General features: G+C 53.7%; 4 protein-coding genes and 2 long non-coding RNA genes across 7 annotated transcripts in view; 4 read left to right on the forward strand and 2 right to left on the reverse strand.

Annotated features, from left to right (window-relative positions):
* The first annotated feature begins 14489 nt into the window (after positions 1–14489).
* On the forward strand, positions 14490–33273 carry LOC104297273 (uncharacterized). The gene is made up of 17 exons (XM_009897181.2): positions 14490–14659; positions 15585–15776; positions 17772–17966; positions 20041–20092; positions 20253–20363; positions 20609–20788; positions 23723–23789; positions 26465–26612; positions 26913–27092; positions 27140–27340; positions 27528–27713; positions 28576–28672; positions 29530–29612; positions 30504–30695; positions 31381–31563; positions 32872–33057; positions 33176–33273. Exons 1-17 carry the CDS (start codon positions 14581–14583, stop codon positions 33271–33273), a joined length of 2430 nt encoding a protein of 809 aa, XP_009895483.2. The 5' UTR covers positions 14490–14580.
* Positions 15705–16906, forward strand: LOC128898904 (uncharacterized). Its single transcript, XR_008463022.1, has 3 exons — positions 15705–15776; positions 16413–16509; positions 16821–16906. It is a non-coding gene; the product is annotated as an uncharacterized LOC128898904 (long non-coding RNA).
* Positions 33274–40267: 6994 nt separating the features above from the next.
* LOC104297274 (complement receptor type 1) lies at positions 40268–61083 on the forward strand. The gene is given in 28 exon segments (XM_054176291.1): positions 40268–40354; positions 40977–41157; positions 41533–41715; positions 42091–42273; positions 42450–42632; positions 43260–43442; positions 44242–44424; positions 44601–44783; positions 45238–45462; positions 46689–46883; positions 47153–47252; positions 48162–48247; positions 48780–48986; positions 49622–49804; positions 49931–50113; positions 50750–50932; positions 51481–51663; positions 52389–52580; positions 52830–52929; positions 53478–53563; positions 53997–54176; positions 55186–55368; positions 56375–56554; positions 56852–56881; positions 57457–57532; positions 57784–57854; positions 60480–60547; positions 60655–61083. Coding segments are annotated over 28 exon segments (4506 nt in total).
* Positions 61084–62308: 1225 nt separating this feature from the next.
* CD46 (CD46 molecule) lies at positions 62309–76370 on the forward strand. The gene is made up of 10 exons (XM_009897183.2): positions 62309–62749; positions 63505–63601; positions 64413–64498; positions 65500–65706; positions 65895–66077; positions 66672–66860; positions 68222–68413; positions 69900–69926; positions 71333–71399; positions 76301–76370. The coding sequence occupies exons 1-10, from the start codon at positions 62617–62619 to the stop codon at positions 76350–76352; spliced, it is 1233 nt and encodes a 410-aa protein (XP_009895485.2). The 5' UTR covers positions 62309–62616; the 3' UTR covers positions 76353–76370.
* A 4032-nt stretch (positions 76371–80402) lies between these two features.
* On the reverse strand, positions 80403–94601 carry LOC128898903 (uncharacterized). 2 transcript variants are annotated; one of them, XR_008463021.1, is made up of 5 exons: positions 94060–94601; positions 92440–92549; positions 91690–91917; positions 81659–81890; positions 80403–81438 (listed from the first exon to the last, which is right to left on the reverse strand). It is a non-coding gene; the product is annotated as an uncharacterized LOC128898903 (long non-coding RNA). The 2 variants fall into 2 exon arrangements; XR_008463020.1 differs by lacking the exon at positions 91690–91917.
* Positions 94602–120837: 26236 nt separating this feature from the next.
* CD34 (CD34 molecule) overlaps positions 120838–137599 on the reverse strand; it is a 19101-nt gene continuing 2339 nt past the window's right edge. The window contains exons 2-8 of the mRNA XM_054176461.1: positions 132419–132562; positions 130566–130849; positions 130382–130459; positions 125025–125172; positions 124132–124172; positions 123001–123165; positions 120838–121029 (exon numbers count right to left, since the gene is read on the reverse strand). Coding sequence (XP_054032436.1) covers positions 120844–121029; positions 123001–123165; positions 124132–124172; positions 125025–125172; positions 130382–130459; positions 130566–130849; positions 132419–132562 — 1046 coding nt within the window. The 3' untranslated portion in view covers positions 120838–120843. The remainder of the gene's footprint in view (positions 121030–123000; positions 123166–124131; positions 124173–125024; positions 125173–130381; positions 130460–130565; positions 130850–132418; positions 132563–137599) is intronic.

Raw genomic sequence — 137599 nt, forward strand, 5'->3', positions numbered from 1 at the left:
AGAGGCTGGAGCCCAGGATGCTCCTTTGTCTCCTGAGCCCCAGCTTGCATTGCCACATGCCAGTGACTTACTTCCCACTGACAGCTTTGCCTGTGCTGCCTCTTGCCCTGTGCTTTGCAAAGGGGGCCCTCAGCAGCAGGGCAGCCTGCTGAGGAAGCAGAACCAGCCTGCGGGGAGCAGCAGGAGCTTGCCCACAGCACCGCAGAGGGAGCGCTGCACGCTACCGGGGTTCATTTGACCTCCTTCCTGGTGGGCAGCTCCTTCACATCTGCTCTCCTTGACTGCCAGGGAGCTATGGTGCCCCAACAAGGCTGAGGTTTGCTGCCCTCTCCAAGGTGGATGAGAGGATTAACTTCTTCCCTGTTGGGGCCAACGTGAGCTACGTCTGCCGGCCTGGCTACGAGAACACCTCGCAGAGCGTCCCCACCAGCACCTGCCTGCACAACCTGACCTGGTCACAAGCTGCTGAGCTCTGCAGGAGTGAGTAGCTCTGCTCTGACAAGCAGTGGGGGAGGTTCAGAGCAGGCCCTGAGGTGCAGCCAGGTGGTTATCATCCCAGCAGCTACCTGGAGAGACTTTCTGCAAGGGCTTGTAGTGGCTGCATGGGAGGGAATGGATGGAAGCTGGCAGAGGAGAGGTTGGAGATGAGGACGAAGGTCTTTGCAGTGAGGGTGGGGAGACACTGGGACAGGGGAGGCTGTGGATGCTCTCTCCCTGGAGATCTCCAAAGCCAGGCTGGATGAGGCCTTGAGCTAGCTGGGCTGGTGGGAGATGTCCCTGCCCATGGCAGGGGGGGGTTGGAACTGGATGGTCTTGAAGGTCTCTTCCAGCCCAACCCCTTCTGTGATTCTCTGCTTAGTGCAGCGTTAGGAGGATGTTCCCTGCCATGCATGTGGAACAGCAGCAGGAGCAATAACCTTCTTCTGTCCTTATTTCCCCCCACACCCTGCTGGCACAAGCAGATCTGGTTTGACTCCCATGGCTCATGGGATGGTTTTGATGTCTCCATGCCTGTGTGTGGCCACTGACCTCCCTCTCCTGCAGGGAAATCCTGTGGGGAGCCAGGAGCGGTGCCCGGGGGCAGGTTGGACCTTCTGACAGACCTGCAGTTTGGTGCCACAGCGAAGGTGCTCTGCCAGGAGGGGTGAGTCAGGGGGCAGTGCCCCTAGCTCCAGCACACAGCAGCCCAGCATGGCTTGGAAGGGACCTTTGGCTTCTGGGAATGCTGAGCCTCCTCAGGGAGGTTCCTGAGACATCAGAACCACCAACTGCTGCACTTGCACTCAGTGAAACTCCCTCACAGCTTCAGGGCACAGAATCCCAGCGTGGTGAGGGTTGGGAGGGACCTCTGGAGATCACCCACTCCACCCACAGCAGCTTGCCCAGGGTCACAATGGCCAGGGAGGGTTGGAAGCTCTCCAGAGAAGGAGACTCCACAACCTCTCTGGGCAGCCTGCTCCAGGGCTGCAGCACCCTCACAACAAAGAAGTTTCTCCTCCTGTTCAGATGGAACCTCCTGGGTGGCAGTTTGTGCCCCTTGCCCTGTCCCTGGGCACCACTGACTGAGCCCAGCCCCAGCCTCTTGCCCCCTACCCTTTAGCTCTTGCTGAGCATCAATCAGCTCCCCTCTGGGGCTGCTCTTCTCCAGGCTCCCAGCCCCAGGGCTCTCAGCCTTCCCTCCTCACAGAGATGCTCCAGGCCCCTCAGCAGCTTTGTTGGAGTCTCTCCAGTCGTTCCCTGTCTCAGCCCCAGGCTGCCTGTCCCAGCAGGGCTGCTGGTACCCCCAGTTTGCAACCGAAGGCTTCAGCTGAACAGCTTTGACGAGCAGAGGACAAAAGAGGAGGTGATGTTTCAATTAAAATGCTGAGTGCTGCCCAAGCAGGGAAGTGCCCTGAAGCACACTTTCCATCCACCCATCCATCCATCCATCCACCCATCAGGGAGCTGACTCACACTTGCTGCCTGCTTTCAATCAGGGCACCCACGCTGCAGCCTGCCCTGCAAAGCGAAGCTCTTCCATCTCCAGCAAGTGGTGCAGGAGCTCCCTGGCATCACCAGGCTGCTTCTGCCCAGTCTTTGCAGCTGCTTCAGCTATAGCAGAGGGTTGTGGTGTTTGGGGTTTGGTGTTTGGGTGGTTTATTTACCTCCTGATATTTCCTTTGGATGGACTCTGGGGCAAGGGCTTTCTGGCAAGGACTTCAGCCTGCAGAAGAGGAGGCTCAGGGGAGACCTTCTTGCTGTCCACAGCTACCTGAAGGGAGGTTGTAGCCAGGAGGGGGTTGGTCTCTTCTCCCAGGCAAGCAGCAGCAGAACAAGAGGACACAGTCTCAAGCTGTGCCAGGGGAGGTCTAGGCTGGAGGTGAGGAGAAAGTTCTTCCCAGCAAGAGAGATTGGCCCTGGGGATGTGCTGCCCAGGGAGGTGGTGGAGTCCCCATCCCTGGAGGTGTTCAAGAGGGGATTGGTTGTGGCACTTGGAGCCATGGGTTGGTTAGCTCTGAGGTTTTGGGTGACAGGTTGGACTTGATGATCTCTGAGGTCTCTTCCAACCTTATTGACTCTATGATTCTAAAGCAGTAGGAGCTCTGGCCTGATTTACTCTGAGGGTCCTCCTGAGGACACTTTGGGGGCCTCAGAAGTCCTTAAAAGTAGGAACAGAGAGGAGAAGCACAGCCATGGTTTAGTAGTCATGAGGTGTTGGGTGACAGGTTGGACCTGATGATCTCTGAGGTCTTTTCCAACCTTATTGACTCTCTGATTCTATGAATGCCAGCAGGTGCCACCCCTCTGGGGCTCAGCTGAGCTTTGGAACTGCACATCAGAGTGGAGGAAGAATGATGAACAGGAGGATGGAATTCAGAGACTGGGGGAAGGTGTTGGTGCTGGCAGGGTAGGATGTGTCAGCTTCCAACAAGCCACTTTGCATGGCCTGTAGGTGCCTATAATGCTCCTTGCTGGACTCTGCTGTGGTGAAAGCATCTGAACCCTTGCAGAGACCAGCCCAGGAGGTACCACCAGCACCCTGCTGCCATTTGCTCTTCTGGCAAGGACTGTAGCAAAACATCTGCAGCCTCATGGCCCAAAAGCAGCCTGCTAGGCAGGAGGTGGCACTGAAGGACACTGGGCACCAGCAGCTCCAGCTCACTGCACTCTTTACAGGGGCTGAACTGAAGCTTTCATAGGTGCTGTGGCTGCTCAAGGGTTGAACTGAAGTCTTCAGAGATGCTGTGGGTGCTCCTCACCTCCTCACCCCATCCTGGTGGGTGGCAGGAAGCGTGGGAAAGGCTTTGGATGCCAGCAGCCTGAATCCCAGCACTGTTCTCCAGCAGGAAGCAGGCAGGGAGAAAGAGTCCCTGATTCAGCAAGGCCAAGCCTGGTGCATCCATGTGGGAATCCAAACCTAACCACAGCACTGTCTGGCACTCACTGTGTGCTCTGCTAGCTGCCAGCTGTGGTTTCTCCCAGGCTGGGCTGAAGATGTGCTCTGTGTTGAGTCAAAGGAGGGAGTCACCCCCACAGAGAGTAACCAGGAGCCTGGCAGGGAGTCCCCAGCAGCTCTCCTGTTAGCCCCTGGGTGTCTCCACCTCTGCCTTTTCTACCCTGGTCATACTGGCACCAGGATAAAAAAGCTGTCCTCAGTCTGTGGATAATTAGAGAGATTTGTCTCTCCCTGTGCATTTAGGTACAGGTTAGAGGGGAATCACTTCATCCTCTGCCAGCTCGAAGGCGACGGCGTCCGATGGAGCGAGCTTCCAACCTGTGAACGTAAGCTGAGCCCAACCTCACTGCTGGCTGCCCTCCAGCACATCCTGCAGCCCAACAGCTGCTCTGAGCCCCCCTTCACACGTTGGTTTGGTTGATCTCGGGCTGCAGATGTGCCACCAAGACCAAGAACTGCTCCCCTAGCTGCTGCAGTTTCGTTCCCACCAGAGCAGTGAATTTCCTCCTGACTCAAGGCAGCAGTGAAGGTCGGGGGAGGACACTTTGAGGAAGTTTAGGCTGGAGATGAAGAGAAAGTTCTTCCCAGAGAGAGTAATTTGCCACTGGGATGTGCTGCCCAGGGAGGTGGTGGAGTCCCCAGCCCTGGAGGTGTTCAAGAGGGGATTGGATGTGGCACTTGGAGCCATGGTTTAGTAGTCAGGAGGTGTTGGGTGCCAGCTTGGACTTGATGATCTTTGAGGACTTTCCAACCTGGTTGATTCTAAGATTCTATGATTCTCAGGGGGGTGATCCAGACAGCAGGCAGTGCTGGTCATCCACCTTCAGTTACCCATGAAGTTTATTCCCTTCAAGACTCATTGCTGGCCTCGAGAGCCCTGCTGCATTTGTCATCATCACTGCACTTTCTCATGGCAGCCTTCCTCCCTGCAGTGATTACCTGCTCTTCACCTCCTCGAATCACCAATGGCAACCACGATGGGGAAGGGGCAGGAAAATTTGTCTACAACTCCACAGTAACCTACAGCTGTGCCCCTGGCTTCCAGCTCCTGGGCAGCTCCAGCATCCGCTGCGCGAGCGGCGCCGAGGCCGAGGGAGTCTGGAGCGGAGCTGCGCCGGAATGCAGAGGTGGATCCCTCTCAGCTTGGGGTCTGTTGCAAACTCAGTGCTGAGTATGGACCAGCTGGAAGTGTGGTGGCTGCTTAGCACAGGATGGGTCTGGTATCCTGGGGCCCCTCAGGAAAGAGGTTGAGCTGCTGGAAGGTGTCCAGAGAAGGGCAACAAAGCTGGGGAGGGGTCTGGAGCACAGCCCTGGGAGGAGAGGCTGAGGGAGCTGGGGTTGCTTAGCCTGCAGAAGAGGAGGCTCAGGGGAGACCTTCTTGCTCTCTCCAACTGCCTGCAGGGAGGCTGGAGCCAGGTGGGGGTTGGTCTCTTCTCCCAGGCAAGCAGCAGCAGAACAAGAGGACACAGTCTCAAGCTGTGCCAGGGAGGTTCAGGCTGGATGTTGGGAAGTTCTTCATAGAAAGAGAGATTGGCCATTGGGATGTGCTGCCCAGGGAGGTGGTGGAGTCCCCATCCCTGGAGGTGTTCAGGAAGAGCCTGGCTGAGGCACTTGGTGCCATGGGTTAGTGCTGGGGGATAGGTTGGACTCGATGATCTCTGAGGTCTTTTCCAACCTGGTTAATTCTGTTCTATCAGCCAGGCTGGGATTTTAAAGGGGGCAGGGGGGATGCAGTGCTGCTGAAGTGAGCAAGGAGTTGTGTCTGTGGTAGTTTCAGGCTATGCCTTTGAAAATTTGTCACAGACCTTGGCCAGAAAGTAGCCAAATGTCAATAAATCACTCTTGGGTGTAGGAAGGAAAACCATGACAGCTCTGAACAATCCCCTTGGAGAGTTCCCTGCCATAAGAGTTGGTTTGGGAAATCATTTCCCTCCCTTCTCTCACTTCTTGGCTCTGGGAGAGGTTAATTCCTTCTGCCTGACCTTGGCTGCATTGCTTTGGCTAAGTCTAACAAAACCTCTCTCTACTCCTTTCTCTTGTCCCTTTATGTACAAGGGGGGAAGGGAAGTGGGGAGCAGGGGCCAAGGGGGTCCTCGTGCTGCTCATTAACTGTGAGTCCCTGTCAGTGCTGTGTATTTGGTACACATCCATTGCATTTCATTGTAGATTGTGGCTTTGCTGCTTCAATGCAGCTTTCATTTGCTTCCAGCTGAGCTGGTCTGGCAAATGGAATGTTGGGGGGGGGGGGGGGGGATGGAGGGGGGGGACTTACCAACCCCCCACGATGTGAGAGTCTGTGCAAGCAAGGTGTGGTCCTGCTAGCAATGCTTACTCCTCACACCCTAGAGGAAAGCACATCTGCCAGAGCTGGAGGCAAAGAAATGCAAAGGAGCCTTCTCCAACGACCTCATCTGCACAGTGAGTTGAGCTGACGCTGCACTAAGCCCACCTTTCCCACCTCAGTCTCCTCCTTTACCACAGTCCCCCTCAAGAGCTGCTGGATGAGCCTCACTCCAGGGTTTTCCCCCTTCCAGCTTCCCGTGGGAGCGGCATCCAAGCCTCCAAGAAGGCTTCCAAGTGGGAAAGGAAGCTGAGCCTCTACAAGAAGTCACTCCAAAACACCATCTCCTTCTCCAGCTCTGCTTCATTCTCCAGGCCACCAGGTCAGTGCAGGTGGCTCACATGGAGTTCAGAGGAGCTCACCAAGGGTCACTCCCAGTGCTGTACCTGGAGCTTTCCTTGCAGCCTGTGTTTCTCCCCAGTCTCTAGGAGCTGTGCTACCTCAGCCTCCAGATTTGTTGTACCTCTGTACAAAACCCAGACCTACTCTTCCCCTGGGACCAGCCAAGGATCCTTGTGTCTTCCCAAGTACCTGGGGATCTCTGGCATCCTCCCCCAAGCCAGCTGCTTTGCAAACATGAAACAGTCCAAACTTGCAGCATTCTGTGGAAGTGAGTGAGTTTGGGTTCTATTTTTGGGTTGTCTTTTCTCCTTCTGTAAGTTTCCTCTGTAAAATGTGTGGGTTTCACTGCTTCAGAGCTCACCTTTGGCTGCACTCACCTCCTCCTCCTCTTCAAGCCTGGCTTCATGAGAAGCCCTGCCCTGGGCTGCCCAGGGAGGCTGTGGATGCTCCCTCCCTGGAGGGGAATGGAATGGAATGGAATGGAATGGAATGGAATGGAATGGAATGGAATGGAATGGAATTAACCAGGTTGGAAGAGACCTTTGAGATCATCAAGGCCAACCTATCACCCAGCACCATCTAATCAGCTCAACCATGGCACCAAGCACCCCATCCAGTCTCATCCTAAACACCTCCAGGGATGGGGACTCCACCACCTCCCTGGGCAGCACATCCCCATGGCCAATCTCTCTTTCTATGAAGAACATCTTCCTAACATCCAGTCTGACCCTCCCCTGGCACAGCTTGAGACTGTGTCCTCTTGTTCTGCTGCTGCTTGCCTGGGAGAAGAGACCAACCCCCACCTGGCTCCAACCTCCCTTCAGGGAGTTGGAGAGAGCAAGAAGGTCTCCCCTGAGCCTCCTCTTCTGCAGGCTAAGCAACCCCAGCTCCCTCAGCCTCTCCTCCCAGGGCTGTGCCCCAGACCCCTCCCCAGCTTTGTTGAGGCCTTGAGCAGCTGAGTCTAGTTGAGAGGTGTCCCTGCCCATGGCTGGGGGGGTGGAACTGGATGGTCTTTAAGCTCCCTTCCCACCCAAACCATTCTATGAGGCTATAAAATGTATTTCCATTTGCCACTGGTCCTCTTGCCCTCCTGTCAGACACATTTTGTTTGAACCACGTTTTGCCATGTTGAAAAGCAAGAGAGAACTTCGGACCAGGCAGCCTTTGGAGTGCTGGAGCTCCTTGGTGCATGGAGGAGTCCTTGCTGCTTGGAGGAGTCCTTGCTGCTTGGAGGAGTCCTTGCTGCTTAGAGGGGTCCTTGCTGCTTGGAGGAGTCCTTGCTGCTTAGAGGGGTCCTTGCTGCTTGGAGGAGTCCTTGCTGCTTAGAGGGGTCCTTGCTGCTTGGAGGGGCCCTTGGTGCATGGAGGAGTCCCTGGTGCTTAGAGGAGTCCCTGGTGCTTGGAGAGGCCCTTGGTGCATGGAGAAGTCCCTGGTGAATGGAGTCCTGATAGCAGGAGAGGCTGAGGGAGCTGGGGTTGCTTAGCCTGCAGAAGAGGAGGCTCAGGGGAGACCTTCTTGCTCTCTACAACTACCTGAAGGGAGGTTGGAGCCAGGTGGGGGTTGGTCTCTTCTCCCAGGCAAGCAGCAGCAGAACAAGAGGACACAGTCTCAAGCTGTGCCAGGGGAGGTTTAGGCTGGAGGTGAGGAGAAAGTTCTTCCCAGCAAGAGAGATTGGCCACTGGGATGTGCTGCCCAGGGAGGTGGTGGAGTCGCCGCCCCTGGAGGTGCTCACAAGAGGCTTGGATGTGGCACTTGGAGCCATGGTTTAGTTAGTCAGGAGCTGTTAGGTAATAGGTTGGACTTGATGACCTCTGAGGTCTTTTCCCACCTGGTGGAGGCTATGATTCTAAAAGGCAATGCACTAAACTAACCTTGTTCCACACCAGCGAGGTCGTGGGCAGCCCGGCGAAGCTGGACGTGGCAGAAGTGCTGCTACAGCAGGTTCCCCATCCACTGCAGAGGATTCTTCTACACATGACCAGGGTGAGCATCAGCTGTGGGGCAAACAGTGCCTGGGTGGTTGCTCTCTACAGCTACCTCAAAGGAGGTTGCAGTCAGGTGGGGGCTGGTCTCTTCCCCCAGGTAACTAGAGACAGGATGAAAGGAAAGGGCCTCAAGCTGCACCACGGGAGGTTTAGGTTGGAGATTAGGAACAACTTCTTCACTGCAAGAGTGGTCAGGGATTGGCACAGGCTGCCCAGGGAGGTGGGGGAGTCCCCACAGCCCTGGAGGGGTTCAAAAATGGTGTGGCCATGGCACTTTGGGACATGGTTGAGTGGCCACGGTGGTGGTGGGTTGCTGGTTGGACTGGATGAGCTCAGAGCTCTTTTCCAGCTCATTCTGTCAGCATGGTTTAGGAGTCAGGAGGTGTTGGGTAACAGGTTGGACTTGAGGATCTTTGAGGTCTTTTCCAACCTTATTGATTCCATGACTCTGATTTGAATGGAATGGGATGGGATGGGATGGGATGGGATGGGATGGAATGGAATGGAATGGAATGGAATAGTTTGGAAGAGACCTTTGAGATCATCAAGTCCAACCTAACACCCAACACCACCTAATCAACTAAACCATGGCCCCAAGCACCCCATCAAGTCCCCTCCTAAACACCTCCAGGGATGGTGACTCCACCACCTCCCTGGGCAGCCCAGGAAAGATTCAAAGCAATAAAGATGCCCAAACCCATTTCTCTGCACCTTAGAAGCAGTTTGTGGTGGGTCTGCCCTCCTCCAGTGACACCATGACAGAGGGAGCCCTGTGGATGAAGCCCTGGAGGAGGCCTTTACACTCTCCTTGCATGGCTGCAAAGAAAATGGGTGCAGGGGGCTGCTGCCATCCCACTGTGCCCCTGCTGTGGGCACAGATAAATGGGATCCCACCCAGCTGGGTCTGATGTTAGCTCTTCAAAGAAGCACAGCACTGAAAGCATGATGGGTGGGAAACCCTTCCCCATGGGCTGGTTCTGAAGTGCCCCATGGCATGGTTGGGTTTGTGAGGACTCTTACACTTTAGAGAGCCCAAGCTGGCTCTGGCCTGAATGTACCAAATGCTGTGGGGTTTTTGTTGTGATATGTTGTAAAGTTCCAATGAACCATTTCAAACTGCCTCTGCAAGTGTTGGCTGGGTCCTGTCATTCCTTCTTCCATCTGAGCTTCCACAGATTGCATTGGGTTGGGAGGGACCCTCTCAAAGGTCATCTTGTCCAACCCCCCTCCCCCTGCAGCCAGCAGGGACACCTCCAGCTGGAGCAAGCTGCTCAGAGCCACACTGAGTTTGGCCTTGAATGCCTCCAGGCATGGGGCCACAACCACAGCCCTGGGCAACCTGTTTCATGCTCTTTCAACACCCCACATCCAGCTGCCATTCCCTACTGACCTGCCTACCCTTACTCCAGGCTGGGGGCAGGGGGGGAAGTTGCTCAGAAGCTCTTTAGGCTTTCTGGAGAACTTCTGAGAGAGCTCAGTTGTGTCACAACCTGTTTGCTTCCACAACCACACATTTCCTTGCTGGCTAGCAACAGAGACCTGCTGCCACAACAGCAACCATAAATACAGCTCCCACCTAGGGCAGGCTGGGGGAGAGCCACAGCTCTGCTGGGCTTGAGCTGCTCCTTCACTGCCCAGGAATCTCTGGCTGCAGCACACTCCAGCTGCAGCTACACCCAGCAGGGCTGGTGCTGAGAGCAGAACGTGGCCCTCCCTGTCCTGCAAGGCTGATCTCTGCCAGGAAGCCAGCACCCAGCACACTGAATTCAATGCTGATCTTTGTCCCTTCAGTCCTTGAAGCATTTTCTTCAGCAAAGTTTTGTCTTCTGGTATCAATTCCTGCAAGAGTGGTCAGGGGCTGGAAGAGGCTGGAGTGCCCATCCCTGGAGGGGTCCAAGAAATGTGTGGCCATGGCACTTGGGGCCATGGTTCAGTGGCCATGGTGGTGGTGGGTTGCTGGTTGGACTCACTGAGCTTGGAGTTGGAACAATTCTAGGGTTCCATAAGCTCTTCACAGGCTCTGTGAAAGATGACAGCCAACAGGGCCTGGGGGAGCTGCTCACCTCAGCCTCTGAAGATGCTGCTTCTGCTTTGCAAAGGCAGCTCTGCAATGCTCTGAGCAGACAGAGAAGGATCTGCTGCTTGCACCCTGCCATGTTGCCCTGCTGCCACCCTGGACAAAAGAAGGCTCCAGGGAGACCTTAGCGCAGCCTTCTAGCACCTGAAGGGGGCTGCAGGAGAGCCGGGGAAGTCCCAGGCTGCTGCCCTGGGCAGGGGTGGTACAAACAGGCAGGGAGCTGAGGGTGGGTGCCTGTGGAAAGCCAAGAGCAGCTCTGGCAGCTCAAGCCCTGTTTTTGCTGGCTGCTTTTACTGGAAACCTCCTGCTGTTCCAGTCTGAGCCTGGCAGTGTGGGTGTGCAGAGCGGCATGGGTCAGGCTGCCCTCACCATCTGCTTGGCCTCATGTCAGCACTCATGAGGGGAAGGGCTGGCAGGGCAAGATAAAGCCAGGGGCCCTCAGCAGCTCCAGCTGAGCAGGCACAGAACCACTATCACCAGGCTCACCTGCAGGGGCAGCTCCTGCCCCCGGGGGGGTTTGTGCTCTGTTGGGTTTTGAGATAATGCAGGTCCCCAGCTCGAGAGAGGCAGGAACCTGCTGGAGAGAGTCCAGCAAAGGGCCAGGAAGATGCTGAGGGGCCTGGAGCATCTCTGTGAGGAGGAAAGGTCGAGAGCCCTGGGGCTGTTGAGCCTGGAGAGGAGCAGCCCCAGAGGGGATCTCAGCAAGAGCTAAAGGGAGGGGAGCAACAGGGTGGGGACAGGGCAAGGGGCACAAACCACAACCCAGGAGGTTCCATCTGAACAGGAGGAGAAACTTTTTTGGTGTGAGGGTGCTGGAGCTCTGGAGCAGGCTGCACAGAGAGGTTGTGGAGTCTCCTCTCTGGAGAGCTTCCAACCCTCCCTGGCCATTGTGACCCTGGGCAAGCTGCTGTGGGTGGAGTGGATGATCTCCTGAGGTCCCTTCCAACCCTACCACGCTGGGATTCTGTAATCTGAAGCTGTGAGGGAGTTTCACTGAGTGCAAGTGCAGCAGTTGGTGGTTCTGATGTCACAGGAACCAAGGTCCCTCCCTGAGGAGGCTCAACATTACCAGAAGCCTTTGCCAAATACCTCTCAGCAACTCACTGTCCCATGCTGAGGTCACTGCTTTAAGCCTATTACCAGAGCATTCCCCAGCATTTAAAGCATTTTTTCCCCTGTTAGCAGCTTCCTTTTGCCTTGGCCTGGTGGCAAATCCTTTTGTTAGATGTTCTTGGCACTTACATTCTGCTGGAAAGGGAAATAAAAGTGGAAAACAAGAAATTAAGAGGAAATAACAGAGTTTCTGAGTGGAAACTGCGCTGCTGCCTGGCTCATAGGGGCAGGAAGGTGCTGGCTGCCCTCTCCTCGGGGTGAGGTGACACAATGCCACATGTCACTGGCAGCAGTTCCTCAGCATAACTGCACAGGGCAGCAAATACCAACCCCAACCCTTCCTTCAGCTCTTCCCACCAGCCCTGCAGGCAGGCAGCCCACAGCAGCTCTGCTTTCCCCTCACAGAGCCAAGGAAAATGCCTCCTGTGCCCAGCCAGGCTGGAGGAAATCCCCAAGCCTCTGTGGGCAGCAGGGAGCCCTGTTCAAAGAGTTGTGTGTCTGCCTGGTGTTGCTCCAGTGGCAATGGTGCTACCCCCAGGGCCTTGTTTTGTGTGCAGGTGTTAATGGAAGGAGTTCCGTCAGCAGCTGCCAAGTGGGGCTGATTTACAGCCCTCTGGCCCTCCATCCACTCCTTTTGTTGCAGCAAAGTCCTCCCCCTCTCCCCCTCTCCCCCTCTCCCCCTCTCCCCCTCTCTCCAAAGGTCTGTTCCTAGGGAGGGGGAGAGGATGTTTGAAAGGGGGGGGCTCTGGCAGGGAGCTGCTGCCCCCAGCCCGGGCTGTGCTCCCTGGGCCAGACACTGCCACGGAAGGATGAAGGCACCGATGGAGACGCAGCTCTTGTCCCCACAGGCAGCAGAACTAAACGGGGAGGACAAATGAGACCTTTTCCACCCCTCCTGGCTCCGGGGTGAGCTGCAGGGCTGACAGCCTGACGTTGGCAAGACCCTCACGCTGCCCTTTGTGGGGTTTGACAGCTTCGGGAAGTGGGGATACTTTCCTGGCAGGTGTGGAGGGAAGGTTTGGGGGAGAAGCTGAGGCGGTGGAAGCCTGGAGAGCCCCACCGTATTCCTTGGGATGCTGGAGTGTGCCTCTTGGAGCAGACAGGAGCAGAACCGTGTCCTTCAGCCCAAGTCCTCCTCCAGCTGCAGGTGACCCTTCCAGCGGGACACCTCCAACAGGGCTCTTCCCGGAACCGAGACGGTAGGAAGGGACCGGGGACCCGGGGGAGGGGCCGGGGGCGGGTGAGCCCTCGGCTCTGCTTTTGGCTGCAGGTCTCACAGCGCGGGGTGCTGCCCGTGCCTGGCAGCAGCAACAGCAGCACCCACGGCTGCTCTTGAGCAACATCTTCCTGGGCTCTGGGAAGGGCTTCGCTTCCCCCCTGCGCTCCCCGCCCGGCGCCGAGCGGAGCGGAGCCGGGCGGTGCCCGAGGCTGGGCTGCCCGGTGCTCGGGACTGCTGCGGCCGGTGCTGGGCTGCCCGGTGCTCGGGACTGCTGTGGCCGGTGCTGGACTGCCCGGTGCTCGGGACTGCTGTGGCCGGTGCTGGGCTGCCCGGTGCTCGGGACTGCTGTGGCCGGTGCTGGGCTGCCCGGTGCTCGGGACTGCTGTGGCCGGTGCTGGGCTGCCCGGTGCTCCGGTTCGTGCTCCGCTCCGGTTCGTGCTGGACTGCCCAGTGCTCCGGTTCGTGCTCCGCTCCGGTTCGTGCCGGACTGCCCGGTGCTCCGGTTCGTGCTCCGCTCCGGTTCCTGCTGGACTGCCCGGTGCTCCGGTTCGTGCTCCGCTCCGGTTCGTGCTGGGCTGCCCGGTGCTCCGGTTCGTGCTCCGCTCCGGTTCGTGCTGGACTGCCCGGTGCTCCGGTTCGTGCTCCGCTCCGGTTCGTGCTGGACTGCCCGGTGCTCCGGTTCGTGCTCCGCTCCGGTTCGTGCTGGACTGCCCGGTGCTCCGGTTCGTGCTCCGCTCCGGTTCGTGCTGGACTGCCCGCTGCTCCGGTTCCCGCACCGCACCCGATGGGCAGCAGCGATGGGCTCCGGGCACCGCCGCTTGCTCCTGGCCGCGCTGCTGCCGCTGCTGCTCCCTGAGGCGTGGGGTGAGCGCCCGGCAGCAGGGCTGGGGGAGACTGGGGGGGGGGATGGGAGAGAGGTTTCCTGTCCCCCCGGGGGTGTGCTCCGTGTGCATGGGTGTGCTCCGCTTGTGCTCTGCCGTGTTGGGTGCATGTCGTGAGGGGGTGTGCTCCATGGGGGCTTGTGTGCTCCTTGCAGGTAGATGTGTTCCATGCGGCTATATTCCATACATGTATGTGCTCGATGTGCCCTCTGTGTGCTCCACCTGTGCTCTGCATACTCTCCATGTGCTCCATTTGGGTGTGCTCCATTGTAGATGGCTGAGCTCCATGGGGGTGTGCTCCATGTGCTCCGTGTTGGGCTCTGTGCTCTGTGTGGGTGTGCTCCATGGATGCTCTGCTTTGCTGTGTGCATGGCCTGGGGGCTGTGTGCTCCCTGGGGGTGTCCTCTGTGTGCCCCATGGATGCTCTGCTTTGCTGTGTGCATGGCCTAGGGGCTGTGTGCTCCCTGGGGGTGTCCTCTGTGTGTCCCACAGATGCTCTGCTTTGCTGTGTGCATGGCCTGGGGGCTGTGTGCTCCATGGGGGGGCCTGTGTGCTCCCTGGGGGTGTCCTCTGTGTGCCCCACGGATGCTCTGCTTTGCTGTGTGCATGGCCTGGGGGCTGTGTGCTCCCTGGGGGTGTCCTCTGTGTGCCCCATGGATGCTCTGCTTTGCTGTGTGCATGGCCTGGGGGCTGTGTGCTCCCTGGGGGTGTCCTCTGTGTGCCCCATGGATGCTCTGCTTTGCTGTGTGCGTGGCCTGGGGGCTGTGTGCTCCCTGGGGGTGTCCTCTGTGTGCCCCACGGATGCTCTGCTTTGCTGTGTGCATGGCCTGGGGGCTGTGTGCTCCCTGGGGGTGTCCTCTGTGTGCCCCACGGATGCTCTGCTTTGCTGTGTGCATGGCCTGGGGGCTGTGTGCTCCATGGGGGGGGGCTGTGTGCTCCCTGGGGGTGTCCTCTGTGTGCCCCACGGATGCTCTGCTTTGCTGTGTGCACGTCCTGGGGGGCTGTGCTGTGCCCTGCCCTGCCCAGGGAGCTTCAGCAGGAGCCCCATTGAATCCCATTTGCCTCTCCTGCAGGTGACTGTGGGCCATTGCCCAGCATTAGCCACGCAGAGCCTCCGGAAGGCACTGAGCAGCAGGAAACCTTCAGCGTGGGCTCCAGGGTGACCTACAGCTGCAGGAAGGGCTACATGAAGCGCCCCTCGCTCTCAGACACCATCCAGTGCCTGCCAAACTCCCAGTGGTCCAACCTCCCTGCCTTCTGTGGCCGTCAGTACCTCACTGTCCCCTGAGCAGTTGCTTAGTGATGCCCTTGGCTTGTGAAAGCCTTTGCTGCTTCAGCAATCCCTGCCCCAAGGGTTTTCCTCCCCCAGCTGCAGCTCATGATGGAGCTGCTGGTCACAGTGTCTCTGCCTGCTCCTTTTGCATGACTCTGCTCAGTCTGTTGGAGCCCAATGGGTTGATAAACAATGGAGTCATAGAATTGTTTTGGTTGGAAAAGCCCTTTGAGGTCATCCAGTCCAACCTTCAACTCCATGCCACCACCATGGCTACTAAACCCTGTCCCCAAGTGCCATGGCCACAGGGGTTTTGGACACTTCCAGGGATGGGGACTCCACCACCTCCCTGGGCAGCCTGTGCCAATCCCTGACCACTCTTACAGTGGAGAAATTGTTCCTAGTTTCCAATCTTAACCTCCCCTAGTGCAATGTGAGGCCATTTCCTCTCATCCTGTCATCCTGGGGGAAGAGACCAATCCCCACCTCACTCCAGCCTCCTTTCAGGGAGGTGTAGAGAGCCACAAGGTTTCCCCTCAGCCTCCTTCTCTCCAGCAACCTCAGTTCCCTCAGCTGTTCCTCCCCAGCCCTGTTCTCCAGCCCCTTCCCCAGCTTTGTTGCCCTTCTCTGGTCCTGCTCCAGCCCCCACCATGTCCTTGGAGTGAGGGGCCCCAAACTGATGCCAGGACTCCAGGTGTGGCCTCAGCAGTGCCCAGTCCAGGGGCCCCATGACTTCCCTGGTCCTGCTGGCCACACCATTGCTGCTCCAGGCCTGCTGGTGGCTGGTGCCCAGCACCCCTCGGTCCGTTTCTGCCGGCCCCTTCCCCGCGCCTGTAGCGTCGCATGGGGTGGTTGTGGTGCTGGTGCAGGACCCAGCCCTTGCCCTGGCTAACCACATGCTCTGCTTGCCTCTGCAGGCAGCTGCCCCAGCCCCCCTCGGGTGTTCTTTGCCAGAATCAAACAAGAAGATGAACTGAAGAACTTCCACCCCGTGGACACCACAGTGAGCTACGTTTGTCGGCCAGGCTACGAGAGCACCGCAGCCCAGCTCGCCACCAGCACTTGCCTGGACAATCTGACCTGGTCACAAGTTCCTGAGCTGTGTTACAGTGAGTTGCCTCCATGGTGCTGCATGGATTCATGGACTGCTTTGGGCTGGACAGGACCTTAAGGATCATCCAACCCCCCCTGCCATGGGCAGGGACACCTTCCCCCCCAGCCCAGGTTGCTCAAGGCCTCCTCCAGCCTCTACCATTCTGTGATTCTCCACACTTGAATTCTCACCCTGCAAAGGTGATGTGGCAGCAGTCTTGGCAGTGTTGGCTGATGGTTGGGCTCAATGAATTTAGGATTCTTTGAATGGTTTGGGTTGGAAGGGTCCTTGAAGATCACCCAGTTCCAATCCCCCTGCCACGGGCAGGGACACCCTCCTTTAGACCAGGCTGCTCAGTCTGGCTTGGAACACCTCTAGGGAGGGAGCATCCACAACCTCCCTGGGCAACCTGTTCCAGTGTCTCCCCACCCTCACTGGAAAGAGTTTCTTCCTCATCTCCAGTCTCAATCTCCCCTCTTCTAGGTTAAAGCCATTGCCCCTTGTCCTGTTGCTGTAAGCCCTTGGCACATCTCCCCATGCTGGTGTGGCATCTCCATGCTGGTGTGGCCTCACCATGCTCTCATGGAAAGTACATCTCTGAGCTCTTCCCCACCCTTGCAGTGTCCTAAGGACCATCTATGATCTTTTCCAGGGAAGTCTTGTGGTGTTCCAGCAAATCCACAGCATGGCAGAGTCATTGCAACGGATCATCTGCTCCATGCAGAGGCAGTGGTGGTTTGTGACCCTGGGTGAGTGTGAAGCCAGCTGCCCACTGCCTCCCAGTCTCCTGGCCAGGGTCACTGGAGTGTGAGATGGGACAAAGGACTTTGCCTGTCAAGTCCTCAGCACCTCTGTGGGGTGATGTGGTCTTGGGTGGTGACAACAACAAATCATAGACTGGGTTGGGTTGGAAGAGACCTCAGAGATCATCCAGTGCCAACCCCCCTGCCATGGGCAGGGACACCCACTAGCCCGAGTTGCTCAAGGCCTCATCCAGCCTGGCTTTGAGCACCTCCAGGGAGGGGGCAGTTGATCTGTTGATGTGCTTTCACCCCTGCAGGTACACATTAAAGGGACTTTCACCTCATGTCTGGTGCTCCCTAAGGGGAGATGAAGTTGCCTGGAGTGACATTCCAACGTGTTGGGGTAAGTGAAGGTGTCCAGCACTTGGCTGGCAGCACCAAATCTTCCAAGCCTTGGATGGTGGGGTGATTAGGTCATGAGGTGTTAGGTTGGGCTTGATGGTCTCTGAGGTCTTTTCCAACCTTATTGATTCTGTGATTGCACTAAGTGCAGCTGGGGATCCCTGGGAAGGAGATGCTGCTGTGCTGGAAGCAGGGAGAGCCCAGCAGCAGCACTGAGAGACTGACACAGATGAGCAGCCAGTGCTCCTGGTGTGGCAGTGTCCTGCCCCTGGGCATGCAGGATAGGGTAGGATAGGATAGAATAGAATAGACCAGACCAGACCAGGTTGGAAGAGACCTTTGAGATCATCAAGTCCAACCTATCATCCAACACCATCTAATCAACTCAACCATGGCACCAAGCACCCTATCAAGTCTTCTCCTAAACACCTCCAGTGATGGGGACTCCACCACCTCCCTGAGCAGCCCATTCCAATGGGCAATCTCTCTCTCTCTGTGTAGAATTTCTTCCTAACATCCAGTCTGACCCTCCCCTGGCACAGCTTGAGACTGTGTCCTCTTGTTCTGGTGCTGCTTGCCTGGGAAAAGAGACCAACCCCCTCCTGGCTCCAGCCTCCCTTCAGGGAGTTGGAGAGAGCAATGAGGTCTCCCCTGAGCCTCCTCTTCTGCAGGCTAAGCAACCCCAGCTCCCTCAGCCTCTCCTCACAGGGCTGTGCTCCCAACAAGTCATTGTGTGCCAAGAGGGTGGCAAATGCTCCCATCCAGCCTCTGCTCCTGCCACTGGTGCAATGTGAGCAGCCCTTGGATCTTCCCCTCTTGAGAGGAGCATCCCAGGGGTCACCTCATGAATTCTTTTTCTCCCCCAGCCATCTCTTGCCCTCCACCTCCAATTATTGCCAATGGGCACCACAATGGCAGCAGCTTGGTGGAGTTCACCCACAATTCGGTGGTGATGTACACCTGTGAGCCTGGGCTCCAGCTCCTGGGACATGGAACTCTTCAGTGTGTGATGGAGAATGGGATTGATGGCTCCTGGAGTGGGTCTCCTCCTGAATGCAGAGGTGAGCAGTGCTGGGGCCCTATCCTGCTCTCCAGCAGTCTTTCTTGCACTCCTAAATCCCTGCTCCCAGAAAGGGAGGGAGCCCAGTCTGGGCAGGCAGGGAGCAGCTTCCAGGGGGGCAGCATCTTCTTCCAGCAGTGATGGTGAGCAGGGCTCTGCTTTGCAAGGTGTCAGGAGACCCTGAGCAGAGCAGTGCACACTTTGACACTGTTCCCTTCAAGAGGAACAGTCAGAGTGGTAATAACCAGGGGGAAGTGTGTCAGTGGCTGCCTAAGCTGGTGGCCTAAACCCTTCTGGAGAAGATGCTGGGGGAAAACCTTCTGGCTCTCTACAAGCCCCTGAAAGGAGGTTGGAGCCAGGTTGGGGTTGGTCTCTTCTCACTAGTGAGAGGAGGAGAGGAAATGGCCTCAAGCTGCATCAGGGGAGGTTTAGGTTGGACTTTGGGAGGAACTTCTTGACTTGGAAGGGTTCTCAAAGACTGGGGCAGGCTGCCCAGGGAGGTGGTGAAGTCACCATCCCTGGAGGTGCTTAAAAGACACAGAGATGTGGTGCTGAGGGCCATGGCTTAGCACCAGACTTGGCAGAGTTAGAGAATGGTTGGACTCAAGGACCCTAAAGGTCTTTTCCAGCCCAAACCATTCCCTGGTTCTCTGGTTCCAGTGGGTTTGTATTTAATGGGCAGCAACACCTGGGCAACACAGCCAAGTGGGACAGCAGCTTCCCTCTATCCCTGAGGCTTGTGGTGGCCAAGAGGTCCCTGTGTGACTCTTCCATGAGAGCCCATGCTGCATGTGCTCCTCACTGGGCTCTCCTAAGGGTCATGGAACCAGGGAGAGTGCATAAAATTTGCAGTGGTTTTCCTTTCTTTGTTCTCTCATCACAGCAGCCTTGCAGGAGAAGAGAGCAGGGAGTCCTTCTTGGCTAGGTAAGGAGCCAGGAGAGGCTTCATTGTCCTTAACTGTCCCTGTGTTGGGCCCCCATGACCTCACCTGCCTTTGGTTTTCTGCTCTCACTGTGCCACCTTCATTCCTTTCTCTGGGTCCATCTCCCAGTTTCTAAGGGGATCTCAGAGCCTTTTCCCCTGCTCTAATGCCCTTTCCTCTCTGCTCCCAGCTGAGGCACTCCTTAGACATGACACAAGGTGGCATTTTGATCCCTGAATCTCCTTCTGTGCAGCCAAGCACCCCAGTAGAGGCCAGGATGTCATCTTAGCTGCATTTGGACATTGCTGAGGGTGGAATTAGATGAATCTATGAACCTCAGCTCCACCAGTGGAGAGAGGCAGGGTGAGGGACTCAGGAAGATGCAGCTACAGACCTCAGCTCCACCAGGGGAGAGAGGCAGGGTGAGGGACTCAGGAAGATGCAGCTACAGACCTCAGCTCCATCAGTGGAGAGAGGCAGGGTGAGGGACTCAGGAAGATGAATCTATAGACCTCAGCTCCATCAGTGGAGAGAGGCAGGGTGAGGGACTCAGGAAGATGCAGCTACAGACCTCAGCTCCATCAGTGGAGAGAGGCAGGGTGAGGGACTCAGGAAGATGCAGCTACAGACCTCAGCTCCATCAGTGGAGAGAGGCAGGGTGAGGGACTCAGGGAGATGAATCTATAGACCTCAGCTCCATCAGTGGAGAGAGGCAGGGTGAGGGACTCAGGGAGAGCCTGCTGATGTGGGTAGTACTTAGTGGCAGCTTGGCTTGCAGCATTTTGTCTTCTCAGCAGTGTTATGGTCTCCAGGGTTTGGCCAAGATTGCTCTGTGGACAAAGGTTAAGGAGCTTCTCTGTTTTCTCCCCAGCAGTGTTGGCTACATGGTTTTAACATCAGTTTCTTTTCTTCTCCAGCAGCTGTCATCATCCCATGTGGCATTGGTAAGTAGTTTGAAACTGAAAATCACAGAATGGGTTGGAAGGGACCTCAAAGATCTTCCACTTCCAACCCCCTGCCATGGGCAGGGACACCTCCCACCAGCCCAAGCTGCTCAAGGCCTCACCCAACCTGGCCTTGAACACCTCCAGGGAGAGACCAGGGTTGGTTTGTCTGTTTTCTAACTTGTCTGTTTCTTAGCTCTCCTAACAGCCCTTGGCCTTCTAGCTTGGATCATCCTGAGACGGAAAGGCAAGAAAGCTCAGTAAGTGAGCCTAAAGCATGACAGCCCTGAAGGATAACTGAGTGCTCCCTTTCAGGCCCTGCCAGTCATTCCCCCCAGTGGATACCTGCACCATGAATACTGGTTGTCCATCTTGCTAAGACTCTTTGTCCCCTGGCTTTCCCCCTTTCTGTCTCCCCAGCTCTCACAGCACGCCTTTAGAGATGCAGGAGGTGAACGGAAGGGATCCTCCCATGCACCCAGCAGTGGTGAATGCTGAGAGGCAGCTCATGCCCTGCCAGTCCCCTCTGTGGTAGGTTTCCTGCCCCCAGAGCTGCTTGGCTGTACGCCCTGGTGTTGTTTCTAGCCACAAATCCCTCGCCGTGCCTGACCGCAGCCCCGTGGCACATCCCCCTGCAGCTTCGGGCTCCAGAATGCCAACTCCTCTGCGCTGGCAGCCGCTGGAGTGGTGCTGGCTGCTTCCTGGGATGCTTTGGTGTCCCCCAGCAGCTCTCAGTGCTGGGCAGGAGGGATCCTCCCCATCTTTCTCATCCACAGCTACACCACGAGTTGCCACGTGTCCCCCATGGTTAAGCAGAAGCTGCACGCTGCCCTGGCTCCTGGGGACCAGGGCTGTGGTGCCTGTGAGGAGTTTGTGATTGCCCTGCCTGGCTCACTAATCATCTACACAGCCACCAGCATGGATGACAAGGAGAGCTGGAGCCCCACAGACACAAGGTACTGCAGCTGAGCAGGCACTTAGGGATTCATGGAATGCTTTGGGACCCGAGAGCTCATCCAGTTCCAATCCCCCTGCCATGGGCAGGGACGCCTCCCACCAGCACAGGCTGCTCAAAGCCTCATCCAAACTGGCCTGGAACACCTCCAGGGAGGGGGGTCCTGTTCCTCTTGCATGGGTCCATGTAAAGCAAACCAGGGAGAAAGGAGCACTTGCAGGGGAGAGATTATCTGTAGATGGATAGAGCAGGGCTTGCAGTTTGAATGGCTTTGGGTTCAGTCTGGTTGTAGCAGTGGAAGTGTTTGCTGGTTTAGGAAGAAGGTCTGAGGGCAGTAGTCTTGCAGGGGAAGCCAAGCCTTTGGGGGGCTTCAGGCTGGCTTAGAATCACAGAAAGGTTTGGGTGGGAAGGGAACTTTAAAGTTCATCCAGCCCAAGCCCCCTGAACTCAGCAGGGACATCTGCAACTAGAGCAGGCTGCTCAGAGCCCCACACAGCCTGCCCTGGGATGGTGCCGGGGATGGGGCAGCTCCCAGCTCCCTGGGCAGCCTGGGGCAGCATTAAAACCTTCTTCCTTCTATCCAGTCTAAATGTCCCCCTCTTAGTTCAAACCATCACCCCTTGCCCTGTCACAACAGACCCTGCTAAATGTCTGTCCCCAGCTTTTCTCTCACCCACTTTAAGCACTGGAAGGTTGCTCTAAGGTCTCTTCTTTTCCCCCTTCTTTTTGTTCTTTCTTTCACTCCCTCCTTTTCCATTCTTTCCCCCTTGGTTTTTTTTTCTCTTTCTCCCCCATTCTGTTTTCTTCCTCCCCCCCTTCTTCTCTTCTCTCTCCTTCCTCCCCCCCTTCTTCTCTTCTCTCTCCTTCCTCCCCCCCTTCTTCTCTTCTCTCTCCTTCCTCCCCCCCTTCTTCTCTTCTCTCTCCTTCCTCCCCCCCTTCTTCTCTTCTCTCTCCTTCCTCCCCCCCCTTCTTCTCTTCCCCCTTTCTCCCCTGGAAGGCTGTTCTAAGGTCTCCCTGGAGCCTTCTCTTCTCCAGGCTGACCAGCTCCAACTCCTCTCCCTGCATTCAGCATTCCTGCCCAAGCTGCAGATGTGGAGAGGGATGAGGACACAGGAGAAGCTCCTCCAGAACAAGAGGAAGTAAACCAGCCCACGGACAACAGCAGGTCTGTCTGCCACTTAAAGATGCAGCTGCCAGGGTGGGCTTGGACAAAACTCACTGCAGAGCAGAGCTGAACCTAATTCCACCACCCCACCCCCTTGTTCATTCCTGCTCTTTTCCTGTCTTCATGGTGTGCTGAGTTTGGCAGCATTTCATCACTTTCAGAACACTCCTCTCTGCTCCCCCCCCTCAAACCCAAAGGAGCTCTGAGCAGTTTTAGGGTGCTCTGTTCTCTCAGTGCTTTCAAAAGGCATTCAGCACATTCTCCTCTTCCTGTCCCTGTGGGGTGCTGTGCCCTGCAGCACCTGCACCTGCCCCTCCCACCCCTGCTCTGCTCTGGGGGCAGCTCCAAGCTGAAGCTTTGTTGGGTTGGATGAGGTGAGGTTGGGCACCAGGGGTGGGTCAGGCTGTGAGGAGGATCTGGGTTTTGTGGGGTTACAGAATCACCAAGGTTGGAAAAGACCTCAGAGATCATCAAGTCCAACCTGGCACCCAACACCTCCTGACTAACTAAACCATGGCTCCAAGTGCCTCATCCAGGCTCTTCCTAAACACCTCCAGGGATGGGGCCTCCACCACCTCCCTGGGCAGCACATCCCAGTGGCCAATTACTCTTTCTGGGAAGAACTTTCTCCTCACCTCCAGCCTAAACCTCCCCTGGCACAGCTTGAGACTGTGTCCTCTTGTTCTGGTGCTGCTTGCCTGGGAGAAGAGACCAACCCCCACCTGGCTACAACCTCCCTGCAGGGAGTTGGAGAGAGCAAGAAGGTCTCCCCTGAGCCTCCTCTTCTCCAGGCTAAGCAACCCCAGCTCCCTCAGCCTCTCCTCCCAGGGCTGTGCTCCAGACCCCTCCCCAGCTTTGTTGCCCTTCTCTGGACACCTTCAAGTCTCTCAATGTCCTTCTTAAACTGAGGGGCCCAGAACTGGACTCAAGGTGCACTCAGGAAGAAACCTAGAAAGATCTCATGCATTTTAGCAAAGCAAGGGAGGGTTGTGGTAGCTAATTCCAGGCTTTCATCCTGCTCTGGATGGTTCCTCAGTACCAGGGAAGCTGAACTGCCTAGAGAGACTCAGTGCATGCCCTCAACAGTGCTTCTCCTCTGCAGCAGCCACACCTGCCCCATCTGTGAGTCGTGGCTCCAGGCCCACTATGGCCAGGCTGGCAGCAACCCTGTGGCACCCAGGCAGCAGCCTGAGTTGCCCCAGCAGCAGGACCAGGGGTGAGTATGAGGAACCCTGGTGTGTGCTGAGCACCCCCAAAGCTGAGTCAAGCCCTCAAACCAGTGGTGGGGGTGGGGAAGCGCTGGTTCTTCATGCTTATGGCTTGGTGCCTGGAGCAAAGCATGGTGCAAGCAAAGGGAGGGGACCCTGGGGTGAGGTTTATCTGGACAACACTTGTGTGGTATCCTTGGCTGTCTGTCAACCAACCTGTGCTCCTCAGCCACCCTTTGTTTAGTGTTGGACCCAAGCCTGGAGCAGCTCTTTCAGTTCTGTGCTCATCAGTTGCTGCTTGTTTGAGTTTAAGAAGTGCAGCCCTTTGAGGCTGCTCATCAAAGGAGCTCCCTGGGTGCTGGAGCCTGCGCTGGAGCAGCACTTTCTGACTCAAGCCCATCAGGACTCACCCTTGGTTCTCTCCCCACAGCCCACAGCGTCCTGTCTGCTCTCCCTGTGCTGATCAGATGCACCTCTCCCACGTCCACAGTGGCACAGGCAGCAGCCTTGTGTGTCCCCTGGCCAGGGAGGGGACCCCAGCCCACCTCGTTTCCCCCCTCAGCCCCACCTGCCACATCTGCCCCATCTGCAAGGTGCCCTTCCACTCCCACCTGTGTAAGGAACCCAAGGTAAGGACCTGCCTGGGGAGCACCCAAAGGACCCTTCTGGTCACCATGGCTGGGGCCAAGGTGTCCCAAAGCAGAAGCTGCAAAGTTCACTCCTCCCAAAGGTGAGGGGCTGCAGCATGCAGCAGCTAACCCCCATTCACTGCTCCTTTCCCTCCTGCAGGGTAATGCTGAGGGCTGAAGCATCCTTAGCAGCAGGAAGCTGTTGGAGGGCAGGGAGAGTTGCCCCACTAAGCCCTGACGTCAGCACTGAAGCTCTAAGGGCAATAAGGCAACCTGAGGTCAAGTGGCTGACTTCACAGGCCAGGATTTCATGCTAAAGAAGCAGGAAGGTCAAACCCACTCAAACCCAGCTCCATTGTGGTCCAATCCCTACTTGTTTGTCTGTCTGTTTGTTTTAATAGGAAAAAACTACTTCTGCAACTCTCTAAGTGAGGCTTTAAAACCCCAGAACCACAGAATTGTTCTGGCTGGAAAAGACCTCTAAGGTCACTGAGTCCAACCATCAGCCCAACACCTCCATGCCCACTAAACCATGGCCAAGTGCCATGGCCACAGGTTTCTTGAGCCCCTCCAAGGCTGGGGACTCCACCAGCTCACTGGGCAGCCTCTCCTAAAGGTCACTGGACATTTCTTTCCAGCAGGAAAATAATTTCCTACCTCCTTGGCACAGCCCTGCAAGGGTTCCTGGCATTTCTTGAACCTCCTCGAGGTTTTTTTTCATTCACTGAGGTCCCTGTGCAGCAAGGAGTGGGACAGTGCCAGGATTGGTGAGCCAACAGGTCTGTAAATAAAAGCAACAGCAAAGCAGCAGTGCTGGTGACCTGCCTGGGGCTTGGGGTGGGCTTTGTTTTCATCTTTACTAATCAAACCTTCTCGTGGAAGGTGTTCAGAGAAGGGCCACGAGGAGGAGCAGAGGGCTGGAGCTGCTCTGCTATGAGGACAGGCTGAGGGAGGTGGGGTTGTGCAGGCTGGAGAAGAGAAGACTCTGAGGAGACCTTCTTGTGGCCTTCCACTACCTGAAGGGGGCTCCAAGCAAGCTGGGGAGGGACTTTTGGGGGTGTCAGGGAGGGATAGGGCTGGGGGGCATAGAGCAAAACTAGAAGTGGGGAGATTGAGGTTGGATGTTAGGAAGAAGTTGTTTCCCATGAGGGTGGTGAGAGCCTGGCACAGGCTGCCCAGGGAGGTGGTGGAAGCCTCATCCCTGGAGGTGTTTGCAGCCAGGCTGGATGTGGCTGTGAGCAACCTGCTGTGGTGTGAGGTGTCCCTGCCCATGGCAGGGGGGTTGGAACTGGCTGAGCCTTGAGGTCCTTTCCAGCCCTGACAGGTCTGTGATTCTATGATTCTAATCATAGAATTGGTTTTGGTGGAAGAGACTTCTAAGATCATTGAGTCCAACTCTCAACCCACCACCACCATGGCCACTAAACCCTGGCCCCAAGTGCCATGGCCACACATTTCTTGAACACCTGCAGGGATGGGGACTCCACCACCTCCCTGGGCAGCCTGTGCCAGCCCCTGACTGCTCCTGCAGCAAACAAATGTTTCCTCATCTCCAGCCTAACCCTCCCCTGGCACAATTTCAGGCCACTTCCTCTCACCTGATACTAGGGGGAAGAGACCAAGCCCCACCTCACTGCAACCTCCCTTCAGGGAGCTGTAGGCAGATACAGAGCCCTGGGAATGATTTTGCAGCTTCATCCTTCGCTGGCTGCTCTCAGGTTAATTGCTCTGCTCAGATGATTGCTCTGCTCAGATAATTGCTGCTGGGGCTGTGCTGCTCTGCACAGCAGTGCCCAGCCTTTCCTGGTAATTCTGACGACAGAGGTGAGGCAGCACTGCTGGAGCAGAGCCCATTCCCACCCCAGGCAGCACCAGGGTGGTGTTGGGAACGTGTGTGCTCTGCCCCAGCTGTGACCTTCCCATGCCTCAACCCAAGTCCTCCTGCACTGCTCCTATCCTCTACCCAATACCCAGGCTGCAGCTCCAGCCAGGAGCTCAGGGGGTTGCAGTAAGTGCTCCCTGCTTGGCTCTGAGCAACCTGCTCTGGTGTGAGGTGTCCCTGGCCATGGCAGGGGGGTTGGAACTGGATGATCCTTGAGGCCCCTTCCAACCCTCTGGTTCTGTGTTTGGTGGCTTGGGCTCTTTGGTTTGTCTTGGCATGGGGACATAATTAATAGTGCTGAGGCAGGGGCTGTGAAAGTGCTTTTCTGCTTCACTCTTTGGTTTACCCCAGGTGCTCCTGCTCTAGCAGGGGGGTTGGAGTGGATGATTCCCTGAGGTCCCTTCCAACCCCCTCCAGGCTGGGATTTTTGGTGTTCTGGCAGGAGAGGAGCAGAGCCCTGGGCAGGACAGGGAGGTGCAGCTCAGTTTCCTGATCCTGCTTGCTGTTGAACTGGGACACACAGCACCTTTCCCTGGGCTCGTGCTGGTGGCTGCCATCCCCATAGTCCATTTGAAGTCAGGCTCGGTGGGGGCCTGAGCAACCTGATCAAGTTGGGGATGTCCCTGCTGACCGCAGGGGGGTGGACTGCATGACCTCCAGAGGTCCTTTCCAACCCAGTGCCTTCTATGGTTCCGTGCTTTGGGGAGAGGAGGAGGCAGCAGCCACCCAAGCAGCTGAGCTGTCCCACGTCCTGCTGCCATCCCTCGCTCTGCCCTTTCCATCATGCCTTTAGACAGGGGGCTGGAGGCAGCGGGGGCTGTTCCAGGGGGCGCCCAGTGCTACCCCCAAGCTTGCCCTAAACCTCACCTTGCCGACGTGGAAGGAGAGGTGCAGTGAAGGACAAGTGCCCTCCAAGGGAGAGCCCGAACTGAGGAGCAAGGGTAAGGCCAAGGGGTAGACCACGGGAGAGCAAAGATCCTTGGTCAGGCAGGTTGTGGGTTGGGTACTCGCCCTCGGTTAAACCCTCCCCGTCTGACCGGAGCTCAGCCGCACCGTGTTGGGGAGGAACTGGGGCAGAGAGCACTGGGGAGGGTGCGCCGAGCCCAGCGGCAGCCCCGGTTCCGCCGTTGCTCGGTTGTTCAGCGGCACCATTCGCATCCGACCGCGGAGAAGGCGGAGAGAGCACCTCCACGGGGGAGCCTCGGGGGCCCGGCAAAGCCCACGCCCCTATTTCCCTTAAGAGCCCCCCAAAAATAGACCCCAAATCCCAAGGGGCTGCAGCGGTACCAGCAGCCCGGCGCTGGCCCGGCCTCTGCCCGCCCCGGAAAGGGCTGTGCCAAGGGCTGTGCCCAGCGCTGCGCTGCGCATCGCTGCGGAGAGGGAAAAGGACCAGGACCGGCACCGGGACCGGGAGAAGAAAGGTCGGGACCCGGCACAGCACTGGGAAAGGGGCCGACACTGGGATAAGGACCAGCACCGGGAGCGGCGCCGGGAAAGGGACCGACACCGGGAGAAGAGCTACGACCAGGACCAGGAAAGGGACTGGCACCGAGACCAGGAGAAGGAATGAGACCGGGAGCGACACCGGGAAAGGCACAGACAGCCGGAGGAGGCCTGGCCATGGCTCTGCGCTGGCTCTGCGTGGGGCTGCTGCTGCCCGGCGCCGGAGGTGAGCGGGGCTGGGGCTGCGCGGGGTGGGCAGAGGGATGCGGCTGGGATGTGTGGGGTTAGAGGTGGGGCTGGGTGGGGCTGGGTCTTCATGGGGATGGAGTCTGGGAGGTGTGGGGCTGGGCCCCGGGTGGGGAAGGGTTGAGGAGAAGCCCCCCCTGCATCATCCTTCCTCTTCCTGCCTGCAGGTGACTGCCAGCAGCCCCCGAGGTTTGTCTTTGCCGAGCCTCCCCTGCCCCTGCAGCCCTCCTACGCCGTGGGGGCCAGGCTGAGGTACCGGTGCCGCCCGGGCTACACGGTGGACAAGGACAAGCTGCCCCTGGTCACCTGTGACACCAACTCCACCTGGGCTGCCCAGCCTGACTTCTGCATCGGTGAGTTCTCCCTTCAAGGGACCAGGGAGCGAGCCAGAGAGTCTCTTCTGTATCCTGGCCCCCACTCGTGGTTCAGGACAGTTGGGATGGGAATGGTCCCCAGCTGCTCATCTTAGGGCAGCTGAGAATGGGGCATAGGGAATGGGAATGGTCCCCAGGTGCTCATCTTAGGGCATGCTCACTCTTCCTTCCTGGGGTTGCCTTTCTCACTTGGAGATGTTGATCTCTGCCCTCTGTAATTCCTTTGCCATCTGGTGCCTGCCCCAAGGTCAGTGAGTCTGACACACTGTCAGCTGCTCTTCCCCATCATGCTGTAACATAGATTAAAAAAATCATAGAGTCAATAAGGTTGGACAAGACCTCAGAGATCATCCAGTCCAACCTCTCACCCAGCACCATCTGATCAACTCAACCATGGCACCGAGTGCCTCATCCAGGCTCTTCCTAAACACCTCCAGGGATGGGGACTCCACCACCTCCCTGGGCAGCACATCCCAGTGGCAAATCTCTCTTGCTGGGAAGAATTTCTTCCTCACCTCCAGCCTAAACCTCCCCCCTGGCACAGCTTGAGACTGTGTCCTCTTATGCTGGTTGCCTGGGAGAAGAGCCCAACCCCCACCTGGCTCCAACCTCCCTTCAGGGAGTTGCAGAGAGCAAGAAGGTCTCCCCTGAGCCTCCTCTTCTGCAGGCTAAGCAACCCCAGCTCCCTCAGCCTCTCCTCCCAGGGCTGTGCTCCAGACCCCTCTCCAGCTTTCTTGCCCTTCTCTGGACACCTTCAAGTCTCTCAATGTCCTTCTTGAACTGAGGGGCCCAGAACTGGACACAGGACTCAAAGCTGATGCTGATCACTTGCCCCTTGCAGGAAGGTCTTGTGGACCACCAGAGCTCCCAAATGGCAACTTTGACTTCACAACCAACCTCCTGTTTGGGTCAACAATAACCTACACCTGTAACTATGGGTAAGCATTGGCTGCTTGGTGGAGCTGAGGCTGGGTGACAGCACCCTTGGGGGTCTCAGAGGCTTTTAATAGCTGGGGGCTGTTTCCTTGGCAAACAGAGTGCTGGGGGGAGGTGTTTGGAGTTGTGGGGGTCAGGCTCCTTCCTGCTCTTGCTGTCAGATCAGGTTCTCTCCTGCTCCTGAGAGCAGGGCCTCTGCAAATCTGGCAGATTTTGTGCCTTTCCTGCTGCTGGTTGCTAATGATTCAAGGTTTGCTCTTGTGTGGTGGGTCTGCTTCTCCACATCTCACCTAAAGGGTCTCAGGAAAAGAGGGTTGTGGGGTCCTGGGGGTGCCAGGAGCAGGGGAGAGGGAAAGGGAGAGGTTATGGTGCCTTGGTGTCACCCAGCTCTGCTCAGACAAGAGGCTGCTCTCTGGATGTGCCACTGCTCAGCATGGGGCTGACCAGAGTGAGAATGGGGAAGGCATCTTCTTCATGGGCCTGTAAATGTGAGAAGTTCCATCTGAACACGAGGAGAAACTTCTTTGCCTCTTCACTCTGGGGGTGCTGGAGCCCTGGAGCAGGCTGCCCAGAGAGCTGGTGGAGTCTCCTTCTCTGCAGAGGTTCCAACCCCCAGCCTGCTCACTGTGCTCCTGGGCAAGCTGCTGTGGGTGCCCTGCTGGAGCAGGGTGGGGGTTGGACTGGAGGGTGTCCAGAGGTCCCTCTCAGCCTGTGGATTGAATCTCATAGGAGAGCTGCTTTCCCCCTAGGGTTCAGCTCCTCTGGAGAAGGCCATTGGAGACTCCAGCTTTCTGAATCCCCTTAGGGTTGGGTTTTTTTTCCCCTGTTTTCCAAGGAACTCAACCTTTCCTTCTCCCAGGTACCGGCTGGTGGGGAAGCCAACTGCCACCTGTGTGCTTCAAGGCTCTCAAGTTTCCTGGGACAACCTTCCCTACTGCACCAGTAAGCAATGCTGTGTGTGCAGCTCTGCCTCAGCACCGTGCCCACGGAGCTGCTCGTGTGGGGCAACAGCAGGGTGCATGCCCTGGGCTCCCCAGGGCCAGAGGGACAGGGGAATACTGCAGAGAGTTCAGGGGAGGATACAGGGATGCTGAGGGGCTTGCAGCATCTCTGGGAGGAGGAAACAAGAAGGCTGGGGAGGGACTGCTCAGGCTCTCAGGGAGTGATAGGACTAGGGGGGATGGAATGAAGCTGGAGGTGGGGAGATTCAGGCTGGAGGTGAGGAGGAAGTTCTTCCCCATGAGAGTGGTGAAGCCCTGGAATGGGTTGTCCAGGGAGGTGGTTGAGGCCCCAACCCTGGAGGTGTTTAAGCCCAGGCTGGATGAGGCTCTGGGCAGCCTGATCTAGTGTGAGGTGTCCCTGCCCATGGCAGGGGGGTTGGAACTGGCTGATCCTTGTGGTCCCTTCCAACCCTGACTGATTCTATGATAGGCTGAGAGCCCTGGGGCTGTGGAGCCTGGAGAAGAGCAGCCCCAGAGGGGATCTGAGCAATATCCTGATGGGTGGGTGCCAGGAAGTTGGGGCCAGGCTCTTTTCCGTGGGGTCCTGTGACAGGACAAGGGGCAATGGACACAAAATGGAGCTCAGCAAGTTTCACCTCAACAAGAGGAGAAACCTCTTTGTTGTGGGGGTGCTGGAGCCCTGGAGCAGGCTGCCCAGAGAGAGTGTGGAGTCTCCTTCTCTGCAGAGATTCCAAACTCAGTTGGCCACTGTGCTCCTGGGCAAGCTGCTGTGGGTGCCCTGGCTGATCTCCAGAGGTGCCTTCCAGCCCCTACCCTTCTATGATTCAATGGAAATGTCCTTGCATGTTCTTGCTGTTGCTTTGCCATGCAGTTATTCCCTGTTTACCACCTCCCAAGACAGAGAATGGGCAGGTGACTGATGGGGACAGAGACTTCACCTTTGGCATGACTGCAACCTACAGCTGTGACAAAGGTTTTGCTCTTATTGGAGAGGCCACAATTCACTGCACAATGGATGAGAACCTGGAGGGAGTGTGGAGTGGTCCAGCCCCTGAATGCAGAGGTAAATGCTTCCTCTCCTTGTTCTCTTGACTTGATTGCTTATCCCTCCTGGGATTCTGGGGATGCTGGTGGACAGCCAGATGAACATGAGCCAGTGTGTGTCCAGATGGCCAGGAAGGCCAACAGCATCCTGGCCTGGACCAGCAATAGTGTGGCCAGCAGGAGGAGGGAAGTGATTGTGCCCCTGGACTGGGCACTGGTGAGGCTGCAGCTTGAACACTGCCTTCAGTCTGGGGCTCCTCACTCCAAGAAGGACATGGAGGGGCTGGAGTGAGTCTAGAGAAGGACAACAAAGCTGGGGAAGGGCCTGGGGAACAGGGCTGGTGAAGAGCAGCTGAGGGACCTGGGGGTGTTTAGTCTGGAGAAGAGGAGGCTGAGGGGAGACCTCATTGCTCTCTGCAGCTCCCTGGAGCTCTACAGCTGGAGCCAGGTGGGGGGTGGTCTCTTTTCCCCAGTAACCAGAGATGGGACAAGAAGAAATGGCCTCAGGTTGCACCAGGGGAGGTTTAGGTTGGACATGATGGAAAAATTTCCTCCCTGAGTGGTCAGGCAGTGGAACAGGCTGCCCAGGGAGATGGTCCCAGAGCTCAGGAGGCAGTCCAGAGCTCTTTGTGAGCTGCTCACATAGCGCAGTGCCTCTGCTGGGCTTCTCCTCCTTGTAATGTTCTCACTCTCTGCATTTCCAGTGGTCAGCTGTAAGAACCCAGAAGTGCCCAATGGGATGAGGCTGTCTGGCTTTGGCACCAGGCACACCTACAAAAACACAGTGACATTTGGGTGCCACCCTCATTACCTGCTGAGAGGCAGCAGCGTAGTTACTTGTGAGGCAGACAGCAACTGGAATCCACCTCTGCCAACCTGTGACCCAAGTGAGTAGCAACTTACTTCCCTCAGCAATTGCAGTGAAGCATCTCAGAGAGCTGCTGAGCAGGTCAGCACCCACCCCCTGAGCACTTGTAGCCATGGCCTTGCACAGGGCCAGAGAATTGAGAGGGCTGGAAGGGACCTCCAAGGCTCAGCCAGCTCCAACCCCCCTGCCATGGCCAGGGACACCTCACACCACAGCAGGTTGCTCACAGCCACCTCCAGCCTAGCTGCAAACACCTCCAGGCAGGAGGCTTCCACCACCTCCCTGGGCAACCTGTGCCAGGCTCTCACCACCCTCATGGGGAAGAACTTCCTAACATCCAATCTGAATCTCCCCACTTCTAGTTTTGCTCCATCCCCCCCCAGTCCTATCCCTCCCTGACACCCTCAAAAGTCCCTCCCCAGCTTTCTTGGAGCCCCCTGCAGATCCTGGAAGGCCACAGGAAGGTTGTGTGCTCAGCAAGCCAGCCCCAGCCCAGCGAATTGTTTAGACCTGAAGCTGTTTATTTGTGAAGAGCAAACGATCCAGAAATGCACTGAAAGGAGAGGCAGAAGCTCCCTTCTGTACCTGCCAGACCTGCTGCCCCACTCCCAGACCTGCCTGGGGAGGTTTGGCTTTTGAGCTCTGCTGAATCAGGGTGCTGCAGGTTGAGTTGTGCCCAGGGAAGGAGCCTCTGGGAGGCAGAGCTGCTGCCCCAGCTCCATCCTCTCTCTGATTAAGCAAAGGAACTGAGGTGTTCTAGTCTGCAGAAGAGGCTGAGGGGAGACCTCACTGCTCTCTACAACTCCCTGAGAGGAGGCTGGAGTGAGGTGTGGGGCTCAACTCCTCCTCCCAAGCAATAGATCAAGAGGAGATAGCCTCAAGCTGCACCAGGGAGGGGTAGGTTGGATACCAGGACCAATTGCTCTGCTCTGCCCCTGGTGCCAACTGGTTTGGAATTTACCATAGTTGGATATCTGGAAAACTTATTTGGACTGCAAGAGTGGTCAGGGACTGGCACAGGCTGCCCAGGGAGGTGGTGGAGTCCTCATCCCTGGAGGGGCTCAAGGAAGGTGTGGCCATGGCTCCTGGGGGCAGGGTTGAGTGGTGGGGTTGGGTTGCTGGCTGGCCTGGATGGTCTGAGAGGTCTGTATCACAGACTCAGTTTGCTTGGGAAGTGTGAGATGTGCTGCTGTTGGCTGAGTGGGTTGGATGCAGACTCCATGCCAGACCCTGAATCCCAAGCAGGTTGTGTGCTGCTTGCTGGTGCTCCTCAGCCCCTTTGGGTGCTCTCCTCCAAACCAACCTTGCTGCTGCCTCCCATTGTTAGTCTACTGCGGTCCTGCTCCACGCTTCCCCTTCGCCGAGCTGCTGCTGGCTGTTGGTGAGAGCTCTCCTGCTGGAACTGTGCTGAGCTATCAGTGCAAGCCAGGTTATGCTGCAGCAAGAGGGAAGTCCTCTGATGTCACTTGTCTGGATGACACAACCTGGTCTGCAGACCCAGACTTCTGTACCCGTGAGTAGCTCTGTTCCTGCCCCCTCTGTCCCTCCCTGCTCTGTGCTTGAGGGGCTGCTCCCAGATCTGCTCACCTCTGGCTCTGAACTCATTCCTGTGCTGCTTGCCATCCCTCTAGGGCAGCACTGTCCTGCTCCCACCATAGCCCATGGGGAGGTGAATGCCAAGGAGTTCCCCTTCGAGTCAGTCGTGGTGTTCACCTGCCGTCCTGGGTGAGTGCAGTGCTGCTTCCAAGGCACCACTTGGGGGGCAGAAGACACAGGTCACAGGTGGTGACATCCACCCCCATCCCACCCCCTGGTTTCACACCCCAGCATGCTGGGGGTTGGAAGGGACCTCTGGGGATCATCCAGTCCAACCTCCCTGCCAAAGCAGGGCACCCACAGCAGCTTGCCCAGGAGCACAATGGCCAGGGGGGGTTGGAAGCTCTGCAGAGAAGGAGACTCCACAGCCTCTCTGGGCAGCTCCAGGGCTCCAGCACCCTCAGAGTGAGGAGGGTTTCCCAGTGCAAGTGCCCAGTGAAACTGTAATGTCCTCAGTGAGGTGAGCAGGCAGCAACACACATGGGCTTGGCCACTCAGGGACCTGCTTGAGTGCAGCTCTCCTTAGTGCCCTGGATTTGGTGGCTTGGATGTGGCCAGATCCCATTTCACAGCAGTGACAACACCTGGTTACTCACTTTCCAGCCTGCAGTGGTGAAGAGCAGGGCAAGGACCCTTGCTGGGCTGTCTTCTGAGAAAGACTAAACCTTCTCTTTCCTCAGGTACAAATTGCAGGGTTCATCTGCTGCCAAATGTGTGGTGTCAGGAGGTGGAGTGGCCTGGGATGCAGCACCTCCATCCTGTGAAAGTAAGAGGGGAAATCCCTGCACAGAGACACTGAGATAAGAGCTGGGGTGGCTGCTGGGCTTGGGCTGCTTGTGCTGCTGCTTTCAGCCATGAAACCCAGGATTTCAGTGCTGTGAGGCCCTAGGTGCAGTTTTCTTGGCCAACAGCCTGCCCAGGGAGGTGGTGGAGTCACCAGCCCTGGAGGTGGCACTTTGGGACAGGGTTTAGTGGTTGGGTGGCTGGTTGGACTTGATGAGCTTAGAGGTCTCTTCCAACCTTACTGCTTCTATGCCATGTTGGCAAAGTGGAAGGAGCAAGGGAAGGGTAGAAAAAGCCAACCCCTGGAGACAAGTTTTCTTTCCCTAGTTACCAGGCAAGGGTGAGGATCCATTGGATGTTAGAACTCCCTCCACTCAACTTGGTCTAGTGCTGGAAGTCAGGGGACAGTGCTGCCTGCAGCCAGAAATGGCTGAAACATTTCCTCCAGCCTGCTTAGGCACTTCAGTGCCTTATTCATGGGTGAGATGCTGGGGCTGGGGCCAGCAGGCAGTAGCTGAGGTCTGGGGCCAAGCAAGAGAGCTCAGAGTAGTTTCAGCTGCTGCTAGATGCATGAGCTGTGGCTGCACCTCCTCCCCACACCCCCTCTTCACCTTTGCAGTTGGAAGAGGATCTCAGACCCTCTTGCTGATGTCCCTCCTGCAGGACAGCACTGTGGAGAGCCTCCCAGCATTGACAATGGGCTGCACAATGGCACCAAGGGCACAGCCTTTCTCCATGGCTCCATGGTAGCTTATCAGTGCAAGGATGGCTTCACCCTCGCTGGAGCAGCCTTTCTTCAGTGCCTTGCAGGAGATGGAAAGCAGGGAGGCTGGAGCAGGCCTGCTCCTGAATGCAGAGGTGACTCTGTCTGTCTGCCTATCATCTCCTGGGGCTGTCTTGCTGCCAACACTCTGTTTTGATAACATCTGGAGGGTTTTTTCCCCCCTTCCTCTGGCAATCCTCAAATCAGAAGGGCAACCAAGCTAGGGAAGGGTCTGGAGAACAGAGGTGGGGAGGAGCAGCTGAGGGAGCTGGGGGTGTTGAGCCTGGAGGCTGAGGGGAGACCTCATTGCTGTCTACAACCCCCTGAATGAAAGGAGGCTGGAGTGAGGTGGCGGTTGGTCTCCTCTCCCTAGCAGCAGGTGAGAGGATGAGGAGAAATGGCCTGAAACTGTGCCAGGGGAGGGTTAGGTTGGAGATTAGGAACAATTTCTTTGCTGGAAGGGTGGTCAGACACTGGAACAGGCTGCCCAGGGTGGAGTCACCATCCCTGGAGGTGTGAAGAAGTGTGTGGACATGGCACTTTTGGAGATGTTTTAGTGGCCATTGTGTTGCTGAGGACCTTAGAGACCACAACAGCTCTGTGATTCCATGATCATTGTGCTAAGGGTTAAAGCATTGCTGCTTCCTGAAGCAGCCTCAGTTCCTATCTGGAAGCCATCAGAGCATGATTAGGCTGCAGCCTGGACCTGCAGGCTGTTGGAAGTGCATCCTGGTCAGTGCAGCTGGGTTTGAACAGGGCTCTGGAGTGGGGCTGTGAAGGGCTCTCCCTCTCTTCTTGTTGCCAGCATGCCCTGGCTCTGATGTCAGCTGCTCCTGTTGTGAGTCTGATGAACTTCCCTGCTGGGTCTCACATTTTGGCTTCCTTCCTTTCCAGGTGGAGCAAACATCATCACTGTTGGTAAGTGACATCTCTTCCTGACCCCTTGTGTCACACTCTTGTCTGTCCCTATGGGGTTGTCTCTGTGCTTTGCTTGGAAAACAGCCTCAAAAGCCTCTAGATAGGACCCAGAGCACGTTTGTGGTGGTGCTGCTTTAAGATCATGCTATGGAAAGGGATGGGGGAGAAGGTAAAGAGGACCAGGGAAGGGAAAGAGAGTTGAATATCCAGTGTCAAGTGGAAATGGCCTCAAGTTGGACCAGGGCAGCTTTAAACTGGGTATTAGGAAACAATTCTTCACTAAAAGAGTGCTCAGGCACTGGAACAGGCTGCCCAGGGAGGTGGTGGAGTCCTCATGCCTGGAGGGGTTCAAAGAGCCTGTGGAGATGGCATGGCTTAGTGGTGCTGGTGGTGCTGGGTTGATGGTTGGAGTGGGTGGTCTCAGAGGGCTTTAGACAAGGTCTTTTCCAGCCAAACAATCCTGTATGTTCAAGTCTGAAGCTTCTCATTTGTCTCTCATAGGACTCTTCCCCCTCCTCCTGGCAGTGCTGGTTATGAACATCTAGAGGAGGGAATGGACACAGCAGGGAGGCACCTGGAGACCTGCTGGACTTGGTGCCACTTCCCCCAGTGCTCTCCTTTTCCCTCCTGTGAAACTGGCCAAGAAGAGACCTTGGGTGACAAAGCCCTGCTGCTCCCAGCTGCAGCCCAGGAAGCACTTTGGCACTTTTGGTTGCACTGCATTGCACTGCATTGCACTGCACACAGCAGCTCATGCACAGGGCTGGGCTGGGCTTGGGAGGGCTCCACCACCCAGCTGAGAATGCTCTTCAGAAGAGCAGCCTGCAGAAGAGGAGGCTCAGGGGAGACCTTCTTGCTGTCTACAACTACCTGAAAGGAGGTTGTAGCCAGGTGGGGGTTGGTCTCTTCTCCCAGGCAAGCAGCACCAGAACAAGAGGACACAGTCTCAAGCTGTGCCAGGGGAGGTTTAGGCTGGAGGGGAGGAGAAAGTTCTTCCCAGAAAGAGTAATTGGCCCTTGGAATGTGCTGCCCAGGGAGGTGGTGGAGTCCCCATCCCTGGAGGTGTTCAAGAGGGGATTGGATGTGGCACTTGGAGCCATGGTTTGGTTGTCAGGAGGTGTTAGGTATTAGGTGATAGGTTGGACTTGATGATCTCTGAGGTGTTTTCCAACCTGGTTGATTCTGTGCAATCAAGAGCAGTTCTCCCCATGTTACCATCACAACAATGCCAAAGACTTAGAGTAGGCTCAAGGAAATCCTGCACTTGGGGACACCTCCATGGGTTCAGTTTCTCAGCCCCACCGAGGTCACCTTTGTGCCTGGATCTGATCAGGATTCAGGGGTTTCTTAAATGTGCTGAGCTGGAGAGGTTTCATGGTGAATGTCTTCATGTGAGTGATCAAAAAGCTGATAGAGATGGGGGGGGAAGGGCTGGGGGTGGGGGTGAGCCTGGCAGTGAAAGCCCTGCAAATATTGCTGTGAAAACACAGCTGCAGCTGCTGCCTGGAGGTGAGCCTGAGCCTTGCCCCAGCAGCAGGGCCACAGATCAGTCACTTCTGCAGGAGTCATTTACCTGCCACATGACAAAGAGCTGCTGCTGTTGTTGTTCTGCCTCTTCCTGCCTGCCCTAAAATTCAGTTGTAAGCTGCAGCTGAAGGTCTCTGCTCTGCCCCTGTCTCTGCCCCGTGTCGGAGCTCTGCAGCGAGCACTTCCTTCCGCTCCCTGCAGAGCCTTTGCTGCTTCTCTTGAAGTGCTGCAGCTTCTAGCAAGCTCCCAGCTGCAGGAGGAGCCCAGCTGGGTGGGTGCTTGGGGGCAGTGGAGCTCATCTGCAGGCAGGTGGTGTCCAGCCCAACTTGCAGGTGTCCTGGCAGGTGCCAACAAGCATCCGAACGCTGCTGCCTGTGAACCTGCGAACCTTTGCCCTTGCTGCTCAAATGCTGCTGCCTGGAGCGACTGAGGCAGGGAACTGCTGGCTGGACCTGGGCTTCAAAGGCTTTTTCAGGTGGTGCTGTACACCTGGAGACCATGCTGGCTCCCATCATGGGTTGAAGGCCAATGGCATCCTGGCCTGTATCAGGAACAGTGTGGCCAGCTGGAGCAGGGAGGTCATTGTGCCCTGTGCTCAGCACTGCTGAGGCCACACCTGGAGTCCTGTGTCCAGTTCTGGGCTCCTCAGCTTAGGAAAGAGGTTGAGCTGCTGGAAGGTGTCCAGAGAAGGGCAACAAAGCTGGGGAGGGGTCTGGAGCACAGCCCTGGGAGGAGAGGCTGAGGGAGCTGGGGTTGCTTAGCCTGGAGAGGAAGAGGCTCAGAGGAGACCTTCTTGCTCTCTCCAACTACCTGAAGGGAGGTTGTAGCCAGGTGGGGGTTGGTCTCTCCCCCAGTCAAGCAGCACCAGAACAAGAGGACACAGTCTCAAGCACTCAAAGCAGCTGCAGATGCACATCCAGCCCAAGTCTCAATTTATTCCTGTGTGGAGGACACAAACCTCACCTGTGTGTGCTTGGTTTTCACCCTGTCTAACCTGACCAACTGTGTTTGAGGGTGGCTTGTGAGGGTGGGCAGAGGTGAGTGAGGAAACCTGCTGTCCCCAGGAGGCTTTGGCAGTGCCATGAGGACAACTTGGATGATAAAACCTTAGTCACCTTGTCTAAAGACCCAGGCAGACCTGCCCTTGATTTGTCTGGCTGCTAGAAGATCTGAAGGTTTCCTGTGAACCCTGTTCATGAGGGAAACCAAACTGTGATGGGATGGAACCTTGTTAAGCCTGAGGCCAGCTTGAGACGCTTTGGGACTTCCAGCTTGCTGGTAAAGCAAGGTTTTGAGGTTCAGGGTCTTGTCTGGGGCAGAGATAAATGCCCCATCTGAGCTCCTCATGATGCATGGCTGGGAAGGAGAAGTGCTTGCAATGTGTCTGCTACAGGCTTTTTGTTTCTGCATTCTCACCAGAGCTTTCCTGCTAACAGGAACCTGCATCTCCCAGGGGTGAAGAACACCACCAGCCATTTCCATCTGCTCTTCTTCCAGGCAGACCCACAAAGTTCTCCCTTCCCAGCAGAGCACTGCCCTGTTCTGCTGTCACTGGGGCCCCCTGAGGCCCTCTTTTGGGAAGCCAGACTTTGCAGAACCAGCAGGTGGCTGCAGATTTGCTTCTCCCTTACCATAAGCCACGTGAGTGAGCAGATGAGGGCAACCCAGATGTAAAGCTTCAGGCTGTGTCCTGCTTTGTTACTTTCATCCCAGCACAGCTCTCCCCACTGGGGAGTCCAGAGGGGCTTTTCCCCAAGGATTTAACATTTGATTTAGGGATCAGCTTGGAACTGATCTCCCTGAAACCAAATGGAAGGAGCTGTGGATGCTGAGACATAGCTTGTGGGTACGGTCACCACAAGGCACTGTTGGAGGTGGATGAAGGACTCAGTTGAGTTGTGTCATCAGAAAACAGTTTGGGTTGGAAGGGACCTCTGGAGATCAGCCAGTCCAACCTTCCTGTTGAGTTCAGAGCTTCACAGAATGGTTCAGAGGGTTCAGAGCTTCATAGAATGGTTTGGGTTGGAAGGGTCCTTGGAGATCATCCACTTCCAACCACCCTGGTGATTGGCAGGGACACCTCCCAGGTTGCTCAAGGCCTCATCCAACCTGGCCTTGAACACCTCCCAGGAACATGTCCAGGTGGGTTTGGTATCTCCAGAGAAGGAGACTCCACAACCTCTCTGGGCAGCCTGCTCCAGGGCTCTGCCATCTTCAAAATGAAGAATTCTCTTCCTTATGTTTACATGGAACCTCCTGGGTTCCAGTTTGTGTCTGCTGCCCCTTGTCCTGTCACTGGACACCACTCAGATGAATTTGGCTCCAATAATCTCACATTTTTTCACCTGAGTGGAACCAGCCAAGTGCAATTCTGAGGTGTGAATGTTGACTCTGTAAATATTTGAAGCCCTTTGTCAATAAAAGGGATTAAAAGCCTTCAGTCACAGCGTGTCCTGCTGCTGGGGTTGGGCTCAGAAAGCACCTTCTGCACTGTGCTCCCACACCCAAAGGTCCTGTCCTTGGCTTTTGGTTTGTCCTGCCTGTGGATTGTCATTCTTTCAGCCAGGGGCAAGGGAGGATGCTGGCTGGATGAGGCCCAGAGCAGCCAATGATGAGGCAGGAGGGTTGGGATCCACAGCAAGCTTGGGCTGTGCACTGCACCTCCTGGCCTGAGCACCCAATGGTCCTGAGGGACAGATGTGTTCCCAGCTGCCACCCATTGCACAGGGGGTGCAGGGGGAGAGAATGCCCTGCTCTGCCCTTCCTGTGCTCCTTCAGCTGTCATCACTACCTGGTGACCTGGGCCACCTCCCTAACCAAGGATGCTCTCCACTGAGGGCACAGTTTGGCTCCCAGCACCTCTGTGCCTGCATCCACCCCTCCCTCACAGACATCCCTGGAGCCCAGAGTCCCATCCTCTCCTGCCCAAAGCAGCAGCAGAAGCAGCCTGTGGGACCTGCAGCCTCCCTGGGGGGGTGGTGGCTGCACCCTCCCTGTGCTGCAGAGCCCACAGCTTCCTGTCCTGTGGCCCTGGGAAGCCCCACAGCTGTGGCTCCTTCTGCATATGGGGGGAACTGGGGTGTCCATATCTTCCAGCAGCCCCCCAGGAGCTGCAGTCTGTGCCAGGGACCAGAGCATGCTGCTCACCTTCACCCTCCACCTCCTGGGCAGCTCTGCTTTGCTCCTGGCCACCGTGGCTGGGGCTCAAGGTAAGGGAGACCAAGCAGCACCCCTGGGGCCTTCCTCCCACAGCCCTTCTCTTCACCATCTCTGCTCCTCTCCTTGCTGGTCCTTTTGCTTTTCTTGCTGGAGGCAGCTGGGAGCCTGGTGCTGGTCCCAGGTGGACCACAGCAGATTAGTCCCTAAGCATCACAGAGCCTCTGAGCTGCTCTGCTAGCAAAGAGACCTCCTGGGTCAGCAGCAGGGCCACCCTCTGCCCTGCAGCAGCTGAGAAGGGAGGTAGGACCTTGCTACAGGAGGCTGTGGAGTCTCCTGCACAACCTGCCCAGCCTCTTATAACAAGGGCAGGCTCAGGCTGCCAAAGTACAACTGGTTATGGGATGCAGCAGCTTGCAGCAGTGAGATGAGGAGCTTGGCCCGGTGCGGGCTGGGGGTTGAGCTCCCTCGGGTTGAAAGTGACTGCGAGAAACCAAAACACACTGCGGGGAGGCAGGGGAGAGAAGTGGCAAACAGGAGCTGCTGTTTGCCAGGGCCAGGCTGGAGACCTGCAGGGCATGACGGGCTGGCAGGGAGCCCGAGGTGTCCCACAGCAGCTGCCACAGGCAGGGGCACCCCGAGAGCTCGGAGGCTCATGGGTTCTTCGTCTCCTCTCCCCAGCTCCCCAGTGCCGGTTCCCGCACCTCCGCTATGGGAGGAGAGTCTCCGCCGCTCGCTACTCCTACAGGGCAGGGGACTCCGTGAGCTTCGCCTGCAACCTGGGCTTCACCCTGCGGGGCTCCCGCACCAGCAGGTGCCAGGCTGACCTCAGCTGGAGCCCCCCGCTGCCGGTCTGCAAAAGGGGCAAGTGTCCTGCTGACAGCCGCGGGGGAAAGCTGCCTCTGGGGGCTCTCAAACTCGCGGGGAAAGCAAAGCTGGGATCAGGCTGCCCCGGCTCTGCCCCGGCTCTGCCCCGGCTCCATTCCCACTCCTTTCCCTTCTTTCCCCCCTTCTTTCCCCCCTCTCTCCTCTCCTCTCTCACTTCTCCTCCTCTTCTCCTCCATTTCTCACCCTCTTCTTCCCTTCTCACTATTACCACTCATCTCCTCTGGCCACAATCCAAGTGCAAATGGATCCAAACCTGAGCAGAATTCAGGCTGGAACCTCCATACCACCCAACCTGTCCTAGGAGCACACAAAACCCCAAACAACTGACCCCCAGGGCAATCCCTTTCCCCTCTCCAGAGGTGAGGTGTCCTCAGCCACCCAACATTGCCAACGGGCTGCACACTGCACAGTCCTTGGAGAGCTTTGCCCAGGGGGTGACTGTGCACTACAGCTGCAAGGAAGGCTACCAGCTGCTTGGGAATGTGTCCATCAGCTGCACAGAGGCTGGGCTGTGGAGCAGGCCCCTGCCCCGCTGTGAAGGTGAGTAGAAGCTTCCCTGCAAGGTGTGGGGCTGGGGGGAGGGATGCTGGATGCCACAGAATGGGTTGGAAGCAACCTTAAAGATCAGCTAGTTCCAAGACCCTGCCACAGGGACCCTTTCCCCTAGCCCAGGTTGCTCCTGTCCTGCAGGAAGAGTGCTGCAGGCAGAGTGCTTGTGGCAGAGGACAGGAGGGAGGGGGCTGTGTGTGCAGGGGGCAGGAGGCAGGAGGCTGTGTGTACAGGGGGCAGGGGGCAGGAGGCTGTGTGTGCAGGGGGCAGGAGGCAGGGGGCTGTGTGTGCAGGGGGCAGGGGGCTGTGTGTGCAGGAGCTGCCCCTGCACTGAAGTTCAAAGGCTGCTGTCCATGTGCCCCGCAGCCATCGGCTGTGAGGCCCCCGAGGTGCAGAATGGGAAGGTCCATTGGCTGCAAAGCACCTACAGAGCCGGGGAGACCCTTGGCTTCAGCTGCAATGCTGGCTATGCCACAGAAGAGGACAGCTACGAGAGCCAGTGCCAGCCGGGGGGCCGCTGGCACCCCCCGGTGCCTGCCTGTGAGAAGGGTGAGTGTGGGTGCCCGCAGGGGACCCCGAGGGCAGCTTGTGCCTGCCGGCTGCTCCTGGCAGGCAGCAGCAGCAGCTTGTGCAGCCTGAGCCCTTCGAGCCAGCGAGGCAGCGGCAGCTCCCTGCCTCCCCCTGGCTGCCCTCCTGCTGACTTGGGCTTTGCCTCCCTGCTGCAGTGCGACCCTGCCCCACGCCTCCGGGGCTCCCCAACGGCAGCCACGACGGCCAGGGCAGAGCCTGGTTCACCCTGGGGATGGCTGTCAGCTACTCCTGCGCCCCTGGCCACTACCTGGTTGGAAACCCTACAGTGTTCTGCAAAGCCTCAGGGAACTGGAGCCAGCCTGGCCCTCGCTGTGAAGGTTTGTCCCTGGGCTGTGCCCTGGGGGGAGAGCTTCCCAGTGTGCCTCTGAGCACTGGGGAGTCCCTGACCATTGCCACTGGGACCTTCAGTGAGGGATTAAATTCCCCTTCAGTGCAGCAGTTCTGTGTTCTGTAAAGAGCAAGCTGCCACCCCTCAGTCCAGAGCTGGCTGCAAGTGCAGCATCTCTGCTGCTGGGGCTGGGGGCTGGCGACCCCACAGTGTGTGCACAGGAGCTGGCACATCACTGCCTGGCAGACCAAGTGGGAAGAGGTCCCCACAGCCAGCACTTTCCTCCTGGTGCTCTGATGGCAGCCAGGCTGCACCATGCCATGGAGAGCTGGCCTGTGAGGCTGCTGGGGACCAGACATGGGCATGGGGCATGCCACAGCCTCTGGGGTGAGACCAGATGGATTTCTGTGAATAATGCAACCTTCCTTGGCCAGAAAAGTCAGCAAAGAGACAGGGCACCCAAAGGCTGGCTGGCAGGAAGACCTGGCAGCACCTGGGGTGCCTCTGCCCTCTCTTTTGCCTTTCCCCATGCCTGACATGCAGGAGGTTGGAGCTGAGCTGTCTCTCAGGATCACCTCTCCCAGCTCTCATGGGCTTTTTCCCTCTCCCTCTCCAGAGGTGAGGTGTCCTCAGCCACCCAACATTGCCAACGGGCTGCACACTGCACAGTCCTTGGAGAGCTTTGCCCAGGGGGTGACTGTGCACTACAGCTGCAAGGAAGGCTACCAGCTGCTTGGGGATGTGTCCATCAGCTGCACAGAGACTGGGCTGTGGAGCAGGCCCCTGCCCCGCTGTGAAGGTGAGTGGAAGCTTCCCTGCAAGGAGTGGGGCTGGGGGGAGGGATGCTGGATGCCACAGAGTGGGTTGGAAGCAACCTTAAAGATCAGCTAGTTCCAAGACCCTGCCACAAGGACACCTTCCCCTAGCCCAGGTTGCTTCTTCTCCTGCAGGAAGAGTGCTGCAGGCAGAGTGATTGTGGCAGAGGGCAGGAGGGAGGGGGCTGTGTGTGCAGGGGGCAGGAGGCAGGGGGCTGTGTGTGCAGGGGGCAGAGGGCAGGGGGCTGTGTGTGCAGGGGGCAGGGGGCTGTGTGTGCAGGGGGCAGGGGGCTGTGTGTGCAGGGGGCAGGAAGGCAGGGGCTGTGTGGCAGGGGGCTGTGTGTGCAGGGGGCAGGAGGCAGGGGGCTGTGTGTGCAGGGGGCAGGGGGCTGTGTGTGCAGGGGGCAGGAGGCAGGAGGCTGTGTGTGCAGGGGGCAGGAGGGAGAGGGCTGTGTGTGCAGGGGGCAGGAGGGAGAGGGCTGTGTGTGCAGGGGGCAGGAGGGAGAGGGCTGTGTGTGCAGGGGGCAGGGGGCTGTGTGTGCAGGGGGCAGGAGGCAGGAGGCTGTGTGTGCAGGGGGCAGGAGGGAGAGGGCTGTGTGTGCAGGGGGCAGGAGGGAGAGGGCTGTGTGTGCAGGGGGCAGGAGGGAGAGGGCTGTGTGTGCAGGGGGCAGGGGGCTGTGTGTGCAGGGGGCAGGGGGCTGTGTGTGCAGGGGGCAGGGGGCTGTGTGTGCAGGAGCTGCCCCTGCACTGAAGTTCAAAGGCTGCTGTCCATGTGCCCCGCAGCCATCGGCTGTGAGGCCCCCGAGGTGCAGAATGGGAAGGTCCATTGGCTGCAAAGCACCTACAGAGCCGGGGAGAGCCTTGGCTTCAGCTGCAATGCTGGCTATGCCACAGAAGAGGACAGCTACGAGAGCCAGTGCCAGCCGGGGGGCCGCTGGCACCCCCCGGTGCCTGCCTGTGAGAAGGGTGAGTGTGGGTGCCCGCAGGGGACCCCGAGGGCAGCTTGTGCCTGCCGGCTGCTCCTGGCAGGCAGCAGCAGCAGCTTGTGCAGCCTGAGCCCTTCGAGCCAGCGAGGCAGCGGCAGCTCCCTGCCTCCCCCTGGCTGCCCTCCTGCTGACTTGGGCTTTGCCTCCCTGCTGCAGTGCGACCCTGCCCCACGCCTCCGGGGCTCCCCAACGGCAGCCACGACGGCCAGGGCAGAGCCTGGTTCACCCTGGGGATGGCTGTCAGCTACTCCTGCGACCCTGGCCACTACCTGGTTGGAAACCCTACAGTGTTCTGCAAAGCCTCAGGGAACTGGAGCCAGCCTGGCCCTCGCTGTGAAGGTTTGTCCCTGGGCTGTGCCCTGGGGTGGCTCTGAGCTCAGGGGAGACCTTGACCACTACAAGCAGATCCTCAGGGAAGGTTAATGCCACCTGAAATGCTGCAGAGCAGGAATTAATTCCAAGGCCTCCTGTTGTGATGGTGGAGTTGGGGAGGTGTCTGGAGGTGCTGGGGAGGTGTCTGGAGGTTTGGGGTGGTGGTTCTGGAGGTGTTGAGGAGGTTTCTGGAGGTTTTGGGGAGGTTTCTGGAGGTTTTGGGGAGGTTTCTCGTGGTCTTCAGAAGGTTTCTGGAGGTGCTGGGGAGGTTTCTGGAGCTGTTGGGATTGCTTGTTCCAATATTAATACCCTGCTGGGGGTTGTTTGGCTTTGTTTTGACTCCTTTTGCACATTTCTCTATCCACTGAGGCTCTCAAAAGGCCCTTTCCAACCTTAACGATTCCACGATGCCCCTTTGCAGTGACTGTCTGCATAACCCCCGACCTAGAGAACGGCTGGCAAGTTGATGGTCAAGGACTCCTCTCTGCACCTGGGCAGAAGGTGACATTTCAGTGTCGCCGTGGCTACAGCCTGCAAGGCAGTGCTGAAATCTCCTGCCAGGAGGACGGCAGCTGGCTCCCTGCTGTTCCCGTTTGCGTTAGGCAGCACCATGGCCAGCAGCTCCCCAACAGGCTTCCACGGCCAGGTAAATCCCCACCACTAACTGATTTATGGCCCCTGACACCGACTTACGGCCTCTAGCCCTGCTGAAATGATGTGCCTCATTCGCGTGGAGGACTTAGGGACTACGAACCTGATCCTCCAGAATCCTTTGGGCAATTCTCTTCCCTTTTGGTTCAGTATCTTCACTGATGATCTGGAAGAGGGGATTGAGTCCATCATCAGTAAATGTGCAGATGACACCAAGCTGGGGGCAGGAGTTGAGCTGTTAGAGAGAAGGAGAGCTCTGCAGAGGGACCTGGCCAGGCTGGGCAGATGGGCAGAGGCCAAGGGCAGGAGATTGAACACATCCAAGTGCCAGGTTCTACACCTTGGCCACACCAACCCCAGACAGTGCTACAGGCTGGGGTCAGAGTGGCTGAGAGCAGCCAGACAGAAAGGGACCTGGGGGTACTGGTTGACAGTAGGCTGAACATGAGCCTGCAGTGTGCCCAGGTGGCCAAGAAGGCCAATGGCATCCTGGCCTGCATCAGGAATAATGTGGCCAACAGGAGCAGGGAGGTCATTCTGCCCTGTGCTCAGCACTGCTGAGGCCACACCTTGAGTCCTGTGTCCAGTTCTGGGCTCCTCAGGTTAGGAAAGAAGTTGAGCTGCTGGAAGGTGTCCAGAGAAGGGCAACAAAGCTGGGGAGGGGTCTGGAGCACAGCCCTGGGAGGAGAGGCTGAGGGAGCTGGGGTTTCTTAGCCTGCAGAAGAGGAGGCTCAGGGGAGACCTTCTTGCTCTCTCCAACTCCCTGAAGGGAGGTTGTAGCCAGGTGGGGGTTGGTCTCTTCTCCCAGGCAAGCAGCACCAGAACAAGAGGACACAGTCTCAAGCTGTGCCAGGGGAGGTTCAGGCTGGATGTTAGGAAGAAATTCATCACAGAAAGAGAGATTGACCATGGGAATGTGCTGCCCAGGGAGGTGGTGGAGTCCCCATCCCTGGAGGTGTTTAGGAAGAGCCTGGATGGGCTGCTTGGTGCCATGGTTTAGCTGATCAGATGGTGTTGGGTGATAGGTTGGACTTGAGGATCTGAGAGGTCTTTTCCAACCTGGTTCAAAATGCAAAGAAACTCTTCTGGCCAATAGTTTATTTGGGTACTTTCCCAGCACCAATCACTCTTCCTCCTCCTGGTGTTCTGCACCCAGCAGGCTTCCTGTCCTTGCCTCATTCTCATCCCTGTGTTTTTTTCTTTCTTCCCCTTCCTCACTAGGTGGTTGTGGTGCTCCTCCCAGGCTCCACTTTGCTGAGCTAAAGCAGGAGCATCAGCATGAGATGGTTGAGTTCTCTGTGGGCCAGACTGTGCGGTACATTTGTCGACCAGGCTATGCCAGACACCCAGGAAGGTCACCTACTGTCACATGCCTTGAGAGTGGAGTGTGGTCAGCAGCTCTAGAGTTCTGTACAAGTGAATAGCTCCTTGATTTGCTGTCTGGTGCTCAGGAGGGGATTGGTGCCACGTTCAAAAGCCCTTCAATGTTTTCCCTGGTGCTCAGAGACAATGTGACTGGTGAAGCCATGTATCTTAGTGCTCTTGGAAACCCATTTGGGGGAGGGGAAAGGGGAGGAACTGGGAATGTGAACAGGTAACTGGAGTAATAACTGCATCTCTTGAACCATGGTGGAGATAGAAGCCTAAAGTAAGGGTTTGTTGGTTGTTTTCTCTTCCTCCCTCAGGGCAAAAATGCAGCCCCCCCGAGGAGCCTATGAATGGGAAAATCATTTCCCTAACAGACCTCTTCTTTGGCTCAACAGTGGTCTATGGGTGTGAGGAAGGGTAAGTGCTGGGCTTGGCTGCTGCTTAAAGCAGTGAGGAGAGCTGGGGTGGGGCAGTCTCCCTTTCCCCCTCCTACACATTCAACCCCAATCCGTGGATTTTATGCAGAAGCCACTCTAAGCAGTTCTGTCCCTATCTAACACATTCAAGGAGAGGGCAGCTGGCAGCAGGGTGCCCAGCATCCTGGCCTGGACCAGCAAGAGTGTGGCCAGGACCAGGGAAGTGATTTTCCCCCCTGCACTGGGTACTACTGAGGTTGAATACTGGGGGTCAGTTTTGGGCCACTCCAAGAAGGACATTGAGGTGCTGGAGAGTGTCCAGAGAAGGGCAAGGAAGCTGGGGAAGGGTCTAGAGAACAGGGCTGAGGAGGAGCAGCTGAGGGAATTGGGGTTGCTGAGCCTGGAGAAAAAGAGGCTGAGGGGAGACCTTGTGGCTCTCTACAGCTCCCTGAAAGGAGGCTGGAGCCAGGCTGGGGTTGGTCTCCTCTCCCCAGTAACAAGTGACAGGAGGAGAGGAAACAGCCTCAGGTTTAGGGAGGTTCAGTTTGGATATTAGGAAAGATTTCTTCTCCCAAAATGCAGTCAAGTCCTGACCCAGGCTGCTGAGGGATGTGGTGGAGTCACCATCCATGAAGTATTCAAAACGGGTCCAGACGTGGTGCTGAGGGCCATGGGCCAGTGGGGACCTGGCAGTGCTGGGTTCATGCTGGGATTTGATGATCCTGGAGGTCTCTTCCAACCAAACCAACCCTGGGATTCTCTGCACTGTGAAACTGGCCTGGGGGGGAGCCAGGAAGGGAACTTCTTCAGGCCCACAGCAGGGCTGATCACAGCACCCAAGGTGGCCTGGAGGAGGTAGTAACTCAACCTGCAAGGACCTAGGAGGAATGTGCCCTTCTTTTACCACCAGGCACAGGTTGGTTGGGCAGCCCAGGAGACGCTGTGAGATCTCTGGTGGACGTGTGGCATGGAGTGGGGATGTCCCCATCTGTCAGCGTAAGTAGCTTCCAGCGCCAGGGCTCTGCATGGGTTTGGTGAACGCTTGCCACCAGAGGCTGCCAAATTTCCCCAGTCAAAGCTTCCGTGTGGGCATGAAAAAAAGAGGTCCAGAGAGTCCTGATGCCACAACCAGCAGCCTGCACACGTGCTGGAAATGGCATTTTGCTGCTTTATTTCTCAGAGAGCAGCAAAGATCAAGGAGCTGCAGCCTGCTCCAGCTGGGGATGTCCCTGCTGACTGCAGGAGGGTTGGACTAGGTCAGCTTCAAAGGTCCCTTCCAAGCCAGGGCACTCTGTGGTTCTATGGAGGTGGTTCCTCCACAGAGGTTTGTCCTACTGCTCTGCTTTCTGTCACAGAAATTGCTGGCCAGGGAGCTGAGATCCTGTTGCCTGCAGGACCTCACCTAGAAGGTCACTTCACTGCAGCTCCTCCACCTCTAGGACACGTGTTTGTGCCCCCCAAAATGGGAGGATTTCAGCTCCTGTGCTGCTGCTGTTGAATTTGGGAGCCTTGTTCTGCACCTCTGCAGGTATCCCTTGTGAGCCACCCCCAGACATTGCCAACGGGCAGCACACAGGCAGGCTGCTGAGCGACTTCTACTTCGGCATCTCTGTGACATACACCTGCAAGCCTGGCTACCCCCTCCATGGAGAGGCCTCCATCCACTGCACCACCCAGGATGGGGAGAATGGAGTCTGGAGCGGGCCCCCGCCGCGCTGCGGAGGTAGGGCTGGGTGTGCCCAGGCACGTCCCTGGCTGCAGCCCTCCCATCCCTACTGGATCACAACCCAGGCTGGAGGCTCACCCTGCTCACAAGCACCACAAGCTCAAAGCAAGGTTGTGAGGGCCACAGATGGCTCAGGCACATCCCTGGCTGCAGCCCTCCCATCCCTACTGGATCACAACCCAGGCTGGAGGTTCACCCTGCTCACAAGCACCACAAACTCAGAGCCAGGCTGGAGGTTCACCCTGCTCACAACCACCACAAGCTCAGGGCAAGGCTGTGAGGGCCACAGATGGCTCAGGCACATCCCTGGCTGCAGCCTTCCCATCCCTACTGGATCACAAGCCAGTCTGGAGGCTCACCCTGCTCACAACCACCACAAGCTCAGGGCAAGGCTGTGAGGGCCACAGATGGCAACTGACCTAAGTCTAAGTAGTGAGAAATGATCATTCTTGGTGTCAGTAAGCTCAAAAACCAGGCAGGCTGGAAGGTAAGTGAGGGGAGGATGGAAACATAATTCAGGGACAGCCTTGGTGATCAGGGAGAGGTTAATGGGGAAGAAGGAAATGGGAAGGCTGCCTGCACCCTGCAGTGGGTTTGTGTGGTACCAGCTCTTCACCAGCTATGACTTTTCCTCCTCCTTGTAGTGCTGCTATGTCCTTCCCCTCCAAATATCACCAATGGCCACCACGAGAGCAAGGATGTGAAAGTGTTCCTCCCTGGGATGTCAGTGAAGTACTACTGTGACCTGGGCTATGTCCTCACTGGGAAAACAACAGTATCCTGTTTGCCATCTGCAACCTGGAGCACCCCTTACCCACGCTGTGAAGGTGAGCTGGGGCTGCTGGGGCTGCTGTTGCCCACAGTGAAGGGAAGGCTGCATGGAAAATCAAAGGGAGAAGCCCCAGCTCCAGCAGCTGCTTCCCTGCCCACACTCTGCTGCTTGCCCCTTCCAGTGAACACCTGCACAAGCCCCACCATCCAGAACGGAGATGTGGCTGGAGGACAGGGCTCTGTGCACCATCCTGGGGCCAACATCACCTTCCAGTGCCACCCTGGCTACCTGCTGCGGGGCAGCCACGAAGCCAAGTGCCAGCCTGATGGCCACTGGGTGCCTGCTGTGCCCACCTGCGAGCCAGGTCAGTGAGGCACATGGGGGATGGGAAGGAGGACAGTTAGGGTCATCCCCCAGGCCACGAGGATGAGCAGAGGGCTGGAGCACCTCTCCTATGAGGACAGACTGAAGGAGTTGGGGCTGTTCAATCTGGAGAAGAGAAGGCTCTGAGGTGACCTCATTGTGGCCTGCCAGGATCTGAAGGGGGCTACAAGAAGCCTGGGGAGGGACTTCTCAGGATCTCAGGGAGTGATAGGACTGGGTGGAATGGAATGAAGCTGGAGGTGGGGAGATTGAGGCTGGAGGTGAGGAGGAAGTTCTTCCTCATGAGAGTGGTGAAGCCCTGGAATGGGTTGTCCAGGGAGGTGGTTGGGGCACCGTTCCTGGAGGTGTTTAAGCCCAGGCTGGATGAGGCTCTGGCCAGGCTGATGTAGTGTGGGGTGTCCCTGCCCATGGCAGGGGGGTTGGAACTGGCTGATCCTTGTGGTCCCTTCCAACCCTGACTGATTCTATGACACTATGATCCTTGTGCTGGAGGGGCCCTGGAGCTGTGTTCTCTGCCTCACTCGTGCCAGCTCAGGTGTGACAGTCTCTTGTTGTGTTCCATGTGCTCCTCCACTGGGAACAATCACTGAGGCCACTCTCTGCCCCTGCCCTCCAGCGCTGCCCTGTCCTCCGCCTCCCATCATCGCCAACGCCACGCACGGCGCAGAGCCTGGCACCAACTTCACCGGTGGCATGTCTGTGAGCTACAGCTGCCAGCCTGGCTTCACCCTCCTTGGAGACCCTTCTGTCCTCTGCCTGGCCTCAGGGAACTGGAGCCTCCCATACCCACGCTGTGCAGGTGGGGCTGGCTGAGCACCCTTCCTGGGCTTGCAGGAGCCTGGAGCAGGCAAACCTGGAGACCACCTGCAGAACCTCTTTCAGTGCCTAAAAGGGGCCTGCAAGGAAGCTGGGAAGGGACTTGTTACAAGAACTTGTGGTGATAGGGTGAGGGGGAATGGATTGAAGCTTGAGGAGGGCAGATTTAGACTGGAGATGAGGAAGGAATTCTTCAGAGTGAGGGTGGGGAGGCACTGGCACAGGCTGCCCAGGGAGGCTGCGGCTGCCCCCTTCCTGGAGGTGTTCAAGGCCAGGCTGGATGAGGCCCATGGCAGGGGGGTTGATGAACTTTAAGGTCCCTTCCAACCCAAACCATTCCATGATTCTAAGAATCTATCTGAAGTGGCATGGGGAGGGGGATCAACTGCACATCCAGTGACAGCCACGGGTCTAAGCCTGCTTCCAGCACCTGCAGGAGCTGTGCTCACTTGGGTGGCTCTGTGCAGGGCTCCTCCCTGCCTCTTACCCTGCCCGTGCCACTTTTCACTGTGTTTTGTCCTCTCTCTTCAGTGCTGCAATGTCCTTCACCCCCAAATATTGACAAAGGAAATCACAACAGCCAGGACTTGGAGGTTTTCACTGTTGGGATGGTTGTGAATTACAGCTGTGAGCCTGGGTACAGCCTCCTGGGAGAGGCATCCATTCACTGCACGGACTCTGGAAACTGGAGCCTCCCCCTTCCTCGCTGTGCAGGTAGGCTGTGCTTGCAGGATGGGACTTATGGACAGGCTGGGAAGCTTGCAGGACTCAGCTCCTCCATTACTCTTCCCAAAATGTGGAATCCTTCAGTCCTCCCTCTTTGTTTTCAGTTTTGTTGTGAACTTTGATCTGTGCATCCTTAACATAGATCTAAAACCAGCTCTGCCCAGCTGATATCCAAATCTCTGCTATGAGGACAGGCTGAGGGAGCTGGGGGTGTTCAGCCTAGAGAGAAGACTCCAGGGGCACCTTAGAGCTGCCTTCCATTACCTGAAGGGATCCTACAGGGAGGCTGCAGAGGGACTTAGCATGAAGGTGTCTAGAGACAGGACAAGGGGGAATGGTTTGAAGCTGAGGGAGAGCAGGGTTAGACTGGAGCTGAGGAAGAAGTTCTGCAGTAGGAGGGTGGTGAGACTCTGGAACAGGCTGCCCAGGGAGGTTGTGGATGAGCAGCTGGGTCTAGTTGAGAGGTGGCCCTGCCCATAGCAGGGAGGTTGGAGTAGATGATCTCTGAGGTCCCTTCCAACCGCCACTGGAGGTGTTCAGGAGGAGACTTGATACGGTGCTTGGTGCCATGGTTTAGTTGATTAGGTGGTGTTGGGTGATAGGTTGGACTTGATGATCTTGAAGGTCTCTTCCAACCTGGTCTGGTCTGGTCTGGTCTATTCTATTCTATTCTGTTCTGTTCTGTTCATTCTCCGTGTTTTCTCTCTTGATAGGTGTCTGTGGTGCCCCTCCAAACCTGACCTTTGCTGTGCCAACTGAGAAATACAGAAACCTGACCAAGTTTCTCGTTGGGGCCACTGTGAGATACAGCTGCCAGGCAGGATATGTGAGGCAGCCTGGAGTGAGCCCAGCTCTGACCTGCCTGCCCAACCGCAAGTGGTCTGAAGCACGAGCGTTCTGTCAAAGTGAATAGCTCCCTCCCTTTGCTGTTGGTTGTTCTGAGAGTTGTCTGAGCTACGTTTGTGGGTTTCCTAGAGCAGTTCTTTAGCAAAAGAACTCATACATGGCTTCACCAGTCACATCCTTTGGGCACCTATTGGGCATTTCCCCAATCACACCTCGCTTGAAGGTGGAACGGATCCTTTCGATGCCTTCCCGCAGTGAGTAACACAACTGCGAGAGAAGAGTTTAAACTCAGCCTTGTTCTTTCCCAGGGAGGAAATGTAAATTCCCAGAGACACCACAGAATGGCAGAGTTGCTGTTCTGACAGATCTCCTTCTCGGGTCAGTGGTGAGCTACATGTGTGAAGAAGGGTGAGTCCCACGCTGTCTGTGCTGGCTCCCATGCTGTCCGTGCTGACTCCATCTCTGAGCTTGCTGGTGGTGCTTCAAGGCTCAGAGCCCACTCCCCTGTGGGGCCATCCTCCCAGAGCTGCTCTTTTGCTTCCAGTCCTGCCACAGCTGCCTGCTCAGGATAGGAAGAAGTGTCTCTCATTTCCCCCTGCCCCTGCTCAATGTATTATCTTGCAAAGCTTGAGTTTCAGTCTGTCTTCTCAGACGGCCACCCAGCAGGACCTGAGCATGTGCTGCAAGGAGGCTCCAGCAGCTTGGAAATCACTTGGGTCTGACTCTTGATTTAGCACCTGACCAATCTAACCCAGAGTAATTTGGGATCATTGCTGTTCCTCTTGGACCCTGGAAGAAGGAACCTGGTTGTCTCAAAGCAACAGAAACACCTCAGTGACCAGCCAGAATGAGAAGGCTGCAGAAGGAAAACCTCTGGGGCTACTGTCAGAGTGGGAGGGCAAAATCCAAGCTGAATGACTTGGTATCAACTGCTCTTTCTGTCTCTCTCACTCCAGGCACCGACTGGTTGGACAGTCTCACAGGAGGTGTGAGGTTTTTGGACCCAATGTCACATGGAGTGGTGCTCTCCCCATTTGTCAAAGTAGGTCACCACTGGATCCAGCCCTTAAAAAGTGCCCAGGGAGGTTGTAGATGTCCCCTCCCTGGAGGTGTTCAAGGCCAGGCTGGATGCAGCCTGAGCAAGCTGGGCTGGTGGGAGGTGTCCCTGCCCATGGCAGGGGGTTGGAACTGGATGATCCTTAAGGTCCCTTCCAACCCATTCTTATTCTATATATCCACATTGTTGTCCACAGGCACAACACTATGCTTACACACACAATAATGTGGTAACCCCAGGAGCTAAAGGAACCTAAAGGTGCTCAAAACACCTTCATTCTTGAAGTTATTTCTATTTGAGTCTCCAAGTGCTACCTGTGAAGCTCCTCTGAGCAGTGCCACGTTAAGGATGGACTTTCCACCTGCACCCACGACAGCCTACATATGGCTCCCTCTGAGATAATGGCCTTGTTTTTCAGAGGTGACCTGCCCAGCCCCAAAGATCAAGAATGGGAGAGTGTCTGCTCCTAAATATCCCTACACCTACAAAGCCACTGTTAGTTTTAAGTGCCACAGAGGTTTCACCTTGAGAGGCCACCGCACAGCCCAGTGCCAAGCCAACAAGACCTGGGATCCACCCATCCCAGTCTGTGAGCAGGGTAAGTGTCAGCACTTGGACTTGGCAGCATGGCAGGTTCCTCCTCAACAGCTCCAACCCATGCCCTGAAGCCACAGTTGCCTTTATTTTCCCTGTGGGCTCCAAGTGCTTTTAAGGAGAAAGCAGAAACTGTTCCTTTTACTGATGCCTTCCTTCTCACACAGGGGGGAGCCAGGGTTTGGGTGATGCTGTAAGTACAGAAGTGATTTGCACTTCTCTCCCCCTGCTTCTTGCAACCCCTGATCCACATTTCCTGAAAGTGAGAGCTTGGGGAGCTTCTTGGCAGGTCACTCTCAGGGATGAGTGATATCTTTGCTGGAACTGTCAAGGCAGGGTGATGAGGACTGGAGGTGAGTGTGTGCATTGTGTTTGCTCAACCAGATGTGGGTTTTTAACTCCTAGTGTGGGCTCCAGGTGGAATGGCAGAACGTTACCAGCACCCTGACACCACAACAAAGCCAGGTAGGGCTGTTAGCAGAGCAACCTCCTAACCAACCCATCCTGCTCTTTGCAGGGAAGAGAGGGAATTGCACTCTCCTGTTATCACCTTTTTAGCAACTGAATATTGCTACCTTCTCCTCCCTCTCCTCCTCTTTCTTCTCCCCTTTCTTCTCTTCTCCCTCTTTTCTCTCCTCCCCTCTCTTTCCTCCTCTCTCTCTCCTCTTCTTCTCCTCTCCCTTTCCTTTTCCCTTTCATCCTTTCTACTCTTTTCCCTTTCATCCTTTCTCCTCTTGTCCCTTTCATCCTTTCTCCTCTTGTCCCTTTCATCCTCTTTCTCCTCTTGTCCCTTTCATCCTCTTTCTCCTCTTGTCCCTTTCATCCTCTTTCTCCTCTTGTCCCTTTCATCCTCTTTCTCCTTCTGTCCCCCTCCCCTCTCACTAGTGAAGTGTCTTTCTCCTCCAAGCACTGCTCATGGGGCACACAACAGCCATTTCTCAGACACTTTTGGTGTAGGAGGCCACCAAGATCCTCATGGCCACACTGCTGTTTGTCTCTCCCTGACTTTCCAGTTGTGATGTGTCCCCATCCTCCAGCCATCACCAATGGGAAGCTCAAAGGCAACACCTCTGACACTTTTCCCCATGGAGCATCCATATCCTACAGCTGCAATCCTGGTTATTCACTTGTTGGGAATGCCTTCATCAGCTGCATGGGGTCAGGAACTTGGAGCCAGCCTCCTCCTCAGTGCAAAGGTGTGTTTGTGATTAGTTTGCTCAGATGGCTTGAAATTCCTGGTGGCAGAACCAGACTCCCTCAGAGCTGAGATGCTCCAGCCCTTGGATCATCTTTGTGGCCCTCCTCTGGACTCATTCCAACAGCTCTGTGTCCTCCTTCTGCTGGGGACACACTGAACTGGAGGCAGGATTGGAGGCGGGGGTCTCACAAGGGTGTTACCAGGGAACAAAGGGAGCGATTGCATCAGGGAAGTTCTCCCTGCTGGCTGCTTTGTAGATAACGTGAGCCTGAGCACTGCCTTCTCAGCAAATGCCTCATTTGCTGGGACTTGGCACTGGGGTGCAGCTGGCTCTGAAGGCCACCAGGCAAACCCAAGGCAATTCCATCGGCGTCACAAGATTCCTGCCGTGGGTGTTCCTGCAGGGAGGTCTGGCCAGTCACCAGAAGAAACTCGGGGTGCTTCCTTCAGGAAGCTGTACCCACCTCAGTGACTCAAGAGAGGAAATGTGGGCTCAGATAACAATGAGAAGAAAGAGAGTACCCAGCAGCTATGTAAATGAGTCAGAGGCTCTCTAAAGGAAGGAGTCACACTGAAAAAAATTCTCCCTGCCCAGTCCACATTCTCATGGTTTGCAAGTAGTACTCAGCACTGGTCAGGCCACACCTTGAGTCCTGTGTCCAGTTCTGGGCCCCTCAGTTTAAGAAGGACATTGAGAGACTTGAAGGTGTCCAGAGAAGGGCAAGAAAGCTGGGGAGAGGCCTCAAGCACAGCCCTGTGAGGAGAAGCTGAGGGAGCTGGGGTTGCTTAGCCTGGAGAAGAGGAGGCTCAGGGGAGACCTTCTTGTTCTCCACAACTCCCTGAAGGGAAGTTGTAGCCAGGTGGGGGGTGGTCTCTTCTCCCAGGCAACCAGCACCAGAACAAGAGGACACAGTCTCAAGCTGTGCCAGGGGAGGTTTAGGCTGGAGGTGAGGAGAAAGTCCCATTGAATGTGTTTTCTTTGTTGGTGTTGCTTTCAATTTCAGAGATCAGATGTGTATTCCCAGAAGCTGAAGGTGTTAAGAAAGCCATGAAAGGAAACACTTATCTCTTTGGGACTAACATCACCCTTGAATGCGATGATGGTTACAGCTTGGAAGGCACTGGTCAGATTCGGTGCCAAGAGGACTTCAGCTGGGACCCTCCCGTACCAGCCTGTAAATTGAGTGAGTGGAATGTGAATGAAGCAAAGGCCAAACCAGAAACAGCTTTAAAGAATCATAGAATCAGTAAGGTTGGAAAAGACCTAAAGCATGAAAATGCCTTTGAAACAAACAAGTGTGTGTGGGGGGGAAATAAGCCTAGAATGGTGAGGGTTTAAGATCTCCTGGATTGTAGCTCTGAGTTGTAAAAGCTTTGGTGAGAAAGTGATTCACTTTCTAATGAATGTGGTGATTAACAGCTCAGAAACACCCCATTTTCATGTAAGGGTTTGCTGATTTCTCTTTCTTTTTCCCCTTCAGTGTCACCCAAGTCTGGTTCAGCAGCCCTAGGTGAGCAACCCAGAGCCACTTTTGTGGCCAGATCTCTATGCAGGGGCCTCGGTGGCACTGTTGCCTTTGCTCACTTCCATAGAATCACAGCATGGCTCAGGTTGGGAGGGACCTTAGAGATCATCTACTCCAACCTCCCCACCCTGGGCAGGGACACCTCCCAACTAGGCTCAGCTGCTCAAGGTTGAATGACGCATCCACAGCCTCCCTGGGCAGCCTGTTCCAGAGTCTCACCACCCTCCTACTGAAGAGCTTCTTCCTCAGCTCCAGTCTAACTCTGCTCTCCCTCACCTTTAAACCATTCCCCCTTGTCCTGTCTCCAGACACCCTCATGAAAATTCCCTCTGCAGCCTTCCTATAGGATATCTTCAGGTACTGGAAGGCAGCTCTAAGGTTCCCCTGGAGTCTTCCCTCTAGGCTGAACACCCCCAGCTCCCTCAGCCTGCCCTGAGAGCCGAAGTGCTGCAGCCCTCAGCTTTGTGGCCCTCCTCCAGACTCACTCCAACAGCTCTGTGTCCTTATGTGCTGATGTGCTCTAAAACACACAGTGAGGCTGACAGACTCCTCTCCCTCAGGAGCTGCAGCTGCTGGAGTCCTGCTTCTCCTGGGGGCTGGCATTGTCTGGAAAATTCTCTTGAAGCAGAAGGAAGGGTAAGGTGGTTTTCTGGCTGTTCATTCATGTCCTCCGTTGCCATGTTCCTAGTTTTATACACTTCATAGGACTGAAACCTTTGCCTGAGCATGCCTGGGGCTGCTAATGTTTCTCTCTTCAGCTCACAGTGTACAAGGCACAGCAGCCTGGAACTGCTGCTGTGGTTGTGATGGTTTATTTCAAGGCTCTCTTTCTCCAAGCTGAGTGTTTCTTTGCAACCCCACAGAGTGTTTTGTTCTTTGTCACTCAGCTCTTACCACACATACGAAAACCACAGCTACCAAACCCCTCTGACCCAGATACCTGACCAGAAATCTGGCTGTCTTCCATAGAAGGTATGGATTTGTATTCCTCAACATAAAATAATCAGCTAGAGCTGCAAACCTGAGTTGTTCCAACACAGTCATTCAAACTTCACTTCGAGCTTCTGGTAAGATGCTTTCTTTCCTTACACAAACCACTGTTGTAAACATAGTGGCTTTTAAACACTGCTTTTCTTTCTGGCACTGCCCTCCACGCCTTGGCATTGGTTTCTGCCACCTGTATGAGGCCATTTACAGGTCAAACTTTCAGGCTATGCCTTGCTTCTGACATACACTTGCTTTTCCTGGTGAGGATTGTGGGAGAGCTTGCTCTCTAATAAAGTGCCTTTAACAGCACTACTGTAAGAAATTTGGCCTTTGGGGTCTTTTTGCTTGCTTTTATACTTGTCATAGAATCACAGAAAGGCTTAGCTTGGAAAGGACCTCAGAGATCATCTGCTGCAACCTCCCTGCCATGGGCAAGGACACCTCTCAACTAGACTCAGCTGCTCAAGACCTCATCCAACCTGGCCTTCAACACCCCAGGGAGGAGGCATGCACAACCTCCCTGTGCAATCCAGAGTTTCACCACCCTCCTACTGAAGAACTCCTTCCTCAGCTCCAGTCTAACCCTGCTCTGCCTCAGCTTGAAACCATTCCTTTTTGTCCTGTCTCTAGACACCATTATGTAAAGTCCTTCTACAGCCTTCCTGCAGGATCCCTTCAGGTACTGGAAGGCAGCTCTAAGGTCCCCCTGGAGTCTTTTCTTCTCCAGGTTGAACACACCCAGCTCCCTCAGCCTGTCCTCACAAGCAGAGGCGCTCCAGACCTTGGATCATCTTTGGTGGTGCTCTCTGGACCCACTCCAACATCTCTGTGTCCTTCTTATGGTGGGGACACCAGAACTGGAATTCAACCTATAAATTACTCTCCTTTCCATGCTGAATCTATTCCAGATCATTACTTTCCACTCTGAACATCCTGAGCTTTAACTACCAAAAAAAGAGGCTTCCTCTAAACAAACTCTTATTTGTTTTTCTCTGTAAGGGCTGGTTTAAGATCATTCCCCCCCTGAAACAATGCATTGTTTCCCAGAAATCCTCTCCTCCTCCCTCCCCGAGTTATGGGATGGAAGCTCCACGCAGTGTGAAAACAGGAAAAGCCTATTTTTAACACCAGATGTCATCTTTGTCCTTCCTAGGCTGGGCACCCGTGCTGCTGCTATCCCCCATTCCACTCCTCCTCCACACAGAGAGAGGCTGCAGGTTGCATGGAAGCATTGCTCCCGTTGAGGCTGGAATTCCGGGGTGAAAAGGGCACATTAACGCTTCTTCTGCTCCTGTTAAGTACTGTAAGGATCTAACAAAGCTCAAGCTGCACACAGGACAGACGCTGGCCCAGAGGGACTTCGGTGTGCTGCTGCTGCCTGATGCAAACCATTTCCTTTCTCTTCTTGCAAAAATCTGTGCTGATATCCACAGCATTCCTGTGTGAAAGTCACAATCGTTAAACAAAAGACTCTTTTCGTGACTACATTGACGTCTGCAGCTGCAACGGATGCTGCTCTGCATTTTCTTCCAGGAACACTTCTTTGCAGTGCTCCTCTACCAAATAAAAGCTGAATGTGGCTCAACAAATGCTTTTGGTTTTGCCTCTCTGCACATGGAGATTTGGAAGTGGTTTATGCTCATTTTTTTTTAGTACTGCTCAGCAACAGACAGATTTTATCTGCCAGAGGAGCTGCAGCCCTGCTGCCCATCCTGGGCTGGCACACAGGAGCCTTGATTTATAGAATCATTCAGGTTGGAAAAGCCCTTTCAGATCATCGAGCCCAACTATGCTCTCACCCTACCAAGGCTAGGGCTAAACCATAGCCCTCAGCACCACATCTTCGTGGCTTTTAAACGCCTCCAGGGATGAGGATTTGACCACTTCCCAGGGCAGCTTGTTCCAGGGTTTGAGAGCCCTTTCACTGAAATTTCTTCTAATGTCCAAACTAAACCTCCCCCGGCGTAACTTGAGGCCATTTCTTCTTGTCCTATCTTTTGTCCCTGGGCAGAAGCAACCAACCCCCACCTGGCCACAACCTCCTTTTGGGGAGCTGCAGAGAGCAATGAGGTCTCCCCTGAGCCTCCTTTTCTCCAGGCTCAACACCCCCAGCTCCTTCACCTGCTCCTCCCCAGCCCTGTTCCCCAGACCCTTCCCCAGCTTCGTTGCCCTTCTCCTGGAGGAAGCTCAGGGGAGACCTCATTGCTCTTTCCAACTCCCTGAAGAGAGGTTGTAGCCAAGAGGGGGTTGGTCTCTTGTTGCAGGCAATCAGCACCAGAACAAGAGAACAGAGTCTCAAGCTGTGCCAGGGGAAGTTTAGGCTGGAGGTGAGGAGAAAGTTCTTCCCAGAAGGAGTCATTTGCTACTGGAACGTGCTGCCCAGGGAGGTGGTGGAGTCCCCATCCCTGGAGGTGTTCAAGAGGGGATTGGATGTGGCACTTGGAGCCATGGTTTAGTCGTCAGGAGGTGTTTGGTGACAGCTTGGACTTGATGGTGCCTGAGGTCTTTTCCAACCTTATTGACTCTGTTTCTCTGACCCGCTCCAGCCCCTCAGCGTCTTCCCTGCCTTTTGCTGCGCCTTTGCTGGCGCTCACAGCGCAGCAGCCGCACAGCTCCGGGCGCTCGGAAGCCTCCTCCGCGCAGGAGCCGCGGGCGGCTCTCTGGGTGCCCTGCCCCGGAAAGGGGCTGGCTTCCTCGGGCCGGGCTCAGCCTCGGCACAGCTGTTGCGGGGGCCATATAACGGGCAGCTCCCTTCCCCCCTCCCCTGGCAGGAAGGCCTGGCCGTGGCGCCTGCCCCGCCGAGGGAAGGGGAGGGCCGCGCCCCGCGCAGGCGCCTGAGCCCTGCGCTGCGTCTCGGCCGGCGCCGGAGCCCGAGCGGGAGCCAGGGGCGCGGAGCCGCCGCTCCCGCTGGGGCCATGCGGCCGCCGAGCCGCCCGCCCCGCCGCCGTGCGCCCCTCCTGACGCTGCTGCTGCTGCTTGCCTGGCTCGGCGGGACGCGTGCTCAGGGTGAGGAAGGGGCTTGGGCTCGCTCCTCGCTGCCCGCCCTGGCGGGGGAGCGGCCCGGGGAGGCTGGCGAGCTGAGCGGCTCGGCCGGGCACGGCGACCCCCGCGGGCGCTCGGCCTGGGGAGCGGCCGGGAGGAGCGAGGCAGCAAGGCAGGCGGCTCGTCCTGCCCTGCCCCCCGGGGGCTTGCTGGGCTGAGGGGGCTCTCCCGGGGCCTTCAGAGGCGATGAGGAGGGGGGAAGGAAATGGCTCCAGGCGCTGGCGGAAGCAGCGAGGGCGTTCGGGGAGCTTTCGGCGGGGGCTTGGGACGAGGAGGTGAGAGAAAGGCTTTGCTGCTGGGCGCTGTGTCTGGCCCCGAGCTTCTCCTGGCAGTTTCCCTCCTGCTTTAGTAACTATAAACAAACGGACCGGGAAGGAAGAGGTAGGTAACCCGGGGGTGGTGTGGTGGTGGCCTCTTGGTGTGTAGGGTTTGCTCGGGCTAGGGAGGGGTCTGCTCCTTGCATCGCTGTGGTGAAGGCTTCAGTGAGTTTCTGTGAGCCCTTCAGCATGGAGGAGTTAAATAGCTTCAACATTAGGCAGACCTCAAAGCGCCCTCGGGTCTGTAGGTCTGTGTGGGGTTGTGTGGCTGGTTTTAACACACACACACACACACGCACCCCCCTTCACGATCACGGAATCAGTAAGGTTGGAAAAGATCTCTCGCGTCCTCAGCCATCAACCCCACACCCCCATGGCCACTGAACCGCGTCCCCAAGTGCCATGTGCTCGTGTTTCTTGAAGCCCTCCCGGGATGGGGACTCCCCTACCTCCCTGGGCAGCCTGTTCCAGTCCCTGACCATGCTTTAAGGGAAGAAATGTTTCCCAGTATCCAACCTAAGCTCTACGCCGGTGCAGCTTGAGGCCATTTCCTCTCATTCTATGGGAGAAAAGACCAACACCCACCTTACCCCGACCTCCTTTCATGATCCACCCAGCCTTTTGTTATGGGAAGGGAAATGGGCTATGGGAGTGTGGCTGGTTTGTTTGCCTCTTCGGCTAGGAGCTCAAGAAGCATCTTCCTGTGTCCAGTGGCTGAAGTTTTGTGTTTGAGCACAGGAATAAGGCAAGCACAGAAAGTATAAACAGGGACAAGGTGCATTGTCTGGGCTTAGCATTGTCTGCTGAAGAAGCAGCTGAGGAAACAAATGGCTGAGTGACCTGTGCTGGGGTACAGCTGTAATAAAAATGTGAATTACAGAATCCTAGAATGCCAGGTCAGGAGGGGACCCCCGAGGATCATCCTTGCTAGGGGGTGGTGTGTTTGGAATGAGCTGGCCCAGCACCCTGTCAAGCTTGAGTCTTAAAGCTGCCCCATGCAGGGGGATCCACTGCTTCCCGTGGGAGATTATTCTAGTCCCTGACTGTTCTCATGGGGAAAATGTTGTCTGGATTCCTTTGGGAGTCTCCCCAGGAGTAACTTGTTTCTGTCACCCCTTGTCTTTTCCATGTGAAGCAGCATGAAAAACCTGGCACCTCGTTAGCATCCAGCTCAGAATGTCAGCTCTTTGGTGTCCTGAGAAGTCCTTAAACCCTCCTGAGTTAGCCTGGCTGCTCTGCTGTTACACCTCAACTTGCAGCTCCTCATGTTGACAAGATCATGAATTTGCTTTTCCCACCCTCTTAGCTCCAGCAGGCACCTGTGTGCCTCCAGAAAGGCTGCAGTATGCAGAGCTTGAGGAGCCTTACAACACCATGAAGAGCTTTCCTGCTGGAACCAGCGTGTCCTACACCTGCAGGCCAGGCTATAGGAGAATCCTTGGCAAACCCTCCTCTCGTACCTGTGGTGAGGACATGCAGTGGACACCCATAGAGCAGTTCTGTACAGGTAATACCTCTTTTGCTTCTCCTCCCCCTCCTTTGATATCTAACAGTTGTGGATTTTTTCAAGTGAAAATTAGTATCCTGTGATGTTTCACACGTCCCTTGGAAACTGGAAGTGCAGGATGTGCCTAACTGTGCAGGGAGGTCATTGTGCCCTGTGCTCGGCACTGGTTAGGCCACACCTGGAGTCCTGTGTCCAGTTCTGGGACCCACAGTTTAGGGAAGATGTTGAGATGCTGGAGGGTGTCCAGAGAAGGGCAACAAAGGTGGGGAGGGGTCTGGGGCACAGCCCTGGGAGGAGAGGCTGAGGGAGCTGGGGTTGCTTAGCCTGCAGAAGAGGAGGCTCAGGGGAGACCTTCTTGCTCTCTCCAGCTCCTTGAAGGGAGGATGGAGCCAGGTGGGGGTTGGTCTCTTCTCCCAGGCAAGCAGCAGCAGAACAAGAGGACACAGTCTCAAGCTGTGCCAGGGGAGGTTTAGGAAGAAGTTCTTCATAGAAAGAGAGATTGGCCACTGGGATGTGCTGCTCACGGAGGTGGTGGAGTCCCCATCCCTGGAGTGGTTTAGGAGGAGCCTGGATGGGCTGCTTGGTGCCATGGTTTAGTTGATCAGATGGTGTTGGGTGACAGGTTGGACTGGATGATCTCAAAGGTCTCTTCCAACCTGGTTAATTCTATTCTCTTTTCACTGTCTTTATGTATAACTGCAAAGGTGTGGATTGCTTTTGGTTTTGCTTTTTTCCCCCCTTTCCTTTTCCCCTAGAGAGAACATGCAGCCATCCAGGAGAATTGGAGAATGGTTTTACTCATGTGACAGACCTCACATTTGGTTCAGAAGCCACTTTTTCCTGTAAAGAAGGGTGAGTGTTTTGGGGGGGGGGCAGTTAATTAATCCTGCTGGGGCTTTTTTATTGCTTAGGCCAGAGTTGAACCAACCCCACATTTTCTCAGGCAGGCTCCATTCCCTTTCTGACTTGCAATGTCTCCTGAATTCTACCTGGAGGCAATGAAGTGTCAGCCCAGTGTGATTTGATTCCTTGGGTTTAGTTCATCAAGCAAGGCTTAAGCTTTTTAGTCAGGGCTCTGCAGAGTGACAAACTGTTTCTGGTACTGATGCCTTTGAATGTGCCTGTGGGAGAAGAAATAAATGTGTCTATTCATTCCCCTTCATGATTGTATTGAGCAGTGGCTCACCTGTCTGTGTGTAGGGAATGAAGTCAGAAGCCCTGAGCTTTTGCAAGGGTTTTTTTCCACCCCCCTCATTCATTTTTAACTGCTTATTTCTTTAATATCAATGCTCTGAAGTTGCTAACATCAGAGAGAGCACACCTGCAAGTGGCAGGGCATCTATCACTGCCTTTTCTGCTGTCTCATTTGCTTCTCTTGGTGTATCCAGAATTGAAACTGTTTCAAAATTGATTCAGAAAACAAGAAATGAGGTCCTGCTCCCTCCTGCTCCCTCCTGCTCCCTCCTGCTCCCTCCTGCTCCCTCCTGCTCCCTCCTGCTCCCTCCTGCTCCCTCCTGCTCCCTCCTGCTCCCTCCTGCTCCCTCCTGCTCCCACAAAAACTTGCTGTGTCTCATCCTCATCACCATCACAGAACTGAATTACCAAACCAAAGTTGCTGCCTGTGGGAGAAATGAGAGAGTTCTTCATTTCTTTACCTGTTTAGATTCAGGTTAATTGGAACTGCTACAATTTCCTGTGTGATTGTGGCTGAAGGTGTTGATTGGAACAGAGATCTTCCTTTCTGTGAAAGTAAGTAAATTGCTCTCCTGGTTGTAAGTTTATGTTCAGGTGGTTGGGAGGTCAGTTAGAGCCAGCTGGGCCAGAGATGTTCCAGTGTGAAAAATGAGAGTAAAATAAGATTGATCTGTCTGTCTTTAGTTTCTGACTGCTGGCAAAGTGCCTGAGGAATGATCACTGGAGAACAGCAGTTGTTGTGGTAATTGGCTCATATTAATTAAAGTCCTGAGGAGAAGGACTTGGGGTTGCTGGTTGAGGAGGAGCTCATCATGAGAGAGCATCTGGGCTGATCTCCAGCAACGTGGGCAGCAGGAAAAGGGAGGGGATTCTGCCCCTCTGCCCTGGACTGGACCCCAGCAATGTGGACAGCAGGAAAAGGGAGGGGATTCTCCCCCTCTGCCCTGGATTTGGACCCCAGCAATGTGGGCAGCACTGGTTAGGCCACACCTGGAGTCCTGTGTCCAGTTCTGGGCCCCTCAGTTTAGTAAAGATGTTGAGATGCTGGAAGGTGTCCAGAGAAGGGCAACAAAGCTGGGGAGGGGTCTGGAGCACAGCCCTGTGAGGAGAGGCTGAGGGAGCTGGGGTTGCTTAGCCTGCAGAAGAGGAGGCTCAGGGGAGACCTTCTTGCTCTCTGCAACTCCCTGAAGGGAGGCTGTAGCCAGGTGGGGGTTGGTCTCTTCTCCCAGGCAAGCAGCAGCAGAACAAGAGGACACAGTCTCAAGCTGTGCCAGGGGAGATTCAGGCTGGAGGTTAGGAAGAAATTCATCACAGAAAGAGAGATTGGCCATGGGAATGTGCTGCCCAGGGAGGTGGTGGAGTCTCCATCCCTGGAGGTGTTTAGGAGGAGCCTGGATGGGCTGCTTGGTGCCATGGTTGAGTCTATCAGATGGTGCTGGGTGCTAGGTTGGACTCGATGATCTCAAAGGTCTTTTCCAACCTGGTTAATTCTGTTCTGTTCCTGAGCTGAGCAAGGGAACAGCAAAAATCTGTGCCAATTTGTGCTTTCTTTGTAGGAATTCCTTGTGAGCCACCTCCCAAGATCGAGAACGGGCACCACACCGAAGCCCCTGAGTACGTGTACCAGACAGCAGTGACCTACACCTGCAATGATGTGCCCAAAGGCTCAGAGCCCTTCTCCCTGATTGGCCCAGCTACTATTTCCTGCATATCCAATGACAACTTGGATGGAGTTTGGAGTGGACCACCTCCAGTGTGTAAAGGTTGTTGGGATGTTTATTAATGTACTACTTTGTATGCCTCCAAAACTTCCACTCCTGCCCTGTTGTTGTTTGGAAGGGATGGGGGAGGGGGATGGGGGATGGGCTTCCCTCTAGCAAAGAGGGTTGCAAAAATCCTGGCAACAGATGTTTCTCAGAGAGCTTTGGTTTTAATCTGTTCCCTGTTTCAGTGGTCAAGTGTGCTAACCCAAGAGTGGAAAATGGGTGGAAAAAAACTGGATTGGGACCTTCCTACACCTACAGAGACTCGGTCATGTTTGAGTGTAATCCAGGCTACTCCCTGGTGGGATCAAATGTCATTACCTGTGGAGAAGATAACACCTGGCTTCCCTCAGTACCAACCTGTGAGAAAAGTAAGCCTTTTAATAAGAATCTAACTACTTCTGAGGCCAGGCTGGGGGAGCTGGGGGTCTTTAGCCTGGAGCGGGGGAACCTGAGGGGTGACCTCGTTCACAGTGATAAAGATGTGCAGGGCAGTGTGGGGAGGATGGAGCCAGGCTCTGCTCAGGGATGTCCAACCAACAGGAAATTTAGGCTGGAAATGAGGAAGAAATTCTCTCCAGTGAGGGTGGGGAGACACTGGCACAGGCTGCCCAGGGAGGCTGTGGATGCCTCCTCCCTGGAGGTGTTCAAGGCCAGGTTGGATGAGGCCTTGAGCAAGCTGGGCTGGTGGGAGGTGTCCCTGCCCATGGCAGGGGGTTTGGAACTGGATGATCTTGAAGGGCCCTCCCAACCCAACCCATTCTGTGAAGCTCTGAATAGTGATTTCTTAGCTACCACATAAGATGTTACCTTGATGACCACCTACAGTGCTGCTGCTTTTAAGTCTTCTCCAGGAAAGGCAGTTTGAAGTTCAACTCCTCAGCTGTGCTGATCTCTTCTTGTCATACAAATGCAAGGAGTGAATGAATTAACTCATGGAGCTTCCTCTTAAATTCCTGTCTTAGTGACTGAGAGTGGCTGTGGTGCCCCAAAGATCACACATGGAGTAGTGACTCCAGAGAAACCTGTGTATGCAGTGGGAGAGTCTGTCCAGATCAGGTGCACTGCTCACTGTGCCTTTCCTGATGGTGCTGAAGAGATGACAGCCACTTGCCAAGGACAGAGTACATGGAATCCTTTACAAGACTGTGCATGTGAGTCCATCTCCTAACAAGCAGAATCAAAGGCAGGCTGACAGCTTCCAAAGGTCTGGTGTAGTAATGTGCAGAGCATGAAGGTCAGAGGGCTGTCAGCAGGGCATCAGCAGGTTGTGGCAGTAGGGGTTGTGAGTGTGGCAGTGGGGGAGTTCCAGCAGCTGAGGAATGTTCTTGGCAGTCTTGGTGCCTCTGTTCAGGCTTAGTTTTGTCAGGCAAAGTTCAGAAGCTAGTGGGAAAGGTTGCCCAGGGAGGCTGTGGCTGCCTCCTCCCTGGAGATGTTCAAAGCCAGGCTGCATGAAGCCTTGAGCAACCTGGGCTAGTGGGTGGTGACCCTGCCCATGGCAGGGGGTTGGAGCTGGATGATCATAAGGTCCCTTCCAGCCCAAACCCTTCTACAGGAAGGCTGCAGAGGGACTTTGCATGAGGGTGTCTAGAGACAGGACAAGGGGGGAATGATTTGAAGCTGAGGGGGAGCGGGGTTACACTGGAGCTTAGGACAAAATCCTTCAGGACAAGGGTAGTGAGACTCTGGAAGAGGTTGCCCAGGGAGGCTGTGGATGTCTCTTCCCTGGAGATCATGAAATAATAGAATCAGTAAGTTTGGAAAAGAGCTCAGAGATCATCAAGTCCAACCTGTCACCCAACACCTCCTGACAACTAACCCACTTGAAGCCCTGGGTTAGTTGTGGCCAGCAGGGCAAGGGAGGGGATTCTCCCCCTCTGCTCAGCTCTGCTGAGACCCCACCTGGAGTACTGCCTCCAGTTCTGGAGCCCCTATGACAAGAGGGATCTGGAGGTGCTGGAAGGTGTCCAGAGCAGGGCCAGGAGGATGATCAGAGGGCTGGAGCACCTCTCCTGTGAGGACAGACTGAAGGAGTTGGGGCTGTTCAGTCTGGAGAAGGGAAGGCTCTGAGGTGACCTCATTGTGGCCTTCCAGTATCTCAAGGGGGCTACAGGAAGGCTGGGGAGGGACTGCTCAGGCTCTCAGGGAGTGATAGCACTAGGGGGAATGGAATGAAGCTGGAGGTGAGGAGGAAGTTTTTCCCTATGAGAGTGGTGAAGCCCTGGACTGGGTTGTCCAGGGAGGTGGTTGGGGCCCCGTCCCTGGAGGTGTTTAAGCCTAGGCTGGATGAGGCTCTGGCCAGGCTGATGTAGTGTGGGGTGTCCCTGCCCATGGCAGGGGGGTTGGAACTGGCTGATCCTTGTGGTCCCTTCCAACCCTGACTGATTCTGTGATGCTCTGATGTCTAAAGCTTCCTTCCAACCGCAGCCTTTCGGTGGCTCTGTGATTGTGTTCTTAGATTTGATTGCTTTTATTTATGTTGTTTTCATTTCCCCCCTCTCCTTTCTCCTCCTAGGTGAGTCTGAAGGTTCTGGTTCTACTCCTCACATACATTATGGTAGGGTAGTTGATGGCCAGAAGCCTTCCTACTTGGTGGGGGACTTCATCACCATCGAGTGTTACGCCGGCTACACCTTGCACGGCGCCGCTCGCATCCAGTACGCTGGGGAGAACCAGTGGACTCCTGGAGTGCCAACTTGCCACTTAAGTAAGTATCTGAACTGCAAGATTGCCCACTAGAACTGAAGTAACTTGAGGCTGGATTTCTTGGGGACCTTCCTTTCAGTACTCAGGACAAATCACTGAATGCCTTCTCCCCTCTTTATGTGGGCGGAAGCCAAAAGGCATTTGGGCGAAGGAGTTCGAGCCCCAGGAGTGTTTGAGGCTGAACTGAGATCTTAGGGTGCAAAGGATGTGGTGGCAGGAGTGTATCACATTATCACCAAGGTTGGAAGAGACCTCAAAGATCATTGAGTCCAGCCTGTCACCACAGACCTCATGACTAGACCATGGCACCAAGTACCACATCCAATCCCCTCTTGAACCCCTCCAGGGATGGGGACTCCACCACCTCCCTGGGCAGCACAATGGCGAACGACTCTGTGAAGAACTTTCTCCTCACCTCCAGCCTAAACTTCCCCTGGTGCAGCTTGAGACTGTGTCCTCTTGTTCTGGTGCTGCTTGCCTGGGAGAAGAGACCAACCCCCACCTGGCTCCAACCTCCCTTCAGGGAGTTGGAGAGAGCAAGAAGGTCTCCCCTGAGCCTCTTCCTCTCCAGGCTAAGCAACCCCAGCTCCCTCAGCCTCTCCTCCCAGGGCTGTGCTCCAGACCCCTCCCCAGCCTCATTGCCCTTCTCTGGACACCTTCAAGTGTCTCAATGTCCTTCTTAAACCGAGGGGCCCAGAACTGGACAGAGGACTCAAGGTGTGGCCTAACTAATGCAGAGTAGAGGGGCAGAATGCCTTCCCTGCTCCTGCTGGCCACACTGTTCCTGATGCAGGCCAGGATGCCACTGGCCTTCTGGGCCACCTGGGCACACTGCTGGCTCATGTTTAGGTGGCTGTCAACCAGCACCCCCAGGGCCCTTTCTGCCTGGCAGCTCTCAGCCACTCTGACCCCAGCCTGCAGCACTGCCTGGGGTTGTTGTGGCCAAAGTGCAGCCCCTGGCACTTGGACTTGTTGAATGCCATCCTGTTAGACTGCCTAGTCAGTCAAGGTGCCTCTGCAGAGCCCTTCTGCCCTCTAACAGCTCAACTCCTGCCCCCAGCTTGGTGTCATCTGCAAATCTGCTGATGACTGCCTCAATCCCCTCCTCCAGATCATCAGTGAAGATATTGAACAGGATGGGGTCCAGCACTGACCCCTGGGGGACACCACTGGTGCCTGGCCTCCAGCTGGCTGTGGCACCATTCACCACCACTCTCTGGGCTCAGCCCTGCAGCCACTTCCTAACACAGCTCAGAGAGCTGCTGTCCAAGCCAGGGGCTGACAGCTTAGCCAGCAGTTTGCTGTGGGGGATGGTGTCAAAGGCCAGGTAGACCTCATCCACAGCCTGCCCTACACCCACCAGGCAGTCACCTGGTCAGTCACCTGAGTGCTTGATTGCTTTGACATCAGTGAGTGTTTTTACTAGCAGTGTTGAAATAAGAAGCACTTTTGGTTCCTCTTGTGATGCTGGTTCCCTCTGTTTTCAGGTGGATATATTATAGCCATCATCTGTGGTAAGTATCAGACCTGAACAAGGTTGGAGGTGGGTTTGGGGGGGTGGGGTTTATGTGGAATTGATTAGCTGCTCATCCCCTCTGGCTGCTGATTTGGTTGCTTTAAAAGTGCTTTCCCACTGCTGAAGCTGCAGAGAATGAATAGAATAAACCAGGTTAGAAAAGCCCTTTGAGATCAAGTCCAACCTGTCATGAGGTCAAGGAAAGCTAAGATTGATTAGTTTAGTCCATAATTACTAATGTGAAATGTCTTTTAAGACTCTTTCATCTGAGGCATCAGGTTCCAAAGGCAGTCTTCCATAACTTAATCACTTGAATAAACTCTTCTGAGCTTGGGCTTCCTGGAGCCATACAACTGTTGAAGTTGGAAGAGACCTTTGAGGTTGTCAAGGCCAAGCACTCACCTAGAGCTCACAGTCCTGCCACTAAACCATGTCCCTCAGCACCACATCCACACATCTCTGAGACCCCTCCAGGGATGATGACTCCACCACCCCCCTGGGCAGCCTGTTTCAGTGCCTGGGAAGAACTTCTTCCTGATACCCAACCTGAACCTTCTCCAGCACCATTTTTCCTGTCCAGTGAGATCAGGCTTTTCCAGGAGCAGCTCCATCACTCCTCCTCCCCTGCCAGGCCCTACAGTGGTGCCAGGTGTGGTGATCAGGCTTTTCCAGGAGCAGCTCCATCACTCCTCTTCCCCTGCCAGGCCCTACAGTGGTGCCAGGCATGGTGATCAGCCCTTTCCAGGAGCAGCTCCATCACTCCTCCTCCCCTGCCAGGCCCTACAGTGGTGCCAGGCATGGTGATCAGCCCTTTCCAGGAGCAGCTCCATCACTCCTCCTCCCCTGCCAGGCCCTACAGTGGTGCCAGGCGTGGGGCAGCATGGAAGCAGAAGGCAATAACTGCCAGTGAACAGAAGTGCTCAGTCCCTCTTCTGCCCATCCATTGTAGTGCTAGGGGGAGGGGCAGTGGCTTTGAGCTGGAAGAGGGGAGATTGAGACTGGAGATTAGGGATGCTGTGGATGCCCCCTCCCTGGAGGTGTTGAACAGGCTGGATGGAGTCCTGAGCAACCTGGGCTGGTGGAGCTGTCCATGGCAGGAGGCTTGGGCTCTAGATGATCTTGAAGGTCCCTTCCAACCCAAAGCATTCTATGCTTTACTACCCACTTCTGGAAGCCCACCACCGTGTCTGAACACTGACTGTTACACAGCTGCTGGAGCTTTGCTGTCGTGGTGATCTCTGCCCTTGAGCTGAGCTGTCCTGAGGGAAGCAGCAAATACAGCTTGGTGGCTTAAATCCTGCCAGTGTGGGGTGAGGGTGGGGTTTGCATGGCAGTGTGGAGGCTTCTTGGGGTGCTTGGGATTTTAATCCATCACTCTGAGGCTTGCTTTCATTCTTCCTGAAGTGATTGTGGCAGTTGTGGTGATCCTGGCAGCCTTCTGGAGCTATAAGAAATTCTTCTCCCAGAATGGGTGAGTCCAACCTGCTTTTGATTGTCACTCTTGGCTGCAAATTCCTACACAGCTGAGCCAGAGCAGAGCTAACCCCTGTGGAAGTCTGTGTGGCTTTACCTGCCCTCTCTTTTTGTCTTAATGCCTGGTGATGAAGTGTGAGCTTCTCCCAGCAGCTGATGGGAAGCTGAAGTGTCTAACAATGCCCTTGAGTGTGTCTGCTATTCACATAAGCTGCTCAATTAACACTTGCACTGATTTCTGGGATGGAAGAAGCCTGTTCTTAAGCTTGTGCCTGGCACAGGCACACTTATGGAGGGCAGGGCTGTTTGCCTCTGCTCTGAAACATGTCACTTTACCCCCTGAAACCAGTGGTAGCTTGTGTGGGACTGAGTTATTTGCTGGCTTGAGTTACCAGATCTCACAGGGTTTTAAGAGCCAGGGTTCACATGAGCTGGAAGCTGGGGAGGAGGGCTGAGGAGCTTCCTCTCCTCCATGCAGCATGTCCTGAGGGGTCCTGAGAGGCTACTGGAGAGCCACTGTGTGTTGTGGGTTGGACCAGAAGCACCTTGAATAAAGAGGAGCTTAGTTAAGAGGAAAACAAAAGGATTTGGCCTGAAGAGGGGCTGCTGTGCTGGCTGATGCAGGCAGCTGGTCAGCTCTGCTGCTGGAGTGCTGCATGTGTGGATCTCTCCAGTCCTTAACTCCTGCAGCAGCACTGATTGGAGTCCCTGTGTTAATGGCTTGAGGAGCTGTCCCATATGAGTGGTGACAGTTCTCTTTGTGATGAGCCCCACAGGGCCCTCTGGATGTCAATCTTCCAGACCAACTGCTTGGTGCCTTTTGCTGGAGGGGGTGGCAGGTTTCAGTCCCTCTGTGTGCATTGCTTCTTGCAGTCCTACCTTGATTTTCTTGGGAGAGGAAATGAAAACCAAGAGAGCCTTTTTTGGGGGGAGAAAGAGTCTGGAGTGTGCAAACTGCTGGCAGTTCAGAGCAAGTCAGGTGGTGCACAGCGTGTTCTGATAAGCAGCTCATCCACACTGACTCAGCTGTTAACAAGTCTCTTGAGGTGCATCTGGATGTGGGAAGCAAAGGAAGGGGTGCTGTAAATTAAGTGAAGCAGGGAAAATGTTCCTGTGGTTCATGTCCCCAGCACAAGGAGGAGGTGGAGCTGTTAGGATAGGTCCAAAGGAGGCCACAAAGGTGATGTGAGGGCTGGAGCACCTCTGCTGTGAAGAAAGGCTGAGAGAATTAGGGCTGTTCAGCCTGGAGAGGGCTCCAGGGAGACTTTGGAGCAGCCTTCCAGGATTTGAAAGGGGCTACAGGAGAGCTGGGCAAGGACTTGTGACAAAGGCATGGAGTGACAGGATGAGGGGGAATGACTTCAGTCTGGAAGAGGCTGGATTGGGATCAGCATCAGGAAGAAGTTCTCCCTGAAGCTGGTGAGGCACTGGAACAGGTTGGCCAGAGAAGCTGTGGAGGCTCCAAGCCTGGAAGTGTTCAAGGCCAGGTTGGATGGGGTCTTGAGCAACTTGCTCTACTGGGAGGTGTCCCTGCCCATGGCAGGGGGATGGAATGAGAGGATCTTTAAGGTCCTTTCCAACCCAAGCCAGCCTGTGATTCTCTATTTGTAATGAAGTACAGACAGTGCTACTTGGGAGAACCTTGGAGCTGCATCCAGTGAGACTTCAGCCTGGGCATCTCCCCCATGGGCAGCTCAGCCTCATCCCAAGGGCCAGAGTGGCCCTGTGAACAGTGACTCTCTTATCTGTGAGCTGCAGAGGAGCTCAGTGCTTCTGAGCAATTGCTCTTCATCCAGGTCTTGGATGCTCTGCAAGCTCTGGATGGGCCAAAAATAGAGCCTGTGGGAGTTCATAGTACTAGGGCAGCAGTTTCTGCCTTCATCTGTGAAGAGACTGCTCAGAGTGTGGAGAGGAGGAGGGATGTAAGACAGCATCATCAGCAATTAAAGGAAGTCCTAGTCCTAAAAGCTCTACAACATGAGAAATCCTCCTGTGCCTAATGCTTTCCTTGAGCTTCCTTGCTGTGAACATCTGACTCTTCAACCCTCTCTTTTTCTGATGTCTGACCCCCCTGATCTCCTCCTCTTTCATCAAGGCCTGGATCTCCCTGTTGAGTTTTTCTGGGCTCTGGATGCAGCTGAGCCTTTTGTGAGCTGTTGTGCTTCCAGTGCCTCCTTGCTGGCTTAGTCTTCAGCTGCCAGCAAGAAAGAAGTGATCTTCCCTTGCCCTCCCTTCCTTGTGTGTGTTTAATCTGCCAGTTTGATAGCACATTCAATCAGCCCTTTCTCCCCTTCTGCTGTTCAGCTCATACACAGTTGATGAGAGTTGCAAGGAAACATGTATTTTAAAAAGTAATGTGCCAGCTGAGATGGAAGACACTGCACAAATGAATTAATTCAGGCTTTAACCAAAAGGTATCAAACCCTTTCCACTTCATTTGGGGGCTTGCTTTGGGTTGGGTTGGGTTTTGTGGTTTAATTCATGATGGTTTATTTGGAATTGCAGAGGTGGTGCAAGCAAGGTTAGCTGGGAATTTGTTTCCTGCAGCAGAGCTGCTGCTAAGCATTCAGTCATGTTGGGGAGTGTTGCATATGGACCTGATGGAGGAGGTTCAGAGGAAGGGCATGGAAAGGGTCAGGGGGCTGGAGCAGTCTCTCTCCCCCTGGTCTCTCTCCCCCTGCAAGAACAGGCTGAGGGAGCTGGGGTTCTTCACCCTGGAGAGAAAGCCCCAGGGAGGCCTTAGAGCAGCCTTGCAGTACCTGGAGTGGGCTACAAGAAGGCTGCAGTGGGACTGTTCCCAGAGGCCTGCAGTGAAGTTTGAAGTTTGAAATGAGAGGAGATTTAGATTGGATGTTAGGAACAAGTTCTGCACCAGGAGGGTGCTGGAACACTGCAACAGGTTGCCTGGGGGAGGTAGCTGAGGTCCCATCCCTGGAGATACTCGAGGCCAGGCTGGCCATGGCTCCAAGCAACCTGATCCTGGTGGAGGATGTCCCTGTGACTGGAGGGGGGTTGGACTGGATGAGCTTTGCAGGTCCCTTCCAACCCAAAGCATTCTGTGGTTCTGTAAGGAGTTAGCAATCTGTGTCACGACTGAGAGCTGCCAGTGAGTCTGTGTCACACAGCTTAGCTTTGGGCTGGCCTCAGGGGAGGAACAATTCTTTTCTGTAAGACACCACACTCTGTAGAAGGTTTGTGCCAGACTCAGTGGTGGGAAGTGATTTCTTTTCCAAACCCAAAGCTCTTTAGCCCTCGAAAGGATCAAAATGGACTGTCTTGTTTGGAACTGCTTTCCCCCTCCTATGTTCTAAAGCAGAGCTTATCCCAGTAGTCAGATGCAGGAGATGCTGAGGGTTTAGCACCAGACCCAGCTGAGGTAGAGAAGAATTGGACTCAATGATCTTGGAGGTCTTCTCCAACCCAAATGACTCTGTGGTAGTCACAACTGCTCCTGCACTTGGGGAAGGGCAGAGCAGCTCTTCCAAAACCTGCTGCTTCAAACCTTGTTAGAGCAGCAGAGACTGAAGGCAGGAGAGCTTAGTTTGACTGTTCCTTATCAGCATATTGTCCTTTACCTTAACAGTTAGGATTTGCACAACAAATACTTAGATCAACTGCTAGCTTGGTGTCACTTTCATTCCACTGCAGACCTTCTGAGAAGGTCATGGTTGAAACCCTGTGTCTCCAACACGTGACACCAAGGTCTCTTTCAAGTGCACAGGCTTGACTTATGGTCACTTTGTAAGCAAGTGACTTCTCAGTAGCTCTGCTGAGTTTGAGAGCTGGCATATATGAAAGTGAAGCTTGGATTATCCAGGCTGTGTGGATCAAGGAATAGCATCTTTAAGCTCTGAGGTTTCTAATTGAGACAGGATTAGTTTTCTGGATGAGTTGGGCTGCGTTTTGGATGGGTGGGGGGAAAGAAATGGAAGCAAGAGAGAGGACAGCCCAGAGTTCTGGTTGGACTTAATGCTCTTAAATGTCTCTTCCAATCAAATGGATTTGATGACTAGTAACTAGGAAGAAATTCTTCCCAGTAAGGGTGCTGACACGCTGGAAAAGGTGGCTCAGGGGGGTTGTGGATGTCCTCTCCCTGGGGCTGTTCAAGGCCAGGCTGGGTGAGGCCTTGAGCAGCCAGAGCTAGTGGGAGGTGTCCCTGCCCATGGCTGGAGGGTTGGAGCTGGATGACCTTTAAGGACCCTTCCAACCCCAACCATTCTGGGATTCTATGAGTCTGTGACTTCCATTCTTACCTCTGGCACATGACAAGGGGAAATGAGTGCTGTGGTCTGTGTACACACACTGAGTTTCCTTGTAGCATCTGGAACCCCTTAGTAGAGCCTTAGAGTATAGTGCAGAGGTTTGGTATGGGGTTGGCTTTTTTGACCTGTCAAGCAGATCAGGAGTTACTCAGGTTGAAAGCACCAGGGCAGTGGTTGTAACTGTGAATTTTACTCCTGCTGTGTTTGCATGGTGGAAACTTGCTGTTGGTGGACTGCAGACTCCCAATTCTCAGAACCAAAGGTTCATGAAACAAGTCCTGGACAGTGTGTTTGAAGTCAGTTACAAGGCCTGCTCCTGATGTAGCCTCCAGATGAGTCAGCCATCCTCTCACTGCTCTGTCTCCAGGTTTTGGTAATGCTCAGGCATGGCTTGCTCACCACCTGAACTGATCCTTGTGGATCAAACCCTGTGCTGCCCCAGGGGTCATTCTTAAGAGTGCAGTGGGTGAAAGGAGGCCAAACCGTAGGGAGCAGTTGATAACGATTTGCTTCCACGACTTGCTGCCTTAATGATGACACTGAGGTGGTGCTTTCAGGGCCTGTGTAAAGAGAGAAGCAGCACACAAAGCTCTTTCCAATGCAAAATCTCTGATCTGATTTGTTTTCTTGTTTGTAGGAATCGTGACAGCACTCCATGTACTGCCGAATATAAGAGCTGTAAAGCATGACTGACCTGGGGGGGGGAGGCTTGGAGGGGCTGTGGGGAGGGAGTTTGCTGTTGACTTTACCTATCAGAAGTGGGAATGAGCTGCACTTGGCTTGAGTTTCTGTAGATGAAGAATCTTGTTGTGTGTCTTGCACTGCTGATTGTCTGTAGTAGGAGGCTGTTAATAGGGGAAAAAAGGCTCTTTGTGTCTCTTTACATATCTCTGTCTCTGCTTTCCTTCGTGGGCCACTTGTGTTGTCCTTGCTGTGTGTGTGTGACATGGTCCTCCAGGCACATGGCATGGAGGAGGTGTGGTGCTGGGAGCACTGGTTGGAGCACTGGCACAGCACCCCCAGCTGCTGCTCCCTCCTCCAGTGCTACCTCTGCCCTTTTACAGAAGGCTCTCTGGTATTTAGCTCTGCTCACTGCAATCCAAGCATGCTGCTTGTTTTGTGTTCTGCTTGAGGAGATCTCGATGATGATCTTGTCTGCTGCAATGATTCATGGCCCTTTCAGGCCATGCCCTTTGGAAACTCTCACAGCCCAGCTCTTATTTGCACCTACCTCTTCTGCCTGCCAAAGTTGCTTTCTGTCTAATCAATTAAAATGTGCCTTTAAATCAGCCTTTTGTAGCTTTTCCATTGCCTTGAAGGAGGAAAAAGCATTTAAAAAGCAAGCCATATCTATTTCTAGCTCTTCCCTATAGTCCCAGGAAGGCTACAGTGGATCTGTTGGGCTGGAAAAAAATGAAGGTTTCCATAGCAAAGGTATCCTCAGCCCATGGATTTGTTGCCAGAAGGTACCTAATTGAAGGAACTGCTGAGAAATCAGCAGTAGCCATCTCAGCCCAAGTTCCTGGGGGGGTGTGTGTGTGCTTATTTTATCTTGAGCTTGGATGTCAGTTTTGGAGATGGATTTTGTTGCTTTTTTCAGGGGTGCTGTGTGGCTCTGGCTGCTTTGGCTGTTTTTTCCCTTGAAGCCATGGATTCCACACAGAGCCTTTCAAATCAGTCTGCAGGCTCCCAGGCTAAATTAGCTTTCTCGTAGGGCTGGATTTAGCAGCAGCTCTCTGTTGAGAAACAGAAGCCTTTGCCTGTCAGACTCCCTTCTCCTTTCATCTTCAAGGAAGACCAAACCAGCTTAGTTGTGGGAGGGAAGGGATGGGTCTGCTGGCAGTGGTAGGAGATGTGGTCTCACTTTAGGTAGCTACTTGCATCATGGAGTGTTGTAGTCAAGCCTGTGGCTCCAGCCCAGTCGAGACTCAGCCACGCATCGACAGCATCTTGCTGCTTCTAACTCCTTATTAAAACCAAAAGCTTAATTAGGGGAGGGCTTGGCTCTGTGAATCTGAGTTGGCTGTCAACATACAGACAGCTTCTAAGAACCACTCTTCCTTCCCCCCCAAAAGACCAAAATTGCCTCACTCCAGAGGGCTGAGGCAGCACTTCAGCTGTTCCTGCTTGGCTGTGCTGTGCTGGCTCTGCTCCCCGCTGTCGCCAGCTGATCGTTGGAGTGACACAGGGCTTTGCAGGGCTTTTTGGGGGGCAACCCCAGCAGTTGTGTTGTCAGAATTCCTGATGGTCTGGTTACTAAAAGGCTCCATGGAATGATGGGCTGCTCTCTGGCTTGCTAACTGTCTGTAATCACTGTGAGGGAGACGCTGGGAGTCGGGAGCGCGGCGCTGGCTAGCGAGCGAGCTTGACGTGTGGCACCTTCAATGCTTTCCAATCTGCTGCAATGCACTTAAGGCTCAAGTGAAAGAACTGGTAAAAAAGGCCTTATTTTTCACACTTTTTCCCCCCCTGGATGTAAAGACTAGTGATGACTTGTAATATTGCAAATAAAGTGTTAAATTATTTAGCAGGAAGTGTTTGTCTTTCATTCCTCACGTGGCGAGCGGCTCTCTCCCCGGCACTCCTCAGAGGGTTTCTCGTGTGCCATGAGGTGGTAAATGCTGAGGTCAAAGCCTGCACTTCATGGCCAGAATTCTGCAATGGCAGAGGTAGAAAATGGGCTGAATTTTTTTTGCTGGTGTGGCAGAGAAGTTCCCCTCAGTTTAGGAAAGATGTTGAGATGCTGGAGAAGGGCAACAAAGTGGGGAGGGGTCTGGAGCACAGCCCTGGGAGGAGAGGCTGAGGGAGCTGGGGTTGCTTAGCCTGGAGAGGAGGAGGCTCAGAGGAGACCTTCTTGTTCTCTCCAACTCCCTGAAGGGAGCTTGTAGCCAGGTGGGGGTTGGTCTCTTCTCCCAGGCAAGCAGCAGCAGAACAAGAGGACACAGTCTCAAGCTGTGCCAGGGGAGGTTTAGGCTGGAGGTGAGGAAGAAGTTCCTCATAGAAAGAGAGATTGGCCATTGGAATGTGCTGCTCAGGGAGGTGGTGGAGTCACCATCCCTGGAGGTGTTTAGGGAGAGCCTGGCTGAGGCACTTGGTGCCATGGTTTAGTTGATTAGATGGTGCTGGGTGCTAGGTTGGACTTGATGATCTCAAAGGTCTTTTCCCACCTGGTTCATTCTATTCTATTCTAAACCAGTGCTGACTCCTGAAAGACTTGGTTAAAAAAAACTTGATGGAGAAGAGGCCAGGTTGCCCTGTGGTGAGGGAACACAAAGTCAGGAGCAGAGCCCAGGGTGTTGTGGTGCCTTTACCCAGTGTGTGACAGCTGTGTGGTGCTCAGGGACTACAGCTTGGGTGGCTTTAAGCAACATGTTCCTGGGTTTTAATTGTGTGAGGGTCACACTCCAAATGTGCTTTGTGCTCTCTGCAAAGGGATGTGTGGACTCAGCTGCCCCAGAGTGAAGCCTTTCAGAGTGTGGAATAGAGCCATAAGGTGCCCTGGTTCTATTAATTGATGGTTGTGACACTCAAGCTCAGTTGGGGTGGGCTGGGAATGCTGACAGGTTGCAGACAGCACAGCTTTACAGCCTGTGAGGTTTGGGGGTTGCAGCAAGTGTGGAAGGGCCAAGGCAGCTCCTGGGCAGTTTGACTTAAATGCCACAGATGAATTTGTCCTAACTGTCAGGAATTCTGCAGCACTCTTCCAAAGCTCAGTCCCACCTGAATTATTTCATGTTAGAACCTGGAAATGATAATTAAAGAGTCGTAGAGGTGTCTACAGGAGAGCTGGAGAGGGGCTTGTTGCAAAGGCATGGAGTGATGGGACGAGGGCTGATGGCTTCAAGCCGGCAGAAGGTGGTCTGAGATCAGACACTGGGAAGAAATTCTCCCCCATGAGGCTGGTGAGGCACTGGCCCAGGCTGGCCAGGCAAGTGGTGGAGGCTCCAAGCCTGGAAGCGTTGGAAGCCAGCTTGGATGGAGCCTTGGTGTAGTGAGAGGTGTCCTTCCCCATGGCAGGGGGTGGGATCTAGCTGATCCTCAAGGTCCCTTCCAACCCAAACCAGTCTGACTCTGGGAGCAGCAACCTTGTGCTGAGCAAAAGGCTGTGCAACTCCAGTGCCTTGTTGCCATCTGCTGGTAAAACAGGTGATGCTCTGCAGCGAAACAGGGCCGGCAGCACCTGGTTTGACGTTAGGTGAAGGAGTGTGGAGTGTCAGGGGCTGGTTGGCTTCTGAGTGTTACACCTCCAGTGGGTGTAAATGCTCCCTGCTGAGCGTGGGGGTGGTGGAAGTGGAGCTGGGGGGGTCTGAAATGAAGCAGCTTGCAGCACGTGTCCCTGCTGGAGGATATCTGTCTACCTGAGACAGAGCCCAGACCGAGTAGCACACACTTTTATTTCAAAGGAGAAAATCATGATCATCAAATGAATCCAAATCTGAGTAAAGAACAGGTTAAGGCAAACAAATAGCATCAGGGAATAGAGCTGGTCAGAAGGTTGGGTGGTTGTTGCCTCCCCCAGGGGGCTTCTCTTGCTCTTGGAGCATCCCTCCTAGCTGAAGGTGATGCTGACTGTCCTCCTGTCGTGCAGGGCGTTCGGCCTCTAGCTGTGGCTTCAGGTGAGAGGAGCAGCAAAGCATCCCAGAGGTGTTTGGGAAGCAGGGTCCTGCTCCTGATGGTGTTTGGTTATTAAGGACTTTTTTGGGGGGGGGGTGAGGTTGGGGTTGTTGGGGGGTGGGGGTGGGGGGAGGAAGGTTTCCATTACTGTTGCTTTTCCCCCTACATCATAACCGATTTCAAATGGTGCTAGACAAAAACTGAGACTCTGAACACCAGGAGAAATCGGTCAGCCTGTGTAAGAGACATTTTCCTGGCTCAGAGAAGAGTCCTCTTGTAGATGGCAGCTAGGAATTCTGTACAGATGACTCTGCAGTGCTCTGGCCAAGGCCTTCGTCCACACAGCGACCGGCTCCTCTGTGCCTGAGGACTTGTTTGACAGCAGTGAGCTCAAGCAAAACTAGGTTAGCTTCAAGGGTTTGCACAGAAGGGAAGAGGAACTTCCTGAAACGTTAAAGAAGTTACCAGCAAAGAAACTGAAGTCCCCCCCAGGAGGAGGAGTGGGTTCTGTGTGGAGCAGGGGGCACATCGTGGTGACCGCTGAAGGCGCTTCTCTTGAGGTGCTTTGGAGGGCAGCTTCTCATCTCTGGGAGCTGTGGGGTGGTGGTTCTGTGAGGGTGATAGAGCCCCCAAAGAGAAATAGATCTGCTCCCAGGTAGTTCATTTGGAAGTGTTGGGAAGCTGGTGGCTGTGTGCTGAGTGCACTCTGCCTGTCAGGAGGCACAGGGTTGGGTTTTCATGCAACTTTCGGATCACTTTAACTCTGGACACCTTGAACTCAATATCCATTGTTTATTGAGCAGCAATACATTGGCAAGAAGCTGTTCCTGTGGCTGGCCCTAGCTTGGGGAAGAGGGTGATTACAGTGCTTGGTAGAAGTGTCTAGAAATCAGGTGATGTTTACAGAGTGGCTGGCTGGCAAAGGAATAACCACTGGGGGGGGAAAGGGCTGGGGGTAAGGAGTGGAGGCCGTCGGTGAGGTTGGCAGCTGCTTGATCTCCTCCCACGCTGTAATTCTTGCTCCTAGAACACTGATTTCAAATGGTGCTAGATACAAAGTGGGAAAATCTAAGCCACCATGTGAAACCAGCTTCCAGAGGAAGACACATCTTGTGTGCATGGCTGCAGGCTGGGAGAGAAAATCCTTCACCTCCACCGTACCTGGAGAAAAAGTCATTTGTTGAGCGTCACTGGGAAGCAAGGCAGGTAACTTGGGGTTAGTTACTTGATGGACACACAGCTGGGGTTTGGCAGCTTGGGAATAGTTGGGAATAAGGAGGAGGCATGGGAATGTGTGATGAAGAAAGGCAGCACTCTGGCTCTGCCTGCCATGCCCCCCCTCCCCTCCCCTGAGCCGGCTGGAACATCCTGAAGCTCTTACCAGCAAGTAGTGACACAGGTCTGTGACTTCTCTTTAGTGCAGAGGATGATGAGAGAGGGGGAGGGGAAGGCTGTGTGGTACAGGAGCACTTTTTTCCATGTCATGGCAGATGGAGCCAAGCTCTAAACCTCATTCTGTCCAAGGCAGAGGGTGTTGTGGCTTCCCATCACTCAGCATCAGCAGGGAAATCTGCCTGTCATGATGGAAGTTGCTCTGTCAGCTGTATCACCCCCTGGGAAAGATTGCAGGCTTTCAATAAGCAAGGAGAGGTGCAGGATTTCTCTGTGGTGAGACAAGTTTTGAAGTGTGCAAGGGACAAGGAAAACCAAATGGCATGGAAACTGCTTGGAGTGTGGGTCAGAAGGCAGCCTAAAACAGGAGCAGTTGCAAATGGAGCTGTAAGTGGTTCAAGGAAAGTTGTCGAGGAAGTAGGAGAGTGTGAAAATGAGTGGCTGATGGTTATTGGCAAGGGAAATAGGGCTGAGCAGTGCTGTAGTGCAGCACAGCCCTGGCTCTTCACCCACAGCCTAAGTGTCCCAGTGTGATGGCAGGAGCTGGGGTGTCTGGAAGCCTGTGAGTGACCACACACGTGCATAATTCAGCAGCTATCGACCCCTGGCCACCACATCCAACCCGTGCTGCTGCTGCTGCTGCTGCACAAGCTGATGGAAAATGCACTGAAGTGTGGCAGAGGTGGAGCTGGGGAGTTTCACTTACTGCTGCCCTGGGTTTTTTTGGCAACTCTTTGCATGAGTTTTGTAACCAACTCCAAGGATCTGCTTCAGTGCCTACGTCCTAATGCACACCCACAGGCTGCAGGGGAAAGAGCTCAGCAAGGAGAGGAGAAAAAGCAAGCCTGCCCTGCCAAGAAAGGGGGATGGAGGAAGGGGAAAGAGCTGCACTAGATTACTGGGTCTGGATATTTGCTGTCCTTTCTAAATCCATTATCTGGGGCAACAGGGTGAAAGACAAGTGGAAAGCAGGTTCCCTCCCCAGTGTCTGTCTTGCTGGCACAGTTCTTTCTGAGGCCCCAGGTATTAGCAGTGGAAGATTTACTGCTGAAAAGCAGGGGCCAGAGTTACTGCTGACAAGCTGCAGCACAGATGAAGCAGCACAGCAGCAGCTTTTAGAACCAGGCTTCAAGTGGGGGTTGCTTTGGGTTGGTTTCTTCTGGGTTGGTTTTCTTTTCCCCCCACCCTTGGTGGAAATGTCACTTCTGTTTGTGCTGCTGAAAATGAGAGCTGCTCTGGAGGTCTGAGAGTTAAAGTGGGTCTGAACACCTCTGCATGCCTTCCCCTCTGCCCTCTGGAGGAGACTCTCACCTTCCCAGAAATGCCATGCAGCAGCTGAGGACCAGTGACTCCTGCATTATTTATACTTTGATAAAACCAGCTTTGACTTCATAATGGAGATGCTGCTGCCTCTCCTCCAGGCTACCTGAAGGGTTGCAAGGGACTGGGAAGATCATCTGTGCTGTGAGGATAGGCTGAGGGAGCTGGGGTTGATCAGCCTGGAGAAGAGAAGACCCCAGTGGGACTTTAGAGCTGCCTTCAAGTACCTGAAGGGATCCTACAGGGAGGCTGCAGAGGGACTTTCCATGAGGGTGTCTAGAGATAGGATGAGGAGGAAGGGTTTGAAGCTGAGGGAGAGCAGGGTTAGACTGGAGCTGAGGAAGAAGTTCTTCAGTAGGAGGATGGTGAGAGACTGGAGCAGGTTGCCCAGGGAGGTTGTGGATACCTCCTGCCTGGGGATGACAAGGCCAGGCTGGATGAGGCCTTGAGTAGCTGAGTCTGTCTGGGAGGTGTCCCTGCCTATGGGGGGAGGTTGGTGACCTCTGAGGTCCCTTCCAACCTAAGCTATTCTATCATCTGCTTCAACCCCTGTGGCACTGGCAGGGACACTTGCCCCTAGTCCAGGTTGCTCAAGGCCACTGTCCTGTTGCCTTAAGCTCCCCCTGAGCAGCCAGACTCAGCCCTTTCTGCCAGACTCCAGGTCCACCTCTTCCAAAAGATAGATCCAGGACTGTGCTTTGCAAACCTAACAGCATGCTTGGGCAGGAAGAGCACAGAGGGGGAGGAGGTAAAGAGAGCAGTTGAAGATGCTGTGATACACAGCACTCAGCTATTAATAGGCATCCAGTGCCCCTCAGCCATTGCTGGGCGTGTTGGATGTGTACATATGGACACACACACACGTGTGGAGACAAGCAAATCCTGCCAGCTAGGCTTGGCTTTGGCAGAGTCAGCTGGAGCTGTCAAATGGCAGAAGTTACAACATCATCTGGGGGCTTTCCCCACCTTTTTCAGACACCTTTTAGTAGCAGTGCTGTTCTGGAGCTGCTTTGAGAGCAGCATCTCAAAGCCTTCCACGGACTCCACACTGCTCTCTCCATTCTGCATGAGACAAAGGCAGAAAGGGAAGCACTCCCTGCCTCTTCCATGAAAGGGAACTTCTTCCCCCAGCCCAGGACCTTTAATCTAGCCTACAGGAACAAGGCAAGCCTGGATGCCTCATTTTCCACAACCTACAGCTTATAAATTGAGGCATCTCTGGGCCTTCCACAATGAACCAAGCAAATCCCTGCAGGACTCTGTCTGTATCATCCTTTTGGGTTGCTTTTTTTTCCCCCCTATTCCATTTTCAAGTGATGGAGTCAAAACCTCCATCAGGGCCAGGAGGATGAGCAGAGGGCTGGAGCACCTCTCCTATGAGGACAGACTGAAGGAGTTGGGGCTGTTCAGTCTGGAGAAGAGAAGGCTCCAAGGTGACCTCATTGTGGCCTTCAGTATCTGAAGGGGGCTACAAGAAGGCTGGGGAGGGACTGCTCAGGATCTCAGGGAGTGATAGCACTAGGGGAAATGGAATGGAGCTGGAGGTGTGGAGATTGAGGCTGGAGGTGAGGAGGAAGTTCTTCCCCATGAGAGTGGTGAAGCCCTGGAATGGGTTGAGGCCCCATCCCTGGAGGTGTTTAAGGCCAGGCTGGAAGAGGCTCTGGCCAGGCTGATCTAGTGTGAGGTGTCCCTGCCCATGGCAGGGGGCTTGGAACTAGATGATCCTTGTGGTCCCTTCCAGCCCTGACTGGTACTATGATACTATGATCAGTGTGGAAGTCCCATCAGTTCCAGCAGGGAAACATCAAACTCCCTTCTCCCCTGGAGAAAACATTGAACATGCAGAAGATCTGAGCTTGATGCATCATCCCTCCAGTCAAGGAATGAGTCAGAGTGAGGCCAGGTGCAGGGCAGAGGGGTGTGACAGTGCAAGTGGTGGCCTGTAAGGGGAATTGAAATGAGTGAACTTCTAAGGTTTCACCAAAAAGCAAGCTTCCTCAGTCCCAGGGAGTGTGTAGCTGCATCTGCTTGTTGTGCAGCTCTGTTACTGTGTGCTGGTGCTTAGGTCAGGTATGGACAAATGTGCCCTAACTTGCAGCCTGAGCCAGGCCTGGCTCTGTGATGGTTTCTGCCTTGGCAGCAGCGCTGCCCTGGGCTGGGGAAAGGTCAGGCAGATGCTGCAGCACTTCAGTGGAGTTGATGCATGCAGCTAGAAGATGGCTCTGGAGGTGCTGCTGATGCTGTAGGCAGCAAAAGCAGGGCTCAGAGGGTCACAGGCTGGTTGGGGTGGACCTTACAGATCATCTAGTTCCAACCCCCATGCCATGAGCAGGGACATCTTCCCACTAGACCAGGTTGCTCAAGGCCTCAGCCAGCCTGATTTTAAACACTTCCAGGCTTGAAGCCTCCACAACTCCTCTTGGCAACCTGTTCCAACACCTCACCAGCCTCAGCTGAGCATCTTCCAGCTTGAAGCCTTTTACCCCTTGTCCTCTCACTCCATGCTTTTGTCACAAGTCCCTTCCCAGCTCTCTTGTAGCCCCCTTCAGGTACTGTGAGGCTGCTCTAAGGTCTCCCTGGAGCCTTCTCTTCTCCAGGCTCAACAACCCCAGCTCTGTCAGCCTGTTTCCACAGCAGGGATTCTCCAGCCCTCCATACTTCCCTCAGGAGTTTAAAGCATAATAAAGTGTTGTGGTTTGTTGGGGTTTTTTCCCCCACCTTGATTAGGGCCAGAATAAAAACTCCAGGTCACACTCCTGAGCTCCCCATCCCCTACTCTTTAAGTCCTGTTCCTGCAGCCTTACATTGCAGCATCAGCAGCAAAGTCAGAAGCCAGTCCCTGAGCCTGCAGCCCTTGTGCTACCTGCCACCCACTCCCAGATCCCAAAACCCAGCTGGACCCCAGCCTGGGGCACACTGTGGGGTAAAGCCTGAGGAGCCCCCTGTCCCACTTAGCTGTCTCTGAGCAGTGGGACTGTCAGGCCTGCCTGACATTTGAGTCACCAATTTCTATTCCTATTAAGGGTAATCTGTCAGAGCACTCAGCAGCATTTGTCTAACTGTGCTGAACCACCAGCAAGCTGCCTGTCATCCTGAGCCATCTTCTCAAATGGTCCAGTTGTTCCAAGGCTTTGGGGGTGAGAGGAGAGCCAGGGGTTGGTCTGCTTGTTTGTGAGGGAGGAGCTGCTTTTCCAGGTGCAGGGCAGGTGATGCTAGTGTCTGTGGTGGCTGAACTTTGGCTTGTGATGAGGTCTGAGGTGCAGCTCAGCCTTTGCTCTGCAGGGTGGCCTCCCTGAAGGCGCTCTGCTGTGTGGTTAACTCTTGCTGCCCTCAGTGAGGTTTTGGTAGAGCTCATTCCCAGCATGGGGCTGATGCCAGCCAGGATTCTCCTGAACAGTCCTCTGGCAAATGAGTGGTTTGGATGCAGCAAACCTCATTTTGAGGGCAGAAGAGTTCAGTACTGGTGGTGAGACACTGCACCAGGTGGCTCGGTGAGGTTGTGGCTGCCCCCTGCCTGGAGGTGTTTAAGGCCAGGCTGGATGAGGCCTTGAGCAGCCTGGGCTGCTAGGAGATGTCCCTGCCCGTGGTCTAAAAGGTCCCTTCCACCCCAAACCATTCCATGAATTATGTCTGGGTCACATCAGCCTTCATGTTGTGGTTCTGCCATCCTGATCCACCTTTCCTGTGGGGCTAAAAACCTCCTGCAAGACAGCTTTAACAGCTCCTTGCTTTCAATCCCAGAACATGAACACTGCTTTGCTGTTTGGTGTTGCTTGTCCCAAAGCTGTTGGGAGCTGAGAGGGGCAGTTTTAGCATGGGGACAGATGTCTGGGCTACAGTTTCTAACCTTGTGCTTTGCTACCTGCTCACCTGAAATGGCTTTGACTTGCTTGGAAGCAGAGAGTTTCCTTCTGCTTTTGTTATTGTAGAATGGTTTAGGTTGGAAGGGGCCTCAGAGATCACCTGCTCCAACCTCCCTGCCATGAGCAGGGACACCTCTCAACGGGACTCAGCTGCTCAAGGCCTCAGGATGAGGCATCCACAACCTTCCTGAGCAGCCTGTTCCAGAGTCTCACCACCCTCCTACTAAAGAACTTCTTCCTAAGCTCCACTCTAACCCTGCTCTCCCTCAGCTTCAAATCATTCCCCCTTGTCCTGTCTCCAGACACTCTCAGGAGAGGTCCTTTTGCAGCCTTCCTGTAGGATCCCTTCAGTTACTGGAAGGCAGCAGTGAGGCCCTCCTGGAGTCTTCCCCAGGCTGAGCACCCCCAGCTCCCTCAGCCTGTCCTCACAGCAGAGCTGCTCCAGCCCTGGGATCATCTTTGTGGCCCTCCTCAGGACTTGCTCTGTGTCCTTTCCTGTGAGTTGCTAGGCAAAGACACAGCCCCTCTGGAGGGCACAGGAGCTATTCAACCACGGAATCCTATGGAGGATTTCAGATTTCACAGGGAGCAATGAGGTGAAACTGAGCAAACACACCCAGGGGAAGCAAAGCATTGCACTTACATGACCTGAGTCATGGCCAGGCAGCACTGGGGGCTCATCAGAGGTAGCCATGCAGAGCTTGGCTGAGCAGCACTTTGTGAAACCAGAAAAAAATTGCCCACCAAAGCAGCTGAAGCCAGGGAAGTCATTTTCTGCTCCTCACTTCTGTACCTCTGCCTCACCTTTGGAGTAGAAAGTGTCAGTTGCAGGTGGTGAGAGCAGGCACTGGGAGATGATTGTTGTGATTTGTGCAGTGGCTTCAGGAACATGATGTTCCCCCAACATCACCACTGCAGCTCCTTCAGCTCAGGGCAGGGGGGGGTTACATTCATTTCCTTTGTGGCATTCAAGAGACCAAAGCCTGTCCTGTGCCACTGAAGAGCATACAGGAGCACAGAGTGCCAGATGCTCACTGTGGAATAACCTGCCCTTTGCAGACATGCCTTCCTAGAGTCACAGATGAGGTTGGGTTGGAGAGGACCTTAAAGACCTTCCAGTTGCAGCCCCCCTGCCATGGGCAGGGACATCTCCCACCTGCCCAGGCTGCTCAAGGCCTCATCCAGCCTGGCCTTGAACACCTCCAGGGAGGAGGCAGCCACAACCTCCCTGGGCAGCCTGTGCCAGTGTCTCATCAGCCCCACTGGAAAGAGTTTCTTCCTAATCTCCAGTCTCAGTCTGCCCTCTTCCAGCTTCAGTCCTTTTCTCCTCTTCCTCTCCCTGCAAGCCTTTGCAAAAAGTCCCTTCCTAGCTTTTTTGCAGGCCCTTTTCAGGTCTCCCTGAAGCCCTCTCCAGGCTGAACAACCCCAACTCTCACAGCCTGTCCCCACAGAGGAGGTGCTGCAGCCCCCTGACCATCCTGGTTGGAGGCTACAGGAGAGGAGAGCACTAAATCCCCTGCCTGGTGCTGGAGCTGGCCGAGGGAGCAGAGGCAAGGGGAGAGCTCTCGTTCATCTGCACTTGCCTGCTGCTTCCTGCTGTGCCGAGCTGCAGAGCTGGCTGTGGGCTCTCCTCTGACAGGGGTTATTGGATTCTGGTGACTCCAGGAGTGCAGTGATTAGTTACCACTGTCTGCAGTAGAAGGACCTGGCTAAAAGAGCTGGGCCAAACTCCTGGCTGACTCTCCTGATCGTTCCAGCTGTTTGCTTTGTAGCCGCTCCCAGGATGGCAGGTTGGAATAGATGATCTCTAAGGTCCCTTCCAACCTAAGCCATTCTATGCTTTCCATCCCTGTACCTTCACTGTATGTTTGAGAGCCCTCCTCAGTGTTTGAGGAGCATCTGAGCTCTATATCCGAACAGCAAAGCAGTGGCCGCTGCTGGACACCTCCCTACCATGCACCACTTGCACTGGATAGAGAGTGTTTGTGTGGGGAGCTGCAGAGATGTGCTTAACTCAGAAATAGCTCTCTTCCTTGGAAAGCTTCAGGTCTGAATCACACTGTGTTGGCTCAGTTTTTAGCAGACAAGCTCTCACATATGCCTCCCTGTAGGCGAGGAGTCGTCACTGGCAGAGGGATTAGCAGCCAGGTTCTTTCCCTTTGAAAGCTACAGAATAACCATGCTGGAGGCTAAGGCTGACTCTAAGCATGGGCAAGGCAGGAGGCTGCCCAGTGCTGGGGGTTTGGAAGGGTGGACTAGCAACCCTCTGAGCAGGGAAGGTCTGCTCCCAGCCATGCTTGACCTGCTCTGGCCCCCACGTTCCTCTCTGTTCAAAAGGAGACAGATGAGGTGCCCCCACATTGAACTTTGCAACCATGGGGACAGAAGTGAGTTTGCTCCAGATCCTTGGCATTAATCACTCCCCTGCTGCCTGGGAGGCCGAGCCCAGAGCCAGCCCTAACGTAGCCATGTTGCCCTGAGTCAACTGAAAATACTCATGACAGGGGCACAGAGGAACACCAGGAGAAGGTGTGGAATCCTGGGAGGGGACAGGACAGCTACTGAGCTGAGGTACCTGGAACTGAAAGCTGGTGAGGGGCAGCCCTAGCTTGGCAGATGCTGGTGAGCAGAGAGTAGCCTGCAGACCCCTACGGGACAGACATGCAAGGACATGCAGACACCGTTTTCCCTCTACTTCCCTGGAGTTGAGTGCTAGTCCTTAAATCCCTGCTGCTCCCAATTCCCAAGAGTCCAGTGGAAGTCTTGGGAGGGGGAAAGGGTATGAGGGAACTAGAGCAAAGGTTTTGCAGTTAGCTCAAGCAACGAATGACAGATGTGGATTTTAGAAGGCCTGAGAGAGGAGGCAGGACCCTGTGGATCTGCAGCTGTGGGCTCAGTGGCCCATCACTGCAGCAGCATTCATTTTCAAGCCTCACCTCCAGAGGTTCAGGCCTCAAGCACTTGCCACAGTTGCAAGAAACGTGGATTAGGAGTTCCTGAACCAACTGGTTGCCGACAATGAGTCAGGGGAATGACCTTGCAGCAGGCAGCTCATGGTACCTCGCTCGGAGCCGTGCCAGTATAAACAGCACTGGCATCTCTGAATGCTGCTGAAACCATTTTGTGAGATCCCTGCCTTGACTTTTCTTTCCCCCCACCCCCTACTGCTGCCTTTCCACCAAAACTTTTGGGTGGGCGAGACCAGAACAGAGTTCTCACTTCTTGGCATCTCCACAACCCAGGCTTGGGAGTATCCACGTCTATTTTCAGCTGTATAGAGGAGATGGGCAACTCCTGTCTCTTGCCTACTTCTCTGTCCATTAAGAGTCAGCAATACAGACACTTGACTGACTGAAATCTCAGCCTGCCCCCTCAGCCCCACCCATGTGAAAGGGTGAGAAAACAGCAGGGGGAAGTTTCAGAAAATCCTAGATGGCAGCAGTGGATTTTCTGGGTAGGTCTGGAAGTGGTTGGTGAGAGGAGCGAGGGGCAGAACACTTGGACACGTTAATTAATTTGCCCCAATAAGCAAAGGTGAAACGTTTGCTGGTTGATTTGGGAGCTCCTCACAGCATCAGTCGAGCTCCTGACGGAGAGCCCAAAGCTGTGTTTGTGTGACATGGAAATGAAGAGCAGCATCAGCAGCAGTGCTGCAGGCTTAGAGTCTACTCTGAGCCACAAAATGGCTCGAGGTGCTGTCGGCGTCGGTCGGATTCCTTCACCCTCTGTGGGTGCTGATCCCCCTGCCACTTTGGGGATGCTGATGAACTTTTAACATCAGGATTAAATTCATCTTTCTAACCATATTCAAGCTTCTGCCCTCATCAGCTCAACTCCTTAAAGCAGAGGCAGGGACCAACAGCAAAATCGGACTGCGTCACAGATGTAACATGACCATCGGCAAAACAAGTGCAGGAGGAGATCATGGCTGTCTCGTCAGTCAGGGAGCCTGCCCTCGCTAAGAACAACATGGTAAGGCTTTGCAATTCATGTTGGGAGCCTTTGCAATCCTTCACTTCCCTTTCCCCCAGTTTTTGCCATCCTTCCAACAGCCACAACTCCCAAGAAAATGGCTCTCGCTCTGCCCTCGGACCCAGGGCGCTACCGAACGCTGCGTCATAATGCCGCACTGAGGCTGAGGGACGCGACCGACCCCCCCTTTGCCCAAGGAAGGCGACCCAAACACCCCACAAATGAATCAGCTCACGCAATGTCACACACACCAGTGGCAGGGGGGGAGAAATCACGGCTTCCCCAAGCTCTATTTTGCAGCAATAGGCAGCAGACCAGTACAGACCAGTTAGCCACGCACAGCTCACGCAGCGGAGCCAGCCCAGCCCTATGCGCCAAACGGCCGCGTCCTGTGCCACGTCCCCTTCTCAGCCTTCTTTCTTGCCAGTCCTACAGATAGACCTGCTGACAGTAACCTCAATTCCCAATTAATGAGATTTGCAGGCAAAGTTGAACATGGAAATAACTCCTCTCTTAGCTCCCTCTCCTTACCCTCCCTGCTCTTAGGCGCCCTGAAACCATCGCTGCGGCAAACGCGGTGGGAGCGGAAAGGAGCAAACCCGAACGCGGCCCTGCGCCCAAAAGCACCCCACTGCCCGAGCAAGAGCACTGCCTGCCTGCCTTCCACTGCACCTCCTTCCAAAGGGCTGAGAAATGCCACTAAGGAGCACCATCTTTGGTCATTAGCAGGGGTCTCCACCCCGCAACTGCCATGGGGAGAAACGCAAAGGGTTGTCCGTTTGGGCAGCACTCGGAGCCAAACTCAACCCACCCCTCTTGCACACAACCGAGCATCGCTTCCTTCGCCCGGGCTCCCCAGCATTACCTCCATGGCTGCCTCGCACTGTTCCTCTGTGTGTGTGTGTGTTTATGCCTGTCCATCTTGCTGCAGGGCCCACCGGTGTTGCTGCTATTCCTGTTGTTCCCCTGCTCTGCGGAACTGGCGCTGCAGGAGGCAAGGATGCTCCAAGGGAGCCAGCTCCAGCCAGCGAGGCTCAGTGAGTCAGGAGGGGTTGTGACGACTGCAGTGAGAGTCTGAAATTCCCTACGGAATCTGGCAGAAGAGGAGGGGAGGCAAGAAAGGTGGAGATGGGAAAGAGGGGGGCAAAAAAGTGGGGAGTGGCACCTAGAGCCTGTTTTCTCCTTCCCTCCCTCTCCCTACCGCCGCAGTGCCATTGCAAATGGCGTCCTGCCCTCCGCGGCACTGCGCAAAGCGGCGGAGCCGGGGTTCAGACCGCAGCGCCTTCGGCCTTCGGGACCGACGCACCGCGGTTTGGTCGGGACGGGGGTAAGTGCATGAAATCCAACCCTGCTTCTCTCTTCCCTCTCTCTCAGGCTGTTGCTCAGAGGACAGGCTACCGCTGGAGGAATGGAGCCGGTGGGCGCAGTGTGTTGGAGCCGGTTCTGAACCCCAGTGGTTGTTGCTAAACAACCAGACCTGACGCTGGAGATGTCAACGAGTGAGTAATGCAGATGAAATGCTCCTGCTACCATCCCCTTCAACTTGGTTAAGCCTCGACAGGATGAAAAGGCTATGGAATCATGTTCCCTATGCCATAGGAGAAAGCAAAGTTACCACTCCACTGCTTAATCGGGAAGAGACTTCCTCGGCCAAGAAGGACCAAGCTCAAAGCTGGTTGTGTCCTCGGCACTTCCAGGCAGAGCTGCCATCTTCATTGCTGGTCGCTTGAAGAAGAGAGGTGGAAAAAATAGCACAGTAAATGGTCAAGAGAGAAAAATATTCTCCCTGTCATTTCCTCAGCCTCTCTCTCTCTCTGGAGCTTCTCTCAGCCCTCACTCTCCCATTCGTCCTTACCCCCAGTCCTTCAGCCCCAGCTTTCTCAGGCTGGTAGTTCTTTAGCAAACCTTTATGGCCCCATCATCTGGAGCTGTTTTGAGCTCTCCCGGATGTTGCCGGGCCCGTGGCAAACTCGCACGTAAATGCTGACAAAAGCTAAGCTTGGCCAGGAGTGGGTTTTCACTTCTCTAATTATTCCTGCAATGTAATTTCCAGGTGCAGTCCCTGCCCCGAGCAGTTTCCAGTCCTGCCACCACTTCACCACCTCAGAAGGAAGAAGGAAGGAAGCGAGGAGCGGAGCCCCAGACCCCTCTGCCTTCCCCTTCCCCACGGCGTGCAGCTCTGACACGTCATCGGCACCACCGCGCAGCAAAACGAAACCTCCGCGGCACCCACACGGGGCACCCGCGGGTGCCAGCTCCAGACCGAGGCGTTCGCTGCTCCCTGCCCTCCTGCTGCCCCTTGCTCAGGGGGGCACGGAGGAGCGCGGGAAGCCCTGGCAGCGGGCAGGGAGCTGCCGGCACTTTGAAGCAAGTGAAATCAACGTTGAGATTTGACACCCAGCCCTCGACCAATCCGGGAGGGCTTTTCACCTGCCATCCTCTCCTCGGCCAATGGGAGGGCAGCTCTGGGCTGAGAGCCCTCCCCGGCCAATGGGGAGCCAGCTCTGCCACTTAGTTAATGATGCAGCAGTACAGGGAAGACTATCACATGTGAGCTGGACCGCTGCCAACATGGAGACACGGAGAGAGCAAGGTAAACAACTTTCCAACGCCAAAATGATGACATTTAATCCCTAAATGCTAGCTTCCCGTCTCGACTCATCCTTAACCCCTTTCAGCTAGGCTGGAAGCCTCTGGAAGGCACCAATCTACCTGTCCCCAGTGCTTTTAAAAACTGGCCGAGGTGCCCTGCAATGATCACTGCGTCACCGTTTGCCACTTGCCCAACTACGCAGTGACAAAGCTCCGGAGCCGCCGTTAACCCTGCCAGCCGGAGCCTCACCGGCGTGCCAGCCTCTGGAGAGAGACAGGCAGACAGGGGGGGTGGTGCTGGTGAAAGGAGGGGGTGTGGGGGGGGGGACAGGATAAAAAAGCCCAACCAAAACACACAAACAGCAGTCTTTGCAAAGTTGTCATCTCTCCCCCACGGCTGCTGCCCTCCTCTGCAGCACGGCAGTGCCGGCCAGAGCCACCTCGGTACAACCTGTGCCGTCGCTCCATTGAGAAAACAGCTCTGACGCAGAACACAGCAACCAGCCCCAGCCAAAATCCCGACCGGAGAGGCACTCTGGGATCCCGACTCGGGGGCAGCCCGGGGGAGGACGGGGACAGCCTGGCAGGTCGCGTCAAAGCCGCGGCTGCGGCTCCGGCCCCGTCCTGAGCAAAGGGTACGTACGTGGGGAAGCCGAACCGGACCGGAGAGCTCTGCCCGTGCCCCAGCTGCGCAGTCCTCAGCCCTCCGCTCGCCGGCTGGCGCCGCAGAAGAGAAGGTTCCAGAAATTTCCTTGCCGTTAACCCTTGCGGCGTCTGCCCACTCTCCCTCCCCGTGGGATTAAACGCGCCGGGTCTCCAGCATCGCCAAATGGGTGCAACCTCCTACGCCGGGCGAGCCCCGCTCCCACCTCCCGCCGACGGTGGCTGGTGGCAGCAGCCCGGTCCCCTGGTCTTGGTGTGACTTCTCTCGCCGGAGCCCTCTCTGCCTCTCTTGCTGCCTCTCTCCCCTTCCTGCTGCAGCAGGGCTGTTGCTGGTAGAACCTATCGACGGAGCTTGCTCTCTCTCACTCTCTCGCTGAGCTCTGTGACGCAGCTCTAAATTCTCCAGCCTGCTCCCTGTGTTATAAGAGCGGAACTGCAGCTTTCCAGGGAGCCCGTGCCAGCCGTGCCAGGGCCAGGCACACCGAAGGGAACGTGGCTCCTGGACTCTGCACCTTGTTTTTTTTGGGGTGTGTGGTGGGGGGGGGGGGGGGAGAGGAGTAGAAGTAATGATTATCTTCCTCACCCTCTGTTTCTCTTCTTCCTCTGAGCCCTCGCATCTCCTTCTCTGCTTCTGAGTCATACTGGCTGGGGTTTAACTCTTTTAGGCTGGGTAGGCAGCAGTACAGATCTCCCAACGAGCGCAGCCGAAACCACAGCCAACTTTGTGGTGGTTTCTGCCTCTTCAAGAAGGAAAAAAAAAAAGGAAAGGGGAAAAAAAAAAAAAGCCCAAAGCAAATCTTCTTGGCTCTAAAAAACAAACACACAGAGGCACACACACACACACACACACACGTTCCAGTTGAGAGTTACTGCTTTTGGATTAACCATTTTGGTGACGGGAACCACGACTTGGCTGCTGGGTCACAGGGAGAAATTTGGGTACTGAGTGGAGAGAAGGAAGAAATTTGGATGTGGAGTGGAGAGAAGGAAGAAATTCTTCACAGTGTGAGGGTGGGGAGACACTAAACCAGGTTGTGGATGCCCCCTCCCTGGAGGTGTTTGAGGCCAGGCTGGATGAAGCCTTGAGCAACTGAGGCCAGTGGGAGAGGTCCCTGCCCATGGCAGGGGGCTTGCAAGTAGGTGATCCTGAAGGGTCCTTTCTGGCACCCAGCCATTCTGTGGATCTCTCAAATAAAAGATTTGAGGCCTACATCCTGCAGAGCCCCAGCAGGCAGGTACCCTGGGGCACAAGGCAACTTAAAGGAGCTGCTGCTGGGCATAAAAAAGCAGAGGGCTACTGCTGGAGCCACAAGACCCTGCTGTGCTGGCCAGAAGACATCGATCTGAACGTGGTTCAACCACTGGGCAGATGCATGGGGTGAGATACAGTGCTGAAAGTGCTGGAAAGCTATAGGCTCCTCTTAACCTGGATGGGATTAATAAGTGTTATCACACACACAGATTCAGAATGCTCAGTGTAGGCAGGGAAGCTAATAACTGCATTCCTGGAGTCACCAGAATCCAATAACCCCTGTCAGAGGAGAGCCCACAGCCAGCTCTGCAGCTCGGCACAGCAGGAAGCAGCAGGCAAGTGCAGATGAACGAGAGCTCTCCCCTTGCCTCTGCTCCCTCGGCCAGCTCCAGCACCAGGCAGGGGATTTAGTGCTCTCCTCTCCTGTAGCCTCCAACCAGGATGGTCAGGGGGCTGCAGCATCTCCTCTGTGGGGACAGGCTGTGAGAGTTGGGGTTGTTCAGCCTGGAGAGGGCTTCAGGGAGACCTTGGAGCAGCCTTCCAGTACCTCCAGGGAGAGCTGGGCAGGGGCTTTTTACAAGGGTTTGGAGCGACAGGATGAGGAACGGTGGCTTTGGGCTGGAAGAGACTGGAGATTAGGGAGAAATTCTTTCCAGTGAGGGTGGGGAGACACTGGGACAGGTTGCCTGGGGGTGGGGGTGTCCGGATGCTCCCTCCCTGGAGGTGTTCAAGGCCAGGCTGAGTGAGGCCTTGAGCAAGCCGGGCTGGTGGGAGGTGTCCCTGCCCATGGCAGGGGGGGGTTGGAACTGGGTGATCTCTGAGGTCCTTTGCAACCCAAACTGCTCTGTGAACCTGGAAAACGTGGAGGAGGATCTGTGGCCGCTGCAGCATCTGGGAATCAAAGAGAAGCCAAGCAGCAGCGTGTGAGGAGCTGTGTGTCAGGCTGCATGCACCAGAGAGCAAGCCAGAGAGCAGGCAGCCCGTTTGAAACAGGGAACCGAGAGACAGCTCACTACTACGTCTGCCATTTTAATTCCCTACTTCAGAGCTGCCTCTCAGCTTTGGGTTTTTTCACTACAACCAAAGCTGAAGTAACCACTGTTGGTTTTTTTTCCCCTTCTCTTCGCAGCGTCTGAAGAGCCTGAGCTATTTTGGGATTTGTCTGTACTACACTGAAAATGACACCTGTTGCACACAGGCACATGAGAGCCACTGCAGGCTCCTGCTCGCTCACATAGGCTCCCACAGGAAAAGCAAGGAAGAAGGTCCTGTGAGCTGGGCACCTGGGAGAGCAGCCCAGAGGATCCTGTGAGCTGGGCACCTGGGAGAGCAGCCCAGAGGATCCTGTGAGCTGGGCACCTGGGAGAGCAGCCCAGAGGATCCTGTGAGCTGGGCACCTGGGAGAGCAGCCCAGAGGATCCTGTGAGCTGGGCACCTGGGAGAGCAGCCCAGAGGATCCTGTGAGCTTGGGGCCTGGGAGAGCAGCCCAGAGGATCCTGTGAGCTGGGCACCTGGGAGAGCAGCCCAGAGGATCCTGTGAGCTGGGCACCTGGGAGAGCAGCCCAGAGGATCCTGTGAGCTTGGGGCCTGGGAGAGCAGCCCAGAGGATCCTGTGAGTTTGGGGCCTGGGAGAGCAGCCCAGAGGATCCTGTGAGCTTGGCACCTAGGAGAGCAGCCCAGAGGGTCCTCTGAGCTGGATACCTGGGAGAGCAGCCCAGAGAGTCCTCTGAGCTGGGTACCTGGGAGAGCAGCCCAGAGGATCCTGTGAGCTTGGCACCTAGGAGAGCAGCCCAAGAGGATCCTGTGAGCTGGGCACCTGGGAGAGCAGCCCAGAGGATCCTGTGAGCTTGGGACCTGGGAGAGCAGCCCAGAGGATCCTGTGAGCTGGGCACCTGGGAGAGCAGCCCAGAGGATCCTGTGAGCTTGGGACCTGGGAGAGCAGCCCAGAGGATCCTGTGAGCTTGGGACCTGGGAGAGCAGCCCAGCCTCTTGCTGTGGGGTGCTGGGGGCGACCCTGCTGAACCGAAGAGTGAGACAGCAGTAAAAAAATATCTGAGAGGCCTGCTGTAGCTGCTGCAAGGGGAAGCCAGCCCTCCATGTGACCAGAAGAAGTAGTGCTTGATCAACTAAATGCCACCAGACAAGGTTTCTTATGCAATCAAACCCATGGGACTCCAAGGCTCACACAGAGCCTTTGTGGCCGAAGCTGCGACGTTAACTGCTTCAGCTGGCGACGCCGCGGCGGGGGGAGCGCGGTGGCTCCTCAAATGAGTCACCCCACGGGGATGCTCGCTGGAGCAGGTTGGTGTCTGCTGTCTCTGCTGGTTTCAGTTACCCCCTGAGTCAGCTCAGAAGCTCCCACAAGCAGGGGCAGGGTGGGTTTCTCACGTTCCACGTCACTGTGCGACGAGCCGGGGGCCCTCTCGCCGGAGCCGCCCTGCAACGCTCTGAGCACGACTGCATCCAGCACTGGAGCAAGGGGGAAGACTCAAGAGCCTCAGAAAGGGGACAGCTGCTTGGTGCCTTCAGCTTATGGTGGCTTTTGTCAGTCTTGGGGCATGTGAAGAAAGTAAAGTGGAGCTTTGATTGGTTTCAAAGGACCTTTTTTGGGGGGGAAGGTGGATTTGCTTTCAGGGTAGCATTCGCTTTATGGGCCACTTTCATGTGAAAATCAGCAGCCATGGGACAGTGCCACCTTTGGCTAAGTATCCACTTTGTGGTGGCACTTGGGCTCCTGAGGAGGCTGAGCTGCACTGCTCTGGGAGACACTGGAGTGTGTAACTAAGAAAACATGACAGTGTGGAAAGCTGCAGCACTTGCAGCTGGATAATGAGGCCCCAAGAAAATAAAGTCATCTTCTCAGGCTGCTAGTCAGGATTTGGCATTTTCTGTGAGCTGAAGGAAGGAAATAGAAGCTGTGGTGAAAATGTAGGCTGATTTTCTGGTTTCAGTGGAGCTCCTGTGCCTCTTTTGTTGCTGGCTGGGGAATTTCGTCCTCTCCCCTTCCCTTCCCTTCCCTTCCCTTCCCTTCCCTTCCCTTCCCTTCCCTTCCCTTCCCTTCCCTTCCCTTCCCTTCCCTTCCCTTCCCTTCCCTTCCCTTCCCTTCCCTTCCCTTCCCTTCCCTTCCCTTCCCTTCCCTTCCCTTCCCTTCCCTTCCCTTCCCTTCCCTTCCCTTCCCTTCCCTTCCCTTCCCTTCCCTTCCCTTCCCTTCCCTTCCCTTCCCTTCCCTTCCCTTCCCTTCCCTTCCCTTCCCTTCCCTTCCCTTCCCTTCCCTTCCCTTCCCTTCCCTTCCCTTCCCTTCCCTTCCCTTCCCTTCCCTTCCCTTCCCTTCCCTTCCCTTCCCTTCCCTTCCCTTCCCTTCCCTTCCCTTCCCCTCTTTTTCTTTCATCATAAAAGCAGGAGGCAGAACTTGGCTTTGGTAAGAACTGAGTATGAGGAAGCAAAGTCCCAGGCTAGAAAACAAGGCTGGTAAATGGAAATAATCCCCAGCTGTGGCTGGATCAGATCAACCTCAACCATCATGAGCTCGACCTCACCATGCAAATGGTGGAGGAAGAGTCCTTCCAAAGCCAGGGCTTGACCTGATGGCTGACTACAGCTGAGCCATGGTGCTTCCATACATAAAAAAAGAAGGTTTGATAGTGCCAGACAATGGAATGAGACCAGGAGTTACCACTGGAATGGTTCAGGGGAAAAGAAGTCTTCAGGAGGGTGGGAGGGGTTCACAGAATGCCAGGTTGGAAGGGACCCTAAGGATCATCCAGTTCAACTGTTCTGGGTGATGGTGGAGTTGAAATGAGCTGGACTTGTCAGGCTGAGTCTTGAAGCTGTCCAGCCTAGGGGACTCCACTGCTTCCCTTGGGAGATGATTCCAATGACTGCTCTGATGGGGAAACATTTTCTCCTGGAGTCCAGTGGGAATGTCCCCAGCAGTGACTTGCCCCCATCACCCCTTGCCTTTTCCATGGGACTCTGTTCAAAGGGAGTCTCCATCCTCCTGCAAGCCACCCTTTATGTCCCGGACCACGGTGATAAGGTCTCCCCTGAGCCTTCTCTGCTCAAGGCTGATCAAACCCAGCTCTCAGCCTGTCCTCCCTTGGCAGGTTGAGGGACTGAACCCCCAACCATCACTGCTCTGTCTGTTGCCTCGGCATCATGAAAGGCTCAGAGAGCAATTCAGGGAGCAGAGGAGGTTCTGCTGATGCTGCCACTGCTAACAGACCAAGCTGCAGCTGGAGCTGCATCCTCAGTGCTCTGGCATCTCTTGTGCTGTTTAGAATCACAGCATTCCGATCCCTGGCATCCCTGTGTGCTGTTCAGAGTCTCGGAGTTGAGATCTCTGGCCTCTCTTTGTGCTGTTTCCTGCTGCCATGCTGCAGTGACCTTCCCGGCAGGAGCACACCGAGTCCGACGGTACAACATCGAGCCCTCGATGCGCGTCACGGTGGGTGTCGTGGGTCAGCAAATCACTTCAGCCCCCCACCCGGGCAGGTCCTTGGGCTTCTTAATGAGCGGTGAAAAAAAGCCCTGGCGGTACCACCCGCACTTCCAGCTTCCTGCTGGCGAAGCCTGGGCTCGGCTTGCAGTTTAAATGCCACCAGCAGCCACACCTTCCTCGGCCTGCAGGAAGCGGCGATTGTTAAACCCGGGGCACGGTCCTGTTCAACCGCAAAGCTCGGATCAAATAATCCGCTGAAGGCCTCGGCGGTGCCAAGCAGATTCCTGCCCAAGCTGCAGCAGCTCTCTGCAGCTGTGGATCCACAAGCCCTCGACCTCTGTATCACAGATATACAGCAAGGGTTGGGCTGGGAGGGACCTTAAAAGCTCAGCCAGTTCCAAGCCCCCTGCCATGGGCAGGGACACCTCCCACCAGCCCAGGTCGCTCAGGGCCTCATCCAGCCTGGCCTTGAGCACCTCCAGGGAGGGGACATCCACAGCTTCCCTGGGTGACCTGTGCCGTGTCTCACTGCTCTCACAGCAAAGAACTTCTTCCTGATGTCCAATCAAATCTACCCTGCTCTAGTTTCAAATCACTGCCCCTCGACCTGTCACCTCCAGCCCTTCTAAACAGACCCTCCCCAGCTCTCCTGGAGCCCCTACAGGTACTGGAAGGAGAGCAGGGTGGTGGGGGGGTGGTTTGTCATCCTTTTTGTGGGAGGAAGGGGGATCAAGAGAACTGGGGGGAAGTGCTGTGTTGAGATCAAGAAACTGTCAAGCCAGGGCTGTGGGTTTGTTCCCCAGAGCTGTCAGGGATGTGCTGGCAGCAGGTAGTCGCATTTGCATGAACCTCTTGCATCCTGCATGCAAACCTTTGCCCACACAATGACACAGGCGTGGAGATGGAAGCCTGCAGGTGCAAACCTGGCCCTGCCTTTGAAAGAAGCCTGGAATTTACCCTGTGAAGTCTCTAGGCAAATGCCAGCTGGAAGAGCTGAGATCCTTTCCAAAGAGGTGGCACCACAGTAACATACAGGCTGCTTCAAAGCAGAGCTTGCACCCTGTGGTGGAGCTGGGTGTGAGGCATTCAGCGTCCCCCACCCACCCCTCTGCTCCCTGTCCTGCAGCATCCCTGCCCACCGCGCTGCCGGAAGCGCTGGAAACCACTCTGGTTGCCCCCTTGACCACTCTGCCGGCTGTGGGAGAGGCAGTGGGGGCAGGCAGGCCCCCCGGAGCCGCGCTTCCATGGCTGAGGAGCTAAGAGAGCTGAGACAAAAGTAATTATTCCAGCTATTAGCTGCTAAGAATAGAGGTGGCGGGGGTGCTGTGCATGGCTGAGGTGCGCTGGCAGCAGGGGAGGCACAGAAATAGCCCTCTCCAGCCTCGGCGCTTCTTGGGAGCTTCCTGAGTCACTCAAACGCACGGCGGGGGCAGGACGCACGGCAGGTGGGGTGGAGAGGAACATCCACCCTGCCCCTCTGGAAAGCAGGGCATGGCCCTGGGCTGGTTGCTGGATTTTCTTGGGGGGGAGGGAGAACGACGACACACGGACGGCCGGGACACGGTGGGGACGGAGCCGGGGGAAGGGCATTTTGCTGAGGGGCTTTGCCCTAAGGATCATCCCCATCCCAAGGCTCTGGACCACCCTGGTGCTTCCCACCCATCGCAGAGCACAGCTGGGGCAAGGAAAACTCCAAACTCCGCACCTGATGTGCCTGCACTGCTTAAAGGTACTGATGTGGGGTGGGGGGGTCTGATCCTGTTCCTTCCTCCCACCATCCTGGGGCACCAATATTTGCAACAGCCCAGCATTACCCGGGGTATGTTTGGTGTGTGTGTGTAGGAATCTATTGATCTGGCTCCAAACTGTGCTTGCTGATGTTTTCCTAACTGCTAATCTGCCTGGAAGTTCCCTCTACAAATAGATTCTAAAAGGTTAAACATCCGAGGAGCAGAGCTTTAAAGACAGGGTCTGTAAAGGAGCTCAGCTGGCTGCTTGGAGGTGCTTCTCACATCTCCTCCTGATGCTTTTTCCTCCTCCCTTCCCTCCCCAAAACAAACCTCACGTTGGTATCACTTCATGTTTCCACTTAGGACGGCTTGGAAGAGGCGATTTTCCTTCCGTGCTGTTTGTGCAGCTCAGGGTACAACACATTCCTGATCCATGAGTAGGATCCCAAACTCGGGAGCAAAAAGGAATAATAACGATAGGAAAAGCTGGACAACTGTTGGGTTGGGGCTTTTGATGTACTAGGGCAACCTTTGGATTACTTCAGTGCTGGAGTTTTCCAGCTGTTAGAGATGAGGGGGGGAGGGGGAGGATTTTCATAGTATAGTATCATAGTATCAGCCAGGGTTGGAAGGGACCACAAGGATCATCTAGTTCCAACCCCCCTGCCATGGGCAGGGACACCCCACACTAGATCAGGCTGGCCAGAGCCTCGTCCAGCCTGGGCTTAAACACCTCCAGGGCTGGGGCCTCAACCACCTCCCTGGACAACCCATTCCAGGGCTTCGCCACTCTCATGGGGAAGAACTTCCTCCTCACATCCAGCCTGAATCTCCCCACCTCCAGCTTCATTCCATTCCCCCTAGTCCTATCACTACCTGATACCCTGAGAAGTCCCTCCCCAGCCTTCTTGCAGGCCCCCTGCAAACAGAATTAATAAACAACAGAAAAAAAGGACATTTTGGGGGGGGGGTGGGGGGGGGTGGTAAAAAACCTTCATATTCAAATGGAACAGAACCAAAAAACCACAAAAAACCCAAACAAACCCCCACTCCCCAAAACACCACAAAACACCACAAAAAAGCCAACAAAAAAATAATCAAACCCAACCAAACCAAACCAAACAACCAAGAAAAAAAAACCTGAAACAAAAAAACCCAAAGAACCCCAACAAAACCAAACACCAAACAAAAAAACCCAACAGAAAGAAAGAAAGAAAGAGAGAAAGAAAGAAGGAAAGAGAGAAAGACAGAAAGAAAAAAAGAGTAAGAAAGAAGGAAGGAAAGAAAAGAAAGAAAGGAAGGAAGGAAGGAAGAAAGGAAGGAAGGAAGAAAGGAAGGAAGAAAGAAAGAAAGAAAGAAAGAAAGAAAGAAAGAAAGAAAGAAAGAAAGAAAGAAAGAAAGAAAGAAAGAAAGAAAGAAAGAAAGAAAGAAAGAAAGAAAGAAAGAAAGGAAAGAAAGAAAGAGATAAAGAAAGAAAGAAAGAGAGACAGAAAGAAAAAAAGTAAGAAAGAAGGAAGGAAAGAAAAGAAAGAAAGGAAGGAAGAAAGGAAGGAAGGAAGGAAGAAAGGAAGGAAGGAAGGAAGGAAGAAAGGAAGGAAGGAAGGAAGAAAGAAAGAAAGAAAGAAAGAAAGAAAGAAAGAAAGAAAGAAAGAAAGAAAGAAAGAAAGAAAGAAAGAAAGAAAGAAAGAAAAGAAAGAGAAAGAAAGAAAGAAAGGGAAAGAAAGAAAGAAAGAAAGGAAGGAAGAAAGAAAGAAAGGAAGAAAGAAAGAAAAAAGAAATAAAGAAAGAAAGAAAAAGAAAGAAAGAAAGAAAAAAAGAAAGAAAAAGAAGGAAAGAAGGAAAGAAAGAAGGAAAGAAAGAAAGAAAGAAGGAAAGAAAGAAAGAGAGAGAAGGAAAGAAAGAAAGAGAAGGAAGGAAAGAAAAGAAAGAAAGGAAGAAAGAAAGGAAGAAAGAAAGGGAGAAAGTAAAATAAGTAAGTAAATAAATATTTTTTTATATCTATAAAAAATAAATATTTTAGTAAATAAATATATAAATATATTTATATTTTTTACATATCTATATATTTTTTAGACTTATCCAAACCCTGGGGGCACCAAAAACTACCCCAACAAACCCATGGCATACTCAAGACTTAAAAGGAATGAATGAATGAATGAATGAATAAATAAATAAAGTAAAATAAGTAAGTAAATGAATAATATTTTTATATCTATAGAAAAAGAAATATTTTAATGAACAAATAGATAAATATGTTTACATTGATATAGATATATTTTATATTCATCCAAACCCTGGGAGCACCCAAAAAAAACCCACCAACCCCCCAAGAAATCCAGGGCAAACTCAAGACTTAAAAGGAATAAATAAATAAATAAATAAATAAATAAATTAATTAATTAAATAAAAGAAGTAAGTAAATAAAACTAATTTTTGTATCTATAAAAAAATAAATATTTTAATAAACAAATAAGTTTATATTTATATTTATATTTATATTTATATTTATATTTATATTTATATTTATATTTATATTTATATTTATATTTATCCAAACCCTGGGTGCACAAAAAAAACCCAAACCAATAAATCCACAGCAAACTCAAGACTTAAAAGGAATAAATAAATAAATAAATAAATAAATAAATAAATAAATATTTTTTGTATCTCTATAAAAATAACTATTCTAATAAATAAATAAATTCTATTTATGTTTATATATCTCTATATCTATCTCTATCTCTATATCTATCTATCTAGATCTATATCTATCTATCTATCTAGCTATAGATATCTTTATCCAAACCCTGGGTGCACAAAAAAATACCCCGACAAACCCAGGGCAAACTCAAGACTTAAAAGGAATAACTAACTAACTAAATGAAATAAAATAAGTAAATAAATAATCTTTATATCTACATAAAGTTAAATATTTTGATAAATAAATAAGCAAGCAAGTAAGTCAATAAATAAATAAATTTGTATTTATCCAAACCCTGGGTGCACACACACAAAAAAACAACAACCCAACAAACCCACAGCAAACTCAAGATTGAAAAGGAATAAATCAATCAATAAATAAGTGAATAAATAATTTTTAGAGGTACATATAAACATAACTATTTTAATATTTACTTATTTATTTATTTACCCAAATATCCATTTCTTTTGCCCAAATATTTATTTATTTATATATCTATTCATCCAAATACATCTGTTTCTTTCTCCGAATATATCTCCAATATATCTTTACTTATCCAAACCCTGGGTGCACAAAGAAACCCCACAAGAAACTCATAGCAAACTCAAGACTTGGAAGGAACGACTAAATAAATAAATATAATCAAATAAGTGAATAAATATCTTTTGATATGTACATATACAAATAAATATGTTAATAAATATCTATATATGTATATGTATCTCTATCTCTATCTCTATCTCTATATCTATCTCTATATATCTATATCCATATCTATCTATATCTCTATCTATATATCTATATCTATCTCTATCTATATATCTACATCTCTATCTATATATCTATCTCTATCTATATATCTACATCTCTATCTATATATCTATATCTCTATCTATATATCTATATCCATATCTATCTATATATCTATATCTCTATCTATATATCTATCTCTATCTATATATCTCTATCTCTATCTATATATCTATATCCATATCTATCTATATCTCTATCTATATATCTATATCTATCTCTATCTATATATCTACATCTCTATCTATATATCTATATCTCTATCTATATATCTATATCCATATCTATCTATATATCTATATCTCTATCTATATATCTATCTCTATCTCTATATCTCTATCTCTATCTATATATCTATATCCATATCTATCTATATCTCTATATCTCTATCTATATATCTATATATCTCTATCTCTATCTCTATCTATATATCTCTATCTATCTATATATCTCTATCTCTATCTCTATCTCTATCTCTATCTCTATCTATCTATCTATATTCATCCAAACCCTGGGTGCACAAAGAAACCCCACAAGAAACTCACAGCAAACTCAAGACTCAAAAGCAATAAATAATTAAATAAGCTAATAAGTCCATAGATAAATCAATAAATTGAATATATAGAGACAATTCACCATTTTAATAAATGAATATAGAAACAGATTTCTATTTTTAGATATATTTCTATATTTCTATATATTTCTATATTTATTTCTATTTATCCAAACCCTGGGTGCACCAAAAGAAACAACCCCCAACAAACCCACAGCCAACTCAAGAGTTAGAAGGACTAAATAAATAATTAAACAGGCTAATAAGTGCATAAATAAATCAATAAATTGAATAGATAGAAACAATTAACCATTCTAATAAATAAATATAGATCTATATTTATATTATTTATATATTTATAGCTTGTTATATATTTCTATTTATCCAAACCCTGGGTGCACCAAAAAAAAAACCCCCAACAAACCCACAGCCAACTCAAGTATTGAAAGGAAGAAATAAATAGTTAAACAAGCTAATAAGCGCATAAATAAATCAATAAATTGAATATCTAGAAACAATTGACCATTTTAATAAATAAATATAGAACTATATTAACATTTTTAATATATATATGTATTTTTCTCTTTTTTAGATATTGTTATATATTTATATATTAATATATTTATATATTAATATATTTATATATTAATATATTTATATATTTTATATGTTAATATATTTATATATTAATATATATTAATATATAAATATATATTTATATATTAATATATTTATATACTTATATACTTATATATTTTATATGTTAATATATAAATATATTAATATATTAATATATATTTATATATTAATATATTAATATATTTATATACTTATATACTTATATACTTATATATATATTTATATTTATCCAACCCCTGGGTGCCCCCCAAAAACCCCCCAAGAAACCCCCAGCCAACTCAAGTATTAAAAGGCATAAATAAAGAAATAAACTAAGTAACTAACTAAATGTATTTGTATTTTATATATATATATATATATTTTATATTCATCCAAACCCTGGCTGCACAACAGCTGGGGGAGAGAGAGCGAGAGAAAGAGAGAGAGAGAGAATCAAACCTCTCAGCTGGAGCAGGGACAGGGCAGCGCAGACAGCTGCCTAAAAATAGATTAATCCTAATGACAGCCACACTTCTGCTTCCCAACCCCCCCAGCCCCCCACCCGTGGGGACACGGAGGGTGAGGCGGCAGCGGGGGGGGCGATGTTCGGTGACCACTGCGGCGGCGGCGAGGCCGGGGGGCAGCCTCCTGCCGGTATTACATAACGCCGGGAACGCGCCGTGCTCCGGCGGCGATGGGAACGCCGGGAATGACGGCAGCGTCCCGGCTCCTGCCGGCCCGCGGCTCCACGCAGCGCTGCCGAGCTGCGCTGCCCCGCTTCGCGAAGCCGCAATGAACCCCGCTGGGCAAAGAAAATGGGCTTCGGGTGGTAAAGGTGGGGAGGGGGTTTGCCGGGGGATGCAACGGGCAGCGGCTCCCCGAGCTGCCCGAGCTCCAGCCTGGGCCAGGGATGCCTCCGGTATCTGAAGGGGAGGCTGGAGAGCGACTTTTTGTAAGGGTCGGTGGTGAAAGGACACAAGGGGCAGTGGTTTGAAAGTGGAGCTGAAGACAGGCTGAAAGAGTTGGGGTTGTTCAGCCTGGAGAAGAGAAGGCTCCAGGGAGCTGCATTTCAGGCCCTATAGGAAGGCTGGGGAGGGACTGTTGAGAAGGGCTTGGGGTGATAGGATGAGAGGCAGTGGTTTGCTACTGGAGCAAGGGAGGGTTAAGCTGGACATCAGGAGGAAAGTTCTTTACTGTGGAGGTGGTGAAACACTGGAACGGGTTGCCCAGGGGTGTGGTTGAGGCCCTATCCCTGGAGATATTCATCCAACTTGACGTGGCCCAGAGCAGCCTGCTCTAGTTTGAGGTGTCCCTGCTGACTGCAGGGGGGTTGGACAAGCTGACCTTGGAGGGTCCCTTCCAGCCTGATGCAATCTGTGAATCTGTGAAGTGGTTAAATCCCCCCCTGGAGCAGTGCCATGAACCAGGATGTCCTGTAGCAGCTGCCATAAATCCATGCTGGTTTGGTTTCCTCCCTGGCCTGCTGTCTTGTAAGCAGAGTTACCAAGGATTTAGTATGAAATAAACAAGAGTTAAGCCTCTTGGTGCTTGAAGGAGAGTGTGGCCAGCAGGTCAAGGGAGGTTCTCCTTCCCCTCTGCCCTGGTGAGGGCACATCTGGAGTACTGGGTGCAGTTCTGGTCTCCCCAGTTCAAGAAGGACAGGGTCTGGCTGGAGAGAGTACAGAAAAGGGATACAAGGATGCTGAGAGGATTGGGACATCTTTGTGATGAGGAAAGACTGAGAGGACTGAGACATCTTTGTGATGAGGAAAGACTGAGAGGACTGGGCCTTTCAGCCTGAAAAAGCTTGGATTTCACAGGCTCATAGAAGGGACCTCTGGAGGTCATCCAGTCCAGAGCAGGTTCACCTGAAGAAGGTCACACAGGAACACATCCAAGTGGGTTTGGAATGTCTCCAGAGATGGAATGACTGCACGTGTCTGCCAGCCCCTGTCTGGAGCCTCTGCTTTGATAAGCAGAGGGAGAGGTTGGGAACTGGGCTGTGATTCACAGGAATCACTGCAAGCCCCACTCCCACCCCAGCACAGCACCCACGAGTGATCAGGAGCTGCCAGACAGGCACAGAGCGAGCACCACGCCTGCCTCTGGCTGCCAAGACACTCCCAGAGCCTCCAAGACGCTCCCAGAGCCTCCAAAACTTCGGTGCCACAAATTAAAACATAGAATCCTGACTTGCTTTGTGTTTTTATTGCTGAAAAAGGTCCAAATGCAGAGCAGTTTCCTCAGCTCAGCTGAACAGCCCCACTGCAGGCTTCACTGCTCCTGCTGGGTTCGGGGCTGGAGGTCTGCAAACCTCCAGCACGGTCCCCAGATCGTGGCCCAGGGTCCTGAGCCTTGGGGCTGGTGCTGAGTCTGGGATGACCTTGGGCCACCACACATTGTCCTTGTGATTTGAGTGAGATGCTGGGAAGGGCTTGGTGGAGAGATCTCTGCTCCTTTTGGGTTCTCCAGAGGATGGTGGTGACCGAGGTTGGTTGTTCTGGAGGAGAGAAGGCTCCAGGGAGACCTTTTTGCTTGGGCTTGATCGTCTCAGAAGCCTTCTCTGACCTTCCTGATCCTGTGATCCTGTTTCTCTCTGCCTCTTGTCCCAGCCTTGGAAGTGAGGCTGTAAATTATTCTGGCCAGGGACAAACTGCCCTTGCTTGGACAGCCTCTGAGGGTGTCTGAGCTTCACCAGGTCCCAGCTGAGGCTTCAAGACAGCTCTAAAAATAAGTAGGCATAAGATAATATCTCTTAAATGCACTCATGAGTGAAAACAAAGGAAAGGGCAAGAAGAAGCTCCTTCCCCAGCTCCTTCCCCCTCAAACTGCCAACAGTTTGCATTTTGAGGGTGGGTTGTGTTGGGGTTTTTTGGCCAGGTCTCTTCTGTAGCCTTTCCTACATCCTAGGCACCCAACAGCTCCAAAGTGAGGAGAGGAATTTTGTCCTTCACAGAGCAACCAACACCTGAAGACCTCTCCTAAAGCCCCAAAATCCAGCTTAGAAAAATCAAATCAAATGAAGCTGGAGGTGGGGAGATTCAGGCTGGAGGTGAGGAGGAAGTTCTTCCCCATGAGAGTGGTGAAGCCCTGCAATGGGTTGTCCAGGGAGGTGGTTGGGGCCCCATCCCTGGAGGTGTTTAGGAGCAGGCTGGATGAGGCTCTGGGCAGCCTGATCTAGTGTGGGGTGTCCCTGCCCATGGCAGGGGGGTTGGAACTGGCTGATCCCTGTGGTCCCTTCCAACCCTGAGTGATACTGTGATACTATTTCTCTTCCCAGCCTGGAATCATTTTTGCCAACAAATCTTGATTGGAAGGTGAACTTTCATTGGTTGGTTGTCTTCCCCCCCTCTTTATATTGCCATTTTGCCAGGCATTTTGTGGTGGGGGGGTTTAATTCCCTTGGCCAATCTTGCTTAGTCACCTCGGTCCAGAGTGGGAGACCTTTGTTCCCAGTGATTCCTTTGTCTAATCCGTAAAGTAGAACACAAAACATTAAACATTGCAAAACAAAACAGATGAAAATACTTTCAGCTCTGCTCATGTTCCTGCCAACTATTTTCCTCTTTAAACAAACCACCCAAACCAGCTCCTTCCTTCTCAGCCTGGGCAGGGCTTGGCTCCCTTGGCTCCTTGGAAAGGGGAAGATGCCGAGGGGGGGAACTGCTACCAGCCCAACGAGGCTGGGGAGAGGCCTCGAGTGCAAGCCCTGCGAGGAGAGGCTGAGGGAGCTGGGGTTGCTTAGCCTGCAGAAGAGGAGGCTCAGGGCAGACCTTCTTGCTCTCTACAGCTCCCTGAAGGGAGGTTGGAGCCAGGTGGGGGTTGGTCTCTTCTCCCAGGCAAGCAGCAGCAGAACAAGAGGACACAGTCTCAAGCTGTGCCAGGGGAAGTTTAGGCTGGAGGCGAGGAGAAAGTTCTTCCCAGAGAGAGTTGTTAGCCACTGGGATGTGCTGCCCAGGGAGATGGTGGAGTCCCCATCCCTGGAGGTGTTCAAGAGGGGATTGGATGTGGCACTTGGTGCCATGGTTTAGTCAGTCATGAGGTGTTGGGTGACAGGTTAGACTTGATGATCTTTGAGCTCTTTTCCAACCTTACTGATTCTATGATTCCTGTGTGAAGAAAGGATGAAGGACTTGGGGCTTCATAGCCTGGAGAAGGCTGAGGGGGGGAATCTGATCAATGTTGATCAATACAGAGGTTGAGTGGCAGGAGGGTGGGGCCAGGCTTTTCTCAGGGGTGCCCAGGGACAGGGCAAGGGGTAATGAACACAAAGCTGATCATAAGAAGTTCCACCTGAGCATGAGGAGGATTTGATCTTTAATTTAAGGGTGGTGGAGGACTGCAGCAGGCTGCCCAGAGAGGTTGTGGAGTCTCCTTCTCTGGAGAGATTCCAACCCCCCGCTGGCCATTGTGATCCTGGGCAAGCTGCTGTGAGTGCCCTGCTGGAGCTGGGGGGTTGGACTGGATGATCCCTCCCACCCCACACCATGCTGGGATCTGCTCCAGCCAGAACAAGAGGTGGCAAGGACTGGCTTTAAGCCTCTAATCCAGCTGCTGATTGTCTTCCACCCCCCATAAAACCCCAAGGCAATAAGAATATTGTGGCGAAGACAGAAACTTTGCAGTCTCTTCTCTTCTCCCTAGCAACAAGAGACAGGACCAGAGCAAATGGTCTCAAGCTGCAGCAGGAGTGCTTTAGGTTGGACATTTGGGGAAACTTCTCCACTGAAAGGGTTTTCAAAGCCTGGAATTGATGTGAAGGCGACAGAGCAGCATCCCAAAGTGATTCCATGGAGCTTCCAAACCTGCTGGTGAGCAACAGCTTTGCTTTGGGGCAGAGGTTTCTCATTTGTCCTTTTGCTCCAGACTTCATTTGTCCCTTTGCTCCAGACTTCATTTGTCCCTTTGCTCCAGACTTCATTTGTCCCTTTCTTTGTCTGGGAGGTCTTCACCAAGTCCCACAGACCACACTCTGGAGCCAAGAAATGAGGAGCAAGGCACAAGGCAATCCATCAGGTGGAGGTTCTGAGGCTACGTGGAGCAAGGAGCCCTAAATGCAAAAGCAGAGAAAACACCAAGCTGTAAACCAGCCACTTTTGACCCACCCTGGGTCCTTGTGTTAAGGCAGAGACCCCTTAAATCCCACCCAATGTCCCAGCACAGGCATTCCCAAGTGTCCATGAGGAAAGAGTGAGCCTGGGCAGAGCTGCCCAAGTTTTCACCCTGGGTGGCTGCAGCCCTTGGTGAAGTGTGACAGAATAATGAGCTGCTGCTGCTGCTTGTGAAGAATAATTAGGGTTAATGAAGAGCAGTATTGGGAGTGCAGCATTGTAATTGTGGTTATTATTTTACTGTTAATAATATAGGGATATTTATTCTGTGATGATTTATTAGGTTACTATTAATAATGTATTTATTCTATGATGATTTATTAGTTTACTATTAATAATATAGTGATATTTACTATTTTACTATTAATAAATAGTAAAATAGTATTGATATTTATTCTATGATGATGATTATTGATTATTTGATATTAAATAGTAAAATAGTATTGATATTTATTCTATGATGATGATTATTCCTCATCACTCTGGGGCAGCAGACCAGCCTGAGGGGAGCTGCTATTAGTATTTATCAATTCATTATTTATCTATTTATCAATTTATTATTATCATCTATTATTATTATTATCATCATTATTATCATTATCATCATCATCATCATCATCATTATTCCTCATCAGTCTGGGAGAGTGAAACCACATCAAAGCCTGAACCCAACCCCCCAGCCCCAGCTCAGGGTGTTTTTGCCATGGGGAGGCCACTGGAGCCCACCCAGCTCCTCTCCTTCCAGTGCCTGGACCTGGCTGTGGTGGGAGGGCTGCAGGCAGGGATATGGTTGGGAAGTGTGTGGGACAGGTGCAGAACATGCATGGAATGGGTGTGGGATATGCATGGAATGGGTGCAGGATGTGCATGGGATCGGTGTGGGCTGTACAAGAATGGGAAGTAACATGGGATGCTCATGGGATGCAGGTGGAATGTGCATGGGGCTGGTGCAGGATGCAGATGGGATGAGCATGGGGTGCAGATGGGATGGGTGTGAGATGTGCATGGGATGCTCATGGGATGGGTGCAGGATGTGCATGGGAAATGCATGGAAAGTGCATAGGATGCAGACAGGATATGCATGGGCAGCATGTGGGATGGGGATGGGATGTGCATAGGGGAGGTGTGGGGTGCAGATGAGATGTGCATGGGATGGGATGGGTGCAGGATGTAGTTGGGATGGGCATAGAATGGGTGCAGGATTCAGATGGATTGGGCATGGAATGGGTGCAGGATGCAGATGGGATGGGTATGCAGTGGGTGCAGGATGCAGATGGGATGGGCATGAGATGCACACGGGCTGGACACAGCCCTCTTCCCTCTTCCCCCACCCCCACCCCCGCGGTACCTTCCCAGCGTGCAGCATCCCCGCGGCTCCAGGAGGCAGCGAACGGCCCGAGGAGGGGGTCCCTGGGGGAGGGGTGGGACTGACTGAGGGAAGGGAGCTGTCACTTCAGGCTCCCCTGAGGTGCCTTCTCCCATCGTATCTTCCTCTTCCCGTCCATCCTGGGATTTCCCGACACTGGGAAATGGGCAGAGAAAGCTTTTCCAATCCTGTTCTGGAGTTTTCTTCAAGGAGAGGGAAAAAAAAAAAATAGAAAGAAAGAAAGAAAGGAAAAAACCCAAAAAGGTGCAGCAGGAAGAGAAAAGAATTCCCAGGGGGTTGGTTTTAAAGTGCTGCGTGTTCCTGCCGGGTCTGCAGCCGCTACGTGTGTCACTGCGCATCTCCCTGGCCACCTTCCAGCCTCCCTCCCCTTCTCCCCCTCCCCCCAGTCATTACTGGGCATTATTCTCACTCCCTCCTCGGAAGCAGGGGGATAATCATCCCCCATTTAACGGATGGGGAACTTGGCACAGCACAGATGAAGCGATTTGCTGACAGGCACATCAGAAAACTGCTCCCCGAGCCTTCTCCCAGTTATGCCATCCTTGGAAGTGCAGAATTTCCCCGAGTGATGCCGAAGACGGCGCAAAATCCTCCACCCCCCGCCCCGGGCAAAGATTCGGTTCTGCCAAGTCTGTATCAGCATCAACCGTTCATGGCAGGGTGGGTTACACCAATTTGCGTCCTCAGTGTGGGGGTCCACGGGGCGCTCTGGTCCCAAAGACAGCCCGCGGGGGCGGCAAAGGCTGCTGGATCCAGGCAGGCGTTTAGGAGATGGGGTAGAGGGGGACACATGAGCCTGTGGCATGCTCAGCTGCACAGAATCAGAGTCACAGAAGGCACTGGGTTGGAAGGGACCCTCGAAGGTCATCTTGTCCAACCCCCCCCCCCCCGCAGTCAGCAGGGACATCTCCAACTGGATCAGGTTGCTCAGAGCCCCAGGGAGGTGCTGTTCCAGCATGCACCACTGCAGCCGAATGCTGCTTCACCCTTGCAGCCCACGCCGAGCCCAGCAGCTCCTTCTGCAGCCCAGTGGAAATTCCCCAGCGGTGCCAGCGCTGTGGCCTCCGGAGCCCAGCAAACCTCCCCGGACCCAGCCGGGAGCTGGGACGTTGCCATCTCAGTGCAGCATCCCCCGGAGCCTTCCCCGGGGATGGAGAATCTGGAGCGGGGAGGTTGGGGAGGGAGGCGGGGGGGGGTGTGCTGAGCTGGGGGTGCTCGCTGCCCTTCGCCTTGCTGGCTGCGTCATCCCCTTAGCCTGTGCTTTTCCAGGCTCCCCTGCCCTCATTCCAATGGGCCCTGCCTGCCCAGCCTCCTAATCTGCCGCTAAGTGGGACTGGCGATGAACGCGGCGATAAATTTAGAAAGAAATCTTTGTGTGGGTCAGAGGAAAAACACAGCCGAGGGGGGAACCCGACCTGAGCAGAGCGGCACGGCTGGCTTGGATTTCCCCTCTGCGAAGCTGGATCCGATGCTGCCATTCTCGCTGGGGGTGGGGGGGAAAGGAAGAAGGGTTCGAGGTGGTCCTTCCCCTGGTGGAGTTTCCAAGGATGGCTTCGTGTAAAAAATACCCAAACGCTCAGTTCTAAGCCACTTGTAGTGCGGGAGGAGGTTGTGAGGGGCTGAGCTGCCCCCAGCTCGGAGCATGCCCTGACATTTCCTCCAGAGCCTCTTAAAGAGCAACTTTACCTCCCCCCCCCTCCCCCCGGAGTTGTTTATGCGCAGGCACTTTGACTTTATTCTCCTTCCAAGGCTGCTTGCTTTGCCTGCAGCACCACGGCCGCATCGTTCCGGGGCGATTGCTGTCGTTAATCTGTTCACTTGGTTGGGTTTGTTAAACAACAACCACAGAAGAATGGTTTTAGAGGTGCGAAATCCTCTTCCCTCCCTCCCTCCCTGCCCCCCCCCCCCCGCCGTGAAATCGCAAATCCTGCAGCACTTCCCTTCCTCAGAGCCTCCCAATTTGTTTTTATCGTTGGCTGGTGAAGTAATATTGCAGCAGAGAAGGGGGGGAGGAGAAAAAAAAGGATTTTCGGCACGTCTTTAATAAGCTATTAAGACCTTGTACTGCTAATTAAACTATTAATTAGATGCCTTATCGTTCCTAAACATGTTAGCGTGTTGCCAAAGCAGCAATAAAGCCTCTGGGGGGAGCGGGGGTGGAGGTGGGGGGGCGGGCAAGAGGATGATAAAAGAAGGAAGATGGAAGCGTGGAGATTAAAACAAAGCAAAACAAAGAATAAACCCGACCCAAACTAACAAAAAAAAAAACAACCCACCCCAACACCCAAATAAACAAAAAAAAACCCAAACAAAAACACAAAGGGAAAAGAAAAAAAAGAGGAAAAGGAAAAGAAAAGAAAGGGGGAAAAATATCAAAAAAGAGGGGGAAAAAATCACACACCTCAGGAAAAGTAAAGAAAAAAGGGGGAAATAAGTCACACACCCAAAAAAAAAGGGAAAAAAGAAAAAAATTGCACAAAAAAAGGGGAAAATTCACAAGAAAGGAAAAAAAAAGGGGGAGGGGAAGTCCCAAGAATGGAAAAAAGGGGGAAAAATATCACAAGAAAGGGAAAAAGAGGGGAAAAATCACAAGAAAGGGGAAAAAAATCACAAGAGAGGGGAAAAGGGGGGAAAATCACAAGAAAGGGGAAAAGGGGGGAAAAAAAATCACAAGAAAGGGAAAAGGGGAGAAAAATCACAAGAAAGGGAAAAAAGGGGGGAAAATCACAAGAAAGGAAGAAAAGGTGGGGGGAAATAACAAAGAATGGAAAAAAGGGGAGAAAAATCACAAGAAAGGGAAAAAGGGGGAGAAAAATCACAAGAAAGGGAAAAAAAGGGGGGGGGAATCACAAAGAATGGAAAAAAGGGGTGAAAAAATCACAAGAAAGGGGAAAAAGGGGTGAAAAAATCCCAAAGAATGGAAAAAAGGGTGAAAAAAATCACAAAGAGGAATAATCACAAAAGAAAGGGGAAAAGAAAGGGAAAATAAATCACAACGGGAAGGAAAAAAAGCAAAGAAAATATGACACAAAAAAAGGCCCAAAAAAAGAAAAAGGGGGGGGGGGTTGGAATTATCAAAAGAAAAAGAAAAGCAAAAAAAGGAAAAAGACTAAATCACACCCCCCCCAAAAAAAAAGAGAAAAAAGAAATGAATAAAAATGGAAATTAAAAAGGAAAATTTAATAAGGAAAAAAGGGGGGGAAAAAAGGATAAAGGGAGAAAAAAAAATCAATCCCAAGGACCAGGAACAGCAACCAAGCAAGCAAGGGCTGGTGGAGAAATATCTGCTTTAATATCTAGGAGTAAAGTGAAAAAGCTATGTGACTTGAGAGTGTATTTTGGAGGTTGAGGTGTTTGGGGCAGCATCTCCATGCAAGGGAAAGGAGGCACAAGTGGTTTCAGACCCTTTTATTTCCCTCCAGTTGCAGTGAAAAGCTGCAGGGAGTTTTCTTTTGCCCCAGCAAATAGCTGCCTGTTAGAAATCTAGCAGAAAAAGCTGCTCAGAACGGTGGAGTTTTGACATCCAGAAGGAGAAGATGAATCCCTTTCAGTAGGAAAAATCTCACTCTGGTGCAGGTCTCACCTCTGACTCCACAGCCAGCCCCATCCCAACCCACCCCTCTGCTTCCCAGCTTCCATGGGATGTGCCCTGGCTGCACCAACTCTGCTTCCCCAGCCTGCTCCCCCATGGGCCACGTGTCCCAAAGTGGAACCCAGGGTGGTCCAGGGTGTCAGAGGTGGAAGGGGCCTCAAGGCTCAGCTAGTTCCAACCCCCCTGCCATGGGCAGGGACACCTCACACTACAGGAGGTTGATCACAGCCACATCCAACCTGGCCTTCAAAACCTCCAGGGCTGAGGCTTCCACCACCTCCCTGGGCAACCTGTGCCAGGCTCTCACCACCCTCCTAACATCCAATCTCAATCTCCCCCTTTCTAGTTTTGTTCCATCCCCCCCAGTCCTATCACTCCCTGACACCCTCCAAAGCCCCTCCCCAGCTTTCTTGTAGCCCCCTTCAGATACTGGAAAGCCACAAATAGGTCTCCTCAGAGCCTTCTCTTCTCCAGACTGAACAGCCCCAACTCTCTCAGTCTGCCCTCACACGTATTGCTCCCTTCATAATTCCACACTTGTTGGCATGTTGACTTCTTGCAGGCATTGCCAGCACCCTGGGGTGCTGCAGGGGGTTGTGCTGGAGCTGGGCTCTTCCTCAGGTGCTGCTTCTGGCTGGGCACCTTTGCTGGAGCACCAGCTGCCCTGTGGAGCAGAGGAGGAAATGCTTTAGCAGAGCACAGCCAGCAGATAGCAGCATTGGTCTGTGGAACAGAGCCCGGACTGCTCTGCTCTGGCTTCAAAGTCCTGCAGAAACGACCCTCTCTGTCTCTCTGTTCCCAGACACTGAGCTCCTGCTCAGCTGGACTGAGCCTGGAAGCTGAGATGGATTTAGCTCCTCCAAGAAAACCCCAAACCAAACCAAACCAAAGCAAAACCAAAGCAAACCAAACAACCAAACCAAACCAAAGCAAAACCAAAGCAAACCAAACCAAAGCAAAGCAAACCAAACCAAACCAAAGCAAACCAAACCAAACCAAAACCAAAGCAAAACCAAAGCAAACCAAACAACCAAACCAAACAAAGCAAACCAAACTAACCAAACCAAAAAGAAACCCACCCACCCACCCAACCAAAATCCACCCCAAAAGAAAACCAACCCCAAAACCCCAACACCCCCCCCCCAAAGTGACCCAGAAGCAGCTGTGAGCCCTCAGGCAGCACCGGCTGGAGGAGGAGGCTGCCAGGCAGAGGGCAGCGGGGCCGGCGGCAAGGAAGGAATGCAGAGGGGCTGATAAGGAAGGACTAACAACAATAACCTTCTCTGCTGGGCCTGGTGGTGTTTACACACAGGCCAGAAAGCTTCCTGAGCTGGAAGCCCAGATTTTTCCGCTGGCTCGGCCCCGTCCCCGCTCGGCCATCGCCACTCTTGGCATTTCCCTCGAGCTGGATGGATTGGAGCAAGCTTTTGTGGTGCCAAAAGCACTTGACTGTAACTTTATTGTCTCTGCTTGGCTGCAGGACATACCTTCAGCTGTGAAAAACACACCTGAGGTTGGATTGGACCTCCTCCTGTTGATGCTGCTGATTAGATGAACGGTTGCCAAACAAAGGGGGGAAAATAAAGCCAGCCCCAGCTCCCCGTCCTACCCCGCAGACAAAAAGCCTCCAGGAGAGCTTCTCCTGTGCTCCACAGCTCTTAGGGTAGAAGGCAACTCCATTTCCCTGCATCTGTTCCCAGGAGGTTCCATCTGAACAGGAGGAGAAACTTTGGTGTGAAGGTGCTGGAGCCCTGCAGCAGGCTGCCCATAGAGGTTGTGGAGTCTCCTTCTCTGGAGAGCTTCCAACCCCCCCTGGCCATCATGATCCTGGGCAAGCTGCTGTGGGTGCCTAGGACTGGATGATCTCCAGAGGTCCCTTCCAACCCCACACATAGATTCACACCCACCAACCCCTGCTGCCAGGTCAGACCCAGCCTTCTGGACCACTCCATAACACCAAAGTCTCCTTTCTTTATCCAGGCCTTATCTGGGCACCTTAAGCCTTAAGAAATCAAACAGATGATGTTTAATGATGTGCTGGAGCTCACTTGTCCTTCTCTTGTGCTGGAGTTTAATGGAGCTCACTTGTCCTGCAAAGGTGTTTGTCAAAACCTAGGGCAAGTGTGCCTGGAGCAAGCCACAGCCTTTAGCCATCAGATCCTAACTGGAGATTAGGAACAATTTCTCTCCTGCCAGAGTGCTGAGGGATTGGCACAGGCTGCCCAGGGAGGTGGTGGAGTCCCCAGCCCTGGAGGGGTTCAAGAAACCTGGGGCCATGGCATTTGGGGCCATGATTTAGTGTCCATAGTTGGTTCTCCATTCCCAGACACTGAGCTCCTGCTCAGCTGGACTGAGCCTGGCCTTCAGAGGTCAGCCCTTAGCAGGTGGAATTAAAGGGCAGGGGTGGTTCTGTAGCCTCTGAGCTAAACTGCATTGGGCCAAATGTCACAGGGGAGGGGAAATTCTGCAGTGGGACAGAGTGCAAGGCTCTTGGAGTGGAAGTTCAGCTCAGTGCTCAGGCAAACTGGAGAAGGAGATGATCTTCGAGAAGGATGATCCTGTGATTCTCTCTCTGCTGGGACACCACCTCTGTGCCAGGCATTGGCTGGCAGATGGCACAGCCAGAACCACCCATCCTGGTGGGACAAACACTCTGCTGCTCCGAGGGCACAATGGAGAAAGTGATTTTTAATACTCAATTTCCTTTCACCTGGGGTTATTTACAGTGGTCCTTGGGAGAAGCAATTCACACCAAACCAAACCAAGACCTGAAATACGTGAAACTGTGTCTACAGGACCCATGGAAACAGCCCCTGATGGCCACTGCTGCTGGTCCTTTAAGCATTGTACCAAGAAAAAAAGCCTCCCCTCAGGTCTTCAGCACTGAGGAGAGCTTGTGATGAATTCACTTGTGAGAGGGCAGGTCAGCTTCAAGAGATATTTTGGACCTAGTTTGGGATGTGGAGCTCATTGCTGCTGCCAGCAGAGGTTGTGGTTTGCTCAACATCTGCTGAGGTGCAGCTTCTTGTGGGCTTGCACCACCAATATTGAGTTTGCACCAACACTGAGCTTGCACCACCAATATTGAGTTTGCACCAACACTGAGCTTGCACCACCAATATTGAGTTTGCACCAACACTGAGCTTGCACCACCCATACTGGGCTTGCACCACCACTGAGCTTGCACTACCAATATTGAGCTTGCACCACCACCACTGAGCTTGCACCACCAATATTGGGCTTGCACCACCAATATTGGGCTTGCACCAACACTGAGCTTGCACCACCCATATTGGGCTTGCACCAGCAACACTGGGCTTGCACCACCAGCTCTGAGCTTGCATGACAGCTCCTTGGGTTCCCTAAAAACTTGCTTGGGTCTGAGCACAAACCTGCCCCTGGTCCTTGGCTCTCATGCAGCTCAACCTCTGTGATGTGGCTTGCAGCACCACTTGCTTTGGGAGCAGGAGCAGCCCAGAGCTAGGCAGGAGCAGCCCAGAGCTAGGCAGGACCCGCTGCTGCTCATGGGAATTTGGTGATGGCCTTCACTTACCAAGCCCAAAATACTTCTTGTTGTTGCTGAAGCCACTGCTGATGCAGAGGGAGGAGAAACACCTCTCACAGAGCAGAGGTGTCTGTCCCTTGTCCCTCTGGGAGCCCTTTGGCATCTTTTATTCCCAAAGTCCTATCCAAGGCACTTAGGTCCCACATGTGGGGAGGGAGGGTGGTAGGACTGCCAGCCCCAGATGCCTGCAGAGCCAGCCACAGCCAGGTTCAGTGCTCTCCACCTCACTCAGGAGTTCTCCACCTTGTTCTCCACCTGGCCCTGCCTCATCAAAGCTGTCTCCAGTCCCCTGCCACGATGAGATGGGGGAAGACTTTTTACTCTACCTGCACACTGGTAGGACTGGAAAAGGAATCAGCTGGAGGTCTATTCACATTTCAGCCTTCAATTCCATGTGGGAGGTTTTACACAGAGCTTCAGCAAATGCTGCTGGAGTAGAAAAAGACTAAGGAAGCCCTAAAGCCCAAGGAGGGAGATTAAATGCCTGGTGTTCTGAAAAGAGGAAGCAATCCTGCACTTAAACAGAGGAGATTACCAAAATAAAAGAGTGATCTGAAACCTGAGAGGTTCTGGTCACTGAAGTCCCAGGGTAAGTGTTGGAATCAGCCCTAACACGCTGCCACCACCAGCTCTGCCTGCTTGGGGTCTGACTGAAAGCTCCTGCAGCTTTGCTCTGCCTCTGCACCTGCATTTCTCATTAGCTTCTTCTGACAACAAAAGCAGAGAACAGCTGCAAAAAAATTATTGAGTGTCCTGTGTGGTCAATGGGAGGAGGAGGAGGAGGCAGCAGAGCAGCAGGTTCTTGGGCAGCTCTGGTGCTTAATGTGCTTGAGGCTGACGTTTGAAGTTCTTCACAGACATGAGAGTCAAAACAATCAAACACAAACAAACAAACAAACAAAGGTCTGCAATTCCCTAACTGTCCGTAGAGAATCTTTTGTCTTCCCTCAGCTCTTTGTTCCCCTCCTGGCCGGTGGGGGAAGGATGCTTCCCTCCCCCCCCTCGCTTCACATCTGGCTGTCAGCAGGGCTGTGCTGCCTGCCCGAGTGGCCGTTTTTGGAGGACGCTTGGCCGGTGCCGTTCTCCTGAGTCCCACCGTTGAGGTTTGGCTTCTCCTGCAGCTCGGCTTGCTCCTGGGGGGGCATCATCAGCATGGTGTTGCCCTGGCTGCCGTTTTCATACGGGTCTTCAGCCTGCCCAGGGACAGAAACGAGAGAGTTAGGGCAGGGAAAGGGCTGAGAGCAGCCGCTCGGGTTGCAGGCAGGGGCTTGGCTGCCTGCCTCTGCTTCCTGGACAGGAGGTACAAACAACTGCAGGCATGGGAACCTGCTCCTGCTGACCAGAAGGAGAGCAGAGGCCCTGAACCGTGCCGTGGCAAGAGAAAGCAAGAAAAACCTGCCAGGAATTCCTTTCTTTTCCTTTTAATTATTATTATTGTTTCCCCCCCTGGAGCTGCCAAGAGAAGCCCTCAGGTTTTGCTGTTTTCTCCTAAGCAAGGTTTGGAGCTGAGCCTGCCTTGGGGTTTGCAAAGCTCCCCCCCATGGCAGACCACCTCTGCTTTCCCCTTTGGCTAAGTGAGCAGCACTGCTGGAGGAGAGCTCCAGCAAGTGCCTCAAGTGCCTCCTTTCCCCACCCCAGCCTTCTTTTTTACCCAGCCTGCAAGGACACACAGCCTGCAGCAAGGTGCTAGCAGGCTTGTAGGACATCAAAGATGTGCTGCATGGCTCCTTCCCACCACTGCAACGAGGAGCAGAAGCTTCTGGAGGACCCAGAGCAATAGCAGAGCTGCCTCCATTCCCCCACCACCCTGAGCTGGATCATGGCAGGCCTGCTGGCAGTGCTGGTGGTCCTGGGCTGTGTGTGGCAACTGAGAGTTGGTAGCAGACAGCCTCCCTGCTTGCTGAGCTTCCCACCTGCTCCATTGTTTTGCTCAGCTCCTTGTGCTTGGACACATCTCTCCTAGGAACTGGATTGACTCAGCTGTGTGTTTACACAGGCAGCTCCCAGCCACGCATTTGTGCTGCCTTCCACTTGCTGCCAGCATCCAGGAGATGGGACCTGGGTGTAGAGTCTCAGAGAGCCCCAAGCTGTGATGCCCCTGCCTCTGACACATGCACTTGGGCTCCTATCTGCATGGTGATAGAATGGTTGGAGCTGGAAGGGACCTTAAAGATCATCCAGCTCCAACCCCCTGCCATGGGCAGGGACACCTCTCACTAGCCCAGGCTGCTGAAGACCCCAACCTGGCTTTGAACCCTTCCAGGCAGGAGCAACCACAACCTCCCTGGGCAACCTGTTGCAGTGTCTCACCACCCTCCCTGTAAAGAATTTCTTCCTCATCTCCAGTCTAAATGTCTGTGTCCACTCCAAAGGTCTATACCCAGCCTAAATGTCTGGAGAGCATCTCCTCTGGGGCTGAAATGCCCTAGCAGCTTCCCAGGACACAACCAGGTGCATCCATGGCTCAAGTTCCTCAAGGAAAAGGCCTCAAGCTGCAGCAGGGGAGGTTTAGACTGGAGATGAGGAGAATGTCTTCACTGAAAGAGTGAGCACATCTCCAAAGGTCTGTGGCAGGGAAGAGTCCTCAGTGCTCAGCCTGCCTGCCTGGAAAGGGGTGGGGGGAATGGAAATAGGGAGTTTCTTTCTCTCTCTTTCTTTCTCTCTTGATGTGCTTTATTAGCAGGGAGGGAGGGAAAGAGGCTTTATTGCAGCAGGGGTACAAGAGAGACACAGAGCTCGGAGGCAGCCAATGGAAACTCAAAGTGTGTCACTTTTTAATGACAAATTCATGAGGCTCCTGTGTCCCTGGAGGGCTCTTGCTGGAGGAGTTCTTACTGCTGAGCAAAAAGAAGGGTTAGACCTGGAAGTAGGAGCAAGGAAGGGGTGGTTTTCCCACGGGAACAATCAGCTGGGAGTTAGTTTTAGAAGACAAGAGAGCTTTCCCTTCACCCTGGATGCTTTCACCTCCCTGCTCCTGCCCCTTCCCAGCCCCACTCACAGCACCCTGGATGCTGGCTGAGCTGTCCTCTTGAGCTGGGGACAGGTACAGGTGGAGGGTCCTGAGCTTCAGGGTGAGGAGCAGCCCCCTCCTCTGCCACCCAGCCCCCTCCCTGGCGCTGCCAGGCTGCTCTCTACCCTCTCTGCTGCCAGTGGTAAGCACTAACCAGCCTCTCGCCCGCCGGGCTCCAGCTCCTCCGCTTCATCAGCAGGTACCCTGCCAAGCCCAGGAATGCCAGCAGCAGGCCAGATGTCACCAAGGCTATCAGGGTCTTCTGAGAAAAGTCCTGGTGGTTCCTCACACTGCCTCTCTTAAGGGATTTGATTCCAAGCTGGGAACAAAAAGCAACAAAGCACAAAACACCAAAGGGAGTTTGCCAAACAGGAAACCTTTGTCTTTGCTGAGCGCAGCCTGAAAACAGGGCTGGGCTGCACCTCCCTCTCCAGCCAAGCTGGGCTTTGCCACCCCAGCTCCTGAGCTGTGCACTTGCCCTGTGAGTGCTCACATCTTCCTGGCCTGATTGCCAGCTGTGGCCCAGGTCTCCTCTGCCCAGTGCCAAGTGCTAGGACAAAAGGAAATGGCCTCGAGGTGCACCAGGGGAGGGTTAGGTCGGCCATTAGGAGACGTTTCTCCGCTGCAAGAGGGGTCAGGGATTGGAACAGGCTGCCCAGGGAGGTGGTGGAGTCCCCATCCATGGAGGGGCTCCATGTGTGGCCATGGCACTTGGGGCCATGGTGGTGCTGGGTTGGTTGTTGGACTCAATGGTCTCAGAGGTCTTTTCCAACCTCAATGAGTCTATGACACTTCCTCCCTTGGACTGCAGCACTCAAGCCCTCAGGTTTAGGTTGTGCCTCGGCATGGCTGAAGCCTCTCTGGGCTGCCACTTCTCGAGGCACCTGGGGTGCAGCTTCCTGAGCCCATGGCAGCTTCCCTGGGGTGTGGAGAGGTGCAGTTAATCAATGCCAGCCTGGTGCTTTGAAGGAGGAGAGGGTCAGTTGCATCCTCAGAGCTGGTGTTGGGATCTGGGCATGTTTAAAGGCAATGCTACAGAGTTTCACAGGCTTGGAAGCATTTCTGCCCTGAGTGGTTGCATTGCTGCTCTGCCATCACTGCCTTGCTGCACATCTGGTGGTTGGCTCCAAATATCTCAACACTCAACAAGCCCCTCTGAGATGGAAGCAGGCTGAGGTCTCAACCATTGGCCCCAGCCTCAACTGACCACCTAAACCCCTCCTTTCTCCAGCTACTCAAGGCCACCCCTTTTTCCCCCCCAGCTGCATTTGCTTGTGGAAGTTACCTTTTCCCAGTGAGACTCCTGGAGCACATCTGTAGCAGGATCTGCAAGGTGTAAAAGAGGAGAAGCACATTAGATGGAGTGGGACACTAAAGTCACCTTCAAAGAGCCTGGCCACTGCTGAACACAGAGGAGCTCTGACCCCCTTCACTGCTCTGGAGGCAACATCACAGCTCCATGGGTCTAGCAGAGCCTCAGGAGAAAGATCCTAGCTGCAGAGAGAAGTCGTCCCCAGGCTGTAACTGAGGATATAGAATAGAACAGAACAGAACAGAACAGAACAGAATAGAATAGAATAGAATAGAATAGAATAGAATAGAATAGAATAGAATAGAACAGAACAGAACTAGACTAGACTAGACTAGAACAGAATAGAACTAGACCAGACTAGACTAGAATTAACCAGGTTGGAAAAGACCTTTGAGATCATCAAGTCCAACCTAACATCCAACACTCTCTAATCAACTAACCCATGGCACCAAGCACCCCATCCAGGCTCTTCCTAAACACCTCCAGGGATGTGGACTCCACCACCTCCCTGGGCAGCACATCCCCATGGCCAATCTCTCTTGATATGAAGAATTTCTTCCTAACATCCAGCCTGAACTTCCCCTGGCACAGCTTGAGACTGTGTCCTCTTGTTCTGGTGCTGTTTGCCAGGGAGAAGAGACCAACTCCCTCCTGGCTACAACCTCCCTTCAGGTAGTTGGAGAGAGCAAGAAGGTCTCCCCTGAGCCTCCTCTTCTGCAGGCTAAGCAACCCCAGCTCCCCCAGCCTCTCCTCACAGGGCTGTGCTCCAAACACATGGATCACAAATCCCCCCCCAGGCACTCCCCTCTCCCACTGCCCACATGGAGGTCATTATTCAGTGGCCTCAAGGAATGAGCTCAACTGACCTCTCTCCCCGACGAGGATGAGGAGCAGGCAGTCCTGGTCCACCTCAGACTTGGCCAGCTTGATCTGGCAGGGGGAGGGAACAGGGTGGGAGCTGCCTTCACAGATGGCACTCCACAGGGCTGAGCCTTTCTCCTCCAGAAAGTGTTTCTGCAAAAGAATGCAAACAAACAGGCACTGAACCAACCCAACCCAGCCAAACCGACCCCTGCTCCATCCCAGCTGTGCTGAAGGCGCTGACAGCAGACTGGGACCTAGGAACTTCCACCTCAGCATGAGGAAGAACTTTGCTGGGAGGGTGCTGGAGCCCTGGAGCAGGCTGCCCAGAGAGCTTGTGGAGTCTCCATCTCTACAGACTTTGAAAGCCTATCTGGATGCCTTCCTGGGTGCCCCTGCTTTTGGCAGGGGGGAGTTGGACTCGATGGCCTCTAGAGGTCCCTTCCAACCTCAGCCATCCTCTGGAGGTGCTGCTGGGAGCATGCTGAGCTCACCCTCTGGGTGCTTTGGTGGCTCATCTGTGCTCTGCAAAGCTGAGCAGATGCAGCCAGAAGTGACCATAAAAACCCTGGGCTGGGTGTCAGCCTTTCCTTCCTCCCCACCACCCTGCTGCTTTGAGCCCCCAACACCAACACCTAGCAAATGGAGATGAGGACACAGTCTCAGGCTGTGCCAGGAGAGGTTTAGGCTGGATATTAGGAAGAAACTCTTCATAGAGAGATTGGCCCTTGGGATGTGCTGCCCAGGGAGGTGGTGGAGTCCCCATCACTGGAGGTGTTGAGGAAGAGCCTGGATGGGGTGCTTGGTGCCATGGGTTAGTTATTTAGAGGGTGTTGGATGTTAGGTTGGACTTGATGATCTCAAAGGTCTGTTCCAACCTGGTCCATTCCATTCCATTCCATTCCATTCCATTCCATTCTACCCTTTCCTATCCTATTCTACCCTTTCCTACCCTATCCTATCCTATCCTATCCTATCCTATCCTATCCTATCCTATCCTATCCTATCCTATCCTATCCTATCCTTTTCTTGTGGCTTAGCTTGAGGAGGACAAATTAATTGGAGGCATTCTTAGCAGCTCTTGCAAGTGGCATTTAAACAAAGCTAAATTTAGGGTCTGGATTGCACTCAGGTCCCTCCAAGCTTTAGAGCAAAAGAGCTGCCCAAAGGGCCCTATTGTTTGAGAGTCCCAGGCAGGGGCTGGGAAAGGAGGGAAATAACAAAGCAGCTTTGAGCCTTCCTGTTTAGGAAATGTCTTCTGTGTTTCTGCTCTGTTGCTGATCAAAGGCTGGGCAAGAAAAAAAAATAAGAAAAGGAAAAAAAAATACAAATTTCTGACATTTCAGAGCTGACTCTTGGGTGGAAGAGGAAGAGGAGTGAGGAGCTGTAGCCTTTCCCTTCCACTGGCCAATTTCTGTCTCAGCCAGGACAGGCTTTCTCCTAGGGTCTATTTTCAGCCATGGCCAGGCTTGGAGGCAGAGCTCACAGCTGCTGACAAACCTTATCAGCTTCCCAGACATCCTCCCAGCTGGGGGCATCAGCTGAGCTGTGGCCATGTGCACCCCCTTGAGGCAGAGACCACCTCTGGCTGCCCCCCCTGGCCCCCTAAGTCCTGTCCCTGCCCTCTGCTTGTCTTCCAGAAGGTAGCCACCAAGCTGGGGCTGGGAGAGAGGAGCAGACCCTCTTGTCTTGCAGGTCCGTGCAGGACTGGGCGGAATAGAATGGAATAGAATAGAATAGAATAGAACAGAACAGGATAGGATAGGATAGGATAGGATAGGATAGGATAGGATAGGATAGGATAGGATAGGATAGGATAGGATAGAATGGAATAGAATAGAATAGAATAGAATAGAATAGGATAGGATAGGATAGAATAGAATAGAATAGAATAGAATAGAATAGAACAGGATAGAATAGAATAGAATAGAATAGAATAGAATAGAATAGAATAGAATAGAATAGAATAGAATAGACCAGACCAGGTTGGAAGAGACCTTCAAGATCATCAAGTCCAACCTATCACCCAACACCACCTAATCAAGGCAGCTCAGAGCCTTCCTTCCTTTGCCTTTTGGGCCCCTCACTCCAAGAAGGATATTGAGGTGCTGGACCATGCCTAGAGAAGGGCAACCAAGCTGGGGAAAGGTCTGGAGAAGAGGGCTGGGGAGGAGAAGCTGAGGGGGCTGGGGGTGTTTAGTCTGGAGAAAGGGAGGCTGAGGGGAGACCTTATTGCTCTCTACAGCTCCCTGAAAGGAGGTTGGAGTGAGGTGGAGGTTGGGCTCTTCTCCCAAGGAACAAGTGACAGAATGAGAGGGACTGGCCTGAAATTGTGCCAGGGGAAGGTTAAGTTGGAGATTAGGAAAATGCTTTTCCTGCCAGAGTGGTCAGGGACTGGCAGAGGCTGCCCACGGAGGTGGTGGTGGAGTCCCCACACCTGGAGGAGTTCAAGAAACCTGTGGCCATGGTTGAGTGGCCATGGTGGGGTTGGGTTGATGGTTGCTCTGGATGCTCTCAGAGGGCTTTTCCAACCTGAGCAGTTCAGTGTTTGTGTGAGAGCTGCCTCGGCATTGTGCTCACATCACCACATCCTCTCAACGTGCAAACATGCAGCAGCTCGTCCAGGGGAGGATAACAAACAAACCCTTTTCAGCTGTTTCTATAGAGCTTGGCTTGGGGTGAGAAAGGCTGAGGTGGAACAAGAGCCCCAAGAGTGTATTTTCCTTTCTCTGCTGTGGAAAGAACTCATTGGAGTGTCAGAGTTTCCCTTTGCAATTAGCAGTGCTGGGAGCCAGCTGATTGCTCATTTGCTTTGGGAAAGGGCAGCAGGAGAGCAGGACATGGCATGGCCCCTCCTATCTGCTCTCCTCACAGACACTCTTATCTGCTTCCCAGGTTGCTAAGCCTGAGCTGGTTTTTTCCCCCTTGATGCTTGCTGAGGTGGAGGCACAGGAGAGGGCTGCTGAGAGGTGAAAGCTCTCAAAAGAAGGGTGGAAGTGGGGCTGTTGGTCTTGACTTACATGGAGGGAGGGTTAATAGAAATGGGGAGATTCAGACTGGATGTGAGGAAGAAGTTCTTCCCCAGGAGGGTGGTGAGAGCCTGGCACAGGCTGCCCAGGGAGGTGGTGGAAGCCTCCTGCCTGGAGGTGGCTGTGAGCAACCTGCTGTGGTGTGAGGTGTCCCTGCCCATGGCAGGGGGCTTGGAACTGGCTGATCCTTGAGGTCCCTTCCAACCCAACCCACTCTACAGTGCTTGGAGACCCCTGTGGTAGTCAGATGAAGCAGGAGAGGTTTCCACTGGGGAGAGCCACAAGCCCTAAGCAGGGAGCTGCTTCCCCCTCTCCTGCTGCTTCTGCAGCACTGCTCTTTGCTCTGGCATTTCTGCTCTCCTCTGGGGAGGTGGGAGTGACACTTTGGGGTCCCTTCCAACCTTGACAATTATTCTATGATTCTATGCAATATGGGGCAGTGGTATGGGGCAGTGGTATGGGGCAGTGGTATGGAGCAGTAGTGGCCCTGTTAGAGTTAGAGAAGGGTTGGACTGGATGATCTCAGAAGTCTTTTCCAACCACAGTGATTCTGTGACTCTCTAGGATATTCTGTGTGTTGCATCTGCATCCAGTATTCCAACCCTGGAAGTCTTCAAGGCCAGGCTGGATGAGGCTTTGAGCAACCTGGTCCAGCAGGAGGTGTCCCTGTCCATGGTGAGGGGCTGGAACTGGATGATCTTTAAGGTCCCTTCCAACCCAAACCATTCTATGATCAGAGGACACAGTCTCAAGCTGTGCCAGGGGAGGTTCAGGCTGGATATTAGGAAGAAATTCTTCCCAGCAAGAGAGATTTGCCATGGGGATGTGCTGCCCAGGGAGGTGGTGGAGTCCCCATCCCTGGAGGTGTTTAGGAAGAGCCTGGATGGGGTGCTTGGTGCCATGGATTAGTTGATCAGATGGTGCTGGGGGAGAGGTTGGACTTGATGATCTTAAAGGTCTTTCCAACCTGGTTAATTCTATTCTATTCTATTCTATTCTATTCTATTCTATTCTATTCTATTCTATTCTATTCTATTCTATTCTATTCTATTCTATACCGTTAATTCCCATCCCATCCTATCCTACCCTTTCCTATCCTACCCTTTCCTATCCTATCCTATCCTATCCTATCCTATCCTATCCTATCCTATCCTATCCTATCCTATCCTATCCTACCCTTTCCTATCCTATCCTATCCTATCCTATCCTATCCATGATTTCTATACATTTAATTGTGTAAAGCCTGCAGGCTGTGTCTAATCTCTGCCCAGGAAGTGCTGTTCCCACTAGATGGCATCTGTGACCAGAGTCACTCTCTCCTGGAGGAGCTTCCATGTGAATCCTTCCTTCCTCCAGTGCAGTCCCTTTAACCAGGAGCAAAGCCTAAGCACCATTTAATCTCCAGCTTGCAGGAGGAAAGCCAAGAGAGAATCCACTCATCCGAAGTGAGGCTGTAAAATCAGTCCCTGTCCTTCCATACCCAAGGCACTGCCAAGTCTGCTGGCCCACAGATCCACCACCATCTGCCCTCTCTTTCAGGTTGTGGCTCCAGTGGGGGATGTTTCCTGCCTCCCACCCACCACAGTGTCTTAGCTGGACCCTCCTTTGCTTTTATAAAACCCTCATTTTTTGTTTTGGTGCACAAGGTCAAGGGCAGTCACAGAGAGCCTGGAGCTGGTGCAGCCGGGGACATGCAGCAGCAGCCAGGGCTCCTTCGGATGCTTTGATTTCTTTCCTAGGGCAGTTGGCAAGACAAAAAAAGGCCCTCCCATTGCCAGCCAGGAAGAGGAAGAAGAAGAACAAAGGGAATGTCTCATTAAACATGGTAGGAGACACTTCAGGAGTTAAAGCCACCCCAGAGCCTTAGCACAGAATGTTAAGGTGGGAAGGGACCTCTAGAGACCAGGAGGTTGTTTCTCCTGGGAGTGCTGTGATCATCCCTTTGGGATGCCCTTGGGACTGCTGTCATCATCCCTTTGGGATGCTCCTGGCACTACTGTCATCTTCCCTTTGGGATACTCCTGGAACTGCTGTCATCATCCCTTTGGGATGCCCTTGGGACTGCTGTCATCATCCCTTTGGGATACTCCCAGGACTGTTGTCGTTATCCCTTTGGGATGCTCCTGGAGCTGCTGTGATCATGTTTGGCACATCTCAGATGCTGTGTGCTAGGGATAACAGTGTGAGCTGGCCCCCCTGCTATGGTGGGCAGCCCCCTCACTGCAAGCCTGAGAGCACTGCAGGCTCCTGCCCCTGGCTTTTGGCTCCTAGCCCCCCTTGTCCTGCACATCCCCTGCCCTGGGGACGCAGGGCCACCCCGGGCTGCAACTCACGCAGGTGCTGGACTCGTTGAGCTGCAGGCAGATGGCTCCAGTGTCACTCACTTCTCTGACATTGTGGCATGTGATGGGCTGGAAGGGAAAAGGAACCCACAGTGGTGGCATCAGTGAGCTGTTGGAAGGTCGTGAGACAAGCCCAGCCCCCTCATGCTCCCACAGCCCCCAGCCACGGCCTCACCTTCGGGCCGGCCCTGACTGTGTGCAGTGTCGTGGTGGCCGCTGAGACGGGAGGATGCCCCGAGGTGCTGGCAGAGATCGTCAGATCTGACGTGGCCCCTGGGGTTTGTGCTGCTGTGCTGGGTTGTGTTGCTGGATTTCCACTCGTGGGAGCCCCAGGGCTCGTGTGGTTGGGCTCCAAGGGGGTGCCCAGAGGCTGCGTCGGGGCTTGGCTGGGCTGGAGGCTTGGCTGATCGCTGCTGAGCTCCAGGAGGGTTGAGCTGGCTGCCAGGGACCTGTCTGTAGCTTTGGTTTGGAGGAAATGCAATGAGAAGGAGACATGAGCAAGCTGAAGTCCTCTCAGGGCAGTGTGTGGCACTGCAGTGACTGAGGTACAGCATTGGGTGGTCACAGCCAGCAGAAGCAGGATGTGCCCTGGCTGTGCCCATCGGATGTGCTTCAGCTCCCTGCCTGCTCCAGGATCTGCTGACAAGGGCCTCATGTCCTGGGCATACCCTGCACCCTGGCAAGGATGCCACAGCCTGGCCTCCCCTGCATCAGCCTCGTCTCCTCCTTGACCCAGGGGTGATGGCTTCAAACAAGGTGAGAGAAAGACCCTCCCCTGTGCCAGGGGCCCTGCCCCAAAGCCCTCCAGAGCCTTGGTCTCTTAGCAGAGAGGCTGGCAGAGCACTCAGGGTGCCCTGTGCTGAGCAGAGGGCACGTGGGTGGAGATCAGAGCTTCATGACCCTTCTGCCCCCTTCAGCTCTTGGCTCTTTTGAATGGGATGCCAAGAAAGGTTGGACCAGGTGAGCCTTGAGCTCCATTCCAACCTGGGATTGATGCTAGGATTCTACAATGCTAGGATTCCAGGATCCTAGGATTATAGGATTCTGTGATTCCATGAGCCTAGGATTATAGAATCTTAGGATTCCATGATTCTAGGACACTAGGATTCAATGATTCCAGGATTCTAGGATTCAATGATTCCAGGATTCTAGGACTCTAGGATTCCATAATTCTAGGATTCCAGGATTCCACGGCTCTAAGGTTCTAAGATTCCATGATTCCAGGATTTTAGGATTCTGTCATTCCATGATTCTAGAATTCTAGGATTCCATCATTCTGGGATTCTAGGATTTTAGGATTCCATGATTCTAGGATACTATGATTCAATGATTCCAGGATTCTAGGATTCAATGATTCCATGATTCTAGGACTCTAGGATTCCATGATTCTAGGATTCCAGGATTCCATGGCTCTAAGGTTCTAATATTCCATGATTCCAGGATTTTAGGATTCTGTCATTCCATGATTCTAGAATTCTAGGGTTCCATGATTCCATGATTCTAGGCTCTAGGATTCCATGATTCTGGGATTTTAGGATTCTGTGCTTCCATGATTCCAGGATTCCATGGTTCTAGGATTCCAGGATTCCAGGATTTTAGGATTCTGTCATCCCATGATTCTAGAATTCTAGGATTCCATCATTCTGGGATTCTAGGATTTTAGGATTCCATGATTCTAGGATTCCAGAATCTTAGGATTCTAGGATCCCATGATTCCATCATCCCATGATCATTCCATGACCCTATATAGCATCCCATGATTCTATGATCCTATCACTATTATTCCATCATTCCATGATCCCATCAATCCATCATTCCATGATTCCAGGAGCCAAAGGCAAGCCAGCCAGTGTCAGGTTGCCCCAGGCAGAGCTTCCAGGGCAGGATGAATCCTGTTGCCCTTTTTGTGTGCGTGTGAGCAGAAGCCAGGCACCAAGCGTGTGGCTCCTCAGTGCCCTTCATAAACCCTAATTAATTACTGCTGCAAATGCTAGCAGGGGCCCCAGGGGGAGTGTGGGGAGCAGTTACCAGAGGGGGCTGACGTGGGGTCAGCTGTGCTGGAGGCTGCAGGAGCTCCAGGGTCTGCCACGCTGCTGCTGCTGCCTTTCATCTCCGTGGCCGCGGCTGTCAGCGTCAGGGTTTCTGTGGAGCTCCCTGAAGTGCTGCCTGGGGACAGAGAAAGGTGTTAGGAGCTTCTGGCCCCCCCACACCCCCCATTTCCAGGGAGGTGGTGGAGTCCCCACCCCTGGAGGTGCTCAAGAAACCCATGGCCATGGCACTTGGGGCCATGGTGTCGTGGCCACGGCGGGGTTGGGCTGATGGTTGGACTCGGTGAGGGCTTTTCCAAGCCAAACCGTTCCATGATGCTGTGATTCTATCCCAGCCCCAGCCCCTGCCTGCTCCCCCAGGATTCCTTGCTGGCAGGGCAGGGTTGGCTGCTTTCATAAATCCTCTCTTTTGTTTTGGTTTTTTTTTTTGCCCCACAATGGCAGGCAGTCCTGGAGCTCACAGGGGAGAAGCTGAGACTAAACACTTGGGCTGGGTGAGCACCAGATGTTGCTGAAGCCTTTGCAGAGGCTCCAGGGTGGTGGTGGGAGAGGACAGGCTCATTTCTGCCCTTACCCTGCCCGCTCCTTGGGCTCACCAGGGGGGGATGCACAATGCTCTGCACAAAGCTCTGCACAAAGCTGCGTTTCATAGTGCTTTGAGCTTCTAATCCTGGGAGGAAAGACTCAGGTTTTGGAAGAGATCACTTGTGTGCCTCAGGAGGGGGGAGGGGAAAAAGAGAGAAGTCAGAAATCAGTTGGATTTGCAGTTGCAGGCAGAGTCTCAAAGTAAACAGAAACATTCCCATTGGCTTGGGCTCAGCTCTGACTCATGAGCAGAAACATCTTTGGAGGTAAAGCAGAATGTTTGGAGAATGGCTCTGCTGTTCAAACTTAAAGTTTATATATTGCTTCCTGGTGTGTTACAACCATGACACTTCCAAGCTTTTCCTTCTGCAGTGAGCTGTGGGAGCCAGTGGAATGAAGGCCTTCCCCCTGGCTTAACCTCTTCTGCTCCTAAGATCTACCAAAGGGCTTCTACCAAAGGGCTTCAGCCTCTTGCTCCAGGGCTGTCCCCTGCTCGAGATTCTTATCAGGCACTGAAGTAAGCATCATCCCAGATGGGTTGTTGCCTTTGTCTCTCTGCCCAGAGGAGAGCAGAAAGCTCCAAGAACAGTGACTTCATGCTTCCAAAGGACCCTTGGAGCTGGAGCAGCGCTGACAGCTCCTGCTCAGCCGCCCGGCGCCGGGCAGGGCAGTGGCCATGGCCACTCCAGCTCATTGATCTGCAGGATCCTGCACTCCAGCACTCTCCTGGCAGGGGATTTTCTCCATGGGGATGTCAGAACTTTGCTGGATCAGGCCCAGAGAATCTGGACAGCTTAGCAAAGCAAAGGCTGAGATCACTGCAGTTGGTTTTGGCAGTGGGTGGCAGCAGGCTGAGCTGCTCGGCTGGTCCTGCAGCTGGGGGGTGGTTGGACTGGAAGGTGCTGAGTTGGGTGCACATCCCAGCACCTTCCCATGGGATTGCCCACATTGCTGCATCCCATCCCATCCCATCTTGTCTCATTCCATCCCATCCATCCTTTCCCATCCTCTTCTATCTCATTCTATCTCATCCATCTCATTCCATCCCATCCACTCCATCCTTTCCCATCCTCTTCTATCTCATCCATCTCATTCCATCCCATCCCATCCACTCCATCCTTTCCCATCCTCTTCTATCTCATTCTATCTCATCCATCTCATCCACACCATCCTTTCCTATCCTCTTCTATCTCATCCATCTCATTCCATCCTATCCACTCCATCCTTTCCCATCCCCTTCTATCTCATTCTATCTCATCCATCTCATCCACACCATCCTTTCCTATCCTCTTCTATCTCATCCATCTCATTCCATCCCATCCCATCCACTCCATCCTTTCCCATCCTCTTCTATCTCATTCTATCTCATCCATCTCATCCACTCCATCCTTTCCCATCCCCTTCTATCTCATCCATCTCATTCCATCCCATCCACTCCATCCTTTCCCATCCTCTTCTATCTCATCCATCTCATTCCATCCTATCCACTCCATCCTTTCCCATCCCCTTCTATCTTGTTCTATCTCACCCATTTCATTCCATCCCATCCACTCCATCCTTTCCCATCCTCTTCTATCTCATTCCATCTCATCCATTTCATTCCATCTCATCCATTTAATTCCATCTCATCCATTTCATTCCATCCCATCCCTTTCCCATCCCATCCCATCCTGCTGCAGCTGCTCTGGCTGTGGGACCCCGGAGGGGAGGCAGGGGCCCTGCCGAGGGCTCCGTGCAGGTGCCTGGAGCTGGGATTTCAGTTCTGGCATGGCTTTCCTCTAAGGGAGGAGTTTCTTCTCTCCCAGATAATTCAGTTCCAGCTGCTTAAATCACTGCGCTTCTCTGAAGAGATTTCCCAAATCAAAAGCAGGAGGCAGGGCTGCCTGCCCGGAGCCCTGAGTAACACAGGGTTAGAGCCACAGCTTTGTGCTCGCATGGACGCGAGCAGGAAACTTGACATCACTGGAACAATGCAGTGCCTGCACTTGACCTCCCCAAGTGTCACAGCCACCCAAGCACCTCTGAGCTGTTCCAGATGGTCGTAAAGCACCGGAGGTATTTCCAATCAAAGGCTTTTCACCACTGAACACCATCAATGGGAGGCTGAATTGTTGCTCGGGGCAGTTTGTGAGCAGACCCTGTCGCACTTTTTTCCTCCCCCCCTCCTCTACCTCCCGTTGGTGTTGCCTTTGCAGAGGCTGTTACAGAAAACAGGGCTCAGCTGTTTGAAACCTTAGGACTGGTGAAATAAAGCAGGGGCCAGCTGTGGGCTGGATAATCCACATGGTGCTCAGCCTAAAGCAGGTTCCTTTACTGGACCAGGACACTTTTACCAGCTCTGCTCAACTCCTCTCAGTTTGTTGGCACTAAAGTTTGGAGACTTTAAGCCAAACCTTTTGTTAACCTCAGGGAGATCTTGCCCTGGTAGTGGCTTCATGGGAAGGGAGCTGAAAGGAAAGTGCTTTGCACAGCCCTTGGATTTACCTGGCTAGCCCTGAACAACTCAATGCCTCTGAGTTGTGAAGGTGTTTTCATTATGGGGCTTAGGAAGCACCTCAGCTCCCATCAGACCAAACCCAGCATCAATCTAAATGTTAAAATAGTTGACCTGGCCCCAACGTTCATCCCTGAGCACCAAACCAGGACTGCAGGAGGCAGTGGTAAAGAATCAGGGAACAGAGGGAAAGTGTCCATGATTTGTGCCCCACTCTGCACCCACAGCAAGTTAAATCCAGGGCTGTGTTCCCTGCACACCCATCCCTGCAAGGAGGAAGGTGCAGTCCCACAGGGGCTTCACAGATGGGAGCTGGAACAAGGATCTCTTGGGGAAGCTTTTGGGAGCCCCCAGGTTACTGGGTGCCTGCTTTGGTGCTCTGACACTGAAACCCTGGGCCAGGAGAGCTTCTGCAATGCTTCTGTGTGGTTAACCAAAGCTCAGCCAAGTGCACCAGAAAGGCTGGAGGTGATCCAGCACCGTGGTATCACCAGTACCAGCAGCTGGAGAAGAGGAGGGTGAGGAAGCACAGGACACGGAGCTGGGAAGCTGTGTCCAGCCCAAGCTTCCCGCAGCAGCTCCTCCAAGGACTCCAGCCTGCATTACTCATCCCTTCCCAGCTTTACTGCTCTCAGCCATGTGGCAGGAATTCAAGCGGGTGGAGCCCTCTTCCCTCTGGAAATATCTGATAAAGCCTCCTTCCCTCCCCCTTTTCCTCCTCCCAGACAGGATATGGGTGTGGGGCCACAGTCACGCAGGGCAGGGGGCTGCAGGGAGCCCCCTGAACCCCAGCTGCTGGACCAAGGGTGGTGGTGGGCTTCAGACTCTTCCATCACCTTTCTGGGCACTAAGTTTGCCCCTGGATTGATGTGAAGCCCTCTAAGGGACACCAAACTCAAATGGCTGTGAGGTTTAATGCTCCTTTCCACCTGCCCCTCCTTCCCTGAGTTCTAGGGTCTTGCAAAAGGAATGGAGGAAAGAAAGAAGGCTTTAAAATGGCAAGAAAAGGGATTGAAACCAAGAGAAGAGCAAAAGATGGCAGAGATGAATCAAAAGGTTCTCAAAGCAAGGAAGATGAAAGATTAAAAGAAAAGCTAAAGGTTTCATTAGGTGCAAATAGAAGATCTAGAGGAGAGGGGGAAGTGTCCAGGTGGCACCAAGGGAGGTTCAGGTTGGCCATGAGGAAAAATTCCTTCCCACAAAAGGGTTGTCAGGCCCTGGCCCAGGCTGCCCAGGGCAGTGGTGGAGTCCCCATCCCTGGAGATGGGGTGTGGAGGGCCATGGTTTGGTGGTGCCCTGGCAGTGCTGGGCTAAGGCTTTGCCGCTTCTTAAAGGTCTGAAATCATCTTAAGGATCTCTTCTAAACCAAAACCATTCTGTGAGCCTCTGATTCATTTCCAGGGGCATCCCCAGACAAGCACAGGGCAGCTCTCCACGTGTTTGAGCAGTTCTGCCACCATCAACCACTGGCAGCAGCCTGCTGTGCCATGGGTGGAGGCTTCTCAAGCAGCTCTGCAGCAGCATCATCCCACTCTGTGGAGCAGGGATGGGGGCAAACCTCCCCTATGCCCTTTGCAACTCAGCAGTCCCCCAAAGCATGCCAGGGAAAGCCCAGAACTGAGCATTTCACCTGTGGATAGTCAGGACAGGGCTGCTCATGGCTTCGGAGAGTGCAGTCAGCAGCTACCCAACCTCCATCCTCCCCCCACGTGGTATTTACAGAGGAGCTGTGCCCAGCCCAGCATGGCACTGGGGAGGTTATTTCCCTGCTCAAACACATGGGTTTAGCTGGAGGTGTTCTGCTGGACAGGTAGAGGTTGCTTGTCCCACCCTTGGCAGGAACCAACCTGAGCACAACCTCCCAGAAGTGAGACTTCCATCACGAGCTGCACAACCCAAACCTTCACTCCCTTCACTCTGACACCCCCCCAAGAGGTGAGGAACCCCAGGGTGAGCTCCCTCACCTTCCTCTGCCCTACAGAGCAGCTGCAAGGAGCAGAGAGAAACCTTCCTCTACCACAGCTCAGTGAAACCCTGCAGGGATGTGGAGCACTGCCCAAGAAATGACATTTGTGTTGCAGC

Source organism: Dryobates pubescens, chromosome 35, assembly GCF_014839835.1.
Source record: "Dryobates pubescens isolate bDryPub1 chromosome 35, bDryPub1.pri, whole genome shotgun sequence".
Taxonomy (NCBI): Eukaryota; Metazoa; Chordata; class Aves; order Piciformes; family Picidae; genus Dryobates; species Dryobates pubescens.

Coding starts and splice junctions, on each gene's coding strand:
- LOC104297273 (XM_009897181.2), top strand. CDS start 14,581: ATGAAGCGCCCCTCGCTCTCAGACACCATCCAGTGCCTGCCAAACTCC. Junction 20,364..20,608: donor CCCTGCCAGTCCCCTCTGTG/GTAGGTTTCCTG, acceptor TCTCATCCACAG/CTACACCACGAGTTGCCACG. Junction 20,789..23,722: donor TGGAGCCCCACAGACACAAG/GTACTGCAGCTG, acceptor TTCCCCCCTCAG/CCCCACCTGCCACATCTGCC.
- CD46 (XM_009897183.2), top strand. CDS start 62,617: ATGAAGAGCTTTCCTGCTGGAACCAGCGTGTCCTACACCTGCAGGCCA. Junction 63,602..64,412: donor ACTTTTTCCTGTAAAGAAGG/GTGAGTGTTTTG, acceptor TTACCTGTTTAG/ATTCAGGTTAATTGGAACTG. Junction 64,499..65,499: donor AGATCTTCCTTTCTGTGAAA/GTAAGTAAATTG, acceptor CTTTCTTTGTAG/GAATTCCTTGTGAGCCACCT.